A 144,179-nucleotide genomic window follows, 5' to 3' on the forward strand; every position below is an offset into this window, starting at 1 on the left:
CCCCTTTCCTGCTTTCTCTCCATACCCCTTGGTCCCCTTAGCTGTAGATAGGCCATATCTAACTCCCTCCTGAATATAGATAGTCGTTGAGGTAAGGGGTGGGATGTGCACCTGAGAGAACATTCTATATGATTCTATGTCAGATGTAGTCTTATTGTAGTAGAAGTAGAAGATAATGGTGTGTGGGGGTGACTACAATGTTGTAATTTAATTAGGTGTTCCGAATGACAAAGAAACCATCACAGTATAGGTCAATTTATTTGGTACTTTTTGGTCTGATTAAGATGAGGGATATGACTGATCATAAATGGAACAATTTCAAGGTTTTATAGGAGCCAGTGTTAAATTTTAATTTCTCATTCTCATTATCAAATCCCTCCATGGCCTCTCCCCTCCCTATCTCTGTAACATCTGCCAGCCCTAAAGTTCTCCAAGATCTTTGCGTCCTCTAATTCTGCCTTCTTGCGCTTCCTCGATTTCCATCACTCCACCGTTGGCGGCCATACCTTCAGCTGCCTGGACCCTAAGCTCTGAAACACCCTGCCTAAACCTCTCTCCCACCCCACCCTCCCACCCCTCTATACCCATCTCTCCTCCTTTAAGACGCTCCTTAAAACCTACCTCTTTGCCAAAGCCTTTGGTCATCTGTCCTAATATCTCCTCATGTGGCTCGGTGCCAAATTTTGTTGGTAACACTCCTGTGAAGTGCATTGGGGCATTTTACTCTGTTAAAGGTGCTATATAAATGCACACTGTTGTTGTTGTGTCAGTTTCTAGCCCTCCAAGGTAAGATACTGCATGTTAATTAACACTCCCTCAGCACTGCCCTGACAATGGCCCGATAGCTTTTGAGATAAAGTAGACATGTGTAAGAGGATCAGTCATTTATGTTTAGCACTGACTGAAGGTTTCTAGCTCTCCAAAAATGTGTTAATGAACATCGGTGAATAGTGTGTTTTTAATTGTTTTTGGGGGGCAGCCGAAACGGAGGAGGGCACTCCACAGTCCCTCGCCGTTAACAGTGTCAAAGGCCTTTGTGAGGTCAAAGAAGGCCATGTACAAGGGTTGATGCTGTTCCCTGCATTTCTCTTGCAGTTGTCGCACCGTGAAGACCATGTCCGTTGTTCTTCGTAGCGGACGGAATCCGCACTGTGACTCCGGGAGGAGCTCCTCAGCCACAGGGAGAAAATGGTTGAGGAGGATTCTAGCGATTACCAGGTGGGCAGAGGAAACGTTTCAAGGACATCCTCAAAGCCTCCGTGATAAAGTGCAACATCCCCACCGATACCTTGGATTCCCTGGTCAAAGACCGCCCTAAGTGGAGGAAGAGCATCCAAGAGGGCGCTGAGCATCTCGAGTCTCGTCGCCGAGAGCATGCAGAAATCAAGCGCAGGCAGCGGAAGGAGCGTGCAGCAAACCAGACTCCCCACCCACCCTTTCCTTCAACCCACTGCCTGTCCCATTATGACAGAGACTGTAATTCCTGTATTGGACTGTTCAGTCACCTGAGAACTCACTTTTAGAGTGGAAGCAAGTCTTCCTAGATTTCGAGGGACTGTCTATAATGATGATTTACTTGTTGAAGCCTTTTGTTGTTGTTAATGGGGAAATCACAATCAAATCAACAAGTCAATATCTTACTCCAGGTCAACTGGATGTTAGTGCGGAGGGGGCCAGGGCTGGGAGGTGATTGAGAGGGGTCGGGGGGCGGGAGGGGAGGGAAGAACTGCAATTATTTAGCAGCTTATCGCATCTCTTCAGAGCAGCTCAAAGCACTTCATGTACAGTGAGTTGTTTTGAAGTGCGATGTCTTTTTTTAGACAAATTCATCAGCAATTTTGTGCTCAGGGAGATCATGCAATCAGCAGTGAGATGAATGGCTATCTAATCTGCGTTTGTTGGTGTTGATTGAAAGAGGAATGATGGCCGGGACACTGGTAGAAGATCCTTTTCTGCTTCGAATAATGTTGTGAAACCTTTAAAATTCTTATCCTTGTTTCCAAACCCCTCCATGGCCTCGCCCGTCCCTATCGTTGTAATTGTCTCCAATCCAAGAGACCCTTGGAGAACTCTACTTTCATCCAATTCTGGCCCTGTGCCCCTCTCCACCCCTTCACTTTCTTTGCCCCACCATTGGTGGCCATAACTCTATCCTCATTTTAGACTCCACTTAAAACCTACCTCTTAGACCAAGCGTTTGGTCACCTAATGTCTCCGTCTTTGGCTCGGTGTCAATTTGTGTCTGATTACGCTCATGCGAAGCGCGTTGGGATGTTTTTAGAACGTCAAAACTATATAAATGCAAGTTGTTGTTAACATTCAACTGGGTTACACGGGCAAGTAGGTGCAAGGGACCTCTGACAATACAGCATTCTCTCACCGTTGCACTGAAGTGTCCATCTAGATCATGTGCTCAACAAGAACTTTAATGCATATTGTGCCTTCAGTGTAGTAAAGATTGCAAGACACTTCACAGAGACGAGGCAAATCTGAGAGTTAATAAAGGATGCAACGTGACCAAAGGATTGTCAATGAAATAGGTTTTGGCAGAAGCTTTTAAAAGTCGATTGAGAAGTAACAGTGCTGAGAGTTCCAAATAGTTAAGAAACAAGATGGCTGAAATGGAAGGAAAAAGATGCACAAGAGGACAGAAGCCATAAGAAAATAAGAACATAAGAAATAGGAGCAGGAGTAGGCAATTTGTCCCCTCGAGCCTGCTCCGCCATTCAATAAGTTCATGGCTGATCTAATCATGGACACAGTTCCACTTCCCTGCCTGCTCCCCATAACCCTTTACTCGCTTATCACTCAAAAATCTGTCTATCTCCGCCTTAAATATATTCAATGACCCAGCCTCCACAGCTCTCTGGGGCAGAGAATTCCACAGATTTACAACCTTCTAAGAGAAGAAATTCCTCCTCATCTCAGTATTAAATGGGCAGCTCCTTATGCCACATAGTTCTAGTTTCCCCTATGACTGGAAATATTCTTTCTGCATCCACCTTGTCGAGACACATCATTACCTTATATGTTTTGATAAGATCACCTCTTGTGCATCTTCTGGAATTTTTTGAGGATGTAACTAGCAGAGTGGACAAGGGAGAACCAGTGGATGTGGTGTATTTGGACTTTCAGAAGGCTTTTGACAAGGTACCGCACAAGAGATTGTTGTGCAAAATCAAAGCACATGGTATTGGGGGTAATATACTGACGTGGATAAGGAACTGGTTGGCAGACAGGAAGCAGAGAGTCGGGATAAACAGGTCCTTTTCAGAATGGCAGGCAGTGACTAGTGGGGTGCCGCAGGGCTCCGTGCTGGGACCCCAGCTCTTTACAATATACATTAACGATTTGGATGAAGGAATAGAGTGTAATATCTCCAAGTTTGCAGATGACACTAAACTGGGTGGCGGCGTGAGCTGTGAGGAGGACGCTAAGAGGCTGCAGGGTGACTTGGACAGGTTAGGTGAGTGGGCACATGCATGGCAGTTGCAGTATCATGTGGATAAATGTGAGGTTATACATTTTGGGGGCAAAAACACGAAGGCAGAATATTATCTGGATGGCGGCAGATTAGGAAAAGGGGAGGTGCAGCGAGACCTGGGTGTCATGGTTCATCAGTCACTGAAAGTGGGCACGCAGGTACAGCAGGCGGTAAAGAAGGCAAATGGTATGTTGGCCTTCATAGCTAGGGTATTTGAATATAGAAGCAGGGAGTTCTTACTGCAGTTGTACAGGGCCTTAGTGAGGCCTCACCTGGAATATTGTGTTCAGTTTTGGTCTCCTAGTCTGAGGAAGGATGTTCTTGCTATTGAGGGAGTGCAGCGAAGGTTCACCGGACTGATTCCACAGGTGGGTGGGCTGTCATATGAGAAGAGATTGGATCAACTGGACCTTTATTCACTGGAGTTTAGAAGGATGAGAGGGGATCTCATAGAAACATATAAGATTCTGATGGGACTGGACAGGTTAGATGCGGGAAGAATGTTCCCGATGTTTGGGAAGTCCAGAACCAGGGGACATAGTCTTAGGATTAGGGGTAGGCCATTTAGGACTGAGATGAGGAGAAACTGCTTCACTCAGAGAGTTGTTGACCTGTGGAATTCCCTGCCACAGAGAGTTGTTGATGCCAGTTCACTGGATATATTCAAGAGGGAGTTAGATATGGCTCTTATAGTTAAGGTGATCAAGGGTTATGGAGAGAAAGCAGGAAAGGGGTACTGAAGGAATGATCAGCCATGATCTTATTGAATGGTGGTGCAGGCTCGAAGGGCCGAATGGCCTACTCCTGCACCTATGTTTTCTATGTTTCTATAGAAATTAGGTGCTGGAGCAGGCCATTCGACCCCTCAATCCTGCACTGCCATTCAATAACATGGCTGATCATTCAACCTCAGTACCCCTTTCCTGCTTTCTCTCCATACTCCTTGATCCCTTTGGCCGTAAGGGCCATATCTAACTCCCTTTTGAATATATCTAACAAACTGGCCTCAACAACTTTCTGCAGTAGAGAATTCCACAGGTTAACCACTCTCTGAGTGAAGAAGTATCACCTCACCTCGGTCCTAAATGGCTTACCTCTTATTCTTAGACTGTGAACCCTGGTTCTGGAACTCCCCAGCAACGAGAACATTCTTCCTGCCTCTAACCTGTCCAATCCCGTCAGAATTTTATATGTTTCTATGAGATCCCCTCTCATTCTTCTAAACTGCAGTGTATAAAAGCCTAGTTGATCCAGTTTCTCCTCATATGTCAGTCCTGCCATCCCGGGAATCAATCTGGGAACCTTCGCTGCACTTCCTCCAAGAGCAAGAACGTCCTTCCTCAGATTAGGAGACCAAAACTGAACACAATATTCCAGGTATGGCCTCACCAAGGCTCTGTACAACTGCAGTAAGACCTCCCTGCTCCTATAATATTAGAACATAAGAATTAGGAACAGGAGTAGGCCATCTAGCCCCTCAAGCCTGCTCCGCCATTCAACAAGATCATGGCTGAACTGGCCGTGGACTCAGCTCCACTTACCCGCCCGCCCCCCCGTAACCCTTAATTCCCTTATTGGTTAAAAATCTATCTATCTGTGATTTGAATACATTCAATGAGCTAGCCTCAACTGCTTCCTTGGGCAGAGAATTCCACAGATTCACAACCCTCTGGGAAAAGAAATTCCTCTCAACTCGGTTTTAAATTGGCTCCCCCGTATTTTGAGGCTGTGCCCCCTAGTTCTAGTCTCCCCGACCAGTGGAAACAACCTCTCTGCCTCTATCTTGTCTATCCCTTTCATTATTTTAAATGTTTCTATAAGATCACCCCTCATCCTTCTGAACTCCAACGAGTAAAGACCCAATCTACTCAATCTATCATCATAAGGTAACCCCCTCATCTCCGGAATCAGCCTAGTGAATCGTCTCTGTACCCCCTCCAAAGCTAGTATATCCTTCCTTAAGAAAGGTGACCAAAACTGCACGCAGTGTACTCAAATCCTCTAGCTATGAAGCCCAACATGACATTTGCTGCCTTCAACGCCTGCTGTACTTACATGCCAAACTTCAGTGACTGATGTACCATGACACCCAGGTCCCGTTGCTCCTGCCCTTTTCCTAATCTGTCACCATTCAGATAATATTATTTCTTCTTGTTTTTGCCACCAAAGTGGATAACCTCACATTTATCCACATTATACTGCATCTGCCATGCATTTGCTCACTCACTTAACCTGTCCAAGTCACCCTGCAGCCTCTTAGCATCCTCCTCACAGCTCACACTGCCACCCAGCTTAGTGTCATCTGCAAACTTGGAGATATTACCTTCTATTCCTTCATCTAAATCATTGATGTATATTGTAAATAGCTGGGGTCCCAGCACTGAGCCCTGCGGCACCCCACTGGTCACTGCCTGCCATTCTGAAAAGGATCTGTTTATTCCGACTCTCTGCTTCCTGTCTGCCAACCAGTTCTCTATCCACATCAGTACATTACCCACAATAGCATGTGCTTTTAATTTTGCAAACTAATCTCTTGTGTGGGACCTTGTCAAAAGCCTTTTGAAAGTCCAAATACACCACATCCACTGGTTCTCCCTTGTCCACTCTACTAGTTACATCCTCAAAAAATTCTAGAAGATTTGTCAAGCATGATTTCCCTTTCATAAATCCATGCTGACTTGGACCGATAGAGATAGGGAGATATAGGGTTACAGAGACAGGGAGATATTCTCACCACTGCCTGGGTAAAAAAGTTTCTCCTGGATGGCCCCCTAAGTTTACTTTCATAATCTATCTTTCCCCTCTTTATTATTTTTTTCGTCGTTCTTTGTTGGCTTTTAAACGTTTCCCAATCCTCTGGCCTCCCACTAGTCTTGGCCACTTGGTATGCCCTTGTTTTCAATTTGATACCATCCCTTATTTCCTTAGATAGCCACGGATGGTTATCCCTTCTCTTACAGTCTTTCCTTCTCATTGGAATATATTTCTGTTGAGAGTTATGAAATATCTCCTTAAATGTTTGCCACTGCTCATCAACCATCCCATTCTTTATTCTATTTTCCCAGTCCACTTTAGCCAACTCTGTCTTCATACCTTTGAAGTCTCCTTTATTTAAGCTTAGGACACTGGTTTGAGATCCAACTTTCTCACCCTCCAAATGAATTTGAAATACACTCATTCCTAGAGGATCCTTTATTGGAGATTGTTTATTAATCCTGTCTCATTACACAGTACCAGATCTAAGATAGCCTGCTCCCTGGTTGTCTTCTGTGATGTACTATTCAAGGAAACAATCTTGGATACACTGTATGAACTCTTCCTCAAGGCTACCCTGGCCAATTTGCTTTGTCCAATCAATATGAAGGTTAAAATGATTATTGCCGTTCCTTTTTTACATACCTCCATTATTTCTTGATTTCATCATCATATCATAGGCGGTCCCTCGAAACGAGGATCACTTGCTTTCACGCCAAAAAAAGGACAAGTTTAAACTCAGTCCAACAGTGTAGCTACTGTTAGGAGGCCTATAGACTATGCCCACCAGTGACTTTTTCCCCTTATTATTCCTTATCTCCACCCAAACTGATTCAACATCTTGATCTTCTGAGCCAATATAATTTCTCACTGATGCAATGATCTCGTCTTTTGTTAGCAGAGCTACCCCATCTCATTTTCCTTTCTGTCTGTCCTTCCGAATTGTCAAATACCCCTGAATATTTAGTTCCCAACCTTGGTCACCTTGCAACCACGTCTCTGTAATGGTTATCAGATCATACTCATTTATATCTATTTGTACCATCAACTCATCTATTTTGTTACGAATGCTGCATGCATTCAGATAAAGAGCTTTTAAATTATTTTTTTTACCATTTTTTCCTGCTTTGACCCCACTTTCTGATACACTTTTATGTTTATACATTCTGTCCCTTGCTGACACGCTCTGGCTTTAATTTCCCCCAGTGCTATCCTGCTCTATTGCCTTCTCCTTATTCTTTGACTTTTTAAATTTCCACTCACCTGAATCCTCCCTCCCCAAACCCCCCCCCACCACACCAGTCTTTGAGCCACGTGTTTAACTCTCTGATCTTATTTACCCTTTGCAAATTTGCTCGTGGCTCAGGGTAGTAATCCAGAGATTATTACCTTTGTGGTTCTGCTTTTTAATTTGGCCCCTAGCTGCTCATAATCCCTCAGCAGAACCTCTTTCTTTGTCCTATCTATGTCATTGGTACCCACGTGGACCACGACAACTGGATCTTCCCCCTCCCACTCCAAGTTCCTCTCCAGCCCTGAAGAGATTTCCTTAACCCTGGCATTGGGCAGAAAACACAGTCTTCGGGACTCACGCTCTCGGCTACAGAGAACTGCATCTATCCCCCTAACTATAATGTCCCCCACCACTACAATGGTTCTTTTTACTCCCCCTCACTTGAATGGCCCCCTGTACCACGGTGCTGTGGTCAGTTTGCTTATCCTCCCTGCAGTCCCTGCTCTCGTCCACACAGGGAGTAAGAGCCTCGAACCTGATGGACAAGAGCAAGGGCTGAGGCTCCTCCACCACTACTTCCTGGGTCCCCTTACCTGCCTCTCTCATAGTCATACAGTCGATGTCCCATGGACAGAGACATTGTGCTGAACCGGGCTACAGAGGTATGATGGAGTGAGGCCATGGAGGGAATTTTTAAATGGTGAGAGATTGGGAAATGTTGGTGTTCAGAGGGACCTGGGTGTCCTTGTACACGAATCACTGAAAGTTAACATGCAGGTACAAGATAATTTGAGTATAAGAGTAAAGATGTCTTACTGCATTATACAGGGCCCTGGTGAGACTGCACCTGGAGTATTGTGTACAGTATTGGTCCCTTTACCTAAGAAAGGATATACTTGCCATTGAGGGAGTGCAACGAAGGTTCACCAGACTGATTCCTGGGATGGGGGAATTGTCCTACGAGGAGAGATTGAGCAGACTAGGATGAGACATTAAACGGAGGCCCCGTCTGCCCTCTCAGGTGGATGTAAAAGATCGCATGGCACTATTTTGAAGAAGTGCAGGGGAGTTATCCCCGGTGTCCTGGGCCAATATCACATTACTGTTTGTGAGATCTTTCTGTGTGCAAATTGGTTGCCCCATTACTTCAAAAAATATTTAATTGGCTGTAAAGAACTTTGGGACGTCCTGAGATTGAGAGGCGCTTGATAAATGCAAGTCCTTCCTCTCTTTTCTTCTTACATATGGAAGGTCACCAAAGGGCACCATGCAGTCAAAGAAAGAAGGAGGCAAAAGTGGGAACCTTGGGACACTCCCAAGATGAACATGCTGGAGCAGGAGGAGAAGCCATTGCTAGGGATGTGCTGGCTACAGATAGCAGTGGAACCAAGACAGGATGGTCCCACAGAGATGCTCCATGGAGCACAGGCAGTGGGGGAGGGTGGATTTGACTCATCACGTTGAACACCGCAGAGTGGTCGAGGTTGCCACCATTGCAGAGGACAGTCTCAATGCTGTGGGCAGGTTGGAGACCAGACTGAGAGCATTTGAATAGGGAGTCGTGAGAGGTGAGCATGGAGCATGGTGGTGTGAAAAGCATTATATAAATGCAAGTCTCCCTTTCTCAGTTGGTCAGACCCCATCTGGAGCACTGGGTTCAGTTCTTGGCACCGCACCTCAGAAAGGATATATTGGCCTTGGGGGGAGTGCAGTGCAGATTCACCAGAATGATACCCGGGCTAAAAGTGTCAGCTGTGGCTCAGTGGGTGGCACTCTCGCCTCTGAGTCACAAGGTTGTGGGTTCAAGTCCCACTCCAGGGATTTGAGCATAAACGTCTGACACTCCAGTGCAGTACTGAGGGAGCACCGCACTGTTGGAGGGTCAGTACTGAGGGAGCGCCACAATGTAGGAAGGGCAGTACTGAGGGAGCACCGCACTGTCGGAGGGTCAGTACTGAGGGAGCGCCACAATGTCGGAAGGGCAGTACTGAGGGAGCACCGCACTGTCGGAGGGTCAGTACTGAGGGAGCGCCACAATGTCGGAAGGGCAGTACTGAGGGAGCGCCGCACTGTCGGAAAGGCGGTACTGAGGGAGCACCACACTGTCCGAGCGGCAGTACTGAGGGAGTGCTGCACTGTCGGATGTGCCGTCTTTCGGATGAGATGTTAAACCGAGGCCCTGTCTGTCCTCTCAGGTGGATGTAAATGATCCCATGGCACTATTTCAAAGAAGAGCAGGGGAGTTATTCCTTGGCCAATATTTATTCCTCAATCAACATAACAAAAACAGATTATCTGGTTATTGTTTGTGGAAACTTGCTGTGCGCAAATTGGCTGCTGCATTTCCTACATTACAACAGTGACTTTACTTCAAAGTACTTCATTGGCTGTAAAGTGCTTTGAGACGTCCGGTGGTCGTGAAAAGCACTATACAAATGCAGGTCTTTCTTAAATTAGGAGGACAGGTTGTTTAGACTAGGTATTGCCTTGAGTTGAGCAGATTGAGGAGATTTAAAAATGTTAAAAGGATTTGATAGGGTAGATACAGAGAAAGTATTTCCTCTGGTGGGGAAATGAAGAACGAGGGGTAAAAATCTTAAAATTAGAGCTAGGCTGTCGAGGAGCGAAATCTTGGAGCACTTTTTCCACACAAAGGGTAGTGGAAATCTGGAATTTTCTCCCACAAAAGGCTGTGGATACTGGGGATCAATTGAAGCTTTCAAGAATGATTGTGCTTCGGTCAGGGTCAATGTTCTCATTAATCGGCCCGGCCTGTCTACAGGTCTCACGCAGGCCACGTGTCAGCTTTGTGATCGGAAACACCGCGCATGCGTGTGGGAACTCAAATGAACATTGGCATGGGTATTGAGGGATATGGAGGCAGGCGAATGTAGTTGAGGCGACAGATCAGCTCGAGGGGCTGAATGGCCATTCCTGTTCCTAACGTTCCTACTGGATAACATCAGGGGCAGGAGCCCTGGCTGATCTTTTTTTTAAACAATTTATTCATTAACGGGATGTGGGCTTCGCTGGTTGTGTATATGGATTTTAGCAAAGCTTTTGATCAGGTCCCACATGGCAGACTGGTCACGAAAGTAAAATCTCATGGGATCCAGGACAAAGTAGCAAGTTGGATCCAAAATTGGTTCAGTGGCAGGAAGCAAAGGGTAATGGTTGCTGGATGTTTTTGTGACTGGAAGGATGTTTCCAGTGGGGTTCCGCAGGGCTCAGTACTGGGTGCCTTGCTTTTTGCAATGATCTCAACTTGAATATAGGGGGATATGATTAAGAAGTTTGCAGATGATACAAAAATAGGCTGTGTGGTTGATAATGAAGAAGAAAGCTGCAGTCTGCAGGAAGATATCAATCAACTGGTCAGGTGGGCAGAACATTAGCAAATGGAATTTAGTCCAGAGAAGTGTGAGGTAATGCATTTGGGGAGGGCTAACAAGGACAGCGAATACACATTAAATGGTAGGATGCTGAGAAGTGTAGAGGAACAAAGGGACCTCGGAGTGCATGTCCACAGATCCCTGAAGATAACAGGCCAGGTAGATAAGGTGGTTAAGAAGGCATATGGAATGCTTGCCTTTATTAGCCGAGGCATAGAATATAAGAGCAGGTGGGTTATGCTTGAACCGTATAAAATACTGGTTAGACCACAGCTGGAGTACTGCGTGCAGTTCTGGTCACCCATTACAGGCAGGACGTGATTGCACTGGAGAGGGTACAGAGGAGATTTACGAGAATGTTACCGGGAGTGGAGAATCTTAGCTATGAGGACAGATTGGATAGGCTGGGTTTGTTTTCCTTGGAACAGTGGAGGCTGAGGGGAGACCTCATTGAGGTGTATACAATTATGAGGGGTCTAGGTATAGTGGATAGAAATGGTTTATTTCCCTTAGCAGAGGGGTCAACAACCAGGGGGCATAAATTAAAATAATTGGTAGAAGGTTTACAGGGGATTTAAGGGGAAATTTCTTCACCCAGAGGGTGGTGTGGGTCTGGAACTCACTACCTGAAAGGGTGGCAGAGGCAGAAACCCTCATCACGTTTGAAAAGTACTTGGATGTGCACTTGAAGCATCGTAATCTACAGGACTACGGACCTAGGGCTAGAAACTCCATTTTTTTTGCATGCTTAACACCCACTTAACGCCCATTTTACTGCTGAAATGACATATAACGCCCATATATCGCCCATTTTGGCACAAAATGGAAACTGACGGCCTTTTTTAGGAGACTTATTGTTGAGCGTTATTTTCCCCATGTGCTTAACGCTGAGAAAAAATATTACTGCCCGCCCACTTTTTTGGGGCGGAATCAGCAGAATGGGCAAAATCAACGGCCATAATATCGCCCAGCGTTACTTTCCTCATGGACTTAACGCCGAAATTCAATAATACGCCCGGCAACTGTTTTTTGTCATAAAGAGCATATTTGCCCAAATTAGCTGCCATGGAGATCGCATCGTCAATTTCACTACCTCGCACAGACATCGCCCACAATATCGCTCGCTCAAAAAACCATCCAGAAAAAATGGAACTAACCGACACGAATGCCAGCAGTGTGACTGGCATTTGTTAAATCCCACTCTTCCGTGAGGTGCTGATATCGGAAAGATTTGCCTGAAAGAGCAGCGATGTGAGTGACAACGCTGACTCACTGCTGTGTGTGTGCAGCTCAGACATTAATGGTGCCCATCATCTTAGTGCCAATTAAAGTTTACATTGATTGATGTTAAGCTGTATTTAACCCTTTCATGGTAAGGAATCACCAGTGTGTAACGGTCCAGCTATCTAAGACAATGCACAACAAGGTTACGTTCATTAACAAAAGTTTAATACCAACATTGGTCTGAAATCATAAGTATCACAGCCAGTAACACCCAACCCCTGCCCACACCCCATTTTTTCCACCATTGACATAAATCACATGTTCAACATGTCCACCAACACAGAATACTAAGGCAAAGCAGGAGCATGGGCCCCAGCCCCCATACATTGGAACAAATTGCATACACCCAGATGGAAATATAACACAGCCATCACCTTCGCACATGCACCTCACTTTCCATCCCCGCTCTCTTTCTTCTCCCCACCTCTACCCCTTCCCCTCCTTGCTCCATGGTGCCTGGCTGAGGAGCTCCTCAGGCGGTGCCTCATTGGGGGGGATGAAGGCAAATGCGGTGGTAACAGATAATTTTTGTTTGCCTACTTGCTGTGAAGCTCTAAAGTCTCCCTCCTTCTTCCCAAAGCAGCCACACCACTCCCAGCCATGCGTTCAGTCCCTCTGAGCTCCCTCTCTCTCTGTCTCCTCTTCTGCGCATGTCATGGTGACCCTTGACCTCCAGAATTACGGGAATCGAGCGTTGCCATGACGTTGCTAAGGATGGCCACACTTTAAGGCAGAAGGTCCAAAAAATTTAACGCTACCGCCCATTTGATATCGCTCGCAGTAATGCCCATTTTCAAAAATGTAAACTAGGTGTGGGCGAGAAGCCGGCAATCTGAAAACCAACGCTCTTCGCGACCTTCCTTGCTGCAATGCTCCATCTCACTCTGATCAAGCTCCCCGCTGGAGTGGAGCTAATCTACAGAACAAACTGGAAACTGTTCAACCTTCGCTGCCTCCAGGCCAGATCCAAGGTCGTCCCATCCTCTGTCATCGAATTACAGTACGTAGATGATGCTTGCATTTGCACACACTCGGAGGCCGACCTCCAAGCCATCATCAACACCTTCACTGAAGCGTATGAGAGCTTGGCCTTACACTCAACATCCGTAAGACAAAGGTCCTCTACCAACCTGCCCCTGCCACACAGCACTGCCCCTTGATTATCAAAATCCATGGACAACGTGGACCATTTTCCATACCCCGGGAGCCTACTGCCAACAAGGGCAGACGTCGATGACGAAATCCAACACCGCCTTCAGTGTGCCAGTGCAGCCTTCAGTTGTCTGAGGAAGAGAGTGTTTGAATGACCTCAAATCCGGCACCAAGCTCATGGTCTACAGAGCAGTGGTGATACCCGCCCTCCTATAAGGTTCAGAGACATGGAGTATGTATGGCAGGCACCTCAAAGCACTGGAGAAGTACCACCAACGCTGTCTCCACAAAATCCTGCAAATCCATTGGCAGGATAGGCACACCAACGTCAGTGTTCTCGCTCAGGCCTGCATCCCCAACATCGAAGCGTTGACCATGCTTAACCAGCTCCATTGGACGGGCCTCATCGTCCGCATGCCCAATATGAGACTCCCAAAACAAGCGCTCTACTCAGAGCTCCGACACGGCAAGCGAGCTCCAGGTGGGCAGAGGAAACGCTTCAAGAACACCCTCACAACCTCCTTGAAAAAGTGCAACATCCCCACCGACACCTGGGAGTCCCTGGCCCAAGATTTCTCAAAGTGGAGGAAAAGCATCCGGGAAGGCACCGAACACCTTGAGTCTCTTCGCCGGGAGCACGCGGAAGCCAAGCGTAGGCAGCGGAAGGAGCGTATGGCAACCCAGGCACCCCACCCACCCGCTCCTTCAACCACCGCCTGCCCCACCTGTGACAGAGGCTGTAGGTCCTACATTGGACTCATCAGTCACCTGAGAACTCATGTTTAGTGTGGAAGCAAGTCATCCTCGACTCCGAGGGACTGTCTAAGAAGACATGTAGGCCAGACCGGGTAAGCACAGCAGGTTTCCTTCCCTAAAGGACATTTGTGAACCAGTTGGGTTTTTACAACAATCCTACAGATTCATGGTCAATGGTATTAGCTTTTTTATTCAAGAACTTTTTAATGAACTGAATTAAAATTCCACAGCTGTTGTGGTAAGATTCAAACTCATGTCTTACGGAATATTAGTCCAGGCCTCTGGATTACTAGTCCAGTAACATAACCACTATGCTACCATACCCTCTATTCTACATTCTACATTCTACCCTATGTAAACTTGAGGTCATCCAAAACTCAGCATATCTATCTATCTAGCTATGTCCTAACTCGAATCAAGTCCCGATCACCCATCACCCCATGGTTGTTGATCTACATTGGCTCCCGGTTAAGCAATGCCTCGATTTCAAAATTCTCATCCTTGTTTACAAAGCCCTCCACGGCCTCGCCCCTCCTTATCTCTGTAATCTCCTTCAGCCTCACAACCCCCCCGAGATGTCTGCGCTCCTCAAATTCTGCCCTCTTGAGCACCCAGGATTATAATCGCTCAACCATTGGTGGCCGTGCCTTCAGCTGCCTGGGCCCCAAGCTCTGGAACTCCCTCCCTAAACCTCTCCACCTCGCTACCTCTCTTTCCTCCTTCAAGATGCTCCTTAAAACCTACTGCTTTGACCAAGCTTTTGGTCATCTGCCCTCATTTATTTTTATGTGGCTTGGTGTCAAATGTATTTGTTTTGTCTTATTACACTGCTGTGAAGCGCCTTGGGATCTTTTACTACATTAAAGGCGCTATATAAATACAAGTTGTTATTGTTGTACACCTCCTGAGCCTTGGGATTCGAACCGTGGCTGAGATTAGGTAACTCAGCACTGACCAGCGATAAAGCAGGGCCCTTTCTAGATGGAACAGGAAGCCGCAGTCCCACAGTTTTATGTCCCTTGCTCCTTGGGGGTTACGTGACAATCTTGATAAGTGTGGATGGAGATCAAAGTACGTGACACCCCACTGCCCCACTATTAAAGCTAAATAAATAGAATAAGGATTTATCACCCCTTCTCCTTAAAGCTACCGCGGGCCTCTCCCAAACCACCAACTCGTCCAATTTGTGGTCAATTTCATCTATTGAAACGCGACCAATCAGTGATCCCTGTGAACCTGACTGGGGTCATAGAAGCGGGGTCACTGGAGAACAGACTGCTGGGAGAAAATATTAATTACTCAGAGAGGGGCACTGAACCGCTTCTGATTCTATACATTCTTGTAAAAATACAACGCAGGGGATAGTAGGCAGTGGCAAACAACTGGATGAGTTCTGATTATTTAAATAATTCACTCATCTTCTATGTAGTTCGCTTTTTACACAGGCATGGGGTTAGGCTCAAAGTGCCATCTTGAAATCTCTTTCCCTTTGAGATGGGTTTATCATTTGTACTATATCAATACATTTCTGATATATGTAGAGAAATAATAGATTGTTAGATAGATAGATAGATAGATAATCAATAGATAGATAGATAGATAGATGATAGATATATAATCAATAGATATATAATAGATAGATAGACAGACAGACAGATAGATTGATAGATAGACAGATAGATACAGACAGACAGACAAACAGATAGGTAGATAGATAGATAGATGATATAAGTAGGTAGTCTTTTTTCAAAATGTATCGCAGAAATTAATGCTTAAACCTCCATTTACATCGCAGCTAAATCCATTATGCATTTGCCTGCTAACATCGCAAACAGACGTTTCTTGGTCATTTTTTTCACCACAATCTCTCCTCTTCTCTAACTCATGCTAGGGTACAGTTCCATCTGTAACAGCCTCCTCCGGTACCTTAACCTGTTGGTCATTGTTCAGATGTGAAATTGACCTTTGGACAGAGAAGGTGTATTGTACCCAGCACGGTCACGTTCCTGCCCAAAGTCCGCAGTCTGGCAGAGGTCATGCCAATTGATTTTTTTTCTGCCTTCCCTGTCTCCCAGTTGCAGTGAGACCCAGTGGTAGTTCTCCAAACTTTGTCCTGGCTGACCTCAGCTGACCAGGGATCCAATAAGATCCGCGTGGCATGAGTTCTCCATTGAGATGAAGGGGTCATACATAATGCACAGTGCGCTGAATTTTCACATCGAGCAACTTTCCTCAAACTCACAAGATCGCAAGGTGGGCTTGGATAAAGAAGACTTTTCGGCCCCTTTCAGCTCATCCTGCCACAATACCAACCCTACCATCTTCACATTGCACCATCCAGATGTTTCCTAGACCAGTCCAATGTCTTTGGCTCAACCACTATCCTCAGCCATTCATTCCATCTGTCAATTTGGCTCATCATCCTTGTGCCATTTTAGAATACTCTTCTTCAATCCCATTTCACTGCTCCCGTCTCCATCCTTTAATATTTTTGCTCTTCAAGGCTTTATCTAGTTCCCTCTCAAATATTGTGCTTTACTTGACTTGATGCGTAATAATCCATGCCATATTTCTTTGGTGCAATTTATTTTTGTAACCTCCACTTTACGCTTCCACTACCAATCCTAACACTGCTTAAACTTGCCTTTCACAACCCTAACACTCTTGTCCTGCTATCCTGGGATATCTAAAAGTATTGTTCCCAGTTTATTGCCTATGTCCCGTTAAGTCCCGGGGATTTCATCGGCTGAAGCCACTGGTTATCCAATCGCAACAATCTTTAGTAATTCCCAGTGTCTCTGGGGCATCCTCAGAAAGTGATTGACTTATGATAAATTCCTTCAGTTTTGTAATATTTTTGCTTGAATTTGTCACTCCATGTTCTAACTTCATATTCTCTACAACAATGGCGTATAAAATTCACTGACCTTACACAGAACATAGCAGAAGGAGACATTTTAACTTTCAGCATCGAAACTTTGATGAGGATCCGAATGTCAGAATAATGATATTTATAATGGCGTTTTAGTTCATGGGAATGAGGAGGGGAAAACAGAAAGACTTGCATTTCTATAGCAACGACCTTTCACGACCTCAGGACATCCCAAAGCGCTTTACAGCCAATGAAGTACGTTTTGGAGTGTAGTCACTGTTGTAATGTGGTAAACACGGCAACCAATCTGTGCACAGCAAGCTCCCACAAACAGCAATGTGATAATGACCAGATAATCTGTTCTATGATGTTGATTGAGGGATAAATATTGGCCAGTACACCGGGGATAACGCCCCTGCTCTTCTTCAAAATAGTGCCATGGGATCTTTTACGACCACTTGAGAGAGCGGACGGGGCCTCGGTTTAACTTATTGGTGTAAAAAGTGCACCTCTGACAGTGCAGCCCTCCCTCAGCACTGCACTGGAGCGTCAGCCTGGACTTTGTGCTCAAGTCCCTGGAGTGGGAGTGCGTTAGGGTAACCACTGAGTTCTGGTTTCTGTATATATTAGCCACATCCTATACAGCAGGAAGATTCCATTTGGTGAACATTTTTTTTAGCAGAATACCATAAGCTAGTTCTTCTTAAAATGCACTGAAGATTTTGAAAGAAAGAAGGAACTTGCTATTTTTACAAGGTCGTTTCCAGCCTGCTCTTAATTCAAAGTTGTTTCATTTAAATAACCTGAAAACTGATTCGTACCACATTTCCAACCGTTAATTGTGGACAGTATATAAGGCCGCGATCGTAAAATTTCCCTTAGCTGCCCCTTTGTGAATAAAGAAATCTTACATTCAATGGAATTAGCATTCCATACATTTCTGTTCAATTATGCCTCAGTGTGACTTGGCGATTCCTTTGATGGTGTAGAGTCGGAGTAAACCCGTATTTTTAAAAACTGGATATATTATTTTAGGAGGTGAGAGCGACCAAAAATATTGGGTGTGGGGTGGGGGACGGGCTGCTGTATGGGACTGAGATCACGTTTCTCAACAAGTCTGGTCTAAAGTAGAATCTGTTGCCTTCAGCACCGCTTTGTACAAACTGCACACGTTGGGACGTCAAACATACGAGGCGGGTTGCGGGGAAATGGCAAGGGGAGAGAGCAGATAAGAGTAAAGTTGTGAATACATTTGAGAGAGAATCTACCGCTGAGCCCGCAAGGGGAAAGGCAAAATTAAAGGAGCAAGCTCAGAAACTAAGAGAGGGGTGGGCTGTAGGAGCCTGTGAGGATAAAACGTGGTGGGTGGACAAAGCATTTTCTGGTCGTTTTAAACCGTTTAACTAAAACGATTCAAGAACTTTCAAACTGATTACAATCGGATTGTATCTTGTAAATCGATTCATTAAAAGTTTATACTTGATTTTGTTTCAAATCACCCATTCTTCGTCCCCTCTCCATTTTCTTTAAAGGACGTTTTGTAATGTTGATCACCGATTGTGAAAGAGGTGGATTTTATTTTACACTGTGTCTCATTTGCACCGAGGGGCTCCTGTTACTTTCATTGTCCTGAACCTTAAATACTTACCCTCAGATACAACACTATCCCTTCGCGTCCAGTCAACCTGCTTTTTAGTTCTTGAATTAAATTAATCTTCCCTCCAATTTTGACTAAGTATTTCGTTCATATGCAGGGAGATAAATACACGCGTTGTCTCCTGTTTGTTATCTAACCTTCCTTTATTTGAAACCACAGACTGTTGGATGTCCCGGCCCTCTGATTTAAGTTTCGAATTATTTTAATTGGAATTTCAATCTAAAGTGAGCGGGGAGGCGAGAGTGAGGGTTTCGAGTAGGAAGTTGCGATTAATCACTCCGTTTACTCTACATCATTTATGTTTTTAACATAGAATCAGGAGGCCATTCGGCCCATCGTGTCTGTGCAGGCTCTTTGAAAGAGCGATCCGATCAGTCCCACTACCTGCTCTTTCCCCACATCCCTGCATTTTTTTTTCCTTTTCAAGTATTTATCCAATTTCCTTTTGAAAGTTACTATTGAATCTGCTCCTACCGCCCTTTCAGGCAGCGCGTTCCAGATCATAACAACTCGCTGTGTAAAATTCCTCATCTCTCCTCTGTTTTATTTTGCCAGTTATTTTAAATCTGTGTCCTCTTGTTACAGACACCCCTGCCACTGGAAACAGTTTCTCCATATTGCCTCAACAATTCTGGAGACTCTGCATCATACATGTGGCATCCTGTTGGCTATGTGATGGTTTGAGGGAGGGAGTGAGTGAGAAGGGGGTCCCTGTCTGTACTCGACCCCCGACATCCCTGTAATAATTGTCAATCTCAGATTTGAGACAATTTTGTTCTTGTTAAACGAAAATTCGCCACTGTGTGTGTGTGTGTGTGTGTGTGAAATCAGCTCAAAACAGGATCGGGAGAGTTAAGATTTTAAAACAGTGGAGACTTTAAAAACTAGCTTCCGATATTTAAAAATCAGAAACCGAGAAATTATTTTTGATGTTCAGTCTCTCTCAATATCTATTTTATATAATATGGAAATGAACGAAAATTGTGATTTCTGTTGTATATAAAATACATTTATTCTTGCAAACACATTCTCAAATTTGGAAAGACATTTATTTAATGCTCATTAAACACTCTTGAGCAAGTTCCACGCAAAACTAACGAGTCGCTTCTGCCATTCTCTCCTCCGCTCTGGTGCTGTGTCTTGACCCTGACATGAGAATCGGGTGAATATTTAAGCCTTTCGCTCTCCGGACTTGGCGACAGCGTGGCCGGGCGTGAGGGAAATGAGGGGGTGATCAGTTCATTAGAGGCCGTTTGATGCGGCTCTGGTCCCCGGGGAAGCGGTGGAGAGGGGCAGGGACCGAAGCAAAGGTATTCCCTCCCCTGTCCCCAGACTGCCAAGGTCCAAAGGCAAGGGACTCTGGGTCACTACAGCCCCGAGAGACAGAGACAGGGACACACACAAGCGGAGATGCGACTGTGGAGCGAGTAAACCTACAACACAGACAGTTTGGCGTTCCCCGAAACACAGGGATAAAAGGGAAGAAATAAAACATATGTCAGGCAAGTAGAAGTGGAAATAAGATAAGAAAGGGAGAGGGAGAGACGCGGAAGGAAAGAGGGAGGGAGTGTTGGGGAGAAGACAGCGAGAGTCACACATCAAGAGAGACAGAAACCAAGAGAGACGGAGAGACAGTTACAGACTGAGAAAGAGACAGAAAGAACCAGGGAGAAACGGAGAGAGAGATAGTCACACACCAAGAGAGAGAGAGAACGAAACAGAGAGAAACGGAGAGAGAGATATAGTCACACACCAAGAGAGAAAGAACGAAACAGGGAGAAAAGGAGAGAGAGAGATACAGTCACACACCAAGAGAGACAGAAAGAACCAGGGAGAAACGGAGAGAGAGATACAGTCACACACCAAGAGATTCAGAAAGAACCAGGGAGAAACGGAGAGAGAGATACAATCACACACCAAGAGAGACAGAAAGAAACAGAGAGAAACGGAAAGAGAGACAGTTGCACACCAAGAGAGAGAGAGAGAACGAAACAGAGAAACGGAGAGAGAGACAGTCACACACCAAGAGATACAGAAAGAAACAGAGAGAAACGGAGAGACAGTTGCAGACTAAGAGAGACAGAAAGAAACAGAGAAAGGGAGAGAGAGACGGCAGTGGGAGAGTCGCAGATTAAGAGAGACACTCAGAAACGGTCAGAGATCGAGAGTGTAAAATAGAGTGAAAGACACAGAGTAACATAATATTATGAGAAATTAAAGGAAAAAGAAGTGGGACACTATAGGATTGTCATTGCCCCCCCCCCCCCATCTCCCCCCAGGGAGATAGACAGAGAGAGGGACGGTCAGTAAGTGGCCCATGTGTAGAGGAGAGTAGCAGTGGGTGTTGCAAAGGACACTTGCCCTGTCCCGAGTAACAGTGCGAGGGGAGTTGCGGCCATCTCCAGGTAGTCAGTGCTGGAGGCAGTGTCCACAGGTGGGACGGTCCTAGGTTGGCTGCGCCGTGTTTTATACAGCACAGCCGGCTGGCCCAGGTCCTCACAGCGAGAGGGAAGCTCCCTAGATCTCCAACACCCTACCCTCTCCGCCTTCCCGCTTCCCACACCATGGATAAATCGAAAAACTTCAGGATCGACGCCCTGCTAGCCGAAGAGCCGCCCCGGGCGCTGCCCAGCGCCTCCCCGCCCGTCCTGAGCCCCAGCTCGGTGCCCGACAGCTCGGCGGGCAGCCCGGGCTCCTGCATCCGCACCGAGACGCCCTCTCCCCGGGGCAACCCGGGCGCCCTGTCGCTGGCCAGCAGCATCGTCCCCAAACCCGGGCTGCTCAACCTGCAACCCCCGGGACTCGGCGCCCTGTCCCACGCCGCCATCCCTGCCATGTACGGCCACCCGGTCTACACCTACCCGGGCCTGGGCGCCCACCACCCGGCTCTGTCGTACGGCGCCTTCCCGCAGCTACCCCAGCCGCACCCGGAGCACTTGAAGGCGGCCGCGGCGGCCGGCTCCTTCCAGCTAGACCACTGGCTTCGGGCTCAAGCCGCTGGGATGATGATCCCCAGACTACCCGACTACAGCAGTGAGTACCGTCTGACTTTAACTCACAAGGAAAAACTTACTTTTTAGATAATAAAAACTTTGTGCAACTTTGAGAACACTTAACTTAAAAATACACTCGTGTTGAAAATGATAAATTTCCATGATTTCATTCTTATGTGTTACAAAATTTAACATTTTTTTAATGCTTGAGAAACTCGTTAGAACAGAGTAGATTTAATGTCTTTTGAGATTGAGAGATTTTGGTAGAGTCAATAAAGATAAATTGTTTCCACTGGTCTGTATCCAGAGGACACAGAGATTTTAAGGCCAAATAAAGCTAGAGGGGCTTTAAACTTGTACATCTGGGAGCCTCGTTTAACAGACAAGGTGAAACCCCGAAATTTTTCGCGATCATAGCAATATTTTTTCCCCATAATAATTCGATTTTTTTTTAAATTGTAAGCGGTGAAATATTCTGTGATTTGGAATGCACTGCTTGAAAAGGCGGTGGAAGCAGATTCAATAGTAACTTTCAAAGGGGAGTTGGATAAATACTTCAAAGGCAATATTTTCAGGGCTATGGGGAAAGGGTAAAGTGGATGAGATTAATTGGCTAGCTCATTGAAAGAGTCTGCACAGGCACAATGGACCGAATGGCCTACCCCTGTGCTGTAAGATTCTATGAAAATAGGATCAGAGACAAGTTAATTTGTTGCAAAAGTTAGCAACAAACTTTTTTTTAAACTTGCGCGTTGCTTTTTCTATTTGCGTTTTTCTCTCCTTGTTTTGCCCTAATTATCTCCTGAGAATATGATTTGGGAGTCGCCCTGTCCCGTAGGGAGACACACAAAAAACTGTTTTAGAAAAGTAAGATTAAATTAGCGGCTGTTCAGATGACTATTTGACCGCTTACAATTTTTTTTTACATCGAATTGTGATGGGGAAGAAATATTGCTATAGGTCGGGATTCATTTCGGGTTTTTACTTGGTTAACCTCGTCTGTTAAACGAGGTTCCCAGATGTACAAGTTTAAAGAGACTGTCCATTCAGCCTGTGTGTTACATCCAAGTTCCAAAGTTGTGACAAAGAGAGGTTTCTTTTGAGGGCCGGGGCCGCTTTGTTCTGTCGCTGCATCTGTTTTTGTCTTTGAGAAGGAACAGTTGCAAAGGGCAGTGTGTGTCGGAACGTTTGAGTCTGGGGGAAAGCGCCGGCCCCCTTTTGTCCGTCGCTTCTGACATTGAAGTGGGATTAAGCTCCTTAATCTACTCTGGGTCCGAAGTAATCGTCGCGGTACCGACTGGTCGGGACTGCATGCTACAAAATGTCTCTCTTTCATTTTCTCCGGGGTGGGAAGAGCGGAGGAGAGAGGGGTGCTTACACATTGCAATACATATATATATACATTTTTATCTATCTATCTATCCACCTTTCTAAGAACTCGGACCACCCCAAAATACTTTACAGCCAACGAAATACTTTTTCATTGGCCATTGTTGTAACGTATATACACATATATGTGTTTGTGCACGTATATCTGTATATATAACTTCTATAAAGGTGTGTGCATTTATCTGTATATATACATAATTATATGTGTGTGTGCCAGTATCTATTTCTATATATTATATATAACACGTGTGTGCATTTATATATAATTATATACGTGTACGTATACACACACATTAAATGTGTGTGTATATATACATGTGTGTGTATAATATGTAATATGTATGTATGCATATACCTGTGTGATAGATTATATATATTATATAAATACACACATACACACATATATACAGATTATATATACAGATTATATGCATACACACATATAATTACATATATATATTCGCAAATAATTTGTGTATATAATATATATGCGTATGTAGTTATACATGAATATGTGTGCGCATATATCTGTATATAATGTGTGTGCATTTATCTGTTTATAATTTGTGCGTGTGCATAGATCTGTGTGATAGATTTTATAAATAAATGGAACATCTACAGAATCAGAACAAGCTGTAGTATATGACTAATGTGGTGCGATATTCTCCATGCTTGCCTGGTGGGAGTTGTCAGGAGTTCGGCCTGTTTTATTTGTGTAAAGAGGCCAACCTTGTCAAAGGAAGTTGTCGTTGTCAGGCTAATTGCTTGTTAAAGAAATTGGTTCAATTTGCAATTGAAACTGGCTTGTTTCTCGGCCCATTAGCCAGAGTGAAGAGATCAGTGTGTGTGGGTGCAGATAATGCGATTAGATACACTATACACGGGGAGCAACAAGCTGCCAGAGGAGAGCGGAGGCACAAAGCGAGAGAGACTAGACACACACACCCACACACACACGTTAGAGACAATTGTGTATGTACGGGGATTGCACCCTGAACGATGAAAAGAGACATACAGCGAGAGAGACACCGAGTGGGAAAGACCAGAGAGACAGAAGGCAGAGAGAAACTGAAATAGAGAGAGAGAGCACACGGAAAGAGAGACCGGAAGAACGAGAGAGACTGATAGAGAGCTGTAAAGGAGGAAAGAATGAGGCTGGGGGACAGACGGAGAAAGATTGAGAGACTGGTCTGAGGAGAAAAGGACAGAGAGACGATAACAATACAGAGATGGGGAAAGCAGAGAGACAAGAGTTAGAGAGCAAAGACAGAGACAGAGACTGAGAGAGTGAGAGACGAAGTGAGTTAGAGACAGACAGAAAGATACCAATTAGGGGAGGTTCAAAGGCATGACCACACATCTAAAAAGCTGCACGGAACTGAAATACTATACATCTTAAACGATTAATATTGTATGTATTGTTGTTAACTTTAGCCGACAGATTCCTAACTTGTTTCCACCCCCCATCTTTTTGTCCGGTCTGATTTTAGAGAGTGAGAGATACATTTACAACACATTCCACACACACACACACACACTGCCTGCTCTGCCGGTCGCTCGCTGCGGGAGACTTCGAAATTGAGAAACGGAAAACAGAAAGGAAGGCAGTTTGAGCGTGTGATGTTTTGCATGCGGCTGTCTGTGTTTATTGTGGAGTGGGGAACAGCAGGCAGCTGGCGTGTGATTTCAGGGTAAGCAATGTAATCTGTTTCACACACACACAACGCATTAAAAAAATAATATTATTATCTTGAAGAAATATTTACTTGAAAAAGGGAAAAAAACAATTCTGGGGTAAGAGTTGAGGGAGTGGGACTAATTGTCTCGCTCTTTCAAAGACCTAGCACAGGCGCGATGGGCCGAATGGCCTTTTGTGCTTTAGTGTGAAACTCTACGATGAAATATAATACTAAATTGATAACCCCGTGTGGCTTAAAGGCAAATCCAAACATGGCGACACATTTGATTAAAGTCAGCCAGTCCCGTTTCTCTAGATTTCAGTATCTACACTTATAAAAAGGTTTCGGGAATCAGAGAGCATTATCCCAGGGAGAAATAGAGGCCGATCTATTAACTGATCTGCCGATATCGCTGAACGCTTGTTTCCCCCACTTAATATTTGAAAACCCTGCTATGTGGCCCGATTTACTTTCCGAATCTCGCGGGCCACACTTGAGGTATTCAACTTAATCCCGCAACCGTTGAATTTGTAGGATTTTACACATTACAGTTGCATGGGTTCAATAGTTTTCGTGCTGAATTCGTCTGATAACTCATGAGACTGAATATATGTTTCGGAACAGGAGCGGGCCATTCAGCCCCTCCAATGAGATCATGACTGATCTGTGACCTAACGCCACATACCCACCTTTGCCCCATATCCCTGAAGGGCTTTTCTTGATACCATGTAGACAGTAGGCTGTAATCGTACCAAGATCCATAGCAGATTGCGAATTTGGTGTTGATACTTGGAGTCATATTCAGGCAAATTTGGGACTTTTTGTAACATAAATCTATAAACTTCTATCAGCCTTCTTTGTGAGATGGGGCAGGAGGTTGACAGGGGGCTCAGAATGATTCACTAACAATCTGATGGAATACTCCCCACTTGCCTGGATGAGTGCAGCTCCAACACTCAAGAAGCTCGATACCATCCAGGACAAAGCAGCCCGCTTAATCGGCACCCCATCCACTACCTTCAACATTCACTCCCTCCACCACCGGTGCACCGTGGCTGCAGTGTGTACCAAATACAAGATGCACTGCAGCAGCTCGCCAAGGATTCTTTGCAGCACCTCCCAAACCCGTGACCTCTAACACCTAGAAGGACAAGGGCAGCAGGCGCATGGGAACACCACCACCTCCACGTTCCCCTCCTGAGTCACACACCATCCTGACTTGGAAATATATCGGCTGTTCCTTCATCGTCGCTGGGTCAAAATCCTGGCATTCCCTCCCTAACACCGCTGTTACATGGACTGCAGCGGTTCAAGAAGGCAGTTCACCACCACCTTCTGAAGGGCAATTAGGGATGGGCAATAAATGCCGGCCTTGCCAGCGATGCCTACATCCCGTGAAATAATTGTTTTAAAAACGAACCTGGGTACATGGATAGCTAGAATTTTTAAATCGGGAGCCAACCCTCACCAATTAATAAGGCACAGACTTCTAACAGAAAAGTCCAGGACACGCATTAAATCTCTTATTTTGAGGGATTCTTGTTCTATCTCTTGGTTCCCAGAGATAAATATAATCAAAATGTAATATAAACACAGGTGTCGGAGGCGTGTTGTCCTTCAGTCAGGGGCAGTTTTAGATAGAGCCGGTGGTTCACATAGCAACTCAAACCGGTTGGGTTAAATACATTTATGACAAGGATTAGGGATCGGGATTATATTTGGGATCAGGGTTTCTGTAGATGAAGAAAAGATTTGATCCGTTTTAAATGTATGGAACGTGAAATTATTCAATTCCTTTCGCGTGGCCATTACTGTTTAAAACACTGTTTAAATAGTTCGGGCAATGTGTTGTACGGATCAGTTTAGAGTTTGTACCTCCCGGGTAATCATTTGGACCGGGAACTTGAGCCGAAAGTTTGGAGAATACAGGTAAAACCCTTTCTCATTTCAAAATGAATCAGTTATAATATAGCGTTTCAGATTGTGTCAAATGACAAACGCGGCCCAGCGATAGACAGAGATACGCAGATCCCAGTTGTCGAAATGAATTAGCACAGCTAGGTGTGGGCGAACAGGCAGGACATCCAGGTGTATACTGCACAGAGGCCTTTTGACTCACCCTGCCTGTGCCGGCTCTTTGAAAGAGCGATCCAATTAGTTTCGCAATTAATACATTTTCGCAATTATGTAGGACAGGCTTTCTTCATTTACAAAGATCCTGATCCCAAATATAATCCCAATCCCTAATCCTTGTCATAAATGTCTTGAACCCAACCGGTTTGAGTTGCTCCGTAAACCACCGGCTGTGTCGAAAACTCCCCCTGACTGAAGGATAACACGGCAGACAGCCCATCATTTTTCGTATGTTCCTAGTCCCACTCCCCCTGCTCTTTCCCCATAGCTTCACTTTTCCCCACAGCCCTTTAAATGAATGTCCCAAATGTGAATAGACTCTAGCCTCAGTTTCCAATGAGATTATTGGTGCCTTTCGGGTACTTGTTGGGAGATTATTTCCGGACAGCATGGTGCTTGCTAGTGTTGAATCTCTCTGTGTGATGAAAAAAGACAAGAGTTAACGTGTCTGGTGTAAACATAGAAATATAGAAAATAGGTGCAGGAGCAGGCCATTCGGCCCTTCGAGGCTGATCATGCAACTTCAGTACCCCATTCCTGCCTTCTCTCCATACCCCTTGATCCCTTTAGCCTAAAGGCCACATCTAACTCCCTTTTGAATATATCTAATGAACTGACCTCAACAGCTTTCTGTGGTAGAGAATTCCACAGGTTCACAATTCTCTGAGTGAAAAAGTTTCTCCTCATCTCAGTCCTAAATGGCTTACCCCTTATCCTTAGACAGTGACCCCTGGTTCTGGACTTCCCCAACATCGGGAACATTCTTCCTGCATCTAACCTGTCCAATCCCGTCAGAATTTTATGTTTCTATGAGATCCCCTCTCATTCTTCTAAATTCCAGTGAATATAAGCCTAGCCGATCCAATCTTTCTTCATATGTTAGTCCTGCCATCCCGGGAATCAGTCTGGTGAACCTTCACTGCATTCCCTCAATGGCAAGAATGTCCTTCCTCAGATTAGGAGACCAAAACTGCACACAATGTAGCCCAGTCGTCACAACCGGAGACTGGAAGGAACAAGAGCTAGGCAGCAAGGCTGAGAGAGCGAGAGAGGCAGTGTGGTGGAAGTCATTCTTAAACCGCCGATCACAGGGCAGCTAATGTGTTCAATAGTCAGCAAACAGGCTTTTGGAGAACTGGACACATACTGTTTGCAGCAGAGAACGAGGCTATTCGGCCCATCATGTCTGCGCTGGTTCGTTGATAGAGCCAATCCCACAGTACCGCTCCCTCCCCACAGCGCCGTAGCCTCCTTTTCCTTTCCATGATTTAACCGCTTTTCCCTGAAAAGAGATAACGGGTTCTGCGTCAACGCTGGCTCTAGCTGCCCCAGCCAGCTGTGTAAAGACATTGTACTCTTTGGGACGCGAGACATCAATCCACTGATAGCAGAGACAGGGCAGGTGGATTAAAATATGGCGGGTTTACACCTTCTTCAAGCAAACGGTGTTTACAATCAATTTACGAGGGGTTTGGTGAAGCCCATTCCTTGCTTTCTAGCTGCAATAAACGCTGGATCATTGACCAACCCACCTCCTACTAGACTTGAGAGTCAGTGAATGTTTTTATCTTTCAATGATGACTTAAACGTGCAGGACTGAAAAGGCCTTTTTGTGTATTTGCGAGTGTGTGTCTTCGTTAATATTTGCGTGAAGAGGGAATTTTAACCAGGCTTCGTATTTGACTGAATGTAATGTGTTTTTTTTAAACCAGGTTTAGTAATTTAAAGAAAAGACGCACTTGCATTTATATAGCACCTTTCACGACCACCGGACGTCCAAAGCACTTTACAGCCAATGAAGTACATTTTTGAAGTGTAGTCATTGTTGTAATGTGGGAAAAGCTGCAGTAATTTGCGCACAGCGAGCTCCCACCAACAGCACTGTGATAATGAGCAGATAATCTGTTTTTGGTGATGTTGGTTGAGGGATCATTATTGGCCCAGGACACCAGGCATAACTCCTCTGCTCTTCTTCAGAATAATGCCATGGGATCTTTTACATCAACCTGAGAGAGCAGACCTCAGTTTAATGTCTCATCCAAAAGACGACAGTACAACTCCCTCAGCACTAGTATTGGAGTGTCAGACTCAGTTTGTTATGCTTAAGTTCCTGGAGTGGGATTTGAACCCACAACCTCCTGATTCAGAGGTGAGGGTGTTACCCACTGAGCCATGGCTGACTATAGCAATTTTTTTTATGGACCTGCTTATTTGTACTGCCAAAATGGCCACCCTTTGTCCATGATTGGTCCCCTTGGAGAATAAGCCACACCCTGAAGTTTCACAGGAATGTGTAACTGGAACCCCCCCCCCCCCCATCCCAAGATCTCACTGACTTTGCAAATTGTGACTCGATCCACTTTGACTTCCTGAAGTGACAGAGGACAGAGCTCCCCAGAAGACAGCAAAGGCCAGCCGAAGTGCCTTACCCCAGTCCAAGTGCATGCCTCCCCCAGCCAAAGTGCCTTACCCTAGCTCAGGTGTATCCTTCCCCCAACTCCCCTCCCCCCCTCCCGCCCTCCTCACCCCACCATAGATGGGGCAGGCATTGTGTACGGATTGTTAACAGGTTTATTGGGTATGAAGTGAATAATGACAGTGTAGTGACTTCTGAATACCATCCACTTCAACGATGTCCCTTGTAAGGGGTGATCCGTCTTCCCTGAGTTCCCTCCGATCCTCCACCTGTGTCTCCCCAACGCCCCCCCCTTCCCCACCTGTGCCTCTCTCTCCCAGTCTCTCTCTCCCCCAGCTTCTCTCTCTCTCCCCCCAGCTTCTCTCTCTCATCCTCCCAAGCCTCTCTCTCTCTCCCTCCCAGCCTCTCTCTTGCTCCCCCCAGCCTCTCTCTCCACACCCCCAGTCTCTCCTGCCCCGCAGCCTCCCTCTCTCCCCCCAGTCTCCCTCTCTTCCCCCACAGCCTCTCTCCCCCCCCCACCCAAGCCTCTCTCTCTCCCCTCCAGCCTCTCTCTCTCTCTCACCCCCCAACTTCTCTCTCTCCCTCCATTCTCTCTCTCCCCCCCCAGCCTCTCTCTCTCTCGCCCACAGCCTCTCTCTCTCCCCTCCGCCTCTCTCTCCCTCCCAGCCTTTCTCTCCCTCCCCTCCCCCGCTAGCCTTTCGCTCTCCTCCCAGCCTCTCTCTTCTCCCCCCCCCATCAGCCTCTCTCTCTCTCCCCCAGCCTCTCTCCCCCACCAGCCTCTCTCTCCCCAGCCTCTCTCCCCTCCCAGTCTCTCTCTCCCCCCAGCTTCTCTCTCTACCCTCCTCCCCCCCAGCCTATCTCTCTCACCCCCTAGCCTCTCTCCCCCCCAACCTCTCTCTCTCTCCCCAGCTTCTCTCTCTCCCACCCCCCAGCCTCTCTTTCTCCCTCCCCCAGCCTCTCTTTCTCCCCCAGCCTCTCTCTCTCCCCCAGCCTCTCTCTCCCCCTCCCCAGCCTATCTCTCTCACCCCCTAGCCTCTCTCCCCCCCCAACCTCTCTCTCTCCCCCAGCCTCTCTCTCTCTCCCCCCCCAGCCTCTCTCTCTCCCCCCCAGCCTTCTCTCTCGCTCCCCCCAGCCTCGCTCTCTTCCCCCCACCTCCCAGCCTCTCTTTCGCCCCCAGCCTCTCTCTCTTCCCCCCACCCACCAGCCTCTCTTTCTCCCCCCCCAGCCTCTCTCTCTCTCTCCCCAGCCTATCTTTCTGTACCCCGGCCTCTCCCTCTGGGCCCCAGGCCCACCGCTCTCGGCCCTAGGCCCGCCGGCGGGGCAGAGAGTCGGAGCCTCAGGTCCTGCTTTTCGGCACCACGTGTATGGAATGATTCAGGGGGGGGTGGGGGGCGGAGCTTGACAGGGGCGGGGCTTGTCACATATCTGTCAAAAAAAGTGCAGTACAAATAGGTACATCATTTTTTTATACCAGATTTAGTATTTTGACTGAATATAGCTGATTTTATGTTGGTGCCATTTTATTTCAGATTCCAAGATGTGATCCCAGTCATGCTGCTAAATGCAACTCACCAGTCCTATTTGGTTTGAGGTCTATGTGTCTGGCTCTGGGTTTAAGGTAGTTGGATTTAGCAGTATAATTGTAAGAACAAATGCCAGGCTAGATTTTGAATCAAATTGCAACCATGAACCGAAGTTGTAGTTGGAGGCTTCCTGCGAGCGGATGCCTCCGATCGAATTTTCTTCAACGTAAATATCTGGTGGTCCCGGAGTAACGTAGACTTGCGCTCCGAGGCCTAGCTGCACAGCCCAGTGCAGAGGCCCATGTCATCCAGGATCGTATGCGCATCCTGGGATCACGTGGGCCTGGACCACCAATCACAATGTAGTATTCTCATTCACAGTAATAGGAACTCTGAGCTCCGAGCTCCCATTACTACCAATGAGAATACTCCTAAAATCGAATAAAACACACACATAAATTTTAAAAAAGCACTTCACTTTTTTAAAATTAATAGAAATTGCTTTAAATTAAATATTTTAGAGACAAAAATAATTTTTCTGAAATTAAAAAAAATGTTTTAATAGTGTTAAAAATAAATTTACCTTCATAGAGAGGTTTTAATATAAAAATAAGTAATAACTTTTAATTTTTCTATGTTTTAAAACTCTTATGCTGCTAAAAGTAAGCTATACGCCTGCTTTTACCAGGCGTCAGAGTTTGAAGGATATTCGCTGGGCAAATAGCCCAAATCTCTGCCCCGCCAATGTCCTTCTCCACGGATGTGTGCGCTCTGTCAAAAGGCATCCAGAGAGGCCACAATTTTTGGGCGAATATAAATGCTGCATTAATCACATTCTGTTGTTATTAAATAGGTTACTGGGACATTTTAATGTTTTTTTTAGTGTTTAACAAGTTAAGAAATGTTTGGTGCTAGGGAGTGAAGCTTGTTCAATTTCAGGCACTCAGTTTAAGCAGCAAGCACTCCCAGGTCAGGTACAGTACAGCCAGATGCAGAGTGAAGCTGCCTCTACTCCTCAAACCCCTCCATGGCCTCACCCCACCCTATCTTCCACCCTACAATCCTCTGAAAATTCTGTGGGTTCCTCCACCTTTAGCCTCTTGTGCATCCCCCATTTCCTTCTCTCCACCATTGGTGGTCGTGCCTTTCAGCCATCTAGGCCTTAAACTCTGAAATTTCCCCCCTCCCCCCCCCCCCCCCCCGCCCCCCAAACTTCTCTGCCTCTCTAGCTGTGGCTCAGTGGGCAGCACTCTCACATCTGAGTCAGAAGGTCGTGGGTTCAAGTCCCACTCCAGGGCCTTGTGCATCAAAAGATCGAGTGCTGCACAATCGGAGGTGCCATCTTTCGGATGAGATGTTAAACAGAGGCCATGTAAAAAATCCCATGGCATTATTTCGAAGAAGAGCAGGGGCGTTATCCCCGGTGTCCTGGGCCAAAATTTAACCCTCAATTATTATAACAGAAACAGATTATCTGGCCATTATCACATTGCTGTTTATGGGAACTTGCTTGTGTGCAAATTGGTTGCCTTGTTTCCTACATTATAAGAGTGACTACACTCCAAAAGTACTTCATTGCCTGTAAAGTGCTTTGAGATGCCTGGTGGTCATGAAAGACGCTATATAAATGCAAGTCTTTCTTTGTTTATTTCTTCTCCTTTAAGACGCTCCTACAAACTTACCTCTTTGACCAAGCTTTTGGTCACCCATCCTAATGTCTCCTTCTTTGGCTTGGTGTCAATCGTTGTCTGATTACGCTCATGTGAAGCACCTTGGGACGTTTTACTATGTTAAAGGTGCTATATAAATGCCGGTTGTTGTTGCCCAGACCTACTGCAGTATTGCGGCACTTCTTCCCATTTCCCATACCAACCATCCTATGACCTCTCTGAGCGAGAAGAGCAATCTGTGCTACAGATCCACATCCAGTCGGATGGGATTGAGACTGGTCAAAACTAATAGGACCCTTCCAGTTAACAGAGGGAGGAGACCTATACCACATCAGTCTGGGCTGGATCTGAACCCAGGTCTCAGACATAAAAGAATATGCTCCAATGCACCGTGGCATTTAGTTACCCAATAAAACATGTTAACATAAGAATTACGAGCAGGAGTAGTCCGTAAGGCCTCTCGAGCCTGCTCCGCCATTCAATAAGATCATGGCTGATCTTCTAACTCATCTCTACCTTCCCGCCCTATCCCCATATCGCTTGATTCCCTTAGGGACTTGAACTTTTGTGTTTTGTGGACTGAATTTCACGATGCTATCCCTTTTTCAGTGAAAGCTGTTTTGAGAAAGCAGCACTTTAGAGAGGGAGTTTCACAATTGGGACCTGGGCTAAAAGTCAACAGATGAAGGTCTATGACAAAACCTTTCTCTTCAATTTTTCACTGTCCATCAAGGTCTATTTTTTTTTGTTTAAACAGATGGTGTTGAAGTTATAATGCAAGATGGACCACCTGGTCTTTTCCTGCCTGTCATTTTCATACGTTCGTTAAATTGTCACTATAATCCAAGAACAGTTTAATATATATATACATTGAAATACAAGGAGGCTACAACACAGAAACAAGACAGTCCGTGTGAGCATTTCCCCTTCCCATGATCGAATAGTCCCAATCACATTTACCCACCCTGTTCCCATATCCCTTCACGTGGATACTCTTCATAGGCAGTCGCTCGAAATCGAGGAAGACTTGCTTCCACTCTAAGAGTTAGTTCTCAGGTGACTGTACAGTCCAATACGGGAATTACAGTCCCTGTCACAGGTGGGATAGACAGTGGTTAAAGGAAAGGGTGGGTGGGGAGTCTGGTTTGCTGTTCCTGTGGAATTCCTTACCGCAGAGAGTTGTTGATGCCAGTTCATTGGATATATTCAAGAGGGAGTTAGATATGGCCCTTATGGCTAAAGGGATCAAGGGGTATGGAGAGAAAGCAGGAAAGGGGTACTGAGGTAATGATCAGCCATGATCATATTGAATGGTGGTGCAGGCTCGAAGGGCCGAATGGCCTACTCCTGCACCTATTTTCTATGTTTTCTATGTTTCTCTTTCCGCTGCCTGCGCTTGTTTTCTGCATGCTCTCGGCGACGAGACGTAAGGTGCTCAGTGCCCTCCCGGATGCACTTTCTCCACTTAGGGCGGTCTTTGGCCAAGGATTCCCAGGTGTCTTTGAGGATGTTGCACTTTATCAAGGAGGCTTTGTATGGCTCAGAGACGTGGATCATGTACAGTAAACACTTCAAATCACTGGAGAAATATCACCAACAATGTCTCTGCAAGATCCTGCAAATCCCCTGGGAGGACAGATGCACCAACGTCAGTGTTCTCGTTCAGGCCAACATCCCCAGCATCGAAGCACTGACCACACTCGACCAGCTCCGTTGGGTGGGCCACATTGTTCGCATGCCCGACACAAGACTCCCAAAGCAAGCGCTCTACTCGGGACTTCTACACGGCAAGTGATCCCCAGGTGGGCAGAGGAAAAGCAAATGCAGTACATACAAGAAAACGTACCGCTGTAATGAAATCGTTCCACTTCCTACACACCAGACCGAGAACCCTCTAAGGAACCTACACACAGTTGATAATACAGCGGTATGTTTTCTTGTCTGTGTGTAGAGATATGGGAACAGGGTGGGTAAATGTGATTAGGACTATTCGATCATGTGGAGGGGAAACACCCACACTTGTCTCTCTGCTATAGCCACATGTATTTCTGTCTATATATATATTAAACTCTCTTTGGATTATAGTGACAATTTAGCGAATGTCCGGAAATGACAGGCAGTAAAAGACCAGCTGGTCCATCAAGCATGCCCCACACTCATGATGGGCAGAGCATCATGACTAGATACTTCCCACCTCCCAGCTCCACCCCCACCCCCACCCACAGCCATTTAATCTCCTGGGAGAGGTGACGAAAACATCGAAAAAACTGAGATGAGGAGGAATTTCTTCTCTCAGAGGGTTGTAAATCTGTGGAATTCTCTGCCCCAGAGAGCTGTGGAAGCCGGGACATTGAATTAGTTTAAGACAGAGATAAACAGTTTCTTAATCGATAAGGGATTAAGGGGTTATGGGGAGCGGGCAGGGAAGTGGAGCTGAGTCCGTGATCGGGTCAGCCATGATTGTATTAAATGGCGGAGCAGGTTCGAGGGGCTGTATGGTCTACTCCTGCTCCTATTTCTTATGTTCTTATGTTCTTATATAAAAAATCCAGGGATAATAAGGGGAAGAAATACTTTGGAAAACTCCTCTCCGACCTGCTCAGGCAAATGAATCTCAGTCCAGGAGATCACCAAGTGGAAAGAGAGGGGGAGAGGTTTAGGGAGGGAGTTCCAGAGCTTGGGGCCCAGGCAGCTGAAGGCACGGCCACTGATGGTTGAGCGATTATAATCAGGGATGCTTAAGAGGGCAGAGTTTGAGGAACGTAGGCATCTCGGGGGTTGTGGGGCTGGAGGAGATTACAGAGATAGGGAGGGGCGAGACCATGGAGGGCTTTGTAAACAAGGATGAAAATTTTGAAATCGAAGCTTTGCTTAACCGGGAGCCAATGTAGGTCAGCGAGCACGCGGTGATGGGTGAGCGGGACTTGGTGCGAGTTAGGACACGGGCTGCTGAATTTGGGTGACCTAAAGTTTAGGTAGGGTAGAATGTGCGAGGCCAGCCAGGAGTGCATTGGAATAGTCAAGTCTAGAGGTAACAAAGGCACGGATGAGGGTTTCAGCAGCAGATGAGCTGAGGCAGGTGGAAGAAGGGAAGCGGGGGAACGGATAATATTACGGAGGTGGAAATAGGCAGTCAGGATCGTTTTCCTTGGAACAGAGGAGGCTGAGGGGAGACCTGATTGAGGTGTATAAAATTATAAGGGACCTGGATAGAGTGGACAGGAAGGACCTGTTTCCCTTGGCAGTGGGGTCAATAACCAGGGGGCATAGATTTAAAGTAATTGGGAGGAGGTTTAGAGGAGTTTTGAGGGGAAATGTCTTCACCCAGAGGGTGGTGGGGGTCTGGGGTGGAACTCGCTGCCTGAAAGGGTGGTAGAGGCAGAAAACCTCACCACATTTAAAAGATACTTGGATGTGCACCTGAAGTGCCGTAACATACAGGGCTACGGACCAAGAGCTGGAAAGTGGGATTAGGCTGGATAGCACTTGGTCGGACATGATGGGCCGAATGGCCTCATTCCGTGCTGTAAATTTCTATGATTCTATGATTCCTAGAAGTCAAGGATTCAAATCCCATCATGGCACATTGTGCAATTGAATTCAACAAATCTGGCCATTTGTGGACTGGCTCCAGGAAAATAAATGACCACGAAAACTGCCTGACTGTGGTAAAAGCACAACCAGTTCATTAATGATCTTCAAGGAAGGGAATGTGGCCTGTACTACATGTGACTCCAGTCCCACACATTGTGGTTGACTCTGAAGTGGCATAACAAGCCATTCCGTTATTAAAAAACAAAGCAATTTTTACAAACCGGCAGTTCCAGAAGACGGCCCACCAACATCACCTTCTCAGGGCAACTAAGGACAGGCAATAAACGGGGCCTTGCCAGTATTACCAATATGCCAAGAACAACCTTAACAACAAATTGATTGCTCTTTGCGGTTACCTTGGAGTTAGAGAGAGAGAAACCGATAGGACTCTACAGAATTTCTGGGCCCTTCTCGGGGTTTTTTTTGGTCTTTATTCATTCCCGGGATGTGGAAAGACCAGCATTTATTGCCCATCCCTAGTTGCCCCGAAAAGGTGGTCATGAGCCGCCTTCTTAAACCGCTAGCGATTTTGTACAACTGAGTGGCTTGCACAGTCGCTTCAGGCGGCAGCTAAGAGTCAAGTACATTGGTGTGGGCTGGAGTCATATATAGGTCAGATCGGGTAAGGGCAGCAGATTTCCTTCCCTAACAGGGCATTAAAGAACCAGTTGGGTTTTTCCGACAATCCGACAGCTTCATGGTCACTTTTACTGATCCCAGCTTTTTATCTTCAGATTTTAAAAAAAACTAAATTCAAATTCTCAAACTGGGATTCACCTACTCCTGGATTACTCATCATAGGCAGTCCCTCGGATTCGAGGAAGACTAGCTTTCACTCTAAAAATGAGTCCTTAGGTGGCTGAACAATCCAAAATGAGAAATACAGTCTCTGTCACAGGTGGGACAGAGAGTAGTTGAAGGAAAGAGTGAGTGGGGAGTCTGGTTTGCCGCACGCTCCTTCCGCTGCCTGCGCTTGATTTCTGCATGCTCTCGGCGATGAGACTCGAGGTGCTCAACGCCCTTAGGGCGGTCTTTGGCCAGGTGCTCCCAGATGTTGGTGGGGATGTTGCACTTTATCAAGGAGGCCTTGAGGTGTCCTTGTAACGTTTCCTCTGCCCACCTTTGCCTCGTTTGCCATGAAGGAGTTCCGAGTAGAGCGCTTGCTTTGGGAGTCTCGTGTGTGGCATGCGAACAATGTGGCCTGTCCAGCGGAGCTGATCGAGTGTGGTCAGTGCTTCAATGCTGGGGATGTTGGCCTGGTCCAGTATCATAACCACTGCGCTACCGCAGCCATTGAACCCACTGATACTGGGTAGATGTTCCAATCGGTGAGGTTCACGTGCACTCGCACTCCATTCCCATGTGTGCTGCTTGTACACAGCTCCCCTTAACCAGTCAGGTGTGTGCTGGTATACTCACCACTTGCCTGGATGAGTGCAGCTCCAACAAGACTCAAGAAGCTCGCCACCATCCAGGACAAAGCAGCCCATTCACCCTCTTCAACTTTCACTCCCTCCACCACCGACGAACCGTGGTCGCAGTGCGTACCATCTACAAGACGGGCAATAAATGCAGGACTTACAGCGACGCCCACATCCCAGGAACTAATAAAAATAAAACTCGTGTGCAAAAATAACACAGGAGCATACTGGCTGTACATGGTTTTTGATAATTGGAAGATCTATCTACGTAGATGCTTACTTTTAACACTGCCACAGAAGTGAACAGGGAAACATTTATTTGCTACGATCTACCCTCACAGTACTATCCCTCCACTTTGGTGTCATCTGCAAACATTTAACAATCTACAGAAATCACAGAACAAAATAAAACATTAAATAAGTTGTTTTAACAATGGTCCTGATGCCGAGACTTTGTATTTAAAATATTATCAGATACAGAACAAAATTGAATTTTACAGTAAAAGATCTACATTAACGATTGTTATCATAAGACGTTTTATAGAAATATAGCTGCGGCTCAGTGGGCAGCACACTTGCCCTTATGAGTCAGAAGGTCATGGGTTCAACACCCACTCCAGGGACTTGAGCACAAATATTTAGGCTGACACTCCAGTGCAGTACTGAGGGAGTGCTGCACTGTCGGAGTGCCGTCATTTGGATGAGATGTTAAACCGAGGCCCCGTCTGCCCTCTCAGGTGTACGTAAAAGATCCCATGGCTACTATTTGAAGAAGAGCAGGGGAGTTCTCCTCAGTGTCCTGGCCAATATTTATACCTCAATCAACCTAACAAACACAGATTATCTGGTCATTATCACATTGTTGTATGTGGGAGCTTGCTGTGCACATTTCTTATATTACAACTGTGACTACACTACAAAAGTGCTTCATTGGCTGTAAAGTGCTTTGGGACATCGTGAGGCCGTGAAATGCAAGTCTTTCTTTTTTCTTCTGTTTTCTATTTCCCGTTCTTCCATGGTCCCTGGTCTCCCTATGACAGCTGCTGTTCGTCATCGCGAGAATGTCCATATCAGCACTCCCAGGCCTCTCCTCAATACATCCTAACCTGAGCACCTGGAGGTATGCGGGAGCAGATCATGAGTACACTGTTTCATTGATTGACCCTTCCTCTGTCTAAGGAAAGAAGCTTTGCTCCTCTCCACAGTGGCACAAGACTGGCAACGTGCCGCAGAAGGCATCGGGCCTGCCCCATGTGCCTGTGCGCTGTTGGCATGGTTGTGGCTGCAACACAGGAACATAGGTATAGTATTAGGCAGTCCCTCGTATCGAGGATGACTTGCTTCCATATCAAAAAGGGATGGGTTCACAGATGTTTCAATGCGGAACCTGACATTCTAGGTCCTGAACTACATATTGAAGGGTGGAAGATGTCTGTGCGGGATTCTTTTAATATGGGGTGGCCGTTGCACACCAGCCACCACACAGTCGTGACAGAGCTACGTCTTGATCCAGTGGCAAGGTTCAACCAAGACGACTGGAGACCAAGCTCTGCTGGACGTGCTTAGTGCGCGCACTTGCTCCTACTATCCATAGATCGCAGTGTGGGCTGACCAGTGCTGCCCCTGGGTCCTCGCCTCTTCTGGGCCCTGAGTAATAACAAAGGCACAGTCTAGTGTAATGGGAAAAGGGACTGGATCTTGTCAGCCTTGCTCACTGGTAGCACTATCGCCCCTGAGTCATGGGTTAATTTCCCACTCCAGGGATTCAAGCATATATTTAGGCCGAGACTCGCAGTGCCAGCGCTCTCGGAGATGCTGTCTTTCCAATGAGTCTTCAAACCGACACCTTGTCTGCCCTTTCAGGTGGACATAAAAAATCCCATGGCCACTATTTGAAGAGCAGGGAAATGCTCTCCAGTGTCATGGGCCAGCATTTAAACCACACTCGACTTCGCTAAAAATAGATTAATTTGAGGAACATAGGAAGGAACATAGGAACAGGAGGAGGCACCCTCGGGTGTCTTCTGCCACTCAATCAAATCGTGGCTGATCTGTATCCTAACTCCATCTACCCGCCTTGGTTCTGTAACCCCTAATACCTTTACCGAAAAAAAATCTAACAATCCCAGTTTTGAAAAGTTCAATTGACCATCAGCCTTTTGGGGGAGAGAGTTCCAGACTTCCAGTGCCCTTTGAGTGAAGAAGTGCTTCCTGACATCACCCATTACGGCCTAGCTCTAATTTTAAGGTTGTGTCCTCTTGTTCTGGGCTTCATAGAATGTCACCGGGATCGCTGGAGTGTTAATATGGGTCTTAAAGCCTTCTTACGCAGCTGAATACAGCTCCCAAGCCACTTGGCTGTGAAGAAGAGTAACCTGTAGAATGAAGCACAGGGCAATAACCACAACACAAAGAAATCAAAGCCAGCCTTTATGAGCTAGTTAAGCACTTGACACACAGGACAAAAGGGCACACTACTTTAGATCATTCATTCAAGTGGACTAGAGAAAACAAGGGTGATAAGAGTATAGCTCACCGTTAACACAGCTATTCAATGGCCTAGAAGTGAATGGAGAAACACTTACCTGCAAAGTGAGGGACTTATCAGATGTGCACTCCAACGGGTATCATCGCTGGTAATGTTTAGCTGCCTACGCTTTGTTGTCTCTTGTGTTCAGCACTGGGAATTAGTCGCAGTGAGATTTATGATCGAAAGCGTGAGACAGATCACAAATCTATTTAAACAAATGGTGGGGGAGGGGGGCAGAACTCCGTTTGTAGTTCAAAAGGAACACACTTACAATTTCGCTGGCCTCACCAGCCAGAAGAAACGTTAAGAAACAGCTTAACCAGAATGAGAACCATCCAAATAATCTACTTTTGAGGTCAGTAATACTTGACTAGTCTCTATCAACAGGCAACCAAGTGACACCATTCATTTTCGGAACCATCACTGTGTTGCTTGTTGCAATGCCATTATATGTGGCATGATTGCCTTATTATACTTAGAATAGCCAGTCTATTCACCCTTTCTTTGCAGATTCAAGATGCTTCATTAAGTGTGGCATTCTCTATTGTGTGTGCACTAGCATTTGCTGTATATACAGAGGGTTGAGCTCTTAATCAATAGTGAGAAAGAGTGAAAGAAAAAGAGAGAGAAAGAAAGAGATGAAAGAGAGAGAAAAAAGGAAGACTCGCATTTATATAGCACCTTTGCATGTCCCAAAGCACTTTACAGCCAGCAAAGTACTTACAAAAGTGTAGTCACTGTTGTAACGTGGGAAACACAGCAGCCAATTTATGCACAACAAGCTCTCACAAACAGCAATGAAATAAATGACCAGATCATTTGTTTTTCATGTGAGTTCAGGCATGAATGTTGGTCAGGAGACTGAGGGGAATTCCCCAATTCTTCTTCAAATTCTCTATGGGATCTTTTACATCAACCTGAGAGAAAGGTGGGGTCTTGGTTTAACATCTCATCTGAAAGACAGCACCTCTGACAGTGCAGCGCTCCTGAAGTGCTGCACTGGAATGTCAGCCTGGATCACGTGTGCAAGTCTTTGGAGTGGGGCTTGAACCCACAACCTTCGGATTCTGAGACAAGAGCACTACCCACTGAGCCACAGCTGCCACCTGAGGTAACACACCAAGGAGACCATTCCTGGTATTCCACTGGTCCCTTTGCACAGATCTAGAGTACAGCATTACCAAATTAGTGAGTCTCAAGCAAGGCGAGGGTTTGGAAGAATGTCTTACCTCACAGATAAGATAGATTATCAGTAAAGATGCTAAGTTGATTGACTGTTTCAAAAAACATAAATGGTGACTGGAGCATCATGACTAGACACTACCCTCCCAATTCTCCACCACCCCCACCCACGCTCCCATAGCCACGTAATCTCCAGAGAGACACGAAAATCATAGGAAAGGGCCAATAGGGGTAAAAATACTCTGGAAAATTTCTCTCCGACCCCCTCAGGAGGCGGAAACTAGTCCAGGAGATCATACAGATTGCAGATATGTTATCCCAGATATGTTGACTATGGAAGTGGAAGCGTAGATATTACATAAGAACATAAGAAATAAGGAGTAGGCCACCTGGCCCCTCGAGCCTGCTCTGCCATTTAATCAGATCATGGCTGATTTGATCATGGACTCAGCTCCACTTCCCTGCCCACTCCCCTTTATCCCCTTATCGCTCAAAAATCTGAAGATGAGGGGTTTGACTTATGAAGCTAGGTTGAGTAGGTTGGGCCTATACACATTGGATGCAGAGAGGATATTTCCACTCATAGGGGAAGTTAAATATATGCAATGACCCAGCCTCTGGGCAGAGAATTCCATAGATTTACAACCCTCTGAGAGAAGAAATTCCTCCTCATCTCAGTTTTAAATGGGCGGCCTCTTATTCTGAGACTATGTCACCTAGATTTAACTTCCCCTATGAGTGGAAATATCCTCTCTGCATCCAATGTGTATAGGCCCAACCTACTCAACCTAGCTTCATAAGTCAAACCCCTCATCTTCAGAATCAACCTAGTGAACCTTCTCTGAACAGCCTCCAAGGCAAGTCTATCCTTCCTTAAATACGGAGACCAAAACTGTACGCAGTACTCTAGGTGTGGCCTCACCCAAACCCTGTAAAGTTGTAGCAGGACTTCTCTGCTTTTATACTCTATCCCCCTTGCAATAAAGGCCAACATTCCATTTGCCTTCCTGATTACTTGCTGTACCTGCAGACTAACTTTTTGTATTTTGTGCACAAGGACCCCCAGGTCCCTTTGTACTGCAGCACTTTGCAATTTTTCTCCATTTAAATAATAATTTGCTATTCTATTTTTTCTGCCAAAGTGGATAACCTCACATTTTCCCACATTATACTCCATCTGCCAAATTTTTGCCCACTCACTTAGCCTGTCTATATCTTGTTGCAGATTTTCTGTGTCCTCCTCGCAATTTGCTTTCCCACCCATCTTTACATCATCAGCAAACTTGGCTAAATTACACTCAGTCCCTTCATCCAAGTCATTAATATAGATTGTAAATAGTTGAGGTCCCAGCACCGATCCCTGCGGCACCCCACTAGTCACTGTTTGCAAACAGGAAAATTACCCATTTATCCCGACTCTCTGTTTTCTGTTAGTTAGCCAATCCTCTATTTATGCTAATATATTACCCCCAACCCTGTGAACTTTTATCTTGTGCAGTAACCTTTTATGTGGCACCTTACCAAATGTCTTCTGGAAATCCAAATACACCACATCCACTGGTTTCCCCTTATCCACCCTGCTTGTTACATCCTCAAAGAACTCCAGCAAATTTGTCAAACATGATTTCCCTTTCATAAAGCCATGCTGACTCTGCTTGATTGAATTATGCTTTTCCAAATGTCCCGCTACTGCTTCCTTAATAATGGACTCCAGCATTTTCCCAACGACAGATGTTAGGCTAACTGGTCTATAGTTTCCTGCTTTTTGTCTGCCTCCTTTTTTCAATAGGGGCGTTACATTTGCAGTTTTTCAATCTGCTTGGACCGCCCCAGAATCCAGGTAATTTTGGCAGATTACAACTATCCACTATCTCTGCAGCCACTTGTTTAAGACCGTAGAATGTAAGTCATCAGGTCATAGAAACATAGAAACATAGAAAATAGGTGCAGGAGTCGGCCATTCGGCCCTTCGAGCCTGCACCGCCATTCAATGAGTTCATGGCTGAACATGCAACTTCAGTACCCCATTCCTGCTTTCTCACCATACTCCTTGATCCCCCGAGTAGTAAGGACTAGGTCCAGGGGACTTGTCCGCCTTTAGTCCTATTATTTTACTGAGTACTACTTCATTAGTGATAGTGATTGTATTATGTTCCTCCCTCCCTATAGCCTCTTGATTATCCACTATTGGGATGTCTTCTACCGTGAAGACTGATACAAAATATTTGTTCAACGTCTCTGCATTTCCCTGTTCTCCATTATTAATTCCCCAGTCTCATCCTCTAGGCGCCCAACATTTACCTTAGCCACTCTTTTCCTTTTGATGCACCTGAATGAAAGGTTTATTTAACAAATGCTGTGATCAGAGAAAATCTTATAACTCCTGCCCAATGCATAGTTTCCTGAGATCATGCAGCTCACAGCCTGATTTGAAGCTGCCAACCCTATTATGGGGTACACAGTGTAATGTACACACTTGTGAGTATGCTCACAGTACAAAATAGTTGTAGAGCTGTTGACCATAGGTTTCTGTAGTGCAGTGGTTATCACATTTGCTTTACAGGCAAAAGGTCTCTAGTTCGATCGCGGGCAGAAACATTATGTGAGGTTGCAGCTCCTCTTCCAATAATTCAAGGGGCTGCTCCTCAAATTCTGGTTGCACTTCAGTCCCATGCTCCTGATCTTTGGGCACCCTGTGCAGAGGGGAGTGGGCAGCTCGGAAGGCCTCCTCGTAGGACTGCTCCTGGGCATGGTCAAGCTTGTTATCAACCGGTCCAGGCAGCGGGTGGTCGAGGGGGTCGTTCAGCCCGACTGCCTGCCTCTCTTCCGTGGTTACATCCGAGCCAGGGCATTCCTGGAGATGGAGCACGCGGTATCCACCGGTTCGCTCGCGGCCTTCCGCGAGAGGTTGGCACCGGAGGGACTAGAGTGCATCATTACCCCCGCCAACCAAATTTTAATTTGAATCACTTAATGTCGAAAGTTTAATTTGTTTATTTGTCGGTTTAGTGCCTCTTTAATAGGGGGAGCTTGTATTACTGTTCAACTAAAATAGTTGTAGAGCTATTGAGTTGGGAGTGGCTTAGCCAGTCACGTGACATTCAGAAGATTCAATAAAACCCCAGCCAGTTGGGTTCAGGGGATCCACGATGAGGCAGGTAGTTGTGAGCCTGGTGGATGAACTGTAACGTGTAATGTGATTGTTAAACCTTTGCTAATAAACCAACTAGTTCTTAATAGCAATGTGTTGCCATGAATATCTAAGCAAAGGACCCATGAAGCAAATAAATTAAGGGCACATCCCTTAATGGGTGTCACTGGTGGAAGCTCGTGCAGAGATGGGCACCTGACTCAGGATCTCCATGTCAGCAGTAACATTGAGATTTTTTCTTAAAGTCAAGTGGTGACTATTTATGTTGTCCATAAAAACGGGGGATGGAGTCACTTTAAACTAAACAAATATTATCCCGACAATAGCTTTACCCATTAAATATAGGGGGTAGAGTCCATGATTGGGCGGATTGTACAAGATTTGTTAAAGACGAACGTGGGCTTGGTGGCCAAGTGGGGCTTTCTCCTGACTTGGTTCTTTATAATTTTGTAGTTCCACACAATTTTATCCACTTTTATCCCAGCCTGAACTCACTGGCACTGGACACTGGAGCCACTATGCAGCACAGATGATGAGCACCAAAGCTAAAAACCTTTCACATGGGCCATCGGAGTTATTGCAAACTGGGGCTCTTTTCTCTAAAAGAGAGACCTCATAGAGATCTTTAAAATGATGAAGGGGGTTTGATATGGTAGAGGTAGGAAGGATGTTTCCACTTGTGGGGGAGACCAAAATTGGGGGTCATAAATATAAGATAGTCACTAATAAATCCAATAGGGAATTCAGGAGAAATTTCTTTACCTGGAGATTGGTGAGAATGTGGAATTTGCTACCACATGGAGTGGTTGAGGTGAATAGCAATGATGAATTTAAGGGGAATCTAGATACGTATATGAGGGAGAGGGGAATAAAAGGATCTGCTGATAGGGTCAGATGAAGTAGGTGGGAGGAAACTCTTGTAGAACATAAACACCAACAAAGACTTGTTGGGCCGAATAGCCCATTTCTGTGTTCTAAATTCTATGTAAACACACATTTGTAACAGAGCAAATAATTCCATATTCACAATGAGTGCCCATAACCTTATATATAGCATCTGGATGAATAATTTCTATTCTGTAGCTTCCTTAAGCTCTCCGCCACTGGGGATTTTCCTCACCTCGTGCCTAGGTCTGTTGAAGGCTAATTGATCGAGATTGATTGCTATGATTGGTCCATTGTCATTGCATCAAGGCACTAACAGGACTGGTAGAAGGTGAACTAGAGGGACCTTGCTCCTTTTTGTCTAGCAATCCCTATGTTCCTATTTCTATGTGTATGTCTGCATAGGTGTGTGCGTGTGGAGGAGAGTGCTGGTACAACATTGGGCAAAATCCCTGGGTTTAATCCATATCCTCTTACCAGTGAGTGTTCCAAACAGTTTATGGGTTGGCATTACAACAGTGACTACGCTTCAAAAGTGCTTCATTGGCCGAAAAGCACCTTGGGATGTCCTGCGGTTGTGAAAGGCATTATATAAATACAAGTCTTTCCTTCTTTCTTTCAAATGGACCTGGCACCACTCTGTGAAATGGCAGTGTCATTAATGAGCTACAGTGGTTGGTTGTATTCATAGCTGTGTATATGTGCAGGTGTGCATGCCAGAGTATGCGAATAGGCATATATGTATATCTGTACATATCATAGAATCATAGAATGATACAGCACAGAAGGAGACAATTGGCCCCAATGTTTCCTGTATTTTTTTTTGCTGGGCTGCACGGCACATTGAAAAATCCACACCTGAGCAGTTTTTGCATTTAAAGGCCAGCTCACCTGCTGCACGGGACCTCTGGAGCATTGCGGTGCCCTGCGGCTATGTAGCTTCAAGGGAACGTTGGTCGGCCCATCGTGCCTGTGTCGGCTCTGTGAAAGAGCTTTTCAATTAGTCTCACTCGCCAGAGCCCTGCAAAATTTCCAAGTCTGTGATTGGAGTGTGGGCAGACACAGCAGGAGCGGCGAGGTCGGGGCTCAGGGGAGGCGTGAGTTCGGGCCCAGGGGTCCAGGGACAGCACGGGCCAGCCCACACTACGATATGTGTACGCACTAGGTCCATGCAGCAGAGCAGGTCTCAAGTTGTCTTGGTTAACCCTTGCCATTGGATCAAGACCTAGCTCTGTCAAGCCCGTGTGGTGGCTGGTGTGCAACGACCACCACACATTAAAAAAATCCACGCACAGGCATCTTCCACCCTTGAGGATGTAGTTCGGGTTCTTCATTCGAAACACCTGTGAACTCATCGTTCTCTTTGGCTTGGAAGCAAGTCATCCTCATTTTGAGGGACTGCCTATGATGATGATGAAAATGTTCCCCTTCAATAATTATCCAATTCCCTTTTGAAAATTATTATTTCATATATATGCATAATGTCTGTAGGAATGGGTGCATGGGAACCAATCATAGAATCATAGAATGGTCACAGCACGGAAGAAGACAATTCGGCCCGTGCCAACTCTCAGCTAGTCCCACTCCTCTGCCCTTACCCCATAGCCCTGTAAAAAAAATCCTTCAGATACTTATCCCAACTCCCTTTTGAAAGATGAGATTGAGTCTGCCTCCACCACCCTTTCAGGGGTGCATCCCAGGTCATAACCACACTCGCTGCATAAAAACGTTTTTCCTTACAACATCTTTGGCTCTTTTTCCAATCACCTTAAATCTGTGTCCTCTGGTTCTTGACCCTTCTGCCAATAGGAACAGTTTCTGTCTATCTCATCTGACCGGACCCCTCATGATTTTGATAATATATGTGTGTTATATATGAGTGTGTAAATGGATATGTGTGTACCCATAACTGCATCATCATCATCATCATAGGCAGTCCCTCGGAAACGAGGAAGACTTGTTTCCACTCTTAAGATGAGTCCTTAGGTGGCTGAACAGTCCAAGACGAAAGTCATAGTCCCTGTCACGGTGGGACAGATAGTCGTTGAAGGAAAGGGAGGGTGGAACAGGTTTGCCACACGCTCTTTCCGTTGCCTGCGTTTGGTTTCTGCATGCTCTCGGCGACGAGACTCAAGGTGCTCAGCGCCCTCCCGGATGCACTTCCTCCACTTAGGGCGGTCTTTGGCCAGGGACTCCCAGGTGTTGGTGGGGATGTTGCACTTTGTCAGGGAGGCTTTGAGGGTGTCCTTGTAACGTTTCCTCTGCCCACCTTTGACTCGTTTGCCATGAAGGAGTTCCGACTAGAACGCTTGCTTTGGGAGTCTCGTGTTTGGCATGTGAACAATGTGGCCCACCCAGCGGAGCTGATCGAGTGTGGTCAGTGCTTCAATGCTGGGGATGTTAGCCTGGTTGAGGACGCTAATGTTGGTGCGTCTGTCCTCCCAGGGGATTTGCAGATCTTGCGGAGATATCGTTGGTGGTACTTCTCCAGCAACTTGAGGTGTCTGTTGTACATGATCCATGTTCTGAGCCATACAGGAGGGCGGGTATTACCATAAATGCACTGATATAAACACATACATAAACACACATCTGTGCAGGACTGACATATGAAGAGAGACTGGATCAACTGGGCCTGTATTCACTGGAGTTTAGAAGAATGAGGGGGGATCTCGTAGAAACATATAAAATTCTGATGGGACTGGACAGGTTAGATGCAGGAAGAATGTTCCCGATGTTGGGGGAGTCCAGAACCAGGGGTCACAGTCCAAGGATAAGGGGTATGCCATTTAGGACCGAGATGAGGAGAAACTTCTTCAGAGAGTTGTTAACCTGTGGAATTTCTCTTCTGCAGAGAGTTGTTGATGCCAGTTCGTTAGATAGCTTCAAGAGGGAGTTGTATATGGCCCTTACGGCTAAAAGGATCAAGGGGTATGGAGAGAAAGCAGGAAAGGGGTACTGAGGGAATGATCAGCCATGATCTTATTGAATGGTGGTACAGGCTCGAAGGGCCGATTGGCCTACTCCTGCACCTATTTTCTATGTTTCTATGTTTCTATATGTACATCTATGATTGTATCTCGGTATTTTTCCGTGTGTATTTTCATATAACTGTTTATATATCCTTGTGTGCATGGACATTGTGTGTGTGCCTTTCTGACTAATTATCTCTCTAAACAAGTGATCGTGTCATGTTGCTGGTCCGTATCTTGTACAAAGTGCACTAATTTGCTCTGAACAAGAATTTTCTCGAGCACATTCAGTCCTCAAGCGCCGCTGGCTGTGACTGTTGGGTGGTTCTAGTAAGACTGCATAGGTGAAACGGTAGTAAGGCCTTGAATTCTGTTCAGCCACAAAACTTTTTCAGAGGAGGGAGGAGGCTTTTTACTGATTAATTAAATCCTCCCCGCTGCTGTTGTGAAATCTCTTCCCATTCCCACCGATTTCCCCCGCCCTCCTGCAATGTCTCATTTAACTTGCTTATAGCAACAGCTGGCTTCTGTTAACTGATCGGCAGAAAATTGGAACCTGTTTCAGTCGATTCAGATATTAACATTTTAATCTTGGGGGGGGGGGTACGATTTTAAAAAAAAGTTTTGACTAAATTATTTGGAGTACACTGAAAGTTTGTTTCACTCTGTGATGTCCTTGTCGCTGTTGAAGGACGGAGTGACAGTGCAATAGATGCAGAATGCCCACTGACTGGGGGAAAGGTCCCTCTGTATTAAGCGTTGTGCTAAAATTAAGTGTAAACCTGTTATGTGCAATAGGACAAAAATACGCACCACCAGATTTTACAACGGGCACAGCTACCCTACTGGATGATCTGGTCGTTATCGTCTCGCTGCTTGTGGGATCTTGCTGTGCGCAAATTGGCTGCTGCGTTTTCCTACATTGCAACAGTGACTACATTTTTTTTAAAGTACTTCATTGGCTGTAAAGCACGTTGGGACGTCCGGAGTTCCTGAAATAAATGAAAAATAAATGATATAAATGATTTTTTTTTCTATTGGCCACTGAGTATTGGGTTAAGACTGGGAGATGAGTGTCGTCCAAAATATATATTCAAAAGGAGTTAGATGAAGTCCTTACTACTAGAGGGATCAAGGATATGGCGAGAAAGCAGGAAGTGGGTACTGAAGTTGCATGTTCAGTCATGAACTCATTGAATGGCGGTGCAGGCTAGAAGGGCCGAATGGCCTGCTCCTGCGCCTATTTTTCTATGTTTCTATGTTTCTATTCCAACAGAAGGATACATCTCCCTCCCTTGCTCTGGGTAAAGTTAAATGGCAAGAATCTAAATCTATCATCCAGTTGCAGGAACAGGAAAAATGCCGGCTTTGTAGAGCTGCGGATATGTGTTCAATTAATAGCATATTCATATCAAAGGAACAGCAAGTCACAAATGGTATAACTAAACACACTTAAACTTCTAACAAGTGATTTGGGTTGCAATGAGATTATTTCTCCAGGGGAGAATTTCCTCTGGTCGCTGTATTTTTGGGGGTCGAAATCGTTCGTGCTCTTTTGGAATGTTTTTAAACTGTATATTTGTTTGCAATTTTACGAGAGACGGCAAATTCTCCCCGTCTCCATTTAGACATGAACACTGTCGATTACTGGAGGAGAGATTCAACATTAGGTTAACTCGCGGAACAAAGGCAACAAGAATAAATATTTTATATTTAAAAATTAGCAGAAGTGGAGTCTTCGGATGTGTGTGTGATTGCTCTAAACGTAGGCTTTGCGCTAATGTATATTCGTGTGCTGGAGTGTGATTTGGGCTATACCTGCCTGTTTTTGTCTGGCCTATATTTGTATGTTTATCCACACGCGAGTATTAATGTATGTATCTGCGTGGGAGTATTCATGTTTATCTGAAATTAGAAAAACAGAAAGTGCTGGCAATACTCAGCAGGTCAGGCAGCATGGGTCGAGGGAGAGAAGTAGAGTTAACGTTTCAGGTTGATGACTTTTAAGGTGTATTCTGTGTGGGAGTATTAATATGTATCTCTGTGGGAGTATCTTTCCTCCTTTAAGATGCTCATTAAAATCTACCTCTTTGACCAAGCTTTTGGTCATCTGCTGTAATTTGTTCTTATGTGGCTAAGTGTCAAATGTCTTTGTTTTGTCTTATAACATTGCTGTTAAGCGCCTTGGGACGTTAAAGACGCTATATAAATGCAAGTTGTTGTTGTGTATCCACAACCATATATTATTGGATGTGTGCATTTCTGTGAGAGCATTAATGTGTGTATCTATGTTTGGAGTATTTATGTATGTGTGTGGGGCTATAAATGAGTCTGTGTGTGGGGGAATTAATGCGTAATTGTGTGGGGGGAAAGACTTGCAATTATATAGCGCCTTTTTACGGCCACCCGACGTCCTAATAAAGTATTTTTTGGAGTGTCGTCACTGCTGTAATGTAGGAAAGAAGGCAGCCAATTTGCGCACAGCAAGCTCCCACAAACAGCAGTGTGATAATGACCAGATAACCTGTTTTCGTGTGGGAGAATTAATGTGTGTGTTTATGTGGGAGTATTACTACGTGTGTGCACATATTAAGGTGTGTACAGGTATTTACAATGTGTGTATGTATCTATGTGCATGTATTATGTCTGGCTGTGGGAGTATTGTTGCTGTTTGTGTGTTACTGTTTCCGTGAGTGTTTAATTGTTTTTTTCCGGTGTGTAATGTGTTGGTTTGTATGTGCACCTGGGGGGGAGGGTGATATTTAAACTGCAGGTTGGCGAGATGTCTAACAACAGTACATTTGGCGTGGATTTAGAAAACGATCTATTGAGTCAGCTCCACCTAAACTGAATGCTATTGTGTAAACTGATATCTGTTCTGTGCCACAGACAGCAAATTAAACCCGGCGGCTTCTCGCAATGTCGAAGCATCCGAAAGGGAGCGGGAAAAGTTTTCTAAAACTTATCATAGGGAGAGAAAGAGAGAGGGAGAGAATATTCGCATAATATAAAAGGAGATTCTGTAATATTCTCTTTTGATTTTTGTTTCTCGGTAATGCCCTGAATTCCCTTCGAATAACATCAGTGCTGTTTATAATTTCCATTTAATCGCTCCAGGAATCAGATTACACAGCTGCGATGTTCGACAGCACTGGTAAATCCAAGTTATCCCATCTATTTAAACATCAAAAGCGGGCATTTTTTTGGTAAGACGCTAAATAATTGTTTTATATTTAATGGGGGTTTCAATCAAATTTGAATTTAAAAAATAGCGGGGTGAGTAAAATCTTGAGCAGAATCCCGGCATCTGAAATACTTTAACGAATTCAACGTTAAACCTATCCTGTTCGAAATTAGGACTCGACACTGAATGAGATTTGTTTTTGTGGCAAAATGAATGTAATTAACTTGATCATTATTTTCATAAAAATAAAAAAAAAGTTGTCTTACAAAGCGGAGTTTTAATTTTATATGCTGTAATCCTTTAGAGGGAAAATATCTCATTTTAAAAATTCTTTCGCCACGACTGTCTGGGAAAAGGGGATATGCCGCCTCTGTCCTATCCCGGGGGGAGCCCGGGTTTGTAGAATGGATGAGGGACCAGTCCCGGGAAATATAGACAGGGAGAGGACAGCAGCGGCAAGCACCCATTGTACAATTTATAAACCCATATTATTTGCATGCAACCATACCTAGAATTTTACAACACAGAAACAGGCCAATTGGCCCAATAGGTCCATGCCAGCCTTTGTGCTCCACACGACCCTCTTCCCATCCCTCTTCATCTCACCCCATCACAATATCCTTCTATTATCAACCTCATGTGTTTATCTAGCTTCCCTTTAAATGCTAGTCGCCTCAGGTACTCCCTGTGGCAGCGAGTTCCACGCTCTCACACTCTCTGGATAAAGAAGTTTCTCCTGAATTCCCCATTGGATGTATTGTGTGACTATCTTATATTTCTGGACCGCTCCCCGCGTACAGTGTAGAATATATATGTAATAAACATATCCATTTTTGTGCAAACACACAACATAAATATTTACGGCTATGTCTACGTTGGCAGAAGGGAATGAATGCTCTGATTGGAGACTAGTCACTGGGGCAAACACACGGTTAGAACAACTCTAAACCTACCGTTTACAAACGAAAGCACCTCTGCACAAACATGTATACATTCCAGAGCTACACACACCTATAGTTTGCAACAGGACCTCGGGAACCAGGCAATATACAACGGCCACCGCGGAGGAATTAATTAACATAATGGGCCACGATCGAAAATATATAATTTATCTGTGTATCTATCGAGCCCGCATGACCCGGCAGGCGCTGGAAATAAATAAGGTGTGCCGGGAGGATTTTATGTATAAACAAAAATTAAAACGGTTCAAAGGCTGATCTCCAAATCTAACAGGCGGGCATTTTCACTTTACAAATAAGATTGCCGCTCGCTTTTCTTTCGTGTCGACGTTCCGGTGATCCAAACGAAAGCCTTTTACTATAAAACCATAAAAATACCATGTATTGGATGTGAAACCGCGTACTGGCTTCCCACAGGCCGCGGGTCGCAGACAGGGAAAGTGATCTTCAGTTTAATACAACGAATCGTTTATTCAGTGTAAGAAAAAAATAGACAGAAAGCAAATTAAATTAAAATTTAACGCATTTATATAAATGTAAAATACAGCGAAGGTTTTGTTTTATAAATAAATACCTAATATTAATCGTTGCATAACACAATACATTGCCAACAACAGTAGAGTTAGACACGGTATTGTAACATTTAGTGAATTATTCGAGATTAAACGAACTATTTATCCACGGCAATATTGCAGAGTACTTGCTGCATTTATTAATTCATTCTTTGTTCCAGATAAATATTAAGTGTTTGTCGAAACCGCCGCAGCGTCTGTGAGTTGGAGTATATTTTTTATTTTTAAAACTTGCCTGATAAATAGTTGCCGCGTTCGCAAACGGTACCGCTTTAACGATTTGTCGCTGGCGGTGTTGATAAGTTTCGTGTTCGGGAGGAAACGATGCAAAAAGCATTTTCAAAAATCGTATTCGGTTTCAAATTTTAAAAAGAAAACTCGATTGGTGGTAAGGGCATGTTAAATGACAGTGTAACCGGCACAACATTAGACTTATTTGAGCCCGCTTTTATTTTGAGCTTGTTTAGAATTCCACGTCTAACATTGAAACCAAATAGAGAGGGCGAATTCTCTCTGGACGCAGGTAAAGCTTAAAATGCAGACACTGCTCGCTAACTGCTTTAATGAAGTGTTTTAAATCTCTCCCATGTATCCGAATTTTAAATTCGATTTCAATTTGTTTCATGCGGGAGAAAAACGTGCAAGAAAAGGTTACAATGAAAGTGATTAGTCACCCAAGCTAAACACAGTAAGAGGGGATACAGAAGAATTAAGAGCAGGAGTCGGCCATTCGGCCCACTCGAGCTTGCTCCATTCAATGAGATCATGGCTGATCTATCTCAACTCCACTTTCCTGCATTATCCCCATATCCCTTGATTCCCTTAATATCCAAAATCTATTGATCGCTGTCTTTAATATACTCAACGACTGAGCTTCCACAGCCCTCTGGGGCAGAGAATTGCAAATATTCACCATCCTCTGATTGAAGAAATTTCTCCTCCTCTCAGCCCTAAATGGCTGACCCCTTATTCTGAGACTGTGACCCCTGGTTCTAGACTCCCCAGCCAGGGGAAACATCCTCCCTGCATCTACCCTGTCAGGCCCTGTCAGAATGAGATCACCTCCCATTCTTCTAAACTCCAGAGAATATAGAAAGGAGACGGGCAGAAATCTAACAGGGACAGCGACTTCAAAGGATAGCAGAGAGTAAGATAGAGGATGAGAAATTAGAGATAAGGGGGGAAGGGGGAGAGGGAACACGAAAATGGACAGAACATCGGCGTAAATAAAACCAGGTTGAAAAAGTCAGTAAGGGAAACGGGAATATCAAGAGAGAGGGAGCAAAAATAAAGAGAAAGGAGAGAGAGAGCATTAAAAACGGAGAAAGAGGGGTAGAAATTCGGTGTAACTAAAACAAAGTTGAAATAGAGAGGGAAAGGATAAAGAGAGGGGGCGAAAATAGAGAGGGGTGGAGAGAAACAGCTTATGAGGCAGAAAGAAACAGACAGTAAAACGGGAGGGGGAAATATGAGCTGATCTGAATGATAGAAATTACAGATTGCTGCTTGAACTCGAGATCCGCGTCTCTGTCTGTCTGTTAGCACCAAGCAAAGGGTATGGATTGCAGGCAAGGTCCGCTTCACTATAACTGTATATAATCTCAAAATAAACCTATTAGCGTTTTAAAAACTGGACAAAGACTTGTTGCGGGCAAGGGCAGGGGATTCTGGAAGGTCATTTTACCGTCAGTCTTCACCACAATTCCGGCATGATTTCGCCCTCCCCGACAGTGCAAACATTTTCTGGTGCACCTTGCCTTAACATTGCGCGGGGAGCGAAGGGGGTGATCGCGAGAGAAAGGCTCGCCACTTTACCCCTTGCAACCATTGTGGGGACCCCCGTCCTGCTCATCTGTCAAAGCGTTGGAACACAAATAACAAAATGTTATTTCCCGCTGTGTATTTAACTGGCCTGCACTTTGAACACTATCAAGGGCAGCGAGCGTGTCAGGATTGGTGTGTGGGGAGCGGGGCTCTGATCGCTTTGAGGGCTCGGTGCAATCCTCCTGGGTCCAAGAGCGAAGAAATCAACAATGAAATCTACACCGAGAATCCCACAGCTCACAAGGAGCCCGTTCGGCCCGTCGTATCTGTGCCCGCTCTTTGAAAGAGAGACCCAATTAATCCCACTCCCCCCTGTCCCTTGCTCTTACCCCACCAGCCCTGCAATTTTATCTTCTGCAAATATTTATCCAACTCCCTTTTGAAAGTTATTATTGAATCTACTTCCACCGCCCTTTCAGGCAGCGCATTGCGGATCCTAACAGGAAAGCAGGAATGGGGTACTGAAGTTGCATGATCAGCTATGTTCATATTGAGTGGTGGTGCAGACTCGAAGGGCCGATTGGCCTACTCCTGCACCTATTTTCTATGTTTCTGACACACTCGCTGAGTGACAAAAATTCTCCTCACTTCCAATGTTCCCTTTAATTAATTTTTTGGCAGCCCATTCAAAATACCATACATGCACATTTTTTCCATTTAATTGCTGGCTGCGGGGGACTCTCAGAACACTGCCTGGGTGTCATAGTACATTAGTCATTGAAAGTTGGCATGCAGGTACAGCAGGCGGTGAAGAAGGCAAATGGCGCGTTGGCCTTCAGAGCTAGGGGATTTGAGTATAGGAGCAGGGAGGTCTTACTACAGTTGTACAGAGCCTTGGTGAGGCCACTCCTTGAATATTGTGTTCAGTTTTGGTCTCCTAATCTGAGAAAGGACATTCTTGCTATTGAGGGAGTGCAGCGAAGGTTCACCAGACTGATTCCCGGGATGGCAGGACTGACATATGAAGAAAAATTGGATCGGCTAGGCTTATATTCAATGGAATTTAGAAGAATGAGAGGGGATCTCATAGAAACATATAAAATTCTAATGGGATTGGACAGGTTAGATGCAGGAAGAATGTTCCTGATGTTGGGGAAGTCCAGAACCAGGGGTCACAGTCTAAGGATAAGGAGTAAGCCATTTAGGACCGAGATGAGGAGAAACTTCTTCACTCAGAGAATTGTGAACCTGTGGAATTCTCTACCACAGAAAGTTGTTGAGGCCAGTTTGTTAGATATATTCAAAAGGGAGTTAAGATGTGGCCCTTACGGCTAAAGGGATCAAGGGGTATGGAGAGAAAGCAGGAATGGGGTATTGAGGTGAATGATCAGCCATGATCATATTGAATGGCGGTGCAGGCTCGAGGGGCCGAATGGCCTACTCCTGCACCTATTTTCTATGTTCCTATGTTTCCATGCACAGCTTAATGGAAACATTCTCATCTCCTCTCTGGCTCTTTTGCCAATTATCTTAAATCTGTGTCCTCTGGTTACCAGCCTCCTCCGCACCCCCTGCCCCCACCACTACCACCACCCAGGCCAAGACCAACGTAGGGAGGGATAAAGTGTTCTAGTGGGTCTTTTCAGTGTCTGCCTTCATAACTAAAACTCTTTTCAACATAGTCAGGGCTTCTCCTATTCGAAATAAAATCTGAAAATGTTGGAGACACTCAGCAGGTCAGGCAGTATTTGTGGAGAGAGAAACAGAGTTAACGGTTCAGGTCGATGACCTTTCATCAGAACTCATCAGATCAGTTCCTCGTATATGATTTTTTTTTTAAATGAACCCCCCCCCCCCCCGCCCCCCACCCAGGCCATTTATTTTTTTCCTGTTTTTTTGGGCCATTTTTCCTATTACCCTTCCATTTAAAAAAAACACTCTCCCCTATTTATTTTACCTCGTTTTGAGCGGCAAATGTTACTTCTGACATCACCAAACCAAACATGATCACACCTAGTCCTCTTGCCTTGCCCCTCAATGGTTAAATAGTCTTAGGCCGTCAAATTATAGAGAGTGATGTGGAGCAAAGAGCGTTTATGTTGTCAGCCTTGGCTCAGTGGGCAGCACCCTCATCTCTGGGTTAGAAGATCATGGGTTCAAGTCCCACCCTGGAGACTTGAGCATGAAAATCTAGGCTGACATTCCAGCGCAGTACTGAGGGAGCACTGCACTGTCAGAGGTACCGTCTTCTAGATGAGACATTAAACTGAGGCCCAGTCTACTCTCTCAGGTGGGTGTAAAAGATCTCATGCATTATTTTGAAGAAGAGCTGGGTGTTGTCCCACTTCTCTGATCAGTTAGTCCTCAACCAACACATAAAAACAGATCATTTGGCCATTATCACATTGCTGTTTGTGGGAGCTTGCTGTGCCCAACTTGGCTGCCACCTTTCCCACATTACAACAGTGACTACACTTCAAAAGAATTTAATTGGCTGTAAAGCGCTTTGAGACATCCTCAGGTTGTGAAAAGTCCGTACTTTCTGTTATTTACATAAGAACAGTCACTGCATGTCAATCGTAATTCATGGTGTGAAATATTCTGAGAACGTTTGATCTGATCGACACTATACAAATACAAGTATTATCCACCTAGTCCTCATCTTTCACCCCACCAGTCTCCATCTTCAACGGATCATCCTCTGTCAGTTCTGCCATCTCCAGCATGATCCCACCACCAATCACATCTTCCCCTCCCCTCCAGCATTCCGAAGGAACCGTTCCCTCCGCGACACCCTCAGCAGCCCCTCCTCTTCCCACGGCACCTTCCCGTGCTAGCACAGGAGATGCACCACCTGCCCTTTTACCTTCTCCCTTCCCACTGTCTAGGGCCCCAAACACTCCTTCCAGGTGAAACAGCGATTTACTTGTACTTTAGTATACTATATTCCCTGCTCACGATGTGGTTTCATCTACACTGGGGAGACCAAATGCAGATTGGCTGACCGCTTTGCAGAACACCTTTGTTCAGTCCGTGAGCGTGACCCCGAACTTCTGGTCGCCTGTCACTTTAATTCTCCGCTCCACTCCCACTCTGACCTCTCTGTCCTTGGCCTCCTACACTGTTCTAATGAAGCTCAACGTAAGCTCGAGGAACAGCACCTCATCTTTTGTTTAGGCAATTTACAGCCTACTGGACTCAACATTGAGTTCAACGATTGCAAACCATAATCTCTGCCTATATTTATTTTCCCTTTCCTCCTTTTTTTTATGACCCTCCCCCCCCTCTTTTTCTCCTTCCAATTGCAGCTGGTGACAACTCCACCATTCACACCCTATCTAGACTCTTCTTTTGTTTCTTAACTTGTGTCATTACCATCTCATTTTTACCCATCACCGCTTTTGTTTCTCTAATCTCTCCTGCCTTCCACCCTAACACAGACCTTCCCTTTTGTTCTTTCCTCCTCTCCCCTTTTCACTGCCCCTGCACTTCCTTAACAATCTGTTTCATCTCAAACTTTTCCAGTTCTGACGAAGGGTCACAGACCTCAAATTCTTGTCTAGCCTCCCCTTAAATGCATCTATACTATTCGCCTCAACCACTCCCTGTGGCAGCGAGTTCCACATTCTCTTCACTCTCTGGGTAAAGAAGCTTCTTCTGAATTCCCTATTGGATTTATTGGTGATTATCTTATATTTGTGTCCTCTAGTTTTGGACTCCCCATAGGTGGAAACATCAACCCTGTCACACCCCTGAAAGACTTCTGTTATTAGGTCACGCCTCTGCCTTCTCTTTTCTTTATCAATAACTCTGATGGCCCATGTGAAAGGTATTTTTCTTCGGTGCTCTATTTGCATATCCTTCTGTACCTTTCTTCCTCACATCTAGTATATCTAACTTCCTCTTAACTGCATCAATGCTATTCGCCTCAATCACTTCTTGTGGTAGCCAGTTCCACATTCTAATCGCTCTCTAGGTAAAGAAACCTTTAACATAGCAAAACATGAGTAAACACAGCTGTTTCTGCCCAAAACAAATGGAGTGCTTAAGACGCTATAACCGTCAACCTTCAAATTGACATTAATGCAAATGGATATTAGTTATCACTTTCCAGGCACTATATAAATGATTGCCCAATGTGGACGATTTAAGCGGAGGGAACTGAACTGCACTTTGTGCATTGACGTGATGCAAAAATGGTGTTACGCTGATGCACCAATTGTGCTCTGGCTGACCCATTGTTCAAGATGTGGAAATATCCTATGTGCTTCATGCCAAAGGCTAGTAGCCAAAATCTTGCATGACCCAGGCTGGAGGAGCTGAATGGTCTACTCCTGTTCCGACAACACGACGTTCAGTTTGGAAGCAGCAGGGGAATGAGTAATCTGTAACGTGATGATGCACTCAGCCAGATGATATAGCAAAATAAATTGGTTAATGTTGGTGGGGGGCAGCTGATCTGACACATGCCAACATATTTCCGCGGTCCCTGCACGTCACGGGGATTTCTGGCTTGGGTCCTGAAATTTTGCATTAAAGAAAAGGACCCCGAGACAGTGGTTGCCGAATGGGCCTGAGCTGTAATATATCAGCTGCTGCTACAAATCACTTGGCCCAGTCATTGTGTCTGCTGCTACAAATTTCTTTTGATCTCTGTTTTAATGAAAGATAAACTAAAAGTTTAGAAGGAACTGGATGAACAAGCTTGTGATGCAAGAGAGGCAGCAAGTCTACTGGAGCAAGCTTGAGGCAGCGGCCAATCTGTTTCTCATTGTTGGCCCCTTTATATTCCAACGTTGCAGCTGACAGGAGGACAACCTTGGGGCCACCAGTGCAATTTAACTTGCAACCCTCCCAGATCTCTGTCCCCCTCCAGTTCTGGCCTCTTACCCAGTCCGATTTCCATTGCTCCTCCTTTGGGGGCCGTGCCTTCAGCTGCCTAGACCCTAAACTCTGGAATTCCCTCCCTAAACCACGCCAACTCTCTACCTCTCTCTCCTCCTTTTAAGAGACTCCTTAAATCTCCCTTCTTTGACCAAGCATTTGGTCACCTGTCCTAATGGCTCAGAAATTGCCGTCGGAGGCTTCCCGTGGGCGGATGCCTCCGACCTGAAAAATTTCTACGAATTTACCTGTTGGTCCCGGAGGAGGGATTCCGGTGGGGAGGCCTTCTCTTTCCGCGCTGCGAAGTGCACTCCCGTCCTCCAGGTTCCCATGGAGATGGTGCAGTCACGTGTGACTGCTCAGCCAATCAGGTATCTACGTATCTACAAGTTCTCATTGCTATTAATTGAGAAAAAAAACCCAAACACAATAACACCAAATAAAAAATAAAAAACACAACTCACATAATTAAAATTAATTGAAATTAAAATTCATAAATATCTTAGAGACATTTTTTTTCTGAGTATTTAAAAAATTTTTTTAATTATGGTTTAAAATAAATTTAATGTAGTGGGCAGGGTTTAAAAAAATATATTTTAAAAATTGAATTGAATTATATTTTTGTTTGTTTTAAGACTCTTACACCTGTAAAAGTAGGCTATGCGCCTGCTTTTATCAGGTGCAAGAGTTTTGAGGACATTTGCCGGGCAAGTTATGGGTAAATCCCGCAATCTTACCCTTGCAGATGTCCTTGCTCCCGAGATGAGTTTGGATCTGTCAAGCTCCAGCTCGACATCGGAAAGCCAGTTTTCAGCGCATCCGCATTGTGCGCTGGAAACCAGCTTTTGCAATGGCTTCCCGGGTCTGTACCCACTTCATACGGACCCTGGGAGGCTGGGATTTCCAGGCCATTATCTCCTTTTGTGGCTCGGTGTCAAATTTTGTTTCATTAAAGGTACTATGTAAATGCAAGCTATTTTCGTGAGAAGCTGAAAACAATCTCAACAGATGATCTTTTGATGCTCCTTGAAAGGCTGCAATGCTACTGTCCTCAAATTAAACGGGCGCCTTCGGCACTGCCAATATTTCTTATGTTGCCGCCCATTGGTTGAATTTGCCTCTGCAGGCCAGAAATGCATAGTTTTGATCTTCCTTGACCCGCACAGGCTTTTGGTGTCAGCCGCATGGGTCAGAAGGTTGTGGGTTCAAGTCCCACTCCAAAGACTTGATCACAAAATCCACATCCAACACTCCCAGTGCAGTGCTGAGGGAGCGCTGCACTGTCGGAGATACCGTCTTTCAGGATGAGACATTAAACCGAGGCCCCGTCTTGCTCTCTCAGGTGGTCGTAAAAGATCCCATGGCCACTATTTTGAAGAAGAGCAGGGAAGTTCTTCCCGGTGTCCTGGGGCCAATATTTATCACTCAAGCAACATCACAAAAACAGATCATCTGGTCATTATCACGTTGCTGTTTGTGGGAGCTTGCTGTGTGCAAATTGGCGGCCGCGCTTCCTACATTACAACGGTGACTACACTCCAAGTAAGTACTTCATTGGCTGTAAGGCGTTTTGGAACGTCCTGAGTTTGTGAAAGCACAATATAACTGTAATTATATCCTTCCGACCCCTTGAAACTGGGGAGATCCAACAGCCAGAATGTAGTGTTGTAAATGCAGCTTTTAATCAGTTGCAGAACTTGCACAGTTGCCACCAGTGAAAAGAACTTGCATTTGTGTAGTACCCACCTGTATTCACTCGAGTTTAGAAGAATGAGAGGAAACCTCATTGAAACGTATAAAATTCTGACTGGGTTGGACAGACGGGATGTGGGGAGGATGTTTCCCCTGGCTGGGAAGTCTAGAACAAGGGGTCACAGTCTCAGGATACGGGGTAGGAAATTTAGGACCGAGATGAGGAGAAATGCTTTCACTCCGCGGGTGGTGAACCTGTGGAATTCTCTACCACAGAAGGCTGTGGAGGTAAAGTCACTGAATATATTTAAGTGGGAGATAGATAGATTTCTAGAAACAAAAGACATCAAGGGGTATGGGGAAAAAGCGGGAACATGGTGTTGAGATAGAGGATCAGCCATGATCATATTGAATGGTGCGTGGAGAGGCGGGAGTTCCGGGGTTGGCGAAAGGCCTATAAAGGCCAGTGAGACCGGGAGCAGCGCCGAGGAGGTGCGTGGAGAGGCGGGAGTTCCGGGGTCGGCGAAAGGCCTATAAAGGCCAGTGAGACCGGGAGCAGCGCCGAGGAGGTGCGTGGAGAGGCGGGAGTTCCGGGGTCGGCGAGAGGCCGATAAAGGCCAGTGAGACCGGGAGCAGCGCCGAGGAGGTGCGTGGAGAGGCGGGAGTTCCGGGGTCGGCGAGAGGCCTATAAAGGCCAGTGAGACCGGGAGCAGCGCCGAGGAGGTGGGTGGAGAGGCGTATTTGTGCAGCTACAGGGAGAAGGCAAAAAGAAGTAGAAAGAAACAGAAAGGTGACGTCACAGCCAAGGGGGTAAGTGATTGGCTGGTGATTGGTGAGTAGTTTTTCTTTTTTCTCCTATAACAGTGAGTAAACTTTAACATTGTTGTTGCCAATTTAAGTTAATCTAAGGGTTAAGTCATGACAGGAGAGCTCGGTCACGTGATATGCTCCTCCTGTACCGTGTGAGAACTCAGGGACACTTCCGGTGTCCCTGACAACTACGTGTGCGGGAAGTGTATCCGCCTCCAGCTCCTGACGGACCGCGTTGCGGATTTGGAGCTGAGGGTGGATTCACTCTGGAGCATCCACAATGCTGAGAACGACGTGAGTAGCACGTGTAGCGAGTTGGTCTTACCGCAGGAGAAGGGTCCACAGCCAGATAGGGAATGGAACACCAGCAGGAAGAGCAGTGCAAGGAAGTAGTGCAGGGGTCCCCTGGGGTCATCCCCCTGCAAAACAGATACACTGCTTTGAGTACTGTTGGGGGGAATGACTCATCAGGGGAGGGCAGCAGCAGCCAAGTTCATGGCACTGTGGCTGGCTCTGTTGCACAGGAGGGCAGGAAAAAGAGTGGGAGAGCGATAGTGATAGGGGATTCGATTGTAACGGGAATAGATAGGCGTTTCTGCGGCCGCAACTGAGACTCCAGGATAGTATGTTGCCTCCCTGGTGCAAGGGTTAAGGATGTCTTGGAACGGGTGCAGGACATTCTAAAAAGGGAGGGAGAACAGCCAGTTGTCGTGGTGCACATTGGTATCAACGACCTAGGTTAAAAAAAGGGATGAGGTCCTACAAAACAAATTTAAGGAGCGTGGAGCTAAATTAAAAAGTAGGACCTCAAAAGTAGTAATCTCGGGATTGCTACCAGTGCCACGTGCTAGTCAGAGTAGGAATCGCAGGATAGTGCAGATGAATATGTGGCTTGAGCAGTGGTGCAGCAGGGAGGGATTCAAATTCCTGGGGCATTGGAACCGGTTCTGGGGGAGGTGGGACCAGTACAAACCGGACGGTCTGCACCTGGGCAGGACCGGAACCAATGTCCTAGGGGGAGTGTTTGCTAGTGCTGTTGGGGAGGAGTTAAACTAATATGGCAGGGGGATGGGAACCAATGCAGGGAGACGGAGGGAAACAAAAAGGAGACAAAAGCAAAAGACAGAAAGGAGATGAGGAAAAGTGGAGGGCAGAGAAACCCAAGGCAAAGAACAAAAAGGGCCACTGTACAGCAAAATTCTAAAAGGACAAAGGGTGTTAAAAATACAAGCCTGAAGACTTTGTGTCTTAATGCAAGAAGTATCCGTAATAAGGTGGATGAATTAACTGTGCAAATAGATGTTAACAAATATGATGTGATCGGGATTACGGAGACGTGGCTCCAGGATGATCAGGGCTGGGAACTCAACATCCAGGGGTATTCAACATTCAGGAAGGATAGAATAAAAGGAAAAGGAGGTGGGGTAGCATTGCTGGTTAAAGAGGAGATTAATGCAATAGTTAGGAAGGACATTAGCTTGGATGATGTGGAATCTATATGGGTAGAGCTGCAGAACACCAAAGGGCAAAAAACTTTAGTGGGAGTTGTGTACAGACCTCCAAACAGTAGTAGTGATGTTGGGGAGGGCATCAAACAGGAAATTAGGGGTGCATGCAATAAAGGTGCAGCAGTTATAATGGGTGACTTTAACATGCATATAGATTGGGCTAGCCAAACTGGAAGCAATATGGTTGAGGAGGATTTCATGGAGTGCATAAGGGATGGTTTTCTAGACCAATATGTCGAGGAACCAACTAGGGGGAGGCCATCTTAGACTAGGTGTTGTGTAATGAGAGAGGATTCATTAGCAATCTCGTTGTGCGAGGCCCCTTGGGGAAAAGTGACCATAATATGGTGGAATTCTGCATTAGGATGGAGAATGAAACAGTTAATTCAGAGACCATGGTCCAGAACTTAAAGAAGGGTAACTTTGAAGGTATGAGGCATGAATTGGCTAGGATAGATTGGCGAATGATACTTAAGGGGTTGACTGTGGATGGGCAATGGCAGACATTTAGAGACCGCATGGATGAAATACAACAATTGTACATTCCTGTCTGGCGTAAAAATAAAACAGGGAAGGTGGCTCAACCGTGGCTATCAAGGGAAATCAGGGATAGTATTAAAGCCAAGGAAGTGGCATACAAATTGGCCAGAAATAGCAGCGAACCCGGGGACTGGGAGAAATTTAGAACTCAGCAGAGGAGGACAAAGGGTTTGATTAGGGCAGTGAAAATAGAGTACGAGAGGAAGCTTGCAGGGAACATTAAGACGGATTGCAAAAGTTTCTGTAGATATGTCAAGAGAAAAAGGTTAGTAAAGACAAACGTATGTCCCCTGCAGTCAGAATCAGAGGCAGTCATAACGGGGAATAAAGAAATGGCAGACCAATTGAACAAGTAATTTGGTTCCGTATTCACTAAGGAGGACACAAACAACCTTCCGGATATAAAAGGGTCTAGTAAGGAGGGGGAACTGAGGGAAATCCTTATTAGTCAGGAAATTGTGTTGGGGAAATTGATGGGATTGAAGGCCGATAAATCCTCAGGGCCTGATGGACTGCATCCCAGAGTACTTAAGGAGGTGGCCTTGGAAATAGCGGATGCATTGACAGTCATTTTCCAACATTCCATTGACTCTGGATCAGTTCCTATCGAGTGGAGGGTAGCCAATGTAACCCCACTTTTTAAAAAAGGAGGGAGAGAGAAAACAGGGAATTATAGACCGTTCAGCCTGACCTCAGTAGTGGGTAAAATGATGGAATCAATTATTAAGGATGTCATAGCAGCGCATTTGGAAAGAGGTGACATGATAGGTCCAAGTCAGCATGGATTTGTGAAAGGGAAATCATGCTTGACAAATCTTCTGGAATTTTTTGAGGATGTTTCCAGTAGAGTGGACAAGGGAGAACCAGGTGATGTGGTATATTTGGACTTTCAGAAGGCTTTCGACAAGGTCCCACACAAGAGATTAATGTGCAAAGTTAAAGCACATGGGATTGGGGGTAGTGTGCTGACATGGATTGAGAACTGGTTGTCAGACAGGAAGCAAAGAGTAGGAGTAAATGGGTACTTTTCAGAATGGCAGGCAGTGACTAGTGGGGTACCGCAAGGTTCTGTGCTGGGGCCTCAGCTGTTTACATTGTACATTAATGATTTAGACGAGGGGATTAAATGTAGTATCTCCAAATTTACGGATGATACTAAGTTGGGTGGCAATGTGAGCTGCGAGGAGGATGCTATGAGGCTGCAGAGTGACTTGGATAGGTTAGGTGAATGGGCAAATGCATGGCAGATGAAGTATAATGTGGATAAATGTGAGGTTATCCACTTTGGTGGTAAAAACAGAGAGACAGACTATTATCTGAATGGTGACAGATTAGGAGAAGGAGAGGTGCAACGAGACCTGGGTGTCATGGTACATCAGTCATTGAAGGTTGGCATGCAGGCACAGCAGGCAGTTAAGAAAGCAAATGGCATGTTGGCCTTCATAGCAAGGGGATTTGAGTGCAGGGGCAGGGAGGTGTTGCTACAGTTGTACAGGGCTTTGGTGAGGCCACACCTGGAGTATTGTGTACAGTTTGGTCTCCTAACTTGAGGAAGGACATTCTTGCTATTGAGGGAGTGCAGCGAAGGTTCACCAGACTGATTCCTGGGATGGCGGCTCTGACATATCAAGAAAGACTGGATCAACTGGGCTTGTATTCACTGGAGTTCAGAAGAATGAGAGAGGACCTCATAGAAACGTTTAAAATTCTGACGGGTTTAGACAGGTTAGATGCAAGAAGAATGTTCCCAATGTTGGGGAAGTCCAGAACCAGGGGTCACAGTCTAAGGATAAGGGGTAAGCCATTTAGGACCGAGATGAGGAGAAACTTCTTCACCCAGAGAGTGGTGAACCTGTGGAATTCTCTACCACAGAAAGTTGTTGAGGCCAATTCACTAAATATATTCAAAAGGGAGTTAGATGAAGTCCTTACTACTAGGGGGATCAAGGGTTATGGTGAAAAAGCAGGAAGGGGGTACTGAAGTTGCATGTTCAGCCATGAACTCATTGAATGGCGGTGCAGGCTCGAAGGGCCGAATGACCTAATACTGCTCCTATTTTCTATGTTTCTATGTTTATGTCTCTGACAAATGTCCTACAATGTCCTTAAACGTCATTAATTTCATTGAATGCGGTTGCCGTTATGCAAGCAAACTCGGCGACCAATCTGCACACCTCCAGCAGTTTGAGCAATCGCCCTGTGGTGCTATTGGTTGAGGGAGGAAGTGTTGGCCAGGACTTAGGGTGAACTCCCTGCTCTTCCTCAAATAGTGCTGGGGGAATCTTTAATATCGACCTGAATCATCGGGGCCAGGCAGATGGATCCTAGGCTTGCTACATCTGCAGGACGTCGCCTCTGACAATGCAGCACTCCTTCGGTGATCTGAAATTGAAATATTAGAATAATGATGAGTAGAGGCAAGCGGGCTATTTAGCATAGACTAAACCTAACGGACACAATTCCAAAATTCACAAACTCTGAGGGATGCGTTTATTCAAGGCTGAAATCGATAGATTTTTGGACTCTCGGAGAATCAAGGTATATGGACATCGGGTGTGAAAGTGGAGTTGAGGTCGAAAATCAGCCATGATCTTATTGAATGGTGGAGCAGGCAAGAGGGGCCGAATGGTCTACTCCTGCTCCTCATTCTATGTTCTTATAACCACCTATTCTAATAACATCGATCATTATAAAATGTTACCCTGTATGGACTGTGCAATGCTTACATAGGGACTGTGTACTCTCCATAAAATACAGTGACTGTGTGATCTCTATAATCATAGTGATGATCTAATCTCCATAAAATAGTGATTGTCTAATTTCGATATAATAGTGTGTGTCTAATCTCTATATTATACAGTGACTGTGTAATCTCTGGTACAGTTACTGTGTACTCTCTAACATGCTGTGACTGCTGTGGCTCAGTGGGCAACACTCTCGCCTCTGAGTCAGAAGGTTGTGGATTCCAGTCCCACTCCAGGGACTTGAGCACATAAATCTAGGCTGACACTCCCAGTACAGTGCTGAGAGAGCGCTGCAGTGTTGGAGGTGGAGTTTTTCGGATGAGACATTAAACTGAGGCCCCGTCTCAAATGGATGTGAAAAATCCCATGGCACTATTTCGAAGAAGAGCAGGGAAGTTATCTCTTGGCCAATATTTATCCCTCAATCAACATAACAAAAAAAACAGATTATCTGTTCATTATCACGTTGCTGTTTGCTTGTGTGCAAATTGGCTGCCGTGTTTCCCACATTATAACAGTGACTACACTCCAAAAAAGTACTTCATAGGCTGTAAAGCGCTTTGAGACACCCAGTGGTTGTGAAAGACGCTATATAAATGCAAGTCTTTCTTTTCTCTGATACAATCCCCACCACTTGTATTGCCATAGTTACTGTGGGCAAATGCTTATACTGGTTAACTGGTGGTAGCCATTCCCATAGGTATCAATTACAAACTGACAATTTAAAAGTTCCGGTTACTTTGGGTGAACTCGGGTCTTCACACAGATGTCCAATCAGATCTTTGCACCTCGTAAAAGTGTGACTTGGGGACCTATATTTGCATCTGTTAATCAGCGCCCAGTGCAAGAGAGCCCTTTATAACAACTGAGGTTGTCAATGCAATGTAAAAATACTCTGGATGCAATCTACGTAGTCAACTGCAGTATAAAGTAACCTATTAGGGTTTTATAGTCCAGCTCACTTAGGGGAAAAGCCGCATTAGCACCAACACACTCAATATAACTGGCGGGGACTATATACAGTGGCTGCTTTCTATTTTAACCAGTGGCTGTAATAATATACAGTGACTGTCTAACCTCTGTGACACAGAGTAACCTAGATTCTCTTGAAAATACCACCCGGTTTTCACCAGGAGGGGAAAATAAAATAATAATAGAACTTATATTTTCATAACACCTTTCACAACCGTAGGAGTTTCCAAAGTGCTTTACAGCCAATTATATACTTTTTGAAGTGTAGCCACTGTTGTAATGTAGGAAACGCGGCAGCCAATTTGCACAAAGCAAGCTCCCACACACAGCAATGAGATAAATGGCTGGATCATCTGTTTGTTTTTGTGATGTTGGTTAGAAACATAGAAACATAGATATTTACAGTGCAGAAGGAGGCCATTTCGGCCCATCGTGTCCGCGCCGGCCGACAAAGAGCCGCACGGCCCTCGGTCAGCAGCCCTGAAGGTTACATATAAACCTATGAACATTGAACAATGGCGGAAAGGTAAAGAGCACCCAGGCCCAACCAGTCCGCCCCACACAACTGCGACATCCCTTGCACTGAAACATTCTACACTCCACCCCATCTGCTGGGAGAGGCAAAAACCAGATAAAAGCAATGGTTGAAGGACACACCTCATCAAAACAGTAACTCGGGTATTTTTTCTATTCACCCGAAAGGGCAGACGAGGCCTCCGCTTAACGTCCTATCCGAGAGACAGTACCACCGAGAGTGCAGCACTCCTTCGATATTGCACTGGGAGAGTCAGCCTGTATTATAGAAACATAGAAACATAGAAAATAGGTGCAGGAGTAGGCAATTCGGCCCTTCGAGCCTGCACCGCCATTCAATGAGTTCATGGCTGAACATGCAACTTCAATTCCCCCATTCCTGCTTTCTCGTCATACCCCTTGATCCCCCTAGTAGTAAGGACTACACCTAACTCCTTTTTGAATATATTTAGTGAATTGGCCTCAACAACTTTCTGTGGTAGAGAATTCCACAGGTTCACCACTCTCTGGGTGAAGAAGTTTCTCCTCATCTTAGTCCTAAATGGCTTACCCCTTATCCTTAGACTGTGACCCCTGGTTCTAGATTTCCCCAACATTGGGAACATTCTTCCTACATCTAACCTGTCTAAACCCGTCAGAATTTTAAACGTTTCTATGAGATCCCCTCTCATTCTTCTGAACTCCAGTGAATACAAGCCCAGTTGATCCAGTCTTTCTTGATATGTCAGTGCAATCAGTCTGGTGAACCTTCGCTGCACTCCCTCAATAGCAAGAATGTCCTTCCTCAAGTTAGGAGACCAAAACTGTACACAATACTCCAGGTGTGGCCTCACCAAGGCCCTGTACAACTGTAGTAACATCTCCCTGCCCCTGTACACAAATCCCCTCGCTATGAAGGCCAACATGCCATTTGCTTTCTTAACCGCCTGATGTACCTGCATGCCAATCTTCAATGACTGATGTACCATGACACCCAGGTCTCGTTGCACCTCCCCTTTTCCTAATCTGTCACCATTCAAATAATAGTCTGTCTCTCTGTTTTTACCACCAAAGTGGATAACCTCACATTTATCCACATTATACTTCAGCTACCAAGCATTTGCTCACTCACCTAACCTATCCAAGTCACTCTGCAGCCTCATAACATCCTCCTCGCAGCTCACACTGCCACCCAACTTAGTGTCATCCGCAAATTTGGAGATACTGCATTTAATCCCCTCGTCTAAATCATTAATGTACAATGTAAACAGCTGGGGCCCCAGCATCGAACCTTGCGGTACCCCACTAGTCACTGCCTGCCATTCTGAAAAGTACCCATTTACTCCTACACTTTGCTTCCTGTCTGACAACCAGTTCTCAATCCACGTCAGCACACTACCCCCAATTCCATGTGCTTTAACTTTGCACATTAATCTCTTGTGTGGGACCTTGTCGAAAGCCTTCTGAAAGTCCAAATATACCACATCAACTGGTTCTCCCTTGTCCACTCTACTGGAAACATCCTCAAAAAATTCCAGAAGATTTGTCAAGCATGATTTCCCTTTCACAAATCCATGCTGACTTGGACCTATCATGTCACCTCTTTCCAAATGTACTGCTATGACATCCTTAATAATTGATTCCATCATTTTACCCATTACCAATGTCAGGCTGACCGGTCTATAATTCCCTGTTTTCTCTCTCCCTCTTTTTTTAAACAGTGGGGTTACATTGGCTACCCTCCATTCATAGGAACTGATCCAGAGTCTATGGAATGTTGGAAAATGACTGTCAATGCATCCGCTATTTCCAAGGCCACCTCCTTAAGTACTCTGGGATGCAGTCCATCAGGCCCTGGGGATTTATCGGCCTTCAATCCCATCAATTTCCCCAACACAATTTCACGACTAATAAGGATTTCCCTCAGTTCCTCCTTCTTACTAGACCCTCTGACCCCTTTTATATCCGGAAGGTTGTTTGTGTCCTCCTTAGTGAATACCGAACCAAAGTATTTGTTCAATTGGTCTGCCATTTCTTTGTTCCTAGTTATGACTTCCCCTGATTCTGACTGCAGGGGACCTACGTTTGTCTTTACTAACCTTTTTCTCTTTACATACCTATAGAAACTTTTGCACTCCATCTTAATGTTCCCTGCAAGCTTCCTCTCGTACTCTATTTTCACTGCCCTAATCAAACCCTTTGTCCTCCTCTGCTGAGTTCTAAATTTCTCCCAGTCCCCTGGTTCACTGCAATTTCTGGCCAATTTGTATGCTACTTCCTTGGCTTTAATACTATCCCTGATTTCCCTTGATAGCCATGGTTGAGCCACCTTCCCTTTTTTATTTTTAAGCCAGATATTGTAGTTCATCCATGCCTCTAAATGTCTGCCATTGCCCATCCACAGTCAACCCCTTAAGTATCATTCGCCAATCTATCCTAGCCAATTCACGCCTCATACCTTCAACGTTACCCTTCTTTAAGTTCTGGACCATGGTCTCTGAATTCACTGTTTCATTCCCCATCCTAATGTAGAATTCCACCATATTATGGTCACTCTTCCCCAAGGGGCCTCGCACAACGAGATTGCTAATGAATCCTCTCTCGTTACACAACACCCAGTCGAAAATGGCCTCCCCCCTAGTTGGTTCCATGACATGTTGGTCTAGAAAATCATCCCTTATGCACTCCAGGAAATCCTCCTCCACTGTATTGCTTCCAGTTTGGTTAGCCCAATCTATATGCATATTAAAGTCACCCATGATAATTGCTGCACCTTTATTGTATGCACCCCTAATTTCCTGTTTGATGCCCTCCCCAACATCACTACTACTGTTTGGAGGTCTGTACACAACTCCCACTAACATTTTTTGCCCTTTGGTGTTCTGTGTTCTGCAGTTCTACCCATATAGATTCCACATCATCTAAGCTAATGTCCTTCCTAACTATTGCATTAATCTCCTCTTTAACCAGCAATGCTACCCCACCTCCTTTTCCTTTTATTCTATCCTTCCTGAATGTTGAATACCCTTGGATGTTGAGTTCCCAGCCCTGATCATCCTGGAGCCACGTCTCTGTAATCCCAATCACATCATATCTGTTAACATCTATTTGCACAGTTAATTCAGCCACCTTATTACGGATACTCCTTGCATTAAGACACAAAGCCTTCAGGCTTGTTTTTTTAACACCCTTTGTCCTTTTAGAATTATGATGTAGTGTGGCCCTTTTTGCTTCTTGCCTTTGTTTACTTGGCCTTCCATTATTGCTTTTTACCTTTCTACCATCTGTTTCTGACTCCATATCACTTCGCCCTGTCTCGCTGCATAGGTTCCCATCCCCCTGCCATATTAGTTTAAACATTCCCGAACTGCATTAGCAAATGTTACCCCCAGGACATCAGTTCCAGTCCATGTATGCAAGTCTTTGGAGTGGGACTTGAACCCGGGACCTTCTGACTTTGGATGCAACCTGTCTAAGATCATCATCATAGGCAGTCCCTCGGAATCGAGGAAGACTTGCTTCCACTCCTAAAATGAGTTCTTTGGTGGCTGAACCGTCCAACACAAGAGCCACAGACCCTGTCACAGGTGGGACAGACATTCGTCGTGGGAAGGGGGGGTGGCACTGATTTGCTGCACGCTCCTTCCGCTGCCTGCACCTGACCTCTTCACACTCGCAGCGTTGAGATTTGAAGAGCTCAACGTCCTCCCAGATGCACTTTCTCCACCTAGGGCGGTCTCTGGCCAGGGTCCCCCAGGTATCAGTGGTGATGTCACACTTCTCCAGGGAGGCTTTGAGGGTGTCCTTGTAACGTTTCCGCTGCCCACCTTTGGCTCGTTTGCCGTGAAGGAGCGCCGCATAGAGCAATTTCTTTGGGAGTCTCTTGTCTGGCATGCAAACTAAGTGGCTTGCCCAGTGAAGCTGATCGAGTGTGGTTAGTGCTTCAATACTGGGGATGTTGGCCTGGGCGAGGGCACTGATGTTGGTGCACCTGTCCTCCCAGGGGATTTGCAGGATCTTGCGGAGACATCGTTGGTGATATATCTCCAGCGACTTGAGGTGTCTACTGTACATCGTCCATGCCTTTGATTCATACAGGAGGACGGGTATTACTACAGCCCTGTAGACCACAGCTGACACAATAAGCGTACTACAGACGCAGGTGGTGGACTTTCTCAATCGCACGCCAGTTATGTTTCTGGGTTCTTTTGTCTTTTAGATAGTTTTGGCTTCCGTGTTTCAGATTACTCTTGTAGGTGAACCCTCGCTCTCAATACCTTCAGAAGTGTTTTCACTTGCCCTCAAATCTAGGTACAATTCATCATATTGGGATGATAAGCAGCAAATCTTCATAGAATAATAGAAATTTACAGCACGGAAGGAGGCTATTTCGGCCCATCGTGTCCGCGCCGGCCGAACGACAGCTATCTAGCCTAATCCCACTTTCCAGCTCTTGGTCCGTAACCCTGTAGGCACTTCAACTGCACATCCAAGTACTTTTTAAATGTGGTGAGGGTTCCTGCTTCTACCACCCTTTCAGACACTGAGTTCCAGACCCCCCCACCACCACCCTCAGCTACAGGTTCCACCCCATGCCTTCAGTGGATATTCCGTCGAGAGGTGCAGAGTTACATTAATCCTGAGACTTATTGTAGGCTTTAAATACCAAACACATTTATGAAACAGTAAATGAGCAAGTTAAACATAGGCAAGACTGAAGCCATTGTCTTCAGTCTGCTCCACAAACATCTGAATCCTTGCCATTGATTCCATTCCACCCCCGCCCCCCCTCCCCCCTCACCCCCGTTCCACAGCCACCGTCTCAGGTTTAACCAGACCGTTCGCAACCCCGGCATGCAGTTGATCCCAAGATAAGCTTCCAATGCCGTCCCCCCCTCAAATATCCTCCCCATCACAAAGACCACTACTCACCTACTTCTAGCGTCAAGATCGTGATGGGTTTTGGTAGAGTAAATAAGAAGGAACTTGTTTCCAGTGGCAGAAGGTTCAGTAACCGGAGGACACAGATTTAAGGTGATTGGCAAAAGAACCAGAGGGGGAGAAGAGGAGAATTTTTTTTTTTACGCAGTGAGTTGTTATGATCTGGAACGCGCTGCCCGAAAGGGCGGTGGAAGCAGATTCAATAGTAACTTTCAAAAGGGAATTGGATAAATACTTGAAATGGAAACATTGGCAAGACAATGGGGAAAGGGACAGGGAAGTGGGGCTAATTGGATCGTTCTTTCAAAGAGCTGGCACAGGCACGATGGGCCGAATGGCCTTCTGTTCTGTATCATTCTATGATTCTATGATAACTTCATGGTTAGAAAAAAAGGCTGTACATGTATATCATGCTTTTCACGTCCATAGGACACCCCACAGCAAATGACGTACTACTGAAGTGTTGTCATTGTTGTAATGTAGGGAAAATACGCAGGGAAAATTTGCGCACAGCAAGGTCCCACAAACAGCAATGATGCAAATGACCTGTTGATCTGATTTTGGTGATGTTGGTTGGATAAATGTTGGCCAGGCCACCGAGGAGAACCCCTATGCTCTTCTTCGAATAGGGTCGTTGGATCATCTATGTCCACCTGCACAGGTAGATGGGGGTCTATATTTACAGATTGTTAAACTATGCTAGCTCCTCGTAGAATAGAAAATAATAAATAATTCTACTGCTGAACCATGACCATAATTATATATCTTTCAACATGCTTGTGCTTTTAATTAGTTCCTCACAAACTATGCAAGGTACTCCCACAATGCTATTAGGAAGGGAGTTCCAGGATTTTGACCCAGCGACGATGCAAGACCTAATCTTAGTCTCCTTAGATGTTCCTGTTCAATAACCTCTCTTCAAAGGCTACAAATCAATGTCATCGATTTTGCAAAGTGCTAGCTTAAAAATATCCCTGAAAATAGTAACTGGAGTGAAGCAGTTCTGAAAAAAAAATGGTCTATTAAACACACCATCCCCACTTGGAAATATATCGCCGTTCCTTCATCGTCGCTGGGTCAAAATCCTGGAACTCCCTTCCTAATAGCATTGTGGGAGTACCTTCACCACACAGACTGCAGCGGTTCAAGAAGGCAGCTAACCACTATCTTCTCAAGGGCAATTAGGGATGGGCAATAAATGCCGGCCTTGCCAGCGATGCCCACGTCCCTTAAATGAATAATAATTTTAAAAACTATATACTGGAACAATTTGTCCCGCTCACCCATCGCCCCTGTGCTCGCTGACCTACATTACCTTCCAGTTAAGCAATGCCTCAATTTCAAAATTCTCATCCTTATTTTCAAATCCCACCATGGCCTCGCCCCTCCGTAATCAACCCCCGAGATATCTGCGCTCCTCTAATTCTGCCCTCTTGAGCATCCATGATTATAATCGTTCAATCATTGGTGGCCGTGCCTTCTTTTGCCTAGGCCCCAAGCCCTGGAACTCCCTCCCTAAACCTCTCCGCCTCTCTGCCTCTCTTTCCTCCTTCAAGACGCTCCTTAAAACCTACCTCTTTGACCAAGCTTCTGGTCACCTGCCCTAATTTCTGCTTATGCGGCTCGGTGTCAAATTTTTTATCTTATAATACTCCTGTGAGCGCCTTGGGGTGTTTCACTACATTAAAGGCACTATATAAATACAAGTTGTTGTTGTTGTACAGCCCCTGTGCCCTTCACCTCACCACTGGCAGCAAATGTGCCAGTGGCTTGACCCCATATTCCTCCTCTCCACATTCCTCTTCTCCTTTAAGACCCTCCTTAACTCCCCACTTCTGCCTTTGGTCAGTCTTCCCACTCGATCCTTCTTTGCTTGGAGTCCATTTGTCCTTATGCCTCTCTGAAGTGCCATGGGACATTATAGGGGCTATATACATGCTTGCTGCTGTTGTCCTTGACACATGGCTTGGTTTCGCCCACATGCTCAGTGACCAACTTAAACAATCATTGGAGCATTTTATGGAGTTAAGCTGGGACAGATATGATCCCCTGATTGTGGTAAGATCACACAAACCAGGGTTGATTTCCCTGGAATTTAGAAGGCGTGATTTGGTCGAAATTTTCAAGATATTAAAGGGGAACAGATAGGGTAGATAGAGAGAAACTATTTCCGCTGGTTGGGGATTCTAGGACTAGGGGCCATACTCTAAAACTTAGAGCCAGACCATTCAAGAGTGAAATTAGAAAACACTTCTACACACAAAGTTTGGAACTTTCATTTGCAAACGGCAGTTGATGCGCGATCAATTATTAATTTTTAACCTGGGATTAATAGATTTTTGTTAACCAAAGGTATTGAGGGATATGGGCCAAAGGTGGGTATATGGAGTTAGGTCACAGATGAGCTATGATCTCATTGAATGGCGGAACAGGCTCGAGGGACTGAATGACCTCCTCCTGTTCCTACGTTCCTATGACACGATCTCTGTGGGTGAAGCTGGTTTTAACATCATTTGTACTATGACATAAATGAAGGAAGCAATGCCAAACTAAAACTTAGATAAAAAAATGTTTCAAAGACTTGAGCACAAAATCTAGGCTGACACACTCCCAGTGCAGTACTGAGGGAGCGCTGCACTGTCAGAGCTGCCGTCTTTCAGATAAGGAGTTAAACTGAGGCCTCGGCCAATATTTATCCCTCAACAGATTATCTGGTCATTATCACATTGCTGTTTGTGGGAGCTTGCTGTGCGCAACGTGGCTGCCGCGTTTCCCACATTACAACAGTGACTGGATTTCTAAAGTACCTCATTGGCTATTGAGTGGTTTGGGATGTCATGAGGACATGAAAGGCGCTATATAGATGCAAGTCTTTTTAGTCTTTCTGTGAGACACTGTTTTGTGTAACTTATACCTCCTAACACTGTACGTCCCGACATTTGTCCTACACTAGCTGGGCCACCTCTAACCATCGACTATAATGTGCTTCCACTCGATCCACCAACACTCGCTGCCAATGTGTGCTAGTTTGTGGTGTTGCATAGTGTAATGTACGCACCTGTGAGTATGCTCACAGGTTGGTAGAGCTGTTGAGTTATGAGTGGCTTAGCCAGTCACGTTCACCTTTATGCTCCTCCTGGGGCCTGTGCTTCTTGGCTAATATATGTGTGCCTCTTTCACTAGACTAGTTAGTGATTGTTATATAGAATTCCCCAGAATTTGCAGCCCAGAAACAGGCCATTCGGCCCAACAGGTCCGTGACGGTGTTTATGCTCCACACGAGCCTCCTCCCACCCTACCTCATCTCACCCAATCAACATAGAAACATAGAAAATAGGTGCAGGAGTAGGCCATTCGGCCCTTCGAGCCTGCACCACCATTCAATATGATCATGGCTGATCATGCAACTTCAGTACCCCATTCCTGCTTTCTCTCTATACCCCTTGATCCCCTTAGCCTTAAGGGCCACATCTAACTCCCTTTTGAATATATCTAACAAACTGGCCTCAACAACTTTCTGTGGTAGAGAATTCCACAGGTTCACAATTCTCTGAGTGAAGAAGTTTCTCCTCATCTCGGTCCTAAATGGCTTACCTCTTATCCTTAGACTGTGATCCCTGGTTCTGAACTTCTCCAACATCGGGAACATTCTTTCTGCATCTAACCTGTCCAGTCCCGTCAGAATTTTATATGTTTCTATGAGATCCCCTCCCATTCTTCGAAATTCAAGTGAATATAAGCCTAGTCGATCCAGTCTTTCTTCATATGTCAGTCCTGCCATCCCTGGAATCAGTCTGGTGAACCTTCGCTGCACTCCTTCAATAGCAAGAATGTCCTTCCTCAGATTAGGAGACCTGTACACAATATTCAAGGTGTGGCCTCACCAAAGCCCTGTACAAGTGCAGTAAGGCCTCCCTGCTCCTATACTCAAATCCTCTCACTATGAAGGCCAACACATCCTTCCAATCTTTTCTCCCTCATGTGTTTATTTAGCTTCTCCTTAAATGCATCCATGTAATTTGCCTCATCCACTCCCTGAGGTAGCGACTTCCACATTCTCAGCACTCTCTGGGTAAAGAAGTTTCTCATGAATTCCCTATTGGATTTTGTAATGTATGCCCCTGTGAGTATGCTCACAGGTTTGTAGAGCTGTTGCGCTCTGTGCAGAGTGGAGCGGGTAGGTCGGAAGGCCTCCTTGTAGGACTGCTCCTGGGCATGGTCAAGGGAGCCATCAGCTGGTCCAGGCAGCGGGCGGTCGAGGGGTTCATTCAGCCCAACTGCCTACCTCTCTTCCGCGGTTACATCCGAGCCAGGGTGTCCCTGGAGATGGAGCATGCGGTGTTCACTGGTATACTCACGGCCATCCGCGAGAGGTGGGCGCCGGAAGGACTGGAGTGCATTATTTCAACCAGGATCAGAATTTTAATTTGATTTAATTTGACTTGATTCGACAAAGGTTCCCTTTATGTTAAGTTGTTAATTTGTGTTTTGGTGCCCTTAAAAAAAAAACAAGAGGGCACTTGAATGAAAGTTTCTGCAAAACTAGTTGTAGAGCTGTTGAGTTGGGAATGGCTTAGCCAGTCACATGATATTCACAACCCAGCCAGTTGGGTTTGGGGGATCCACGATTAGGCAGGTGATTGTGAGCCTGGTGGATGAACCGGTAATGTGTCGTGTGATTGGTAAACCTATTGCTAATAAACCAAATAGTTCCTAACGTGTTGCTATGAATTGTTAAGCAAAGAACCGTAAAGCAAGTACATTACACATAGAAGTACAGAGAAATTACTGTGGTTTGTCTGCATGGCCAGCAACATCTGATTTCTTTAAGATCCTTATAGGCAGAGAGAGGGAAAGATAGAGGAAACTTTCATTTTCCCATACCTGCTACATTGGACCCAGCACCCAGTGTGTGCACACAGCACCACCTAGTGGTTCTTATGTTCTTATGTTCAGATGCTACACCCATTAGCCCCAAGAGCGACCAGATGATAGCAGGAATGCGAGGATACACCTATCTGGGAATGACGAACAGGCTGGGTCTTTTTTGGCTTGAAAAAGGAAGGCTGAGGGGGTGACCTATTAGAGGTCTTTAAAATTATGAAAAGTTTTGATAGAGTGGACACAGGGAGAATGTTTCCACTTGTGGGGCAGAGAATAACTAGAGGCCATCAATATAAGATCGTCGGTAATAAATCCAATATGAAATTCAGGAGAAACGTCCTTACCCAGAGAGGGGTGAGAATGTGGAACTCACTGCCACAGGGAGTGGTTGCGGCAAATCGTATAGATGTATTTAAGGGGAAGCTCGATAAATATATGAGGGAGAAAGGAATAGAAAGATATGTTGATGGGGTGAGATGACAAGGGGTGAGAGGAGGCTGGTGTCTATTTCTGTGCTGTAAACTCAATGCAATTATTTACACAGAGCATACGGAATAGTTCAAACTAGTTGTCTGGGCAATCAATGATGGCAGGAGATTGGATTAATTTAAGACCCAGTACTGGGAGATGGTAGGGTTTGCTATTCTGTAAGGAGGAGGCCAAATAGGCCAAGGACCTGTTCCAGCCAACTTCTCTTGTGATTTTCGTAGCACAAACATTCCGAATGCACCAGCAATTGAAAGTTAGCCCTTATCATGGGCTCCAGCTTTTAAACAGCCAAACCACACATAAAACCCATCTTTAAAAAAGAACTCTCTCCAAATTTACACCGAATCAATATTTTTCTTGCAAATTTCTTTCTCCAGTTCCTTGAAGGCACTGACTCATGCAAGGGCTTGTGGTTCCCCGAATGCTGGCTGCTTTCTGGTAACTCACCCAAGTGGCCATTGGCTATTCAACTGTGAGTGGCAACACTCCAGGCACCGGAGGAACCCTAGATGATTTTCTTTTCATCCTTTCCCCAAGGGCAGGTTAATTGAATCACCCCCAACCATCAGCCGAGCTGGTCTGTGAGGTTCATTCATTCAGCCTGTGCTTACCAACTGAACATGTGCCGTAAACAGAATACAATCGATCCAGAATGTTAGCAGGTGATAATCCCTTCGATTTTCCTCTGAGGGCAGTTAAGAGTCAACCACCTTGGTGCGTGGGACTGGAGTCACATATAGGTTCAGGCCAGGTAAGGAAAAACAGGTTTAAGAACATAGGAATTAGGAGCAGGAGTCGGCCATATGACCCCTCGAGCCTGCTCCACCATTCAATAAGATCATGGCTGATCATCAAACTCAACTCCACTTTCCCGCCTGATCTCCATATCCCTTGATTCCTCTAGACTCCAAAAATCCATCTATCTCAGCCTTGAATATATTCAGAGACTTAGCATCCACAGCCGTTTGGGGTAGAGAATTCCAAAAATTCACAACCCTAAAGGAACATTAGTGAAAAAGTTGGGTTTTTACAACGTCTGGACTGCTTCATGGTCACTTTTACTATCTTTTTTTTAAATTGAGTTCAAATTCTGGTGGTGGAATTTAAACTCAGGTCCCCGAAATTATTAGCCCAGGCCTCTGGATTGCTGGTCCAGTAATATAACTGCTACCCTACCATCCCCAACATGCTGTATTGTCGGCAACAGATTGTGCGCAGTCTCATGCACGCTTACAGACCCAAGCTAAGCTGCTGTCGATGGTGAACATTCTTTGTCCATTTTCTCTATCGCAGGTGTCAGTCGTGGCTCAGTGGATAGCACTCTTGCCTCTGAGTCAGCTGAGTCATGGGTTCAAGTCCCGATCCAGAGACTGGCACACATAATCCACGCTGGGCTGACACATCCAGTGCAGTGCTGAGGGAGTGCTGCACTGTCGGAGGAGCCATCTTTTGGATGAGACGTTAAAATGAGATCCCGCCTGCCCTCTCAGGTGGAAGTAAAAGATCCCGTGGCACTATTTCAAAGAAGAGCAGGGAGAGTTATCCCCGGTGTCCTGGGGCCAATATTTACCCCTTAACCAACATCACTAAAAATCATTGCTGTTTGTGGAATCTTGCTGTGCGCAATTTGGCTGCCGCGTTTCCTACATTACAACAGCGACTACACTTCTAAAGTACTTCATTGGCTATAAAGCACTTTGGGACATCCTGAGGTCACGAAAGGCGCTATAGAAATACAAGTTCTCTCTTTCTATAATCCGGCGTGACGAATAATTTTGCTTGTTGTAATGTATGCACCTGTGAGTATGCTCACAGGTTTGTAGAGCTGTTGATGCCGTCCGGACACACCATGGCGCACCATCTTGCTGTCCGGAGGAGGCGGGGGTTTTCAATGGAGTCCACTCTACACAGGAGTCCTCCCTCTATTTATTGGGGACTTGGCCTGGAGGGTGGTGCACGGAGCAGTCCCGTACAATAAGTTTTGAAGTCGGTTCACGGGCTCCCAGGCCGTCTGCAATTTCTGCAGTCTGGAAGAGTCCGTGTTCCACATTTATGTCAAATGTGTGAGGTTGCAGCCCCTATTTCAATATTTAAAGGGGCTGCTCCTCAAATTCTGGTTGCAATTCAGTCCCACGCTCCTGATCTTTGGGCACCCTGTGAGGAGGGGAGCGGGCAGGTCAGCGGGCCTCCTCGTGGGCCTGCTCCTGGGCACGGCCAAGGGTGCCATCAGCCGGTCCAGGCAGCGGGCGGTCGAGGGGGTCGTTCAGCCCGACTGCCTGCCTCTCTTCTGTGGTTACATCCGAGCCAGGGTGTCCCTGGAGATGGAGCACGCGGTGTCCACCGGTACGCTCGCGGCCTTCCGCGAGAGGTGGGCACCGGAGGGACTGGAGTGCATCATCACCCCCGGCAAGCAAATTTTAATTTGATGTTTTGTCTAAAGTTTTATTTGTTTATTATGCCGGTTTTAGTGCCCCCGCCCTCCTTTTCGCCAGGGGGCACTTGTATAAGTTGTGTTTTAGTGCCCTAAAAAAAAAACAAGGGGGCACTTGTTTGAAAGTGTTTGGTGTGTCCCCGCACCTTCCCCACCCCTTTAATCAGGGGGCACTTGATTTAATGTTTTATTTTGTTCACCACAAAAGAGTTGAGTTGGGAGTGGCTTCGCCAGTCATGTGATGTTCACAGGACTCAATAAAACCCCAGCCAGTTGGGTTTGGGGGATCCACGATGAGGCAGGTGGTTGTGAGCCTGGTGGATGAACCAGTAATGTGTCGTGTGATTGTTAAACCTTTTGCGAATAAACCAGCCAGTTCTCAATCGCAACGTGTTGCTATGAATTCTTAAGCAACCAACCCATGAAGCAAATACGTTACACCTGTCTTTTCTTGTTTCTCCTGGTTTTCCAGCTCAGCCTCAGTCGGGACTGATGGGGAAATGCCGTCGGCCACGGACTGCGTTCACCAGCCAACAGCTCCTGGAACTGGAGAACCAGTTCAAGCTCAACAAGTACCTGTCCCGGCCAAAGCGCTTCGAAGTGGCCACATCCCTCATGCTGACAGAAACCCAGGTAAGGAAGCAATCGTACAACCTTACAGCACTGAAGGAGGCCATTCGGCCCATCGTGCACGTGCCAACTCTGTGAAACGGCTCTCCAATTAGTTCCCGCTCACCCCCCACCCCTGCTCTTTCCTCATAGCCCTGCCAAACTTATCCCCTTCAAGTATTTATCCAATCCCCTTTTGAAAGTTACGATTGAATCTGCTCCCACCGCCCTTTCAGGCAGTGCGTTCCAGATCATAACAACTCACTGTGTAAAAAAACTTTTTCCTCATCTACCCCTCCGGCTCTTTTGCCAGTTATCTTAAATCTGTGTCCTCTGCTTACTGACCCCAACAACCTGCTGTGTAAAAAAGTTTTTCCCCATCTCGCCTCTGGTTCTTTTGCCAATCACCTTAAATCTGTGCCCTCTAGTAACTGACTCTTTAGGCACTGCAAACAGTTTCTCCTTATTAATTCTATCAAAACCCTTCCTAATTTTGAACACCACTATTAAATCTGCCTTTAACCTTCCCTGCTCTAGGGAGAATACTCCTTGCTTCACTAGTCTATCCAGGTAACAAAGAACATAAGAACATAAGAAATAGGAGCAGGAGTAGGCCGTACAACCCCTCGAGCCTGCTCCGCCATTTAATATGATCATGGCTGATCCGATCATGGGCTCAACTCCACTTCCCTGCCCGCTCCCCATAATCCCTTATCCCCTTATCGGTTAAGAAACTGCGTATCTCTGTTTAAATTGTATATCTCAGTTTTAAATTGACTTCCCCTTATTCTAAGATTATGCCCTCTAGTTCTAGTCTCCCCTATCAGTGGAAACATCCTCTCTGCATCCACCTTGTCAAGCCCCCTCATAATCTTATACATAGAAACATAGAAACATAGAAAGTAGGTGCAGGAGTAGGCCATTCTAGCCTGCACCGCCATTCAATGAGTTCATGGCTGAACATGCAACTTCAGTACCCCATTCCTGCTTTCTCACCATACCCCTTGATTCCCCTAGTAGTAAGGACTTCATCTAACTCCTTTTTGAATATATTTAGTGAATTGGCCTCAACAACTTTCTGTGGTAGAGAATTCCACAGGTTCACCACTCTCTGGGTGAAGAAATTCCTCCTCATCTCGGTCCTAAATGGCTTCCCCCTTATCCTTAGACTGTGTCCCCTGGTTCTGGACTTCCCCAACATTGGGAACATTCTTCCTGCATCTAACCTGTCTAACCCCGTCAGAATTTTAAACGTTTCTATGAGGTCCCCTCTCATTCTTCTGAACTCCAGTGAATACAAGCCCAGTTGATCCAGTCTTTCTTGATAGGTCAGTCCCGCCATCCCGGGAATCAGTCTGGTGAACCTTCGCTGCACTCCCTCAATAACAAGAATGTCCTTCCTCAGGTTAGGAGACCAAAACTGTACACAATACTCCAGGTGTGGCCTCACCACGGCCCTGTACAATTGTAGCAACACCTCCCTGCCCCTGTACTCAAATCCCCTCGCTATGAAGGCCAACATGCCATTTGCTTTCTTAACCGCCTGCTGTACCTGCATGCCAACCTTCAATGACTGATGTACCATGACACCCAGGTCTCGCTGCACCTCCCCTTTTCCTAATCTGTCACCATTCAGATAATAGTCTGTCTCTCTGTTTTTACCACCAAAGTGGATAACCTCACATTTATCCACATTATACTTCATCTGCCATGCATTTGCCCACTCACCTAACCTATCCAAGTCGCTCTGCAGCCTCATAGCATCCTCCTCGCAGCTCACACTGCCACCCAACTTAGTATCATCCACAAATTTGGAGATACTACATTTAATCCCCTCGTCTAAATCATTAATGTACAGTGTAAACAGCTAGGGCCCCAGCACAGAACCTTGCGGTACCCCACTAGTCACTGCCTGCCATTCTGAAAAGTCCCCATTTACTCCTACTCTTTGCTTCCTGTCTGACAACCAGTTCTCAATCCATGTCAGCACACTACCCCCAATCCCATGTGCTTTAACTTTGCACATTAATCTCTTGTGTGGGACCTTGTCGAAAGCCTTCTGAAAGTCCAAATATACCACATCAACTGGTTCTCCCTTGTCCACTCTACTGGAAACATCCTCAAAAAATTCCAGAAGATTTGTCAAGCATGATTTCCCTTTCACAAATCCATGCTGACTTGGACCTATCATATTACCTCTTTCCAAATGCACTGCTATGACATCCTTAATAATTGATTCCATCATTTTACCCACTACCGATGTCAGGCTGACCGATCTATAATTCCCTGTTTTCTCTCTCCCTCCTTTTTTAAAAAGTGGGGTTACATTGGCTACCCTCCACTCCATAGGAACTGATCCAGAGTCAATGGAATGTTGGAAAATGACTGTCAATGCATCCACTATTTCCAAGGCCATCTCCTTAAGTACTCTGGGATGCAGTCCATCAGGCCCTGGGGATTTATCGGCCTTCAATCCCATCAATTTCCCCAACACAATTTCCCGACTAATAAGGATTTCCCTCAGTTCCTCCTCCTTACTAGACCCTCCGAACCCTTTTATATCCGGAAGGTTGTTTGTGTCCTCCTCAGTGAATACCGAACCAAAGTACTTGTTCAATTGGTCCGCCATTTCTTTGTTCCCCGTTATGACTTCCCCTGATTCTGACTGCAGGGGACCTACGTTTGTCTTTACTAACCTTTTTCTCTTTACATATCTATAGAAACTTTTGCAATCCTTCTTAATGTTCCCTGCAAGCTTCTTCTCGTACTCCATTTTCCCTGCCCTAATCAAACCCTTTGTCCTCCTCTGCTGAGTTCTAAATTTCTCCCAGTCCCCGGGTTCGCTGCTATTTCTGGCCAATTTGTATGCCACTTCCTTGGCTTTAATGCTATCCCTGATTTCGCTTGATAGCCACGGTTGAGCCACCTTCCCTTTTTTATTTTTATGCCAGACAGGAATGTACAATTGTTGTCGTTCATTCATGCGGTCTCTAAATATTTGCCATTGCCCATCCACAGTCAACCCCTTTAGTATCATTCGCCAATCTATCCTAGCCAATTCACTCCTCATACCTTCAAAGTTAGCCTTCTTTAAGTTCTGGACCATGGTCTCTGAATTAACTGTTTCATTCTCCATCCTAATGCAGAATTCCACCATATTATGGTCACTCTTCCCCAAGGGGCCTCGCACAATGTGATTGCTAATTAATCCTCTCTCATTACACAACACCCAGTCTAAGATGGCCTCCCCCCTAGTTGGTTCCTTGACATATTGGTCTAAAAAACCATCCCTTATGCACTCCAGGAAATCCTCCTCCACCGTATTGCTTCCAGTTTGGTTAACCCAATCTATGTGCATATTAAAGTCACCCATTATAACTGCTGCACCTTTATTGCACGCACCCCTAATTTCATGTTTGATGCCCTCCCCAACATCACTACTACTGTTTGGAGGTCTGTACACAACTCCCACTAACGTTTTTTGCCCTTTGGTATTCTGCAGCTCTACCCAGATAGATTCCACATCATCCAAGCTAATGTCCTTCCGAACTATTGCCTTAATTTGCTCCTTAACCAGCAATGCTACCCCACCTCCTTTTCCTTTTATTCTATCTTTCCTGAATGTTGAATACCCCTGGATGTTGAGTTCCCAGCCCTGATCATCCTGGAGCCACGTCTCCGTAATCCCAATCACATCATATTTATTAACATCTATTTGCACAGTTAATTCATCCACCTTATTGCGCATACTCCTTGCATTAAGACACAAAGCCTTCAGGCTTGTTTTTTTAACACCCTTTGTCCTTTTAGAATTTTGCTGTACAGTGGCCCTTTTTGTTCTTTGCCTTGGGTTTCTCTGCCCTCCACTTTTCCTCATCTCCTTTCTGTCTTTTGCTTTTGCCTCCTTTTTGTTTCCCTCTGTCTCCCTGCATTGGTTCCCATCCCCCTGCCATATTAGTTAAACTCCTCCCCAACAGCACTAGCAAACACTCCCCCTAGGACATTGGTTCCGGTCCTGCCCAGGTGCAGACCGTCCGGTTTGTACTGGTCCCACCTCCCCCAGAACCGGTTCCAATGCCCCAGGAATTTGAATCCCTCCCTGCTGCACCACTACGTTTCGATAAGATCACCTCTCATTCTTCTGAATTCCAATGAGTAGAGGCCCAACCTCTTCAACCTTTCTTCATAAGTCAACCCCCTCATCTCCGGAATCAACCGAGTGAACCTTCTCTGAACTGCCTCCAAAGCAAGTATATCCTTTCGTAAATATGGAAACCAAAACTGCACGCAGTACTCCAGGTGTGGCCTCACCAATATCCTGTATAACTGTAGGAAGACTTCCCTGTTTTTATACTCCATCCCCTTTGCAATAAATCTCCTCTGCACCCTCCACAGGGCCTTGACATCCTTCCTAAGATGCAGTGCCCAGAATTATTTATTTTATTGCAAAAGTATTTTATTTTACATTTGTAGCCAAGACTAGCAACACATGCCAGCTCTTGGTACAATAATCCGAATTTTTAAAAAAATACACCCATCTGTATTAAAATGTTTATTCTGCTAGCTTGTTTTATTTGTAGGTAAAAAGATAAATTAGAAATTTGTGCCGAGAATTAGTTGCAATACTCCAGCTGGGTTCTAACCAGTGATTAACAAAGGTTTAGCATAATTTCCTTGCCTCTATGCCTCTGTGAATAAAGATTATGGGCTGAATTCTGTGCCTTTTTTTGGCCTACGCTGTTTTTTTTTGAGCAAATCTGCAAGTTTCGCCAAAGTTTCTGTGCCGTCCTAAACTACTTACGCCCCATTTTTTTAGCCCCCGATTTTTTGACGTCACTGGGGGTGGAACCTGCTGGGTGCACCGTTTCTGTCCATTTAAACGAGTTTGGGCCAGTAGGATATTTTCCAAAAATGGCGCAGTGCACCGTTCTGAAAAGCCTTACTTACACTTAAGAAAGTTGGCCCAGAGAAGGCGCCATTGTTTTAGCGGAGCTGAAGACATGGCACCGAGGGCGGAGGGGGGGTGGGGGGGGGCCTTTCGGCCCGTGATAGGAGCAGCACCGGCAGCGGGCGGGGGGGCCTTTCAGGCCGAGATAGGAGCGGCATTTGCTTCGCTTTGTAGCCTCAGCACTTCAGTGCGTCCCTCGTTACCCTGGCAACCTCAGTTTTTGCCGCAGACCTTAAGCTCCACCCACAGAACTTAAGGACAATCTGCGCAGCTCCAAATTCAAAGTTTATTCCGGCGAAACTTGGAACTTTTTTTTTGGCGCAGTCGCCAAAAAATTGGATGTACCTCTACAACGGCGCCAAAAATTGGCCCCTTAGGAACCTTATATTCTTTTTTAAAAGCCTTCTCAACTTGTACTTCCACCTTCAAAGATTTGTGTATATACACCCCAAGTCTCTCTGTTCCTGCACACTTTAAAAATTGTACCATTTGGTTTATATTGCCAATGAGGTGAAAGATTGCAAGCTGTTTTCTGGGACCCAAGTTGGTTTGCCACAAATCCAAAATAAAACAGTCAGGAGACAGGATAGGAGCCAAGGGTCACATCCTCAAATGTTTCTATCATTCTCCAAATCCTGGCACTGTCCTTGAGGCTTCCTCTACCACCTCCAGCTCATTCATGGTGATTGCACTTTTGTTAATGTGTCAAAAGAAGAACTTGAATTTATATAGCGCCTTTCACGACATCAAGACATCCCAAAGTACTTTACAGCCAATGAAGCTCTTCTGAAGCGTAGTCACTGTTCTCATGTAGGAAACACAGCAGCCAATTTGTGCACAGCAAGCTCCCACAAACAGCAATGTGATAATAACCAGAACGTAAGAGCATAAGAACGTAAGAAATAGGAGCAGGAGTAGGCCATTTGGCCCCTCGAGCCTGCTCCGCCACTCAATAAGATCATGGCTGATCTGAATCTAGGCTGATGCTCCCAGTGCAATACTGAGGGAGTGCTGCACTGTCGGAGGTGCCACCTTGCGGATGAGACGTTAAACCGAGGCCTTGTCTGCCCTCTCAGGTGGACGTAAAAGATCCCACGCCACTATTACAAAGTTCTCCCCAGTGGCCTGGGCCAATATTTATCCCTCAATCAACATCACGAAAACAGTTTATCTGGTCATTATCACATTACTGTTTGTGGGAGCTTGCTGTGCGCAAACTGGCTGCCGCGTTTCCTACATTACAACATTGACTTCACTTAAAAGTACTTCATTGGCTGCAAAGCACTTTGAGACGTCCGGTGGTGGTGAAAGGCGCTATAGAAATGCATGTCTTTGTTTTCTTTCCTTCTCTAAAATGAGTACAATTATTGAAGAGCAAATTATCTTTCTGTAAAAAGAATGTAAGTGAAGTAAATTAAAAAATATATTAAAAAATTGACGAAGATCCCATCTTTTTATTAAAAAAATGGAAAGTATATACAGACTGAACCTCCCTTATCCAGAACTCCCTTTTCCGGAACCACTCTTCATCCAGAATCATCCCCGGCCACCAGATGGTGCATGCGCAGAAATCTGTCATGATCAAATTGAAGTCCTTCTTCGCTGCCGACTCCCGCTATCGCTGGCCTGACCCCACGATCCACTTTGCCCCCCCAAGACCTCTCTGCCACACTCCCAGCCCCAAGCCAGCCAGCCCCGATATCCCCTTGCTCAGTACCACCCCTCGTCCAGAAAAATCCCTTATCCGGAACAGGCCAGGTCCCAAGGGTTCCGAATAAAAGAGGTTCAACCTGTACTGTACTTTCAACATGGTCAATGTCTCTGAGCCATACAGGAGGGCAGCTATTACTGCAGCCATTTAGACCATGAGCTTGGTGGCAGATTTGAGGGCCTGGTCTTCGAGCACTCTTTTCCTCAGGCAGCCGAAGGTTGCACTGGTGCACTGGAGGGGGCATTGAATCTTATCATCAATGTCTGCTCTTGTTGATAAGAGGCTCCCGAGGTATGGGAAATGATCCACGTTGTCCAGGGCCACGTGTGGATCTTGATGACTGGGGGGCAGTGCTGTGCAGCGAGGACAGGCTGGTGGAGGACCTTTGTCTTACTTTCACAAGAGAATTGCATAAATACCTGAAGAGGAAAAATCTGCCGGGCTATGGGGAAAGAGAAGGGAGCAGTTGGACAGCTCTTTCAAAGAGCCTGCATAGGCATGATGGGCCAAATGGCCTCCTTCTGTGCTGTATAATTCTACGCTTCTATAGAAACGCAAGTCTGCCTTTTTAGTGTCACCAGCTCGTACGACTACTTTTTGTTTGTGCAAATCTCCCTCAGGTGAAGATTTGGTTCCAGAACCGAAGGATGAAGTGGAAGCGGAGTCGGAAAGCCAAGGAGCAGGCGGCGCAGGAGGCCGAGAAGCAGCGAGCCGGGAAGTACTCGGACAAAGCGGGCGGGGGCGAGAGCAGGTCGGAGCCGGAGAGCGTGGACTTCAGCAACCACACCACAAAGTTCCTCCAGCGCAGCACGGAGCTCGGCTACACCTCCAACAGCTCCTGCTCGGAAGACGAAGTGACTCGGAAGGAGGTGAAAATCGCCTCGGCGTTGTGAGCCGGGCGCAAACCTGGCGCAACTTTCCAACGTAAACTTTTTCTTTTGGTCTCGAAAAGTTGCACTCCTCCTGCGATGCTGGGTCCCAGTGCCTGCCTTGTTTGTCTCCTCCCCTCCCACTCACTCCTCACCCCGCTCTGGTCTCCATCCAGAAAGAAGTACTGAGATACATTTCTTAATTTAGCAAGGGGAGGAGATAAAAGACTTCTACAAAATAAAAACTGAACAAACAAAAAATATTAAAAGAGGCAGCACCGGACTCACTCGGCACTTGAAGATTATATTGTACCGAAATGGTTAATTTAATTTATTTTTTATTTTTGTCATATTTAATGTGAATTATTCTTATATATATTTTGGAAAGAAATCTCTGGGTCCACAACAGGCTGCTCATTCGAAGACTCGAAAGGACAGAAAGCAAGAATGTAAAAAAAAAAATGAACAAAAAATAAAGAGAGGATGGGACATTTTGAGAGTGAAGGATCATCTTGAAAGGGGAAAAAAGGCGATTTCAAAGACTTTGCAATGTGTTTTTTTTATAATTTATTCAAATACTGTGAACTGTAAATGTTATGTGGCTCTGTACATTTCTCCAATTCTGCTTTACATTATTCTGCACTCAGAAAAGAAAATACTGGCAGATGCGACAGGATATAAAATATGTGCGTGTGCATGTGAGTGCGTGCTCGCGAGTATGTGTGAGTGTGAGCATGCGCGCGTGTGTGCGAGCGTACGTGCAAGTGTACATGTGAGTGCGTGCTCGCGAGTATGTGTGAGTGTGAGCGTGCGCGCGTGTGTGCGAGCGTACGTGCAAGTGTGCATGTGAGTGCGTGCTCGCGAGTATGTGTGAGTGTGAGCGTGCGCGCGTGTGTGCGAGCGTACGTGCAAGTGTACATGTGAGTGCGTGCTCGCGAGTATGTGTGAGTGTGAGCGTGCGCGCATGTGTGCGAGCGTACGTGCAAGTGTGCGAGTAGAATCATAGAAATTTACGGCATGGAAGGAGGCCATTCGACCCATCGTGTCCGTGCCAGTCGAAAAAGAGCGTCCCAGCCTAATCCCACTATCCAGCTCTTGGTCCGTAGCCCTAAAGGTCGCAACACTTCTAGTGCATACCCAAGTACTTTTTAAATGTGAGGAGGGTTTCTGCCTCTACCACCCTTTCAGGCAGTGAGTTCCAGACCCCCACCACCCTCTGGGTGAAAGAAGTTCTCCGCAAAGCCCCTCTGATCCTTCCACAAATTACTTTAAATCTATGCCCCCTGGTTGTTGACCCTTCTGCTAAGGGAAAATACGCCCTTCCTATCCGCTCTATCTAAGCCCCTCATAATTTTATACACCTCAATTAAGTCTCCCCTCAGCCTCCTCTGTTCCAAAGAAAGCAACCCCAGCCTTTCCTCATAGCTAAAATCCTCCAGTTATGGCGTGCGTGTGTGTGTGAGTGTACGTACAAGTATGTGCGTGCGTGTATGTGCACTCATGTGTACATCTGTGTGTGTGTGTGTGTGTGTGTGTGTGTGTGTGTGTGTGAACATGGGAGTCTATATTGGAAGCTGCAAAAAGGGTGAGGGTATCAGTACTTCGGAGGTCTGAACAGTAAAACAATAGTCTCCTGGACTGAGGCTGCCACACTCTGTGGAGTTGCAAATACTGTCTATCTGTCTGGGGCTTCTTGTCTTTGACGTCTGTCTCTGGATTCCTGCCTGTGGTGTCCTGATCTTTGTACAAAGCAAATGCTTGCCACGCTTTTAAATGTGAATATTAAACAGTATCATGTTCTGTACAACAAGAAAATGTGGTTTAAAAGGTAGCGTCACTTCCCCACGTGTGTGGTTATTTTCTGAAACATATACACATAGGAATACAATAGGCCATTCTGCCCCTCGAGCCTGTTCTGCCCTTCCGTTCAATCAAGAAGGATTTGTACCTCAATTCCACTCATCCGCCTCTGCTCCGTATCCCTTGACACCCTTACCCAACAAAAAATCTATCGACAAAATCAGAATACTGCGGATACTGGAATTAAAAACAGAAAATGCTGAGGACACTCAGCAGGTGAGGCAGCATCTGTGGAGAGAGAAACAGAGTTAATGTTTCAGCTCAATGACCATTGGTTAGAAAGTCTCAGATTTGGAACATTTCAATTGACTCAACTCCACTTCCCTGCCCGGCCCATAACCCTTGACTCCCTTAACATTCAAAAATCTGTTTATCTCCACATTAAATATATTCAATGGCCCAGCCTCGAAGTTCTCTGGGGTAGAGAATTCCAAAGATCCTCTGAGAGAAGCATTTCCCCCTCATCTCCGTTTTAAATGGACGACTCCTTATTCTGAAACTCTGCCCCCTAGTTCTAGATTCCCCCACGAGGAGAAACATCCTCTCTGCATCTACCCTGTCAAGCCCCCTCAGAATCTTATATGTTTTAATAAGATCACCTCTCATTCTTCTAAACTCCAATGAGTACAGGCCCAACCTGCTCAACCTTTCTTCATAAGTCAACGCCTTCATCTCAGGAATCAACCTCGTGAACTTTCTCTGAACTGCCTCCAATGCAAGTCTATCACTCCTGGTACGTAACTGACCCAGCCTGGCGTCCAACTGCATTTTGAACCCCCCCCCTCTAATGTTTTTGACTCCATTACCTTACTTGGTAGATTATCACACACAGTTATCATTTGACAGAAGATCTAAGATCTGTTTAAAATTTTCTTCTCACTGAAGATTGACATCATTGTGTCAGCCAATGAGTTGGAGGCAGGGACGGAACTTGAGAGTCTCCGAACTCCTGCCCGAAACTACAGCAGACAGTCTCCTGAGTAAAACACTGGTTCGGCTGCTACTGGAGTATTGTGTCCAATTCTGGGCACCGCACTTTGGGAAGGTGTGACGGCCTTTGTAATGTATTTGCTTCATGGGTTCTTTGCTCAAGAATTCATAGCAACACTTTGCTATTAAGAACTAGTTGGTTTATTAGCAAAAGGTTTAACAATCACACTACACATTACTGGTTCATTCACCAGGCTCACAACCAGCTGCCTCGTCGTGGATCCCCTGAACCCAACTGGCTGGGGTTTTATTGAGTCTTGTGAACATCTCGTGACTGGCTAACCGACTCTCAATTCAACAGCTCTACAACTATTTTTTGGGGGTAAAACGTAAAATCAAGTGCCCCCTTTTAAAATTTGGTTGCCGGGGGTGATGATGCACTCCAGTCCATCTGGCAGCCACCTCTTGCGGAAGGCCACAAGCGTGCCGGTGAATACTGTGTGCTTCATCTCCACGGACACCCTGGTGTGAACGCAACCACGGAAGAGAGGCAGGCAGTTGGGCTCAACGACCCCCTTGATTGCCCGCTGCCTGGAACGGGTGATGGCCACCTTGGCCAGGCCCAGGAACAGTCCTACGAGGAGGCCTTCCGACCTGCCTGCTCCCTTCTTAGGCGTTAAGTAAATGCAAGTCTTTCTTTCCCTCACTCTCTCTGACAGATAAAGGGTGCCAGACTAGCTGTAACTAGTTGCTCAAAGTTTCTGGAGTGGGACTTGAACCAACAACCATCTGACTCAGAGGCGAGAGTGCCACCCACTGAGCCACAACTGACACCTCAACAGCTCTACAAACCTGTGAGCATACTCGCAAGTGCATACATTTCAGCCTCAGAGAGGGTGCAGAAAAGATTTACGAGAACGGTTCCAGGGATGAGGGAGTTCAGTTACGTGGAAAGACTGGAGAAGCTGGGGTTGTTCTCCTCGGAGCAGAGAAGGTTGAGAGGAGATTTGATCAAGGTGTTCAAAATCATGAGGGGACTGGACAGAGTAGATGAAGAGAAACTGTTCCCATTGGCGGAAGGGTCAAGAACCAGAGGTCACAGATTTAAGGTGATGGGCAGAAGAACCAAAGGCGACATGAGGGAAAACTGGTTTACGCAGCGAGTGGTTAGGATCTGGAATGCACGGCCTGAAAGGCTGGTGGAGGCAGACTCAATCGCAGCTTTCAAAAGTGAATTGGATAAGGACCTGAAGGAAAAAAATTTGCAGGGCTACGGGGAAAGGGCGGAGGGAGTGGGACTGGCTGAGGAGCTCTTGCCGAGAGCCGGCACGGGCTCGACGGGCCGAATGGCCTCCTTCTGTGCTGTAACCATTCTATGGGCTAGACTTTCCTTGGACTGCCGGATTGTTGCCCAAAAAGACAACTAAGATTCTTCAAATAATGCCAGTGAAAAATTCCATTAAAAAAGGGGGAAAAAGTACTGGCCAGCGAATAAATGGAATCTTATACATGGATTCTTGGTGGTTTCTCAGCGGTTAAAAGCGAAACTTGGCAAAACGGGCGGTTCTTACAGAATGGCCGGTAAGTATTTAAAATTTAGACCGAGGCTGCGGTTGGGCCTAGGGAGGGGGGAAAAGTCAAAAAAAATTTTTTCAATGAAACAAAAAAATTAAAATTTAGAAAACATTCTCAAGACCCTTTTTAACTTAATCGTCGTGAAAGAATTTTAAGATAATTGTAAAAAAAACCTTTAACTTGTCTTTCTTTGCAGGGTACTCATCTTCTCTGCTTCTGAGGCAGTCCCTCGTATCGAGGATGACTTGCTCCCACACCAAAAAGGGACGAGTTCACAGATGTTTCAATGAGGGAGCTGATATTCCAGATCCCGAACTACATATTGAAGGGTAGAAGGTGCCTGGGCATTGGATTTTTTTTAACGTGCGGTGGTCGTTTTTTTTCCCGGCAGCTTTTCGTGGCCGTTTTTTCCGATCTTACGTACGGGTCCCCGTTGAGGCAAAACTTGAATGGTGGCGGTTTCCTCGGCAGTGCATGCGGGCAGTCTGCTCCCCAGCGGTATTTTGAAAATGTCGGCCTGACTCTTTAAAAAATGAAGCGGCAAACTTTCGCCGGGTGGGTTTCTGCCGAAACAAGAGCTGTACCGCCGAGAAAACCACCAGAAATGAAGAGGAAAGTCTAGCCCTCTCAGGGAGACTCTAAAGCAGGATGATTTCTCCAGCAAATTGTGGTGAAGTGGTGGATAGTTGCACAACACAAATTATTTGCATAAAATTAATCCAGGTCATGACGGGGGAATTACTTAATCATCACCATTCTGCTCTGGACCTGTGGTGCCACGATATGTAGCCTTTAAAATTTATGTTCTCTCCTCCTGAGAATCAGAGGACACAGCCTGCGATTGAAGAGGGTAGATTCTAAGCTAATCTGTGGAAACAATATTTCAATGAGCGAGATGGTCAATCTATGGAACAAGCTCCCTAGCGACATGCTGGAAGCATTTAGTATCAATTCATCAGTCCACAGTACTCTCCTGGTGCATTTCTAATAACTTTGAATCCCATTTGCTGACAAGAACCTGCCTCGTTCCTTCTTGCAACTCTTGAGATTTCTTTCCCCACGCACTTCATCATCATCATAGGCAGTCCCTCGGAATCGAGGAAGACTTGCTTCCACTCTAAAAGTGAGTTCTCAGGTGACTGTACAGTCCAATACAGGAATTACAGTCTCCGTCACTGGTGGGGCAGACAGTGGTTGAAGGAAAGGGTGGGTGGGGAGTCTGGTTTGCCGCACGCTCCCTCCGCTGCCTGCGCTTGCTTTCTGCATGCTCTCGGCGACGAGACTCGAGGTGCTCAGCGCCCTCCCGGATGCACTTCCACACACTTACCACGCTTTTAGCAAATCTGTTCCTGCTGCAGTTCCAATGATCTTTTGTTGACCTAATTTGTTTAAAATGACCCCTTGTGCTTCAATTCTATGCACGGCACAAAAGCTTAACTTGGATCCAATTGGTCCAAACCTTTCACAATTTAAAAACTTAAGAACATAAGAGATAGGAGCAGGAGTAGTCCATTCGATCCCTGGAGTCTGCTCCGCCATTCAGTAAGATCATGGCTGATCTTCTACCTCCACTCTGCCTTCCCATATCCCTTGATTCCCCAAAATTTCCAAAAATTTATAGATCTCTGTGTTGAATATACTCAACAACTGAGCCACCACAGCTCTCCCCAGGATAGAGAATTCCAACGATTCACTTCCCGTTCTAGCATGTCCCCTCTCATTCCTCTCTTTTCAGGAGACAAATGACCCAGGTGGTCAATAATTCCTCACATGACATTCCCTTAAATTCTGCGTGCCTCCTGCAATAACTAAATATCCTTCTTGAAATAGGGGGACCAAAGCTGCATGCAGTACTCCAGATGTGGTCTCACCAAGGCCAAATATAGTTTTAAAATGACCTCTCTGGATTTATATGTTATACCCCTTGCTATAATATTGTCAGTGTTCTCGATCAGGCCAACATCCCCAGCATCGAAGCACTGACCACACTCGACCAGCTCCGTTGGGCGGGTCATATTGTTCGCATGCCTGACACGAGACTCCCAAAGCAAGCGCTCTACTTGGAACTTCTACACGGCAAGCGAGCCCCAGGTGGGCAGAGGAAACTTTACAAGGACACCCTCAAAGCCTCCCTAATAAAGTGCAACATCCCCACCGGCACTTGGGAGTCCCTGGCCAAAGACCGCCCTAAGTGGAGGAAGAGCATCCGGGAGGGCGCTGAGCACCTTGAGTCTCGTTGCCGAGAGCATGTAGAAATCAAGCGCAGGCAGCGGAAAGAGCATGCGGCAAGCCAGACTCCCCACCCACCCTTTCCTCCAACCACTGTCTGCTCCACCTGTGACAGAGACTGTAATTCCCGTATTGGACTGTTCAGCCACCTGAGAACTCACTTTTAGAGTGAAAGCAGGTCTTCCTCGATTTCGAGGGACTGCCTATGATGATGATGATATGCATTCGAACCATGTGTTTGATTATTTTTAACAGCCTTGAAAGCATGGTTTTACTGACCTGTCCACTAAACAACAAAAACAACCTGTATTTATCTAGCGCCTTTAACATAATAAAACCTCCTGAGGCGCTACACAGGAGCGTTATAAAACAAAATTTGACACCGAGCCACATAAGGAGGGAGGTATTAGTTTAGATGGCCAAAAGCTTGGTCAATGAGGTAGATTTTAAGGAGCATCTTAAAGGAGGGGAGAGAGGCGGAGAGGTTTAGGGAGGGAGTTCCAGAACCGAGGGCCTCGTCAGCTGAAGGCACGGCCGCCGATGGTGGAGCAATTATAATCAGGGATGCGCAAGAGGCCAGAATTGGAAGGAGTGCAGATATCTCGAGGGGTTGTGGGACTGGAGGAGTTTACAGAGATAGGGAGGGGTGAGGCCACGGATGGAGATGAAAATGAAGGTGAGAAGTTTGAAATCGAGGTGTTACCTAACTGGGAACCGATGTAGGTCAGCAAGAATAGGGGTGATGGGTGAACGGGACTTCATGCGAATTAGGACATGGGCAGCAGAGATTTGGATGACTTCAAGTTTACGGCAAGTAGAAAGTCAGGAGTGCATTGGAATAGTCAAGTCTAGATGTAACAAAGGCATGGATGAGGGTTTCAACAGCGAGTGAGCTGAGGCAGAGACAAAGTCGGGCGATGGTCCAGAGTGATCTCTCCTGCTCCGATATCTCAAGTGCATTCCCATTTAGCACACAATCCACTTCAATCTTCCCTCTGACAAATCTCATCTCCTAACATTTCCCTATATTAAATTACATCTGCAATTTCTCTGCCCACTGATTGAATTTGTCAAGATTCTTTTGAATTTGTGCACATTGGTGTTCATCACTTGCCTCTGCTCCCAATTTGGCAGCGTCTGCAAGTCTTTCCTCGAAATCATTTTTAAACAACTGCAGCTAAAACACTGTCTGATAAGTACTCGCGTGGAGCGCCTTGGGACGTTTAAAGGCGCTGTATAAATGTAGGTTGTTGTTGTAGTGAGGAGTGTGTTACATAATGGGTAACACATAGTGAGGCTTGTGGAAAATTGCCCATGTATGTCCTGTCCACAAAGAGCCTAACCAATTTAGCCCGGTCAATTTGTGTCCGATCACCCTGCTCTGGATCATCAGCAAATTGATGCAAGGATTTATCAACAGTGCTGGCATGCCGCACTTACTCAACAATAACCTGCTCACTGATGCTCAGTTTGGGTTCCACAAGGAGCACTCGACTCTTGACCTCATTATAGCCTTGGTCCAAACATGGACAAAAGAGCTGAATTCCAGAGGTGAGGTGAGAATCACTGCTCTTGATATCAAGGCAGCATTTGACCCAGTGTGGCATCAAGGAGCCCTAATAAAATCGATGTCAATGGGAATCAGGGGGAAAACTCTCCAATGACTGGAGTCCTACCTAGCACAAAGGAAGATGGTTGTGGTTGTTGGAGGGCAATCATCTCACTCCAGGACATCGCTGCTGGAGTTCCTCGGGGCAGTGTCCTAGGCCCAACCATCTTCAGCTGCTTCATCAATGACCTTCCCTCCATCATAAGGTCAAAAGTGGGGATGTTCGCTGATGATTACACAGTGTTCAGTTCATAAGAACATAAGAACATAAGAAATAGGAGCAGGAGTCGGCCATTTGGCCCCTCGAGCCTGCTCTGGCATTCAATAAGATCATGGTTGATCTGATCATGGACTCAGCTCCACTTCCCTGCCTGCTCCCCATAACCCTTTACTCCCTTATTGTTCAAAAATCTGTCTATCTCTGCCTTAAATATATTCAATGACCCAGCCTCCACAGCTCTCTAGGGCAGAGAATTCCATAGATTTACAACCCTCTGAGAGAATAAATTTCTCCTCATCTCAGTTTTAAATGAGACTATGTCCCCGAGTTTTAGTTTCCCCTATTAGTGGAAATATTCTCTCTGCATCCACCTTGTCGAGTCCCCTCATCACCTTGTATGTTTCGATAAGATCACCTCTCATTCTTCTGAACTCCACTGTGTATAGGCCCAACCTACTCAACCTATCGTCATAAGTCAACCCCCTCATCCCCGGAATCAACCCAGTGAACCTTCTCTGAACTGCCTCCAACGCAAGTATATCCTTCTTTAAATACCGAGACCAAAACTGTGCACAGTACTCCAGGTGTGGCCTTAGCAAGTCATTAATTTAGATTGTAAATAATTAAGAACCCTGCACTGATCCCTGCGGATTCCATTCTCAAACCCTCAGATAATGAAGCAGTCCGTGCCCGCATGCAGCAAGACCTGGACGAGATTCAGGCTTGGGCTGATAAGAGCCAAGTATCATTCGCGCCAGGCAAGTGCCAGGCCAATGACTATCTCCAACAAGGGAGAGTCTAACCACCTCCCCTTAACATTCAATTGCATTACCATCGCCAAATCCCCCACCATCAACAAGTAGACACCTCAAGTCGCTGGAGAAATACCACCAACGATGTCTCCGCAAGATCCTGTAAATCCCCTGGGAGGACAGACACACCAACATTAGAGTCCTTGATCAGGCCAACACCCCCAGCATCGAAGTACTGATCACACACGATCAGCTCCGCTGAGCAGGCCACATTGTTCGCATGCCAGTCACGAGACTCCCAAAGCAAGCGCTCTACTCGGAGCTCCTGCACGACAAATGAGCCAAAGGTGGGCAGAGGAAACCTTCTTCATAAAGTGCAACATCCCCACTGACACCTGGGAGTTCCTGGCTAAAGACCGCCCTAAGTGAAGGAAGAGCATCTGGGAGGGCGCTGAGCACCTCGAGTCTCGTCGCCGAGAACATGCAGAAAACAAGCGCAGGCAGCGGAAGGAGCGTGCAGCAAACCAGACTCCCCACCCACCCTTTCCTTCAACGACTGTCTGTCCCATTTGTGACAGGAACTGTGGCTCTGGTATTCGACTGTTCAGTCACCCAAGACCTCATTTTAAGAGTGGAAGCAAGTCCTCCTCGATTCCGAGGGACTGCCTATGATGATGGGGAGCAGCATTGAACAGAAATTCATCTGGACCAGCCACATAAGTGCCGTGGCTACGAGAGCAAGCCAGAGGCTGGGTATTGTGCAGTGACTGGCTCACCTCCAGACACTGCTCTTCACTCAGGCCTCCACCTAAAATGATGATGTCACCGTGACCCGATCTGCATATTTAAAGAAGGACCCCTCTTCCTTCCTGCGGGTGTCCCTTTCGCCTGCTCAAAAGAGCAGGTTAAGGTCGATCCATGGCCGGAAGGCGGCGCCATCAGTGGAAGTAAGTAACTGGCCTTATTCTAACTGACACCCTCTCCCTTCTCTTCTTAGGCAGAGTTCTCAGGTGACTGATGAGACCAATGCGGGATCTACAGTCTCTGTCACAGGTGGGGCAGACGGTGGTTGGAGGGACGGGTGGGTGGGGGTGCTTGGATTGTCGTGCGCTCCTTCCGCTGTTTGTACTTGGCTTCCACGTGCTCCCGACGAAGAGACCCGAGGTGTTCAGTACCTTCTCGGATGCTCCTCCTCCACTTTGAGTAGTTTTGGGCCAGGGGTTCCCAGGTGTCGGTGGGGATGTTACATTTTTTCAAGGAGGATTTGAGGGTGTCCTTGAAGCGTTTTCTCTGCCCTATTGGGGCTCGCCTGCCACGTTCGAGCTTGGAGTAGAGTGCTTGTTTCAGGAATCTAGTGTTGGGCATGCGGGCAATGTAGCCCATCCAACGGAGCTGGTCGAGCGTGGTCAGTGCTTCGATGCTGGGAATGTTGGCCTGAGCAAGAACACTGATGTTGTTGGGCCTATCCTGCCAATGGATTTGCAAGATTTTGCGGAGGCAGCGTTGGTGGTGCTTATCCAGTGCTTTGAAGTGTCTACTGTATATGGTCCAAGGCACACTGTACATAGTTCAAGTCTCTGAAGCATATAGGAAAGCGGGAATCACTACTGCTCTGTAGATCATGAGCTCGGTGCCGGGTTTGAGATCCTGATCTTCGATCACTCACTTCCTCAGGTGAACCCCCACCCCCCCAAGTTCTCACCAGGTGGGAAGCAGTTAAAATCGGGACCAAAGCTAAATAGGCACCATTCACAAATCATTGAACGGTGAAGGGCAAATTTCCTCAGGGATTCTCGTGCTGCACTGCCGTCATTTCAGCGGGAAATACCGCGTACGTGTACGCCGCCAAAGTTACAGCGGCGCGACGTCAGAAGCCCTGAGGAAATTTGACAAAACACCCTGCCCTTTGAGTCAATCTTCACTGATGGCTACTCTTCATCTGAAATCAGAGTCTGAAGATCTCATCATTTCGCTGAAGGAAGACAACAAGCGTCAATCTGGTGACGGTTACGTTGACGACTCTACTTGTAGCACAGCCCTCATGCACATTGTAATGTAGGCTCCTGTGAGTATGCTCACAAGTTGGTAGAGCTGTTGCACTGTGAGTGGCTTAGCCAGTCACGTGATGTTCACACGACTCAATAAAACCCCAGCCAGTTGGGTTCGGAGGATCCACGATGAGGCAGGTGGTTGTGAGCCTGGTGGATGAACTGGAAACATGTAGCGTGATTGATAAACCTTTGCTAATAAACCATCATCATCATCATCATCATCATCATAGGCAGTCCCTCGAAATCGAGGAAGACTTTCTTCCACTCCAAAAGTGAGTTCTCAGGTGACTGAACAGTCCAATACGGGAATTACAGTCTCTGTCACAGGTGGGACAGACAGTGATTGAAGGAAAGGGTGGATGGGACAGGTTTGCCGCACACTCCTTCCGCTTCCTGCGCTTGGTTTCTGCATGCTCTCGGCGACGAGACTCGAGGTGCTCAGTGCCCTCCCGGATGCTCTTTCTCCACTTAGGGCAGTCTTTGGCCAGGGACTCCCAGGTGTCGGTGGGGATGTTGCACTTTATCAGGGAGGCTTTGAGGATGTCCTTGAAATGTTTCCTCTGCCCACCTGGGGATCGCCTGCCGTGTAGGAGTTCCGAGTAGAGCATTTGCTTTGTGAGTCTTGTGTCGGGCATGCGGACAATGTGGCCCGCCCAACGGAGCTGGTCGAGTGTGGTCAGTGCTTCGATGCTGGGGATGTGGGCCTGATCGAGAACACTGATGTTGGTGCGTCTGTCCTCCCAGGGGATTTGCAGGTTCTTGTGGAGACATCATTGGTGGTATTTCTCGAACTAGTTCTTAATAGCAATGTGTTGCTATGAATTCTTTAGCAAAGAACCCATGAAGCAAATACATTACACACATAGAAAACATCCAGGATTTGTGCAAGATCACAGGCACTCACCTCACTTGAAGGCTGCTCCACAGGAAGGACATCTGCCAGTGACTTTTTATTATTTCACTTTTTTAATTCATTCCTGGTATATGGGCGTCGTTGGCAAGGCTGGGATTTATTGCCTGTCCTTAATCATAGAAATCATAGAAATTTACAGCAGGGAAGGAGGCCATTTCAGCCCATCTGTGCCAGCCGACAAAGAGCTACCCAGCCTAATCCCACTTTCCAGCTCTTGGTCCGTAGCCCTGTAGGCTACAGCACTTCAAGTGCACATCCAAGTACTTATTAAATGTGGTTAGGGTTTCTGCCTCTACACCCTTTCAGGCAGTGAGTTCCAGATCCCCACCACCCTCTGGGTGAAGAAATTTCCCCTCAAATCCTCTCTAAACCTTCTCCGAATTGCTTTAAATCTATGCCCCCTGATTGTTGACCCCTCTGCTGAGGGAAACAGGTCCTTCCTATCCACTCTATCCATGGCCCCTCATAATTTTATACACCTCAATAAGGTCTCCCCTCAGTCTCCTCTATTCCAAAGAAAGAGTTATGGCAAGCATGCAATGGAAGGACTATGCAATTTCGAAAAAGAGGAGAATTTGAAGTGAGCAAATTGGAAGACTTCAAGATTATGAAAGATAACTAAAAAAATGATCTCGGCTAATTATTTAGTCTGATGAACGATTCAAATGCCAGAGGATATAAGTTAAGTTCTGAGTAAGAAAGTAATGCAGAGGAACTTTTTGAAGTAGGGTAATATAATTGAAAAATATGTTATCTGGGAAAGTCACTGAAACAAACATAGGTACAGGAGGAGACCATTCAGCCCCTCTAGCCAGTTCCACCATCCAATTAGATCATGGCAGATCTGTATCTTAACTCCATTTCACTCCATATTCCAGAGTACTCTTACCGTACAAAAATCCAAATGAAAGGTGTTGCTATGGGAACCTGCATGGTTCTAGCTATGCCTGTCTTTTCTTGGGATATGCAGAATTATAGGATCATAGAAGAGAATCATAGAATGGTTACAGCAGGGAAGAAGACCATTCGGCCCATCGAGCCCATGCCGACTCTCAGCTAGTCCCACTCCCCCACCCTTTCCCCGTAGCCCTGAAAATTATTTTTCTTCAGGTACTCATCCAACTCCCTTTTGGAAGATAAAATTGAGTCTGCGTCCACCACCGTTTCAGGCAGTGCATTCCAGATCTTCACCACTCGCTGCGTAAAAAAGTATTTTTCTCATGTCGCTTTTGGATCATTTGCCAATCACCTTAAATCTGTGTCCTCTGGTTCTTGACCCTTCCACCAATGGGAACAGTTTGTCTCGATCTGTGGAACATGCTGGTGGGATCATGCTGGAGGTGGTGGAAATGGTGAGGGATGATCCGTTGAACGTGGAGGCTGGTGGGGTGAAAGGTGAGGACAAGGGGAAACCTGTCGTGGTTCTGGGAGGGAGGGGAAGGGGTGAGAGCAGAGGTGCGGGAAATAGAACGGACATGGTCAAGGGCCATGTTAACCACAGTGGAGGGGAATCCTCGGTTGAGATAAAAAAGGAGGACATAGCGGAAGCATGTGGATGGAAGGTGGCATAATTAGAACAGATGCGATGGAGACAGAGAAACTGGGAGAATGGGGTCCCCTCCCTCACCTCTTTTCCCGGTACATTGATGACTGTATCGGTGCCGTTTCCTGCTCTCGCCCTGACATAGAAAATTTCATTCACTTTGCTTCCAATCTCCACCCTTCCCTCACCTTCACATGGTCCATCTCTGACTCTTCCCTTTCCTTCCTCGATTTCTCTGTCTCCATTTCTGGGGATAGGCTATCGACAAACCTCCACTAAACGCCCACGGACTCCCACAGCCACCTGGGCTACACTTCCTCCCACCCCACTTCCTGTAAAGACCTCCATTCCATTCTCCCAGTTTCTCTGTCTCCATCGCATCTGTTCTAATTATGCCACCTTCCATCCACATGCTTCCGCTATGTCCTCCTTTTTTATCTCAACCGAGGATTCCCCTCCACTGTGGTTAACATGGCCCTTGACCATGTCCGTTCTATTTCCCGCACCTCTGCTCTCACCCCTTCACCTCCCTCCCAGAACCACGACAGGTTTCCCCTTGTCCTCACCTTTCACCCCACCAGCCTCCACGTTCAACGGATCATCCCTCACCATTTCCACCACCTCCAGCATGATCTCACCACCAATCACATCTTCCCCTCCTCTCTCAGCATTCCGAAGGGACCGCTCCCTCCGTGACACCCCGGTCCACTCCTCAATCACTCCCAGCACCCCCTCCCCTTCCCACGGCACCTTCCTGTGCAAGCGCAGGAGATGCAACACCTGCCCTTTTACCCCCTCCCTTCCCACTGTCCAGGGCCCCAAACACTCCTTCCAGGTGAAACAGCGATTTACTTGTACTTCTTGCAATTCAGTACACTGTACTCACTGCTCACGATGTGGTCTTCTCTACATTGGGTGACCGCTTTGCGGAACACCTCCGTTCAGACCGTAAGCGTGACCCCGAGCTTCCGGTCGCTTGTCACTTTAAATCCCCACTCCATTCCCACTCTGACCTCTCCGTCCTCGGCCTCCTGCACTGTTCCAATGAAGCTCAACGCAAGATTGAGGAACAGCACCTCATCTTTCGTTTAGACACTTTACAGCCTTCCGGACTCAACATCGAGTTCAACAATTTCAGACCATAACCTCTGTTCATATTTTTTCAGATGGCATCTGGTGATGATTCCGCCATTCCCATTTACACCTCTTCCAGAATCATCTTTTGTTTCTTTACTTGTCTCATTACCATCCCCTTATGCTTTGTACAATCGTACCCTTTGTTATTTAATCTCTCCTGCCTTCTGCCCTATCACGGACCTTCCCTTTTCTTCTTTCCTTCCCTCCCCTCTTTCCCTGCCTCTGCACTTGCTTAAAACCTGTTATATCTCTAACTTTTTCCAGTTCTGACGAAAGGTCATCGTCCTGAAAGGTTAACTCTGTTTCGAGAGATTTTTGGATATTAAGGGAATCAATGGATAGCGCAGGAAAAAAAAACATAGAAACATAGAAAATAGGTGCAGGAGCAGGCCATTCAGCCCTTCTAGCCTGCACCGCCATTCAACGAGTTCATGGCTGAACATGAAACTTCAGTACCCACTTCCTGCTTTCACGCCATACCCCTTGATCCCCCGAGTACTAAGGACTTCATCTAACTCCCTTTTGAATATATTTAGTGAATTGGCCTCAACTACTTCCTGTGGTAGAGAATTCCACAGGTTCACCACTCTCTGGGTGAAGAAGTTTCTCTTTATCTCGGTCCTAAATGGCTTACCCCTTATCCTTAGACTGTGACCCCTGGTTCTGGACTTCCCCAACATTGGGAACATTCTTCCTGCATCCAACCTGTCCAAACCCGTCAGAATTTTAAACGTTTCTATGAGGTCCCCTCTCACTCTTCTGAACTCCAGTGAATACAAGCCCAGTTGATTCAGTCTTTCTTGATAGGTCAGTCCCACCATCCCGGGAATCAGTCTGGTGAATCTTCGCTGCACTCCCTCAACAGCAAGTATGTCCTTCCTCAAGTTAGGAGACCAAAACTGTACACAATACTCCAGGTGTGGCCTCACCAAGGCCCTGTACAACTGTAGCAACACCTCCCTGCCCCTGTACTCAAATCCCCTCGCTATGAAGGCCAACATGCCATTTGCTTTCTTAACCGCCTGCTGTACCTGCATGCCAACCTTCAATGACTGATGTACCATGACACCCAGGTCTCGTTGCACCTTCCCTTTTCCTAATCTGTCACCATTCAGATAATAGTCTGTCTCTCTGTTTTTACCACCAAAGTGGATAACCTCACATTTATCCACATTATACTTCATCTGCCACGCATTTGCCCACTCACCTAACCTATCCAAGTCACTCTGTAGCCTCATAGCATCCTCCTCGCAGCTCACACTGCCACCCAACTTAGTGTCATCCGCAAATTTGGAGATACTACATTTAATCCCTTCGTCTAAATCATTAATGTATAATGTAAACAGCTGGGGCCCCAGCACAGAACCCTGCGGTACCCCACTAGTCACTGCCTGCCATTCCGAAAAGTACCCATTTACTCCTACTCTTTGCTTCCTGTCTGACAACCAGTTCTCAATCCACGTCAGCACACTACCCCCAATCCCATGTGCTTTAACTTTGCACATTAATCTCCTGTGTGGGACCTTGTCGAAAGCCTTCTGAAAGTCCAAATATACCACATCAACTGGTACTCCTTTGTCCACTTTATTGGAAACATCCTCAAAAAATTCCAGAAGATTTGTCAAGCATGATCTCCCTTTTACAAATCCATGCTGACTTGGACCTATCATGTCACCATTTTCCAAATGCGCTGCTATGACATCCTTAATAATTGATTCCATCATTTTACCCACTACTGAGGTCAGGCTGACCGGTCTATAATTCCCTGCTTTCTCTCTCCCTCCTTTTTTAAAAAGTGGGGTTACATTGGCTACCCTCCACTCGATAGGAACTGATCCAGAGTCAATGGAATGTTGGAAAATGACTGTCAATGCATCCGCTATTTCCAAGGCCACCTCCCTAAGTACTCTGGGATGCAGTCCATCAGGCCCTGGGGATCTATCGGCCTTCAATCCCATCAATTTCCCCAACACAATTTCCCGACTAATAAAGATTTCCCTCAGTTCCTCCTCTTTAATAGACCCTCTGACCACTTTTATATCCGGAAGGTTGTTTGTGTCCTCCTTAGTGAATACTGAACCAAAGTACTTGTTCAATTGGTCTGCCATTTCTTTGTTCCCCGTTATGACTTCCCCTGATTCTGACTGCAGGGGACCTACGTTTGTTTTTACTAACCTCTTTCTCTTTACATACCTATAGAAACTTTTGCAATCCGCCTTAATGTTCCCTGCAAGCTTCTTCTCGTACTCCATTTTCCCTGCCCTAATCAAACCCTTTGTCCTCCTCTGCTGAGTTCTAAATTTCTCCCAGTCCTCAGGTTCGCTGCTATTTCTGGCCAATTTGTATGCCACTTCCTTGGCTTTAATACTATCCCTGATTTCCCTAGATAGCCACGGTTGAGCCACCTTCCCTTTTTTATTTTTACGCCAGACAGGAATGTACAATTGTTGTAATTCATCCATGCGTTCTCTAAATGTCTGCCATTGCCCATCCACAGTCAACCCCTTAAGTATCATTAGCCAATCTATCTTAGCCAATTCATGCCTCATACCTTCAAAGTTACCCTTCTTTACGTTCTGGACCATGGTCTCTGAATTAACTGTTTCATTCTCCATCCTAATGCAGAATTCCACCATATTATGGTCACTCTTCCCCAAGGGGCCTCGCACAATGAGATTGCTAATTAATCCTCTCTCATTACACAACACCCAGTCTAAGATGGCCTCCCCCCTAGTTGGTTCCTCGACATATTGGTCTAGAAAACCATCCCTTATGCATTCCAGGAAATCCTCCTCCACCGTATTGCTTCCAGTTTGGCTAGCCCAATCTATGTGCATATTAAAGTCACCCATTATAACTGCTGCACCTTTATTGCATGCACTCCTAATTTCCTGTTTGATGCCCTCCCCAACATCACTACTACTGTTTGGAGGTCTGTACACAACTCCCACTAACGATTTTTGCCCTTTAGTGTTCTGCAGCTCCACCCATATAGATTCCACATCATCCAAGCTAATGTCTTTCCTAACTATTGCATTAATCTCCTCTTTAACCAGTAATGCTACCCCACCTCCTTTTCCTTTTATTCTATCCTTCCTGAATGTTGAATACCCCTGGATGTTGAGTTCCCAGCCCTGATCATCCTGGAGCCACGTCTCCGTAATCCCAATCACATCATATTTGTTAACATCTATTTGCACAATTAATTCATCCACCTTATTGCGGATACTCCTTGCATTAAGACACAAAGCCTTCAGGCTTGTTTTTTTAACACCCTTTGTCCTTTTAGAATTTTGCTGTACAGTGGCCCTTTTTGTTCTTTGCCTTGGGTTTCTCTGCCCTCCACTTTTCCTCATCTCCTTTCTGTCTTTTGCTTTTGCTTCCTTTTTGTCTCCCTCTGTCTCCCTGTATAGGTTCCCATCCCCCTGCAATATTAGTTTAACTCCTCCCCAACAGCACTAGCAAACACTCCCCCTAGGACATTGGTTCCGGACCTGCCCAGGTGCAGACCGTCCGGTTTGTACTGGTCCCACCTCCCCCAGAACCGGTTCCAATGCCCCAAGAATTTGAATCCCTCCCTGCTGCACCACTGCTCAAGCCATGTATTCATCTGCGCTATCCTGCGATTCCTACTCTGACTAGCACGTGGCACTGGTAGCAATCCCGAGATTACTACTTTTGAGGTCCTACTTTTTAATTTAGCTCCTAGCTCCTTAAATTCTTTTCGTAGGACCTCATCCCTTTTTTTACCTATGTCGTTGGTACCAATGTGCACCACGACAACTGGCTGTTCTCCCTCCCATTTCAGAATGTCCTGCACCCGCTCCGAGACATCCTTGACCCTTGCACCAGGGAGGCAACATACCATCCTGGAGTCTCGGTTGCGTCCGCAGAAACGCCTATCTATTCCCCTCACCATCGAATCCCCTATCACTATCGCGCTCCCACTCTTTTTCCTGCCCTCCTTTGCAGCAGAGCCACCTACGGTGCCATGAACCTGGCTGCTGCTGCCCTCCCCTGATGAGTCATCCTCCCCAACAGTACTCAAAGCAGTGTATCTGTTTTGCAGGGGGATGACCACAGGGGACTCCTGCACTATCTTTCTTGCACTGCTCTTCCTGTTGGTCTTCCATTCCATATCTGGCTGTGGACCCTTCTCCTGCGGTAAGACCAACTCACTACACGTGATACTCACGTCATTCTCAGCATCGTGGATGCTCCAGAGTGAATCCACCTTCAGCTCCAATTCTGCAACGCGGACCGTCAAGAGCTCGAGGCGGATACACTTCCCACACACGTAGTCGTCAGGGACACCGGAAGTGTCCCCGAGTTCCCACATGGTACAGGAGGAGCATATCACATGACTGAGCTCTCCTGCCATGTCTTAACCTTAGATACCCTTAAATTGGTAATAACAATGTTATAGTTCAGTTACTGATATAAAAAATAAAAGAAAAGCTACTCACCCAACACCAGCCAATCACTTACCCCATTGGCTGTGACGTCACTTTTTGATTACTTTCTACTTCTATTTTGCTTTCTCTCCCGCTGTAGCTGCACCGGTACGCTGGCTCTCGATCTCCCGCTGGGCTTTTGACAGGTCGCTCCCCTCTCACCAACTGCCGCTGGCTCTCGATCTCCCGCTGGGCTTTTGACAGGTCGCTCCCCTCTCACCAACTGCCGCTGGCTCTCGATCTCCCGCTGGGCTTTTGACAGGTCGCTCCCCTCTGGTGGAGAGGTAGAAGATTAGCCATGATCTCATTGAATGGCGGAGCAGGCTCGAGGGGCCGAATGGCCCACTCCTGCTCCTATTTCTTATGTTCTTATGTTTCTCTCTCCACAGGTGCTGCCTGAACGGCTGAGTATTTCCAGCATTTTCTGTTTTTATTTCAGATTTCCAGCTTTTGTAAAAATCCTGCATCCTCAATTGTGACATTTTTAATTGACCCCCCCAGCCTCAAAAGCTTTTTAGGGGAGGGCGTTCCAGATTTACACTGCCCTTTGTGTGAAGAAGTGCTTCCTGATTTGAATCCTACCTGGCCTGGCTCCAATTGTGAAGGTTATCTTTTGGATGAGACGTTAGAACGAGGCCCCGTCTACCTTCCCAAGTGGATGTAAAAGATCCCATGGCCATTATTTTGAAGACGAGCAGGGGAGTTGTCCCTCGTATCCTGGGTTAATATTTATCCCTCAATCAACATCACCAAAATAGATTATGGGGTCATTTTCACATTGCTGTGTGTGGGAGCTTGCTGTGCGCAAATTGGCTGCCGCGTTTCCCACATTACAACAGTGACTACACTTAAAAGTACTTCCTTAGCTGTAAAGCACTTTGAGACGTCTGGTGGTTGTGAAAGGCACTATATAAATGGAAGTCTTTGTTTTCTTTCCTTCTCTAAAATGTTACTGAGTATAATTATTGAAGAGCAAATTATCCTTCTGTAAAAGGAATGCAAGTGAAGTAAATTTAAAAAATAGTACAATTGCCAGAGATCCCATCTTTTTATTTAAAAAATGGACAGTATATACTGTACTTTTATTAATAACTTTCAAAAAGGGATGGTATAAATACCTGAAGAGGAAAAATCTTACATTACAACAGTGACTACACTCCAAAAGTACTTCATTGGCTGTTAAGAGCTTTGAGATGGCTGGTGGTCTTGAAAGACGCTGTATAAATACCAGTCTTTCTTTCTTTCTTTGTTCTATGTTGTTTCACCAGAGGCAATTGTTTCTCTCTGTCTAACCCATGAAATCTGTAATCATCTTAAACACCTCGATTAGATTACCCTCTTAATCTTCTACACTCGAGGGAATACCAGGGCCTCAAACAGGTTCAAGAGGGAATCTCACTGCGTTTCTGAAACAAGGGAATGAGAGATTATGGCGAGATGATGGGTACTTGGGATAGAGCTATCAAAAAGTGACGGCCTTTTGCACCTCAAAGGCATCTCCTCATTCTCAAAAGCTGGCCATCGATACTCCGGCGGCAATATTGGCCAATCAGCTAATCTACTCCCCATTGCTTTAGTCAATGTGCCAGCCAACCATCTGGAATGTAGGATGGTGGGATTGCTAAGATGGCCTTGAGAACGAAAAACAAGTTTTAAAGCATTTTTTAAAATCTGAGACTGATAGATTTCTGTTCACCAAAGGTATTAAGGGATTAAGGGGAAAAGGCGGGTGGGTGTTTGGAGTTAGGTCACAGATCAATCCCTCATAGGCGGTTCCTCGAAACGAGAATGACTTGCTTCGACGCCAAAAATGGATGAGTTGAATGAGTTCACAAGTGTTTCAATGAAGGACCTAATATTCCAGATCCCGAACTACATCCTGAAGTGTGGAAGATGCCTACGCGTGGATTTTTTTAACGTGGGGTGGCCGTTGCACACCAGCCACCACACGGGCTTGACAGAGCTAGGTCTTGGTCCAGTGGCAAGGGTTAACCAAGACGAGTGGAGACCAGCTCTGCTGCACGGACCGAGTGCGCACACATATCGCAGTGTGGACTGGCCCGTGCTGCCCCGGGCCCTAAACTCACGCCTCTCCTGGGCCCCGATCACGTCCCTCTACAGTCTCTCGCCGCTCCTGCTGTATCTGCCCACGCTCCAATCACCGACCTGGACATTGATGACATCACCCTTCACTGCCGTCGCCCTCCTGCACCAGCTCGCGCTATACCGTGCCGTGGTACGCCTCCACGCTGCCTCTATCGCTGCTCGCCGCTCCTTTTATGACCCCGACCTGCCGCTGATGTTCCCTCGCAGGTCGGGCTGCCACAAAGGGGGTAGAGAAGCATAGGGATCTTGTGTATTACAGATAAACAAATCACTAAAAGTAGCAATGTAGGTTAATAAGGTCATAAAGAAAGCAAACCAAGCACTGGGGTTCATTTCTAGAGGGATTGAAATGAAAAGTAGAGAAATTATATTAAACTTGTTGGTTAGACCTGTTGGAGTTGCTGTGAACAGTTCTGGTCTCCATATAATAAAAATAATATAGAGGTACTGGAGGAGGTACAAAAAAGATTTACGAGAATGATACCAGAACTGAGAGATTATACCTGTCAGGAAAGGCTGGAGCTCTCTTCTCTAAAAAATAGGAGTGACCTGTGTTATATACGTAAACCTGTAAATACTTTGTTTAACCACCAGAGGGCTCATCCCCTGAAGTCCCACGGGATCCCACAATCCATTGGGAGCACCTGTACTTAAGGAGGCCTCACAGGCTGGAGAGGCACTCTGGAGACCTGCAATAAAAGACAAAGGTCACACTTTACTTTGAGCTCACAGTATCTGATCAGACTCTTTATTCATACACCACATCCTGATAGAAGGCTTTTTCTGTCCTGTAAACACTATTTACTATGTACTATTGAGTAAAACATCCTAAGGCACTTCAAAGGAGCGTTTAATACCGAGCCACATGATGAAATATTAGGACAGGTGAGCTTTGCTTAAAGAGGTAGGTTTTAATGAGCATTTTAAAGGAACAGAGAGGTAAAGAGGCTAACCATGTGTATGTGGGGGTGGGGGCCAGTGTCCTTCTTCAGACCCTCCTGTTGAATAAGTGCATTACCCATTAAACAGACTCGAAAAGCTAGAGACAGTGACACATCTGATAATTCAATTCATTTATTATTGACAAAACATTAATCTTAAACACCCATACAGAGCAATGCAGATTTGCCGCAAATCGGACATTTACGTGCATGGATTTAATGAGGAACCGTGAAAATTGCTTCTCCAAGGCTGTTAACGCCACCGGGTCTTGACGGTAGCAAGAGGTCTCTTTCTATCTTTGTAAATACATAGCATCCCTTCTTTATACCATTTCCTGCTGGATGCAGCACCATCTGATGCTTTATCACCCAGTAGTTCGAGCTGATTGCTAACCTGAGGTGAGAGTTCCTTTGCCTTTTCAACAACAACAACAACTTGTGTTTATATAGCGCCTTTAACATAGTGAAACATCCCAAGGCGCTTCACAGGAGTATTATATTATGTCTGTAATGTTCTTATGAATGACTCCATGAGGCAATGTGTTGTATTCAAACTGTAGTGACCTTGGTCCTTTATTCGTAACTCCAGGGTGAGGCAGCCGCATGGTAGCTACCCTTTTATACAGCCCCTGCTACCAGGGCAGGATACCCCTGTCTCCACCAGTTGCACCCTCTAGTGGTGCCAGCATAGTATATACACAGTGTAAACCTTATTGATAGTACATCAGGTAAACAAGTCTCCATCTTGTACAACTATGCAGTGACTACACAGAGAGTATATATATAGTCTTCATATATAACATATTATGCGATAAAAATTTGACACCAAGCCGCATAAGCAGAAATTAGGGCAGGTGAGGATCAAAGAGGTAGGTTTTAAGGACCGTCTTGAAGGAGGGAAGAAAGGTAGAGAGGCAGAGAGGTTTAGGCAGGGAGTTCCAGAGCTTGGGGCCTCGGCAACAGAAGGCACGGCCACCAATGGTTGAGCGATTATAATCAGGGATGCTCGAGGGCAGAATTAGAGGAGCGCAGATATCTCGGGGGGTTGTGGGGCTGGAGGAGATTACAGAGATAGGGAGGGGTGAGGCCATGGAGGGATTTGTAAACAAGGATGAGAATTTTGAAATCGAGGCGCTGCTTAACCGGGAGCCAATGTAGGTCAGCGAGCACAGGGGTGATGGGTGAACAGGACTTGGTGCAAGTTAGGACACAGGTAGCTGAGTTTTGGATCACTTCTAGTTTACTTCTAGTCATCATCATCATCATAGGCAGTCCCTCGAAATCAAGGAAGACTTGCTTCCACTCCAAAAGTGAGTTCTTCGGTGGCTGAACAGTCCAACTTACTTCTAGTAGGCCAGCCAGGAGTGCATTGGAATAGTCAAGTCTAGAGGTAATAAAGGCATGGATGAGGGCTTCAGCAGTGGGTGAGATGAGACAAGGGCGGAGATGGGCGATGTTACGTTGGTGGAAATAGGCGGTCTTAGTTATGCTGCGGATATGTGGTTGAAAGCTCATTTCAAGGTCAAATCTGACACCAACGTTGCGAATAGTCTGGTTCAGCCTCAGACAGAAGTTAGGGAGAGGGATGGAGTCAGTGACTAGGGAACGGAGTTTGTGGCGGGGACCGAAAACAATGGCTTCAGTCTTCCCAATATTGAATTGGAGAAAATTTCTGCTCATCCAGAACTGGATGTCAGACAATCACTCTGACAAACTTAGAGACCGTGGAGAGGTCGAGAGAAGTGGTGGTGAGGTAGAGCTGGGTGTCGTCAGCGTACATGTGGAAACTGACGCCGTGTTTTCAGATGATGTCACCAAGGGGCAACATGTAGATGAGAAATAGGAGGGGGCCAAGGATAGATCCTTGGGGGACACCAGAGGTAACGATGTGGGGGCTGGAAGAGAAGCCGTTGCTGGTGATTCTCTGGCTACGATTAGAGAGATAAGAATGGAACAAGGCAAGTGGTTCACACCATACTATTACTTCCTATTATTACTTTCCCCGATCCATAGCTTTGTTGTGAACAATGTTTGATGCATGCTCTAAAGCAACATATTGCTCCTTTTATAATGCAGCAATCACCTGCTCTTACACTACTCCATGCTGTGGTGAAAAGCCGATGTATTTCAAATGTATTCATTCTTTAAGCTCAATATCACTCACCTAGTTTATTATTTATACGCGCCTATCTTTACAGTACAATGACCTCGGTACTGAAATTCATCCTTCGTCAATGTTATCAGCATTACTGAGGGGCAAAGAATACAATTTACACCAATTCTGTCTACATTACCGTTCTGTTTTTGTTAGAAATAAAGTAATGTAAAAACATATTGATATTCTTACTCCTCCACCCTCTGATGATGAACATTTATAAAATTATAATCCAAATTAAAACTGTGATAAATCAGCCAGAAATATTATTTAATTCCTTGCTTAATATAGCCTGGACATTTTGCTGAAGAATATTCATTACCAGTTCATATGAGCCAGACAATGAAACAGAGTGGAATGAAATGGCACTGGGCCCAGCAGTTACATTTTGCATTCTGTGTTTTTAAAAATTCATTCGCAGAAAGTGGGCATCGCTGGCAAGGCCGGCATTTATTGCCCGTCCCTAATTGCCCTTGAGAAGGTGGTGGTGAGCCGCCTTCTTGAACCGCTGCAGTCCGTGTGGTGAAAGTGCTCCCACAGTGCTGTTAGGGAGGGAGTTCCAGGTCTTAGACCCTGTGACGATGAAGGACCAGCCGATGTATCTCCAAGTCAGGATGGTGTGTGATTTGGAGGGGAAACTTGCAGGTGATGGTGTCCCCATGCGCCTGCTGCCCTTGTCCTTCTAGGCGGTAGAGGTCGCGGGTGTTATGTATGCAACACCTTGTAATCAGCATTCTGCCGCCACCAGAGGGCGCATCTGTTGGAGTCCCAAGGGATCCCAGCATCCCTTGGGAGCACTGCATATGAGCAGGCCTCCCATGCTGTGCCGGCACTCTGGAGTCAGATTAAAGAGACTAAGGTCACACTTACTCAAGTCTACAGTACTCAGTCACATTGCTTTATTTGAGACATACCAACGGGGTGGTTGGGCAGATGGCATTTCGTTTGGTCCTCTGGGTCTTCCATTCATTGAGGAAAACATTTCCACTCTGCTGAGAGTGTTTTAAACTCAAAATACAGAGAATATCTCCTCCCTGTACTGCTGGAATCTCTTGGGCATCTCATGCGTCAGACCCTATTAAAAGGAATGCCGCCTACTCTCGGTCAAATGGTTGTGGGTTCAAGTCCCACTCCAGAAACTTGAGCTCAAAATCCAAGGCTGACACTCCCAGTGCAGTACTGAGGGAGTGCTGCACCGTCAGAAGTGCCTTTTTTCAGATGTGACGTTAAACCGAGGCCCCCGTCTGTTCTCTCAAGTGGACGTAAAAAGATGCCTTGGCACTATTCTGAAGCTGAGCAGGGGAGTTATCCCCGGTGTCCTGGCCAATATTTCATCATCATAGGCAGTCCCTCGAAATCGAGGAAGACTTGCTACCACTCTAAAAGTGAGTTCTCAGGTGACTGAACAGTCCAATATGGGAATTACAGTCTCTGTCACAGGTGGGACAGACAGTGGTTGAAGGAAAGGGTGGGTGGGGAGTCTGGTTTGCCGCACGCTCCTTCCGCTGCCTGCGCTTGATTTCTGCACGCTCTCGGCGACGAGACTCGAGGTGCTCAGCGCCCTCCCGGATGCTCTTCCTCCACTTAGGGCGGTCTTTGGACAATATTTATCCCTCGACTAACATCACTAAAAAATAGATTATCTGATCATTATCACATTGCTGTTTGTGGCTGCTGCATATTGTCTACATTACAACAGTGACAACACTTCAAAAGTACTTCATTTGCTGTGAAGCGCTTTGGGACAACCTGAGGTCAGGTTCTTTCTTAATGGTGTATTCTTTGTACAAGGGCTTGGCTTCGAAGGCCGAGTGGTTAAGGTTTTGCACTTGAAATTCAATGGGGTTTTCCATGCAGGTTCAAAGCGGATCTGCATAATGTCGTGCTCAGTGCTTTAAATACTTTTCTCCTATTTCTTATGGTCTTATGTTCAAGACTGAGATTGATAGATTTTTGGGCACTAAGGGAATGGAGATCAGACAGGAAAGGGGAGTTGAGGTCAAAGATCAGCCATGATCTGATTGAATGGCGGTGCAGGTTCGAGGGGCCCTATAGCCTACTCCTGCTCCTAATTCTTATCTTCTCATATTCAAGATTGAGACCGATAGATTTTTGGACTCCTGGAGAAATCAAGGGATATGGGGATTGGACAGTAAAGTGGAGTCGAGGCCAAGATCAAATCAGCCATGATCTTATTGAATGGCGGTGCAGGTTCGAGGAGCCGTATAGCCGACTCCTACTCCTATTTCTTGTGTTGTTAGTACACTGCCATTTTACCTCTGGGACCTGGGTTTCAATACAATTCCATGTTACATGACAATTCTTTCTCTGCCTTGGATTGGTTCATTCATCGTTCCCGTTTGGGCACAGGCCAACAGAATAAAGCCGCCTGCAGTTCAGCACACATCGGCACTGAAGTTGGCAAACTGCAGGTGCTCACAGATGGGGCCACGAGTGTGTGAATAAGAACATAAGAAAGAGGAGCAGGAGGAGGCCATATGGCCCCTCGAGCTGGTTCTAGACTCCCCAGCCTCTCGGTGTCTACCCTGTCAAGCCCTCTAAGAATATTATATATTTCGATGAGATCACCTCTCATTCTTCTAAACTCCAGATAGTATAGGCCCACTTGACTTAATGTGATGGTATCTCTTAGACACAAAATAAAATGCAGAGAAATATGCGCGTGAAGCCCAAGGGTGGAAAAATTTGATGACACAGAAATTGGAATAGGGGGCAGAGAATATTTATTTGGCAGCCAGACATACTGGTGTCCTAGCTTTTTATATAGGATTACATAGGATAGATGGCACAGAAACAGGCCATTCGGCCCAATCAGTCCATGCCGGCATTTAAACTCCACTCGAACCTCCTCCCGTCTTTCCTCATCTAAATCTATCAGCATAACCCTCTATTCCCTTCTTCCTCATATGCTTGTCTAGCCTCTCCTTGAATGCATCTATACTATTCGCTTCAACCACTCCCTGTGGCAGCGAATTCCACATTCTCACCACTCTCTGGGTAAAGAATTTTCTTCTGAATTCCCTATTGGATTTCTTGGTGACTATCTTATATTGATAGCCTCTAGTTATGCTCTTCCCCACAAGTGGAAACACTCTCTCTGTGTCCACTCGATCAAAACCTTTCATAAAATTATAAAGACCACTTCAGGTCACCCCTCAGCTTTCTTTTTTCAAGCGAAAAAGGACCCAGCCTGTTCATCCTCTCCTGATAGGTACACCCTCACATATATGGTATCACCTGATAGCTCTTAGAACATAAGAACATAAGACCATAAGAAATAGGAGCAGGAGTAGGCCATATGGCCCCTCGAGCCTGTTCCGCCATTTAATATGATCATGGCTGATCCGATCATGGACTCAGGGCCACTTCCCTGCCCGCTCCCCATAACCCCTTAATCCCTTATCGGTTAAGAAACTGTTTATCTCTGTCTTAAATTTATTCAATGACCCAGCTTCCACAGCTATCTGAGGCAGCGGATTCCACAGATTTACAACTCGCTGAGAGAAGAAATTCCTCCAGATCTCAGTTTTAAATGAGTGACCCCTTATTCTAAGATTATGCCCCCTAGTTCTGGTCTCCCCCATCAGTGGAAACATCCTCTGTGCATCCACCTTGTCAAGCCCCCTCATAATCTTATACGTTTCGATAAGATCAAACCTCATTTTTCTGAATTCCAATGAGTAGAGGCCCAACCCACTCAACCTTTCCTCATAATTCAAACCCCACAAGTGGAAACATTCTGTGACCACTCTATCAAAACCTTTCATAATCTTGAAGACCTCTATCAGGTCACCCCCTCAGCCTTCTTTTTTCAAGTGAAAAGAGACCCAGCCTGTTCATCCTTTCCTGATAGGTACACCCTCACATTTCTGGTATTATCTGGTAGCTCTTGGGGGCTAATGGATGTAGGATATGTTCAGCTGAAAGTCCGCTGCTCATATACTCTCACCCCAATGCCACCCCCTGATCCTACAGCTCTCTGAGCAACACCTTAGCTGTGGGGGGGGGGTCAAGTTCAAGGGCCCAGGACACAAGGCGGACAATTATATACCCAACCAGGCAATATTTTTAAGCCAAAGTTTTTCTCGCTGAGGGAGATCCTGGACAACTACATCCTCCGCGCTCCCCTGGAAGCCAAACCATTGACAGGCATCCATATTCAGGTTCCAATCTTTGATGAGGTTATAATTACAGTTTACTAACTGTTTAACAGCCTTGAGTGCAGAAGTTCACTTAAAGCTGAGTAATGGTACATTAAGATGTCAATAAAGTATTTGGAAAGTTTATCGTCACTTTTGACCCTGCGCGTGTATTGTCAATATCACGGTATTATCTATCTTGCTTTGAAAGACGCCTCTGTGCCGTGCTGCTACAGTCAATAGATAGAGGGTTTGCCTTCTTTTGGAATGGCTTTTCTTTCTCCCCCTACCCCCCCCACGCCCGCCCTTCCCCTCGGTCTTCTCATCCCATGTACCTTCCCTGGACAAGTTGGTGGGTTGCAAACCTGATCCCAATACTCAACCTATTCTGTTCATAGCTAACCACTAGGAATCGTAGACTTATAGAATCATAGAAATCATAGATCAGCCATGATCTTATTGAATGTTGCAGCAGGCTCGAGGGACCAAATGGCCTCACTCCTATTTCTTATGTTTCTTATGTTCTTAAATTTACAGCATGGAAGGAGTCCATTTCGGCCCATTGTGTCCGTGCAGGAGTTGCACACAAATGGATTGCGCCTCTTCGTCGGGCTGCCCTAGCCTCCTTGTTTGGAAGTTCCTTTCCAATGCTGTGCCTTCCCCTTCCCCATTGCAATCGCAAGGTTGACACACTGTTGAAATTGGCAGAGGAAGCCCACCTCCCATCACAACATGTGACAGAGCCTGTTGGAAACCATCCCCTCGTTGCCACGTTCTGCTTGACGATATCTTCGATTTTGTCAGCTTAGCAATGATTTTTTAAATCATTTGTACTTATGTCAATAAATGTCTGATACATATAGAGATCTCGTCATCGATGCCTGCTCTTGTTGTTAGGAGGCTCCTGAGATATGGGAAGTGGTCCACGGTGTCCAGAGCCGCACCGTGCATCTTGATGACTGGGGGGCAGTGCTGTGCGGCGAGGACAGGCTGATGGAGGACCTTTGTCTTACGGATGTTTAGCTTAATGCCCATGCTTTCGTACGCCTCAGTAAATACGTTGACTATGTCCTGGAGTTCAGCCTCTGTATGTGCGCAGATGCAGGCGTCATCCACGTACGGTAGCTCAACGATAGATAGATAGATAGAGAGATAGATAGATATATAATAGATAAATAGAAATAGACAGACAGAGAGATAGATAGATAGAAAGATAGATAGATAGATAGATAGATAGATAGATAGATAGATAGATAGATAGATAGATAGAAAGATAGATAGATAGATTGATAGAAGGATAGATAGATAGATAGATAGATAGATAGATAGATAGATAGATAGATAGATAGATAGATAGATAGATAGATAGATAGATAGATAGATGGATAGAGAGATAGATAGATATATAACAGATAAGTAGAAATAGAAATAGACAGATAGATAGACAGATAGATAGATAGATAGATAGATAGATAGATAGATAGATAGATAGATAGATAGATAGATACATAATAAATAGAAATAGAAATAGACAGACAGACAGAGAGATAGCTAGCTAGCTAGATAGATAGATAGATATAGAAATATAAATAGGTAGATAGATGGATAGAGAGATAGATAGATACATAATAGATAGATAGATAGATAGATAGATAGATAGAGAGATAATTTGATAGAATCCTACACCGATGGACAGAGCGACACATGGACAGTATAAAAAGATAAAGGCAGCGGCCAATAGACATCACCATCAAACAGTGACTTTTCAGTAAAATGGCAGGGTGAAGTTTAAAAACTGCACCTATTAAAGTGATGAATTTTACAGTTAATTTCTTTTACTTGTTTTCAGGTCCGTGCAGCTGTAAAAGACAACCATCCTGTGAGTTTATTTATTGTCCACTGCTCCCAGGACTGGGCAGTTTCCCAGATCTCCTAACTCAACGTCTGATTTACTGCTGTTTAGAGGAGTGAGTCATGCTGTAAACAGTGGCAAATGCCATCAAACACAGATTTATCCCACTTTGTACCCTTCTCCCACCCACCTTAAATCTTTGGGACGCAGTTAAAGAGCTGACACAATGCCGCAGAGCCGGTACAATGAATTCAGATCATTTGCAGAAAACAGCTCCTTTTCATTATTTACCTTCATTGCCGCCCTGTCAGCCCTGTCCCATTTAATTCTACATATTGAATGTTAATGGGGTAATTGAATATTTGGTGTGTGAATTACGCTATCAGATAATGATAGCAGGCTCTTTTAGAGTTTATTGATTATAAGTGAGCAGATTTAAAATCACCATTAGTTAAATGTGTTTAATTACCTTACTGTCGAGGTGAAACAAAGGACAACAGACCCAGCGAGCTAAATAATAGCGCGAGATGGAGTTGCCTAGTGCCAGAGAAATGGGACTTTGCAACTAGCAATAAAGAATTGCTATAAACAAAATCAAACACAATCCCAGCGAAAGCATTTAGAATAAAATATTGGGAGAATTCAGCAAATCGGTCTCTTTTACCCGATGGTGGAATTATTCCTTGGTGATGGCCTGTCAGCGACCCTGTGCATTTTTAGTTCCCCCGAATATGCTTCAAAAAGAGCCTCATTCTTCCTCTTTGTTTAGGTTCTCGCTTTTCAGTTTTTACTGATGTTCCCGACGATTGATGACCACTGCCTTATTGAGCCATGCAGACATCGGAACAGCGGGACAGGAGAAGGGCCATTCAGCCCCTTCAGCCTGTTCTTGCCATTCAATTAGATCATGACTGGTGCCGCCCTCCTGTATGGCTCAGAGACATGGACCATGTACAGTAGACACCTCAAATCGCTGGAGAAATACCACCAACGATGTCTCCGCAAGATCCTGCAAATCCCCTGAGAGGACAGACGCACCAACGTTAGCGTCCTTGACCAGGCCACCATCCCCAGCATCGAAGCACTGACCACACTCAACCAGCTCTGTTGGGTGGGCCACATTGTCCGCATGCCCGACACGAGACTCCCAAAGCAAGCGCTCTACTCGGAACTCCTACACGGCAAGCGAGCCCCAGGTGGGCAGAGGAAACGTTACAAGGACACTCTCAAACCCTCCTTGATAAAGTGCAACATCCTCACCGACACCTGGTAGTCCCTGGCCAAAGACCGCCCTAAGTGGAAGAAGAGCATCCAGGAGGGCGCTGAGCACCTCGAGTCTTGTCGCCGAGAGCGTGCAGAAATCAAGCGCAGGCAGTGGAAAGAGCGTGTGGCAAATCTGTCCCACCCTCCCTTTCCCTCAATGACTATCTGTCCCACCTGAGACAGGGACTGTGGTTCTCGTATTGGACTGTTCATCCACCTAAGGACTCACTTTTAGAGTGTAAGCAAGTCTTTGAAGGTGTTCTTGTAACGTTTCTTCTGCTCACCTTTGGCTCATTTGCATTGAAGGAGTTCCGAGTAGAGCACTTGCTTTGGGAGTCTCATGTCTGGCATGCGAACGATGTGGCCTGCCCAGCAGAGCTGATCAAGTGTGGTCAGTGCTTTGATGCTGGGGATGTTGGCCTGATCAAGAACACTGACGTTGGTTTTTCAATGCTGAGGATGTTGACCTGGTCGAGGACGCTAACGTTGGTGTGTCTGTCCTCCCAGGGGATTTGCAGGATCTTGCGGAGACATTGTTGGTGGTGTTTCTCCATGAGCTTGAGGGCCTGGTCTTCCAATACTCTTTTCCTCAGGTGACCGAAAACTGCACTGGCACACAGGGGGCGGTGTTGAATCTCTTCGTCAATGTCTGCTCTTGTTGATAAGAGGCTCTCGAGGTATGGGAAATGGTCCACATTGTTCAGGGCCGTGGATCTTGATGACCGGAGGGCAGTGCTGAGTGGCAAGGACAGGCTGGTGGAAGATCTTTGTCTTATGGATGTTTAGCGTCAGGCCCATGCTTTCGTACGCCTCAGTAAATATATAATGTGGGAAATGCGGCAGCCAATTTGCGCACAAGCAAGCTCCCACAAACAGCAATGTGATAATGACTAGATAATCTGTCCTTTTGTTAAGTTGATTGAGGATAAGTGGGGATCTGGAACTCACTGCCTGAAAGGGTGGTAGAGGCAGAAACCCTCACCACATTTAAAAAGTACTTGGATGTGCATTTGAAGTGCTGTAACCTGCAGGGCTACGGACCAAGAGCTGGAAAGTGGGATTAGGCTGGATAGCTTTGTCGGCCGGCGCGGATGGACCAAAATAGCCTTCTTCCGTGCTATAAATTTCTATGATTCTATGATTCTTTGAAAGAGCTATCCAATTAGCCCCACTCTCCTGCTCTTTTCCCAAAGTCCTGCCAAATTTTCCTTGCATTTTGTTGTGTTGTGATGTGATGTGTTGCATTGTGTTGTGTTCCTGTTTTCAAATCCCTCCATGTCCTCGTCCCTCCCTAGCTCTGTAATCTCCTCCAGCCCCACAACCCTCCGCGATATCTGCACTTCTCCAATTCTGGCCTCTTGTGTGTCAGCCGTATCTCGGTGTGTCTCACTCTCGCCTCTCAGTCAGACGGTTGTGACTTCAAGATCCACCACAGAAAATTGAGCACAAAAGTCCAGGCTGACACTCCAGTGCAGTGCTGCATTGTCAGAGATGCCGTCTTTCGGATGTATTGTTAAACCAAGGCCCCATCTGTTCTCTCAGGTGGACATAAAGATCTCACAGCGCTCCTTCAATTAACATCACCAAAAAACAGGTTATCTGATCATTATCATATTGCTGTCTGTGGGAGCTTGCTGTGCGCAAATTATCAGCCGCATTTCAACAGTGACTACACTTTAAAAGTACTTCATTGGCTGTAAAGCGCTTTGGGATGTCCTGAGGTCATGAAAGGAGTTATATAAATGCAAGTCTTTCTTTCTTTTCTTGAGCAACCCCGAGTTTGATTGCTCCATCATTGACGAGTGAGCCTTCAGCTACCAAGGCCCTAAGCTCTGTTATTCCCTCCCTCAACCTCTCTACCTCGCTCTACGGCTTTAAGACGCTCCTTAAAACCTACCTCTTTGACCAAGCTTTTGGTCATCTGCCCTAATACTTCTTTAAATGGCTTGGTAATGCTACTGTGAAGCGCCTTAAGATATTTTACTACATTAAAGATGCTATACAAATACAAGTTGTTATAAGAAATATAATAACATAAGAAATAGGAGCAGGGGTGGGCCATTGTTCCTGTTGTGTTGCACCCTCAAAGCCTCCCTGATAAAGTGCAACATCCCCACCGACACCTGGGAGTCCCTGGCCAAAGATCGCCCTAAGTGGAGGAAGTGCATCCGGGAGGGCGCTGAGCACCTCGAGTCTCGTCGCCGAGAGCATGCAGAAATCAAGTGCAAACAGCGGAAGGAGCGTGCGGCAAACCAGACTCCCCACCCACCCTTTCCTTCAACCACTGTCTGCTCCACCTGTGACAGAGACTGTAATTCCCGTATTGGACTGTACAGTCACCTGAGAACTCATTTTTAGAGTGAAGCAAGTCTTCCTCGATTTCGAGAGACTGCCTATGATGATGATGATGTGTTGTATTACATTGTGTTGAATTGTGGGAACTACAGACCAGTTAGCCTGACATCAGTAGTAGGGAAAATGCTAGAATCTATTATTAAGGACGTGGTAACAGGGCACTTAGAAAATAATAATAGGATTGGGCAGAGTCAACATAGATTTATGAAAGGGAAATCATGTTTGACAAATCTGTTAGAGTTTTTTGAGATTGTAACTAGCAGAATAGATAAGGGCGACCAGTGGATGTGGTGTATTTGGCTTTTCAGATGGCATTCGATTTAGGCTTGACAGGGTAGATGCAGGGAGGATGTTTCCTCTGGCTGAGGAGTCTAGAACCAGGGGTCACAGTCTCAGAATAAGGGGTTGGCCATTTAGGACTGAGATGAATAGAAACTTCTTCACTCAGAGGGTGGTGAATCTCTGGAATTCTCTACCCCAGAGGGCTGTGGAGACTCCATCATTGAGTATATTCAAGACAGAGAGTGATAGATTTTTGGATAGTAAGAGAATCAAGGGATATGGGGATAGTGCAGGAAAATGAAGTTGAGGTGGAAGATCAGCCATGAACTTATTGAACGGCGGAGCAGGCTCGAGGGGCCAAATGGCCTACTCCTAATTCTTATGTTCTTTTGTTTCTCCTTCCCCCCACCTGCCTACCTCTCTCTCTCTCTTTCACTCTCAGATTTAAAATTGACCTTTCAACAGGAACCCGATCCCATCCTCATTCGCACCTGTAAAGTGTGCCCCTGTGACTATGCTCACAGGCTGGTAGAGCTGTTGAGCTGGGAGTGGCTTAGCCAGTCATGTGATGTTCACAAGACTCAATAAAACCCCGGCCAGTTGGGTTCGGGGGATCCACGATGGGGCAGGTGGTTGTGAGCCCGGTGGATGGACTGGTAATGTGTAGTGTGATTGTTAAACCTTTGTTAATAAACTAAGTCGTTCTTATCAGCAACGTGTTGCTATGAATTCTTAAGCAAAGAACCCAGGAAGCAAATACATTACAGACAAGTCTAGGGAATGGGATAAGCACTTAGTGTACTATAAACAAAGCATATTGTAAGCTGTGGCTCAGTGGGTAGCACACTCGCCTCTGACTTAGAAGGTGGTGGATTCAAGTCTCACTTTGGAGACTTGAGCACATAATTCTAGGCTAACACTCCAGTGCAGTGCTGCACTGTTGGAGGTGCCATCTTTCATATAAGACGTTAAACCGAGGTCCCGTCTGCCCTCTCAGGTGGATGTGAAAGATCCCATACTACTATTTTGAAAAAGAGCAAGGGAGTTATCCCCGGTGTCCTGGGCTAATATTTATCCCTGCCCTCTGACAGTATGGCACTCCCTAAACTTGCATGCTCAAGCACCCTGGAGTGGGACTTGAACCCACAACCTTCTCGACTCAGAGGCAAGAGCGCTAGCCACTGAGACATGGTTGATACTGCACAGAGAGAGTGTTTCCACTTGTGGGGAAGAGCATAACTAGAGGCCATCAATATAAGATAGTCACCAAGAAATCCAATCGGGGATTCAGGAGAAACTTCTTTACCCAGAGAGTGGTGAGAATGTGGAACTCGCTGCCACAGGGAGAGGTTGAAGCGAATAGTATCGATGCATTTAAGGGGAGGCTAGTCAAGCATATGAGGGAGAAGGGAATAGAGGGTTATGCTGATAGAGTTAGATGAGGAAGGAGGCGGAGGAGCCTCGAGTGGAGCACAAACAGCGGCATAGACTGGTTGGTCCGAATGGCCTGTTTCTGTGCCGTATATCTGGTGTAATGTAAGAACATAAGAAATAGGAACCTTTTGACCCCTCGAGCCTGCTCCGCCATTCAATAAGATCATGGCTGACCTGATCTTGGCCTCAACACCACTTCCCTGCCCGCTCCCCATAACCCTTGACTCCATTATTGTTCAAAAATCTGTCTATATCCACCTTAAATATATTCAATGACCCAGTCTCCACAGCTCTCTAGGGCAGAGCATTCCAAAGATTCACGACCCCCCTCCTTTCCATTTTAAACAGGCGACCCCTTATTCTGAAATTATACTCCTCTAGTTCTAGATTCCCCACGAGGGGAAACATCCTCTCTGCATCTACCCTGTCAAGTCCCCTCAGAATCTTATACGTTTCAATAAGATCACCTCTCATTCTTCTAAACTCCAATGAGTACAGGCCCAACCTGCTCAACCTTTCTTCATAAGACAACCCCTTCATCTCAGGAATCAGCCAAGTGAACCTTCTCTGAACTGCCTCCAATGCAAGTATATTCCTTCTTAAATAAGGAGAAACTTCTTCACTCAGAGAATTGTGAACCTGTGGAATTCTCTACCACAGAAAGTTGTTGAGGCCAGTTCGGTAGATATATTCAAAAGGGAGTTGGATGTGGCCCTTACAGCTAAAGGGATCAAGGGGTATGGAGAGAAAGCAGGAATGGGGTATTGAAGTTGCATGATCAGCCATGATCATATTGATGCAGGCTCGAAGGGCCGAATGGCCTACTCCTGCAACTATTTTCTATGTTTCTATGAGACCAAAACTGTACGCAGTACTCCACATGTGGTCCAGTTGAAGGACTTCCCTACTTTTATACTCCATCCGCCTTCCTAATGACTTGCTGTACCTGCAGCTAACATCTTGTGTTTCATGTACAAGGACCCACAGATCCCTCTGTACCTCAGCATTTTGTAATCTCTCCCCATTTAAATAATAACTTGCTTTTTTATTTCTCCTACCAAAGTGGATAACTTCACATTTTCCCACATTATACTCCTTCTGCCAAATTTTTGCCCACTCACTTAGCCTGTCTGTATCCCTTTGCAGATTCTTTGCGTCCTTCTCACAACTTGCTTTTTTTTGAACCAGCAAACCTGGAGGACAAGCAGCCGAGTGAGATACTGGATTGCCGTTGGAATCGTAGCCCAGTCTGAGTCAACACTTTCTGCAAAGCACGAAGAGGGGAAAAGAAAATGGAAAAATGAATCAAAATAAATAAGAATTGGAATGAGGAAAGATTGTATTGCAGCAATATTGGGATGGCTGCACTGTGGTATGAGGAGAGATTGGGTCGAATAGGCCTGTATTCACTAGAGTTTCGAAGAATGAGAGGGGATCTCATTAAAACGTATAATATTCTGACGGGGTTGGATAGAATGGATGCGGGGAGGATGTTTCCCCTAGCTGGGAAGTCTAGAACAAGGGGTCACAATCTCAGGATACAGGGTAGGAAATTTAGGACCGGGATGAGGAGAGATTTCTTCACTCAGAGGGTAGTGAACCTGTGGAATTCTCTACCACAGAAGGCTGTGGAGGCCAAGTCACTGAATATATTTAAGAGGGAGACGGATAGATTTCTAGAAACAAAAGGTATCAAGGGGTATGGGGAAAAAGCGGGAATATGGTGTTGAGATAGAGGATCAGCCATGATCATATTGAATGGCGGTGCAGACTCGAAGGGCCGAATGGCCGACTACTGCTCCTGTTTTCTATGTTTCTATGTAAAACAAATAGCGGTATCAACTTCTGAAATTCTCTAATTCTGCCTTCTTGAGCATCCCTGATTATAACTGTTATCATGAAGGGTCATTGACCCGAAACGTTAACTCCACAGATGCTGTCTGACCCGCTGAGATTTCCAGCATTTTCTGTTTTTATTCCAGATTCCAGCATCCGCAGTATTTTGCTTTTGTGTCCTGATTATAATCGCTCAACCATCGATGGCCATACCTTCTGTTGCCTGGGCCCCAAGCTCTGGATCTCCCTCCCTAAACCACTCCGCCTCTCTACCCTTCTTCCTCCTTTAAGACGCTCCTTAAAACCTACCTCTTTGACCAAGCTTTTGGTCATCTGCCATAATTTCTTACGTGGCTTGGTGCCAAATTTATTTGTTTTTACCTTATAAGAAATAGGAGCAGGAGTAGACCTTATGGCTCCTCGAGCCTGCTCTGCCATTTAATACAATCATGGCTGATCCGTTCATGGACTCAGGTCCACTTCCCTGCCTGCTCCCCAACACTGCTGTGAAGCGACTTGGGATGCTTTACTACGTTAAAAGCACTATATAAATACAATTTGTTGTTGTTATATATGCAGACTATAGATATACTCTCTATGTAGTCACTGTATAGTTGCATAAGATGGAGACTTGTTTACCTGATGTACTATCAATAAGGTTTACACTGTGTGTATACCATGTTGGCACCACTAGAGGGTGCAACTGGTGGAGTCCAGGGTTTCCTGCCCTGGTGGCAGGGGCTGTATAAAAGGGGAGCTCACCATGCTTGTGCCTCACTCTGGAGTTTGAAACAAAGGACCAAGATCACTGCAGTTTGAGTACAACACATTGCCTTGTGGAGTCATTCATAGGTACATCACAGACATAATAGTTGTATCAGCATGAAAGGCAATCGTGGTAACGTGAGTTATAAACAAACGGAGTTAAAATTAATCCACGAAACATTAATACCAGGCAATGGCCTATCTCGTTGAACTTTGAAAAATAAATGAATAAAAAAATCTCGCAAACAATACGATTTTTGCAATTCAAATAAACATCAATTCTTAACTGTTGATTAATCAAGTAAAGAATAGGAAATTAAAAGCCCTACCGACATTGTAATCCTAAATCAGTATGTTTCATTTTCGTAAGAGACATTTTAATTTAAACAGTATTTCTTTCTGTTAACCGATGAAGTGACACAAATCTGTATTTCAGACTCTATAAATAAGGTACATGAGCTACACCCCAGGACGCTGGTTCATCAGAGTGAGTCCGATAGACTAAGTGGAACAGAAAATGCCCTGATCTGGCTTCTGTCAGTTTGGTTCGTAGCTTTGTCAGTCTGACTCATCTGGGGATGTCAAGCTCGGCTTTTAAAAACTGGCTTGGCACTCTCACCTCTGGGTTCAGGTCCCACTAGGGCACTTGAGCGCATTTTCTAGGCTGATTAATTCCCCAACAACAACAACAACATACATTTTTACTGCACCTTTAATGTAAAAGAACATCCCAAGGTGTTTCACAGGAGCAACAATCCACGAGATCTGACACCGAACCACAGAAGGACAGGTGACCAAAAGTTTGGTTAGAGAGGTAGGTTTTAAGGAGGAACATAACGGAGGAAAGAGAGATCGAATGTCAGCTGTGGCTCAGTGGGTAGCACGCTCGCCTCTGAGTCAGAAGGTTGTGGATTCAAGTCCCCACTCCAGGAACTTGAGCACATAAATCTAGGCTGACACTCCAGTACTGAGGGAGTGCTGCACTGTCGGAGGTGCCGTCTTTCGGATGAGACGTTAAACCGAGGCCCCGTCTGCTCTCTCAGGTGGATGTAAAAGATCCCACGGCACTATTTCGAAGACGAGCAGGGGAGTTATCCCTGGTGTCCTGGCCAATATTTATCCCTCAGTCAACATCATAAAAGCAGATTATCTGGTCATTATCACAGTGCTGTTTGTGGGAGCTTGCTGTGCACAAACTGGCTGCGGTGTTTCCCATATTACAACAGTGACTACACTCCAAAAGTACTTCATTGGCTGTAAAGCGCTTTGAGACGTCCGGTGGTTGTGAAAGGCGCTATATGAATGCAAGTCTTTCTTCTAGGCGGAGAGATTTAGGGAGGGAGTTCCAGAGCTTAGAGCCGAGGTAGTTGAAAGCCTGGCAGAGGCACGATAGACCAAATGGCCTCCATATGTGCTGTATCATTGTATGAAGGCACGGCCGCCAATGGTGGGGAGAGGGATTTTGGGGTTCCGCAAGTGGCCAGAGTTGGAGGAACACAGAGTTCTCGAGGGTTGTAGAGCTGGAGGAGGTACAGAGATAGGGAGGAAGAGGGGGGGCGCGGCGAGGCCATGGAGGGATCTGAAAACATTAAATTCGAGGTGGTGCAGGACCGGGAGCCAATGTAGGTCAGCGAGTATGGAGAGCATCGTTGATTTGTCAAAGGTGCTGTCCTTCGGATGAGACGTTAAATCGAAGTCACGCCTGCCCTCTCAGTCGGACCCAAAAGATCCCACAGCACAATCTACAGGTGAGCAGGGGAATTCTTCTGGTATCCGACCAGCACTAATCTCTCGACCAACATCACCCGACACAGATTAACTGGCTATTCATCTTATTGTTGTTAGCGGGACTTCGCTGTGTGCAAATTGGGCTCCATGTTTCCCTATATAACAACACTGGTTATGCTCTCTCAGGTGGACATAAAAGATCCCATGGCACTATTTCGAAGAGCAGGGGAGTTATCCCCGGTTTCCTGGGCCAATATTTATCCCTCAATCAACATAATAAAAAACAGATTATCTGATCATTATCACATCGCTGTGTGTGGGAGCTTGCTGTGCGCAAATTGGCTGCCGCATTTCCCACATTACAACAGTGACTGCACTCCAAAAAGTACCTCATTGGCTGTAAAGCACTTTGGGACGTCCTGAGGTCGTGAAAGGTGCTATATAAATGCAAGTTGTGCAGCATAAATGCTGGCAAGGACTGGTTGGGCCAAATGGCCTGTTCTATCCTATGTAATCATACGCAATAGATGTCAGCCTTGCCAGCTATGCCCACTCCCCGAGAATGAATAATGTGTAGGCAAACGTGGCAAGGATTGACCAAGACGACTGGAGACCAGCTCTGTTGCACAGACCTAGTGTGCACATATATCGCAGTGTGGGCCGGCCCGTGGTGCTCCTGAGCCCTCGCTTCTTCTGGGCCACGAACTCACGCCTCTCCTGGGCCCCGATCGCGTCTCTCCTGCTGTACCTGCCCGTGCTCCAATCATCACCCTGGGTTATCGTGACGTCCAATCCCGTCACCCCCTTCACAGCCGTTGCCCTCCCGGACTGGCTCGCGCTGTATCTTGCGGTGGTATGCTAATTTTATGGCCCCCGACCTGCCGCTGGTGTTTCCTCGCAGGTCGGGGGCCATAAAAGGAGCGACGTGCGGCAGCTCCGGGACAGCATGGCGGCCCCGATCTGTACAGGGTCATCATCATCATCATAGGCAGTCCCTCGGAATCGAGGAAGACTTGCTTCCACTCTTAGCATGAGTCCTTAGGTGGCTGAACAGTCCAATACGAGAACCACAGTCCCTGTCACAGATGGGACAGATAGTTGTTGAGGGAAGGGGTGGGTGGGACAGGTTTGCCGCTGCCTGCGCTTGATTTCTGCATGCTCTCGGCACCGAGACTCGAGGTGCTCAGCGCCCTCCCAGATGCGCTTCCTCCACTTAGGGCGGTCTTTGGCCAGGGACCCCCAGGTGTCAGTGGGGATGTTGCATTTTATCAGGGAGGCCTTGAGGATGTCCTTGTAACATTTTTTGCTGCCCACCTTTGGCTCTGATAGAGAATTCAAGCTCTGCAGCCTGGCTGCAGTTTTTGAGAAAACACAGACCACATTGCATTAAGTCATCAATCAACTTGACATTTTAGGATCTTGGGTAGCGAGCCAATTAAAGGTTAACAGACTATCAAATGAGTCAATAAGGTCAAAGAAGGCGAGTTCTTTTCGTAAATTGAACCAGGTATAAGTACAGCCATTTTGGCCATGTGGTCTCAGAAGGACAAAGGCCTGGCTTAAAGCCAAGAGCTTGTTGCTGCTGCCAGAATAAAGTTACATTAAAACTACAATCGGAGTTTGTATTTCATTGGAAATTAAGAGATCTAACAGGCTCCTTTGCCGTGAAGGAGTTCCGAGTAGAGTACAGGGTACACACAATAACACACACAATGGGGGGATGAGATTTTAACATGTCGTCACACTGGGAGCGGAGTGGGAGGGGGTACCTTTCTTTGGGGGGGAAGCTTGTGGGGCAGAGGGACGAGGGGGAAACACTCCTGCTCCTCCTGGCCCACAACGAGTGCTCTCTGAGGCTGTCCACGTCTCTCCGAAGCTGGCGGGTTGCCCGAGGCCCGGGAAACTCGGCCCGGTGACAGTAAAACCCACAAAGCAGCTTAAATCCGAAGCTTAGAAACCTCATTGACATAATTAAAATGCCAAGCCACCTCCTGGAGGCGGCTAAATTCGCTTCCATTTTTTGCATGTGTTTGTTACCTCTAGACTTGACTACTCCAACGCACGCCTGGCTGGCCTCCCACATTCTACCCTATGTAAACTAGAGGTGATCCAAAACTCGGCTGCCCGTGTCCTATCTTGCACCAAGTCCCGCTCACCCATCAGCCCTGTGCTCGCTGACCTACATTGGCTCCCGGTTAAACAACGCCTCGATTTCAAAATTCTCATCTTTATTTTCAAATCCCTCCATGACCTCACCCCTTCCTATCTCTGTAATCTGCTCCAGCCCCACAACCCCCCGAGATGTCTGCGCTCCTCTAATTCTGCCTTCTTGAGCTTTCCTGATTATAATCGCTCAACCATCGGTGGCCGTGCCTTCTGTTGCCTCGGCCCCAAGTTCTGGAAACCCCTCCCTAAACCTCTCTACCTCTCTTTCCTCCTTGAAGATGCTCCTTAAAACGTTCCTCTTTGACCAAGCATTTGGTCACCTGCCCTAATTCTACTTATGCGGCTCAGTGTCAAAGTTTTATCGCAAAACACTCCTGTGAAGCGCCTTTGGACATTAACGGTGCTATATAAATACAAGTTGTTGTTGTTGTTTAACCCACGCCCACACCCAATCCCACCTGCTCACCTAAGAACATAAGAAATAGGAGCAGGAATAGGTCGTACGGCACCTCGAGCCTGCTCCGTCATTCAATAAGATCATGGCTGATCAGATCATGGGCTCAGCTCCATTTCCCTGCCCGCTCCCCATAACCCTTTACTCCCTTATCACTCAAAATTCCATGTTAAAATTCCTCTCATTGTGAATAAAGTAACACCAAAAAACCGTGTCTATTTACAGCAACACACACACTGTATTTTCTGTACAGGGAACACACACGCACACACATTCTGTAAAAGGAACACACACACACACACATTCTGTACAGGGAACACAAACACACACATTCTGGACAGGAAACACACACACACACACACACATTCTGGACAGGAAACACACACACACACACACACATTCTGGACAGGAAACACACACATTCTGTACAGCGAACACACACACACAAACACATTCTGTACAGGGAACACATACACATTCTGTACAGGGAACACACACATACGCACACATTCTGGACAGGGAACACACACACATATTCTGGACAGAAGAAACACACACAAATACACATTCTGGACAGGAAAAACACACACACACACACACATTCTGTACAGGGAACACACACACACATTCTGTACAGGAACACACACACACATTCTGTACTGGGAACACGCACACATTCTGTACAGGGAACACACACATTCTGGCCAGGGAACACACACAAACACACACACACACACACATTCTGTACAGGGAGCACACACACACACACACACACACATTCTGTACAGAGAACACGCACACATACACATTCTGGACAGGGAACACACACACACATTCTGGACAGGAAAAACACACACACATACACATTCTGGACAGGAAACACACACACATTCTGTACAGTGAACACACACACACATTCTGTACAGGGAACACACACACACACACACACACAAACACACATTCTGTACAGGGAACGCACACAATCTGTACCACACACATTCTGTACAGGGAACACACACATACGCACACATTCTGTACAGGGAACACACATTCTGTACAGGGAACACACACACACATTCTGCACAGGGAACACACACACACAAATATTCTCGTTACATATGTGGACTTGTATTTACTCTGTACAGCCACCAGAGGGCTCATTCCCCAGAGTCCCAGGGGATCCCATAATCCCTTGGGAGCAAAGGTATTTAAGAAGGCTCCACAGGTTGGAGAGGCACTCTGGAGACCTGCAATAAAAGACCAAGGTCACACTTTACTTTGAGCTCACAGTGTTCAGTCTGACTCTTTCTCCATACACAACAACTGGTGACGAGATACAGATAGCGGACCCAAAGATGCCGAGAACAGTGGGCATCCTGGAGAAATTCTCGGAGGGAGAAGATTGGGAAACTTTTGTGGAGCGACTCGACCAATACTTCGTGGCCAACGAGCTACATGGGGAAGAGAATGCTGCCAAATGTAGAGCGATTCTCCTCACTGTCTGTGGGGCACCAACGTATGGCCTCATGAAGAATCTGCTCTCTCCAGCGAAACTCACTACGATTTGTGCACACTGGTCCGAGAGCATTTGAACCCGAAAGAAAGCGTTCTGATGGCGAGGTACCGGTTCTACACCTACTAAAGGTCTGAAGGCCAGGAAGTGGTGAGTTATGTCGCCGAACTAAGATGCCTTGCAGGACATTGCGAATTTGAAGGACATTTGGAGCACATGCTCAAAGACTTTTTCGTACTTGGCATTGGCCACGAAACCATACTTCGCAAACTTTTGACTGTAGAGACCCCAACCTTGAGTAAGGCCATAGTGATAGCCCAGGCGTTCATTGCCACCAGTGACAATACGAAGCAAAGCTCTCAGCACACAAGTGCTGCTCCAAGTATTGTGAACAAAGTGATGTTGTTTTCGAATCGTAATGTACAGGGCAGGTCACACGTCCTGCAGCTGCATATCCGCAGATGACTCAGAGTCCACCATCAAGAGTGATGAATGCAAGGCCATTAACACCTTGTTGGCACTGCCATTCATGCCGATTCAAAGGATACGTTTGCAAGGGCTATGGAAAAATGGGACACCTCCAACGAGTGTGCAGGCGAGCTGCTAAACCTGTTAAACCTGCAAACCACCACGTTGCAGAGGAGGACAGATCCACGGAGGATGACTACGAACCAGAGCTTCAGATAGAGGAGGCAGAGGTACATGGGGTGCACACATTCACCACAAATTGTCCCCTGATAAAGCTGAATGTTGAACTAAATGGACTCCCGGTGTCAATGGAGCTGGACACGGACGCGAGCCAGTCCATCATGGGCAAAAAGACTTTTGAAAGGTTGTGGTGCAACAAGGCCTCAAGGCCAGTCTTAACTCCAATTCGCACGAAACTAAGAACTTACATGAAAGAACTGATTCCTGTAATCGGCAGTGCTACTGTAAAGGTCTCCTATGATGGGGCGGTGCACAAGCTCCACTCTGGGTGGTACTGGGCGATGGTCCCACGCTGCTCGGCAGGAGCTGGCTGGGAAAGATACGCTGGAACTGGGATGACGTCCGAGCGCTATCACCCGCTGACGACACTTCGTGTGCCCAGGTCTTAAACAAATTTCCTTCGCTGTTCGAACCAGGGATCGGGAAATTCCAAGGAGCAAAAGTGCAGATCCACCTAATTCCGTGGGTGTGACCCATTCATCACAAGGCAAGATCAGTACCGTACATGGTGAGAGAAAGGGTAGAGATCGAGCTCGACCGGCTGCAAAGAGAGGCCATCATTTCACCGATCGAGTTCAGCGAGTGGGCCAGTCCTATTGTCCCAGTCCTCAAGGGAGATGGCATTGTCAGAATCTGTGGCGATTACAAAGTAACTATCAATCGTTTCTCCTTGCAGACCAATACCCACTACCAAAAGCCGACGACCTCTTTGCAACGCTGGCGGGAGGAAAGACGTTCATGAAGCTGGATCTGACTTCAGCCTACATGACGCAGGAACTGGAGGAATCATCGAAGGCCCTCACCTGCATCAACACGCACAAAGATCTTTTTGTTTATAATAGATGCCCGTTTGGAATCCGATCAGCGGCGGTGATATTCCAGAGAAACATGGAAAGTTTATTGAAGTCACTCCCGCACATCGTGGCCTTCCAGGATGACATCTTGGTCACAGGTCGGAACACAGTCGAGCACCTGCAGAACCTGGAGGAGGTTCTTAGTCGACTCAACTGCGTGGGGCTCAGGTTAAAACGCTTGAAGTGCGTTTTCCTGGTGCCTGAAGTGGAGTTCTTGGGAAGGAGGATTGCGACGGACGGCATCAGGCCCACCAATGCGAAGATGGAGGCAATCGAGAACGCACCGAGACCACAGAACGTGACGGAGCTGAGGTCGTTTCTGGGACTCTTGAACTACTTTGCTAACTTCTTACCGGGTCTCAGCACCCTGCTAGAACCACTATATGTTTTACTATGTAAAGGGGGCGAATGGGTTTGGGGCAAAAGCCAAGAAAATGCCTTTGTAAAAGCGAGAAAATTGTTATGCTCAAACAAATTGCTTGTGTTGTATGATCTATGTAAGCGTTTGGTACTAGCATGTGATGCGTCGTCATATGGCGTTGGGTGTCTATTGCAACAAGCTAATGATTTTGGGAAACTGCAACCGGTTGCTTATTCATCCAGGAATCTGTCTAAGGCTGAGAGAGCCTACAGCATGATTGAAAAAGCGTTAACGTGTGTCTATGGTGGAAAGAAAATGCATCAATACCTGTTTGGGCTAAAATTTGAATTGGAAACTGACCATAAACCACTCATATCCCTGTTTTCCGTGAGTAAAGGGATAAATACCAACGCATTGGCCCGCATCCAGAGATGGGCGCTCACGTTGTCCGCCTACAACTATGCCATCTGCCACAGGCCAGGCACAGAAAACTGCGCCGATGCTCTCAGTAGGCTGCCATTGCCCACTACAGGGGAAATGGCACAGCCCGCAGATCTAGCCATGGCTATGGAAGCATTTGAGAGTGAACAATGACCTGTCACTGCCCGGCAGATCAAAACCTGGACAAGCCAGGACCCCCCCCTTATTATCTCTAGTCAAAAGCTGTGTGCTTCACGGGAGCTGGTCCAGTGTCCCAGTGGAAATGCAGGAAGAGATAAAGCCGTTCCAGCGGTGCAAAGATGAAATGTCTATACAGGCAGACTACCTTCTGTGGGGCAATCGAGTTGTGGTCCCCAAGAAGGGTAGGGACACCTTCATCAATGACCTCCACAGTACCCACCCAGGCATCATAATGATGAAAGTGATAGACAGATCCCATGTGTGGTGGCCCGGTATCGATGCGGACTTAAGACTCCTGCGTTCACAGATGTAGTACATGCTCGCAGTTAAGCAATGTACCCAGGGAGGCGCTGCTAAGTTCATGGTCTTGGCCCTCCAAACCGTGGTCTAGGGTACATGTCGACTATGCAGGCCCGTTCTTGGGTAAAATGTTCCTTGTGGTTCCTTGGGCCATGTTTTACCAGTGCTGAGTTCAAAGAATTTATGACCCGCAATGGGATCAAACATGTGACATCTGCCCCATTCAAACCAGCATCCAGTGATCAGGCAGAGAGAGCAGTGCAAACCATCAAGCAAGGCTTGAAGGGGATAACTGAAGGCTCACTGCAGACTCGCCTATCCCAAGTCCTGCTTAGCTACCGCACGAGACCACACTCATTCACTGGGATCCCACCTGCTGAACTGCTCATGAAAACAGCACCTAAGACAAGGCTCTCGTTAGTTCACCCTGATCTACATGAACAAGTAGAGAGCAGGCGGCTTCAACAAAGTGCATACCATGATGTGTCACGCGAGATTGAAATCAATGATCCTGTATTTGTATTAAATTATGGACAAGGTCCCAAGTGGCTCCCCGGCACTGTCGTGGCCAAAGAGGGGAGCACGGTGTTTTGGGTCAAACTTTCAAATGGACTCATTCACCAGAAACACTTGGACCAAATCAAACTCAGATTCACGGACTACCCTGAGCAACCCACCTTGGACCCTACCTTTTTTGATCCCCCAACACACACACCAGTGGCAACCGACACCACGGTTGACCACGAAGCAGAACCCATCACCCGCAGCAGCCCTGCAGGGCCTAATACATCAGGCAGCCCAGCAAGGCCAGCTGCACAGCAGCCCAGCGAGGGCCCCACAAATGATGCAACAACACCAGCTTTCACACCGAGATGATCAACCAGGGCAAGAAGGGCCCCAGATTGACTCACATTGTAAATAGTTACACTATTGACTTTGGAGGGGCATGTTGTTATATACGTGGACTTGTATTTACACTGTACAGCCACCAGAGGGCTCATTCCCCGGAGTCCCAAGGGATCCCATAATCCCTTGGGAGCACAGGTATTTAAGAAGGCTTCACAGGTCGGAGAGGCACTCTGGAGACCTGCAATAAAAGACCAAGGTCACACTTTACTTTGAGCTCACAGTGTTCAGTCTGACTCTTTCTCCACACACACATACACACACATCTTTACAGGGAACACACACACTCTGTGCAGGGTACACACACATTGCTGTACAGGGAACATACACACACACATTGCTGAAGAGGGAACACACACACATACACATCTGTACAGGGAACACACACACATTCTGTGCAGGGTACACACACATTGCTGTACAGGGAACATACACACACACATTGCTGTAGCGGGAACACACACACACACATCTGTACAGGGAACACACACACATACACATCTTTACAGGGAACACACACATTCTGTGCAGGGTACACACACATTGCTGTACAGGGAACACACACACACACATTGCTGAAGAGGGAACACACACACATACACATCTGTACAGGGAACACACACACACACACACATTCTGTGCAGGGTACACACACATTGCTGTACAGGGAACATACACACACACATTGCTGTAGAGGGAACACACACACATACACATCTGTACAGGGAACACACACACATTCTGTACAGGGAACACATTGTGCCCTGCTGTATTTTGAAACCCCCGGAACGCTTTCTCTCTTCCCCCGCACATTGCCCACTGCGGCCGCCAGGCTTGCCGTCCATTGTCAGGGGCGGCCGCGCGGCGCCTGCGGTTGCCATGGGGACGGGCGGCCCGGCGGAACGCGGCGCTGGAGAGTTCGCGGCGGCGGCAGTGAGGTGAGCGGCGCCAGGCCCGGGGCTTGAGAAGCAACCGAGGCTTCTCCAGCCGGCTGTGAGCGGAGGGCCCGGATCCCCGAGAGAGAGAGAGAGAGAGAGAGAGACCTGCATGGATATTGGGGACCCCCTCCCCCAGTGCAGCATGGATATTGCGGACACCCCCCATTGTTGCATGGATATTGGGACCCCCCTAGTGTAGCATGGATATTGGGGACATCCCCATTGTTGCATGGATATTGGAACCTCCCCCCTCAGTGTAGCATGGATATTGGGGACACCCACCATTGCTGCATGGATATTGGAGACACCCCCATTGAGGCATGGATATTGGTACCCCCCCTCCATTGTTGCATGGATATTGGGGACACCTCCCAGTGTAGCATGGATATTGGGGACACTCCCCATTGTTGCATGGATATTGGGGACACTCCCCATTGTTGCATGGATATTGGGGACACCCCCCCATTGTTGCATGGATATTGGGGATCTCCCAGTGTAGCATGGATATTGGGGACACCCCCCATTGTTGCATGGATATTGGGGACCTCCCAGTGTAGCATGGATATTGGGGACACCCCCCTCCCCCAATGCTGCATGGAAATTAGGTGTTGGGGGAGGGTAGGAGAAGTATTGCACAGAGAGGATGGAGCCAAGTCTTGCACTGTGATGGCCATCATCCCCGCTCCTGCCTTCACCTGACACCTGTGCTTTCTACATGATTTTTGCACCTGCCTTGCTCAGGGGTGCTGAGGCCAATCATAGCACCCACTACCAGTTGCTCCTTTTCTCCCTCTCTCTATCTTTTTCATTTGAAGGGGCGAGGTGATGGGAAGCTCTTGTGTTTGAGCGCTGCGCAGAATCTGAATTCCCTGTTGGATTTTGTGGCACCTTCAGTAATGACTCCACCAGGCAGGGTATGATACTTAAACTGTGTAGACCTGTAGTCCTTTATTTGCAGCTCCTGAGTGAGGACAACAAGCTGTGAGTTCCTTTTTATACTGGGTTACCTGCCCTGTGCTGGTAACCCTTAGGTCTCCAGCAGCAGCACCCTCTGGTGTACAGGTAAGGCGTGTACAGTGTAAGGGTACATTCAGTGTGGCATAACAGTGTTACAGACATCACACAGTAAACAGGCATGCATACACAACAGATTTCTGGGGTGGGAAAGTTTTTTTTCCCCCCTGAATTCCCTATCGGATTTATTAGTGATTATCTTATATTTCTGGTCTCGCCCGTATATGGGAACATTTTCTCTACGTCTACCCTTTCATAATCTTAAAGTCCTTTGGTTCAAGCCAAATATCTGCCCTTAAAGAAAAAGGGTGGGACTAACAAACCTAGAGCCCCCTGGATGTCTAGGGGCATACAAGGTCGGATAAAGAGCAAGTTATTATTTAAATGGAGAAAGTTTGCAAAGTGCCGCAGTACAGCGGGACCCGGGGGTACTTGAGCATGAAACACAAAAGAATAGTATGCAGGTACAGCAAGTGATCAGGAAGGCCAAAGGTATCTTGGCCTTTATTGCAAAGGGGATGGAGTATAAAAGCAGGGAAGTCTTGTTGCAGCTATACAGGGTATTGGTGAGGCCACACCTGGAATACTGCGTGCAGTTTTGGTTTCCATATTTACGAAAGGATATACTTGCTTTGGAGGCAGTTCAGAAAAGGTTCACTAGGTTGATTCTGGGGATGAGGGGGTTGACATATGAGGAAAGTTTGAGTAGGTTGGGCCTCCTCTACTCATTGGAATTTAGAAGAATGAGAGTTGATCTTATGGAAATGTATAAGATTATGAGGGTGCTTGACAAGGTGGTTGCAGAGAGGATGTTTCCACCGATGGGGGAGACTAGAACTGGGGGCATGATCTTAGAATAAGGGGCCGCCCATTTAAAACAGAGATGAGGAGGAATTTCTTCTCTGAGGATTGTAAATCTGTGGAATTCGCTGCTTCAGAGAGCTGTGGAAGCTGGGACATTGAATAAATTTAAGACAGAAATAGACAATTTCCTAAATGATAAGGGGTGATGGGGAGCGGGCAGCAAAGTGGAGCTGTGTCCATGATCAGATCAGCCAAGACCATCAGCAGGCCGGGGCCATCAGAAGGAGCAGCGTGCGGCGGCATACCACTGCAGGAGGGCGACGGCTGCGAAGTCAGTTCGCTGATTGCAGTGAGAGCAGGCACAGAAGGAGGGGCGAAGGAGCGGCAAGTGTTTGTAGAAGGAAGTGACCGGGGCCCAGGAGAGGTGTGAGTCTGGGGCCCAGAAGAGGCGAGGGCCCAGGGGCAGCATGGGCCAGCCCACACTGCGATAGGTGTGCTCACTTGGTCCGTGCAGCAGAGCTGGTCTCCAGTCATCTTGGTTAATCCTTGCCACTGGACCAAGACCTAGCTCTGTCAAGCCCTTGTGGTGGCTGGTGTGTAACGGCCACCACACGTTAAAAAAAATCCAAGCACAGGCATCTTCCACCTTCCAAGATGTAGTTTGGGATCTGGAATATTAGGTCCTTCATTGAAACACCTGTGAACTCATTCCTTTTTGGCGTGGAAGCAAGTCATCCTCGCATCGAGGGACTGCCTATGATGATGATGATCTTGTGTAAAGAAAAAAAGGAGGCTTATGACCGATACCGAGGGTGAAACACTGCAGAATCTCTAGAGAAGTATAGAAAGTGCAGGGGTGAAATTAAAAAGAATATTAGGAAAGCAAAGAGAGAGCATGAAAATTTATTGGCAAGTAAAATCAAGGAAAACCTAAAGAAACATGTTTTATGAATATGTTAAGAGGATAACTAAAGAAAGGGTAGGGCCTATTAGAGACCATGAGGGTAATCTGTGGAGGCGGTTCTTAATGAATGCTTTGCATCTGTTTTCACAAAAGAGAGGGGCGATGCAGACATTGCTATCGGGGAGGAGGAGTGTGAAATATTCGATGAAATAAACATAGTGAGAGAGGAAGTGTTAAGGGATTTAGCAGCTTTGAAAATGGATAAGTCCCCAGGCCCGGATGAAATGTATCCCAGGCTGTTAAGCGAAACAAAGAGCAAATAGCAGAGGCTCTGACCATCATTTTCCAATCCTCTCTGGATTCAGGTGTGGTGCCAGAGGACTGGAGGACCGCTAATGTGGTACCTTTGTTTAAGAAGGGAGAAAGGGATGGACCAAGAAATTACAGGCCAGTCAGCCTAACCTCAGTGGTGGGAAAATTATTGGAAAAATTCTGAAGGACAGGATAAATCTTAATTTAGAAAGGCAAGGCTTAATCAGGGACAGTCAGCACGGATTTGTTAAGAAAGTCGTGTCTGACGAACTTGATATAATTTTTTGAGGAGGTAACAAGGAGGGTCGATGAGGGTAGTGCGTTTGATGTAGTGTATATGAATTTCAGCAAGGTTTTTGATAAGGTCCCACGTAGCAGACTGGTCACGAAAATAAAATCTCATGGGATCCAGGGCAAAGTGGCAAGTTGGATCCAAAATTGGCTGAGGCAGAAAGCAGAGGGTAATGGCTGATGGGTGTTTTTGTGACTGGAAGGCTGTTTCTAGTGGGGTTCCGCAGGGCTCAGTACTAGGTCCCTTGCTTTTTGTAGTATACATCAATGATCTAGACTTGACTATAGGGGGTATGATTAAGAAGTTTGCAGATGAGACTAAAATCGGCTGTATGGTTGATAATGAATACAATAGACTGCAGGAAGATATCAATCAGGTGGGCAGAACAATGGCAAATGGAATTTAATTCAGAGAAGTGTGAGGTAATGCATTTGGGGAGGGCTAACAAGGAAAGGGAATACATCTTAAATGGTAGGACACTGAGAAGTGTAGAGGAACAAAGGGACCTTGGAGTGCAGGTCCACAGATCCATGAATGTCGCAGGCCAGGTAGATAAGAACATAAGAAATAGGAACAGGAGTAGGCCATACGGCCCCTCGAGCCTGCTCCGCCATTTAATAAGATCATGGCTGATCTGATCATGGACTCAGCTCCACTTCCCTGCCCGCTCCCCATAGCCCCTGATCCCCCTTATCGTTTAAGAAACTGTCTATTTCTGTCTTAAATTTATTCACTATCCCAGCTTCCACAGCTCTCTGAGGCAGTGAATTTCACAGATTTACAACCCTCTGAGAGAAGAAATTTCTTCTCATCTCTGTTTTAAATGGGTGGCTCCTTATTCTAAGATCATGCCCTCTAGTTCTAGTCTCCCCCATCAGTGAAAACATCCTCTCTGCATCCAACTTGTCAAGCCCCCTCATAATCTTATATGTTTCGATAAGATTGTTATGTATGTGAACTTGTATATACCTTGTTAAGCCACCAGAGGGCTCATCGCCTGGAGTCCCAAGGGATCCCACAATCCCTTGGGAGCACAGGTACTTGAGGCCTCACAGGCTGAAGAGGCGCTCTGGAGACCTGCAATAAAAGACTAAGGTCACACTTTACTTTGAGCTCACAGTATCCAGTCAGACTCTTTATTCATATATAAACAAAGATCACTTCTCATTCTTCTGAATTTAAATGAGTAGAGGCTCAACCTACTTAACCTTCTCTGAACTGCCTCCAAAGCAAGTATATCTTTTCGTAAATATGGAAACCAAAACTGCACGCAGTATTCCAGGTGTGGCCTCACCAATACCCTGTATAACTGTAGATTCCAGGGAATTTTGGTAAATTACAGCCGATGCATCCACAATCCCTGCCGCTACTTCTCTTAAGACCCTAGGATGCAAGCCATCAGGGCCAGGGGATTTATCTGCCTTTAGTCCCATTATCTTACTGAGTACCACCTCCTTAGTGATTGTCATTGTGTGAAGTTCCTCCCCCCCCATAGCCTCTTGACTCTCCACTGTTGGAATATTGTTAGTGTCCTCTACCGTAAAGACTAATACAAAATATTTGTTCAGAGTTTCTGCCATCTCCATGTTCCCCATTACTAATTCCCCGGTCTCGTCCTCTAAGGGACCAACATTTACTTTAGCCACTCTTTTTCTTTTTATATACTTATAGAAACTCTTGCTATCTGTTTTTATATTTTGTGCTCGTTTACTTTCATAGTCTATCTTCCCTTTTTTAATCCTTTTTTTTAGTCATTCGTTGCTGGCTTTTAAAAGCATCCCAGTCTTCTGTCCTCCCACTAGTTTTGGCCACTTTGTATGCCCTTGTTTTTAAATGGACACTGTCCTTTATTTCTTTAGTTAGCCACGGATTGCTATCTTTTCTCTTACACCCTTTCCTCCTCACTGGAATATATTTTTCTTGAGAGTTGTGAAATATCTCCTGAAATGAACACCACTATTCATCAACCGCCCTACACTTTATTCTATTTTCCCAGTCCACTTTACCCAACTCTGCCCTCATACCTTCATAGTCTCCTTTATTTAAGCTTAGTACGTTGGTTAGAGATCCAACTTTCTCATGCTCCATCTGAATTTGAAATTCAATCATGCTATGATCACTCATTCCGAGGGGATCCTTTACTCAGAGATTGTTTATTAATCCTGTCTCATTACACAGGACCAGATCTAAGATAGCCTGCCCTCTGGTTGGTTCCGTTACATACTGCTCAAGGAACCTGTCCACTCTATTAACAACTCCTCAAGGCTACTTTGACCAATTTAATTTGTCCAATCAATATGGAGGTTAAAATCACCCATGATTATTGCTGTTCCCTTTTTACAAGCCTCCACTATTTCCTGGTTTATGCTCCGCCCAACAGAGTTGCTACTGTTAAGGGGCCTATAGACTACGCCCACCAGTGACTTTTTCCCCTTATTGTTTCTTATCTCCACCCAAACTGTTTCAACATCCTGATCATTTGAGCCAATATCGTTCCTTACTGTTGCAGTGATTCCATCCTTTATCAATAGAGCTACCCCACCTCCTTTTCCTTTCTATCTGTCCTCCCGGATTGTCAAGTACCCCATAATATTTAATTCCCAGTCCTGGTCACCTTGCAACCACGTCTCTGTAATGGCTATCAGATCATACCCATTTATCTCAATTTGTGCTGTCAACTCATCTATTTTGTTACAAATGTTATGTGCATTTAGACAAAGTGTCTTTAAGTTTGT

General features: G+C 46.1%; 2 protein-coding genes across 5 annotated transcripts in view; both read left to right on the top strand.

The window, feature by feature from the left end:
* The first annotated feature begins 21,149 nt into the window (after positions 1-21,149).
* Positions 21,150-89,171, top strand: mnx2b (motor neuron and pancreas homeobox 2b). The gene is made up of 3 exons (XM_070874334.1): positions 21,150-21,618; positions 81,483-81,643; positions 88,899-89,171. Exons 1-3 carry the CDS (start codon positions 21,150-21,152, stop codon positions 89,169-89,171), a joined length of 903 nt encoding a protein of 300 aa, XP_070730435.1.
* A 48,872-nt stretch (positions 89,172-138,043) lies between these two features.
* The window catches only part of cfap65 (cilia and flagella associated protein 65), a 282,488-nt gene continuing 276,352 nt past the window's right edge, over positions 138,044-144,179 (top strand). For all 4 annotated transcript variants that reach the window (XM_070875227.1, XM_070875229.1, XM_070875228.1 and 1 more), the window contains exon 1: positions 138,044-138,118. The gene's annotated coding sequence lies outside the window, so the exon portion shown is untranslated. The remainder of the gene's footprint in view (positions 138,119-144,179) is intronic.

Source organism: Pristiophorus japonicus, chromosome 3, assembly GCF_044704955.1.
Source record: "Pristiophorus japonicus isolate sPriJap1 chromosome 3, sPriJap1.hap1, whole genome shotgun sequence".
Taxonomy (NCBI): Eukaryota; Metazoa; Chordata; class Chondrichthyes; family Pristiophoridae; genus Pristiophorus; species Pristiophorus japonicus.

Excerpts from the sequence above, each read along its gene's own strand:
- mnx2b (XM_070874334.1), top strand. The coding sequence starts at position 21,150 with ATGGATAAATCGAAAAACTTCAGGATCGACGCCCTGCTAGCCGAAGAG. Across the intron at positions 21,619-81,482 it reads CAGACTACCCGACTACAGCA|CTCAGCCTCAGTCGGGACTG; the intron begins GTGAGTACCGTC and ends CTGGTTTTCCAG. Across the intron at positions 81,644-88,898 it reads TCATGCTGACAGAAACCCAG|GTGAAGATTTGGTTCCAGAA; the intron begins GTAAGGAAGCAA and ends AATCTCCCTCAG.